This window comes from Mobula birostris, chromosome 8 (genome assembly GCF_030028105.1).
Source record: "Mobula birostris isolate sMobBir1 chromosome 8, sMobBir1.hap1, whole genome shotgun sequence".
Classification (NCBI taxonomy): Eukaryota; Metazoa; Chordata; class Chondrichthyes; order Myliobatiformes; family Myliobatidae; genus Mobula; species Mobula birostris.
Window position 1 is genome coordinate 144,108,669 of NC_092377.1, and position 144,179 is coordinate 144,252,847.

At 41.8% G+C, this 144,179-nt stretch overlaps 1 protein-coding gene across 1 annotated transcript; it reads left to right on the forward strand.

The window, feature by feature from the left end:
- Window positions 1–30,683: 30,683 nt before the first annotated feature.
- Window positions 30,684–103,536, forward strand: LOC140202087 (scavenger receptor cysteine-rich domain-containing protein DMBT1-like). The gene is made up of 8 exons (XM_072266949.1): window positions 30,684–30,714; window positions 37,794–38,018; window positions 50,855–51,169; window positions 52,480–52,794; window positions 67,704–68,021; window positions 70,022–70,087; window positions 70,184–70,495; window positions 103,181–103,536. The coding sequence occupies exons 1-8, from the start codon at window positions 30,684–30,686 to the stop codon at window positions 103,534–103,536; spliced, it is 1,938 nt and encodes a 645-aa protein (XP_072123050.1).
- The last annotated feature ends 40,643 nt before the right edge of the window (window positions 103,537–144,179 follow it).

Below are 144,179 nucleotides of genomic sequence, written 5' to 3' on the forward strand. Positions count from 1 at the left end.
AGAAACACCCATTCACTGCTACCCTTTGCTTTCTATTTGCCAACCAGTTTTCTATCCATGTCAATATCCTCCCCCCAATGCCATGATCTCTGATTTTACCCACCAATCTCCTATGTGGTACCTTATCAAGTGCCTTCTGAAAGTCAAGGTACACCACATCCACTGGATCTCCTGGGTCTACCTTCTTGGTTACATCCTCGAAAAACTCCAATAGATTAGTCAAGCATGATTTGCCCTTGGTAAATCTATGCTGGCTCGGCCCAATCCTATCACTGCTATCAAGATATGTCGCTATTTCATCTTTAATAATGGACTCTAGCATCTTCCCCACTACTAATGTTAGGCTAACAGGGCGATAGTTCTCTATTTTCTCCCTCCCTCCTGTCTTAAAAAGTGGGATAACATTAGCCGTTCGCCAATCCTCAGGAACTAATCCTGAATCGAAGGAACATTGGAAAATGATCACCAATGCATCTGCAATTTCCAGAGCCACCTCCTTTCATACGCTAGGATGCAGACCATCTGGACCTGGGGATTTGTTAGCCTTCAGTCCCATCAGTCTACTCATCACCCTTTCCCTCCTAATGTCAATCTGTTTCAGTTCCTCTGTTACCCTATGTCCTTGGCCCATCCACACATCTGGGAGATTGCTTGTGTCTTCCCTAGTGAAGACAGATCCAAAGAACTTATTAAATTCGTCTGCCATTTCTCTGTTTCCCATAACAATTTCTCCCAATTCATTCTTCAGGGGCCCAACATTGTTCTTAACTATCTTCCTTCTCTTCACATACCTAAAAAGTTTTGCTATCCTCCTTTATATTCCTAGCTAACTTGCATTCATACCTCATTTTTTCTCCCCAGATTGCCTTTTTAGTTAAGTCTCTGTTGTTCCTTAAAAATTTCCCAATCATCCTGCTTCCCACTTACCTTAGCTCTGTTATACTCCTTCTTTTTTAATGCCATGCTATCTCTGACTTCCTTTGTCAACCACTGTGGCCACTTTCCCCCCTTTGAGTCCTTCCTTCGCCGGGGGATGAACTGATTTTGCACCTTGTGCATTATTCCCAAGAATACCTGCCATTGCTGTTCCACTGTCTTGTCTGCTAGGATATCCAACCAGTCAACTTTGGCCAGCTCCTCCCTCATGGCTCCATAGTCTCCTTTGTTCAACTGCAATACTGACACTTCTGATCTGCCCTTATCCCTCTCAATTTGCAGATAAAAACTTATCATATTATGGCCACTACCTCCTAATGGCTCCTTTACTTCAAGATCACTTATCAAATCCTGTTCCTTGAACAACACTAAATCCGGAATAGCCTTATCCCTGGCTGGCTCTCGTACAAGCTTCTCCAAAAATACATCCCATAGGCACTCTACAAACTCCCTACCCTGGGATCCAGTACCAACCTGATTTTCCCAGTTCACCTGCATTTTGAAATCCCCCATAACTACTGTGACATTTCCTTTGCCACATGCCATTGTTAACCCCCTATTCAACTTGCACCCAATATCCATGCTACTGTTTGGGGGCCTGTAGATAACATCTATTAGGGTCTTTTTGCCCTTACTGTTCCTCAGTTCTATCCACACTGACTCTACTTCTCCTGATTCTACATTCCCCCTTGCAAGGGACTGAATCGCATTCCTCACCAACAGGGCCACCCCAACCCCTCTGCCCACCTTTCTGTCCCTTCGATAGCACGTATACCCTTATACATTTTTTTCTCTTGTTTATGTCATTCTGCTGAATCTTCTCTGCAGTATTTTCCATGTCTTCATATTGGAGCAGAAGGGCTTCAAGGACACTCTATCTCATGTTCTGAGTATTTTGCCATTGTTACTTTCCTATTATTCCAATTTATTTCTCTTCTCAGCTCAAGCTTGTAAACCTGAAGTATGCACATCGCCAAGCACATTCACTTCCCAGCTTCTGGAAATCTTCAGACTATTCTCGTGGTGATTATTGTTGCAATTTTCTAAAGTAAGTTCATAGACATTGTTGTGTAGCTCTACTGTTTAATGCTATGACTTGAAATGTGACCATTTGTGGATATTACCTTCGGGAAAATGTATAGCCTGTTCATGTTCCAAAGCCTTTCATTTTTTTTTAATTCAGCATATTGGTGGTGTTTTTTTTTACTTATTGATTGTGTAAGTTATGTGTGTTTGGAATGGCTAAATCCAATAAGTAAGTTTTTCTTGTTTGCTTATCCCATGTTATTATCTCCAGATGTATGTTTTATTTTGTAATATCTGTTATATTGGATTTGAGGAAATATAATCTGTGGTGTTCTGACTCTAAAAATGGATCAGACTTGTATTTATAGGACCAGATGATTTATTTTCTGAGTTTGTATTTTGAAGCAAGATTTTGGTGAATAATGTTTGCCAGTTGATTGTGCCCATGTAAACAACCAGATTGTATTAAACTGCAATCACATTATGCTGTAACTGCAATATGTTGGATCGTTTACCATTTCCCTTGACATTTTCTACATTTATCATCTTGAATTTGTTGGACTTTTATTATGATTGTTGTTATTTTTGTGTTAACCTCCTGGTCCTGCATTGCCACAAGGAACCCTTCTGTCTTTGGGAAGAAGTCTCCAACTCCGACCCCGGTGAACGACACTTCCATGTTAATATCTAGTCTGCTCAGATTGTGGGGATATCTTTCATGGAGGGCATACTCTCTTGGTTAACTTTATTTTTTTTCTCTCTCTGTTTAAGCTGATAAAACCTGAGATACATGTATAACCAAGCAGACACATTTGTCAATTGCTAGGAATTTTCGGACCATTCCAGTCGTGTTTAGTATTGTGGCTTTCTGAGGATTTACAAAGACATTAGTTTATAGCCCAAATTGTATAATGCTATTACATAGTGCCTTTTGGATGACAACAGTTGTAGGTATTACTGTCTAGACAATATATACATTGTTCATGTTACAAAGTGAATCATTTTCCTCTTTTAATTCAGCATATTACTGCTGTGTTCTCATTTATTGATTTCTGTAAGTTGTGTTTGTTGGAATGGTGATATCTATTAAATAAATTGTCCATGCTTGGTTATCTTGTGTATTTCGAGTAAGGTGTGGTTCCATTAATTAATTTGTATTGTAAAGGAAGATTTTGTTGAATGATGCTTGCAACTTGATGGTGTCTGTATAAGTACAGGTAATCACATTGTGTTAAACTGCTACAGGTTCCTTCAATGCGTTGGATTGCTTCTGGTTTCTCTCTTGTTATCTTTTCTCAGCTCAAGCTGGTAAAACCTGAGTAACGGGTATAGCCAAGCATGCTCATTTGTCAATTGCTAGGAACTCTTGACTATTCGATTGGTGTTTAGTATTGTAGCTTTGAGAACACTGACACAGATATTACTGTGTTGCCCTAATTATTTAATGCTGTTGTGGAGAGCCTTTGGTGTGACACCAGTCGCAGATATTACTATCAGGCCAACGTATATCTTGTTCATCAAGTTCCGAAGTATTTCAATTTCCTCTTTTAATTCAGCACACTTATTGTGCTTTTCATTGATTTATATCTCGGATATGTACGCTTGGAATGCTTATATCTATTAACTAAGATGCTCTCCATTGTTCATCCTGTATTATTATATCCGGTCGGTCATTAAGGATTGTCCTATGCGTAATCGTCGTCGTCGCGGCTATCCCTCGAGGTCGAGGATGATGGTCTTCGTTCTGTTGATCAATTTATGGGCTCTCAAGTGGCTTATGAGTCCAATCTTGGCTTTGACAGTTCTTCCGCATTCAGGACAGGTAGCTCCAGATGGCAGATCGGGCTTTAGTTGTTGCTGCATCTCTTTCCATTCTCTTCCCTTTTCATCTAATTCTGCCCATCTGTTGGCTTCGAAAGTTGCTGTTCCTTCTCGGATGATGGCTTGCCAGAGTTTCCCATCCTTGACATTGGTTTCCCATCGTTGATGTCGATGTTGCATTTCTTCATGCTGCTTTTAAGATATCTTTGAATCAATTCTGTTGTCCGCCTCTTTTACATTTGCCTTCTCTAAGCTGGGAGTAGAAGATATGTTTCGGCAGACGTTCGTCTTTCATCCGAACAACATGACCGCTCCATCTTAATTAGTTCTTGATGACTTGGGCTTCAATGCTTGTTGTTTTTGTTTCATTTAGCACACTTTTGTTGGTTCTTCTGTCTTCCCAGCTGATATTTAAGGTGTTTCGAAGACAGCGTTGATGGATCTTTTCAAGAGCCTTCAGATGTCGTTGGTATGTTGTCCAGGTTTCTGATGCGTTGGGATTACCACTGCTTTGTACACTAACATTTTGGTATCTGTTCGGATGTCACGATCATGAAAGACTCTTATTCGGAGACGTCCAAAAGCTGTTCCAGTGCATTTAAGACGATGTTAATAACGTTCATAATGTTAATAATGTTAAGATGATGCGTAATAACTGAACAGTCAAAATATAATATGTGATATGCTGACTCTAAAACTGTTCAGGCTTGTATTTGTAGTAAGCTGTGATTTCATTCATAAATTATTGTATTAAAGCAAGATTTGATGAATAATATTTGACACATGATTGCGCCAGTGTCAATATCTTGTAATGAGTTGGTTTGATTTTTATTAATGACCTGGATGTGGGGGTAGAGGGGTGGGTTGGCAATTTGCAGATGACACAAAGGTTGGTGGTGTTGTAGATAGTGTGTCGAAGATTGCAGAGAGACAGTGATAGGATGCAGAAGTGGGCTGAGAAGTGGCAGATGGAGTTCATCCTGGAGAAGTGTGAGGTGGTACACTTTGGAAGGACAAACTCCAAGGCCGAGTACAAAGTAATGGCAGGATACTTGGTAGTATGGAGGAGCAGAGGGATCTGGGGGTACATGTCCACAGATCCCTGAAAGTTGCCACACAGGTAGATAGGGTAGTTAAGAACGCTTATGGGTTGTTAGCTTTCATAAGTCAAGGGATAGCGTTTAAGAGTCGCGATGTAATGATGCAGCTCCATAAAACTCTCGTTAGGCCACAACTGGAGTACTGTGTCTAGTTCTGGTTGCGCTCACTATAGGAAGGATGTGGAAGCATTGGAAAGGGTACAGAGGAGATTTACCAGGATGCTGCCTGGTTTAGAGAGTATGCATTATGATCAGAGATTAAGGGAGCCAGGGCTTTACTCTTTGGAGAGAAGGAGGATGAGAGGAGACATGATCGAGGTGGACAAGATAATAAGAGGAATAGATAGAGTGGATAGCCAGTGCCTCTTCCCTGGGGCACCACTGCTCAATACAAGAGAACGTAGCTTTAAGGTAAGGGGTGGGAAGTTCAAGGGAGATAATAGAGGAAGGTTTTTTTACTCAGAGAGTGGTTGGTGCGTGGTATGCACTGCCTGAGTCAGTGGTGGATCCAGATACACCCGTGAAGTTTAAGAGACTACTAGACAGGGATATGGAGGTGGGGGGTTATATGGGTGGCAGGGTTTGAGGGTCGGCACAACATTGTGGGCCGAAGGGCTTGTAATGTGTTGTACTATTCCATGTATGTTTTATGTTTGTTTCTGTGTTTTTTCGGCATTTTTTTCTTCTTCCTTCTGACATGATGCTCGTTGCTGCAGCTTCTACGGGGTCAAAAGAAGTGCTGCTGTGGTACTTAAAAAAATACGTGTAACGATCACAAGACCCTGCTGAACATGAAGAACACAAAGGACTGCAGGCTTCCACCATCAGCGAGTTGTTCGTTGCTGGAGATAATGAAGGGGCTGCGCAACATGCTGCCGCCTCAGTCGATGGAGGCTCACTGTCAAACAGCGAGTGGCCGACTCGTTCACCTTTCTTGTGATTGCAAGACCCATTTGAATATTGTTCATCTGGTCCGCCGCAAGTTGGATTTGCTGATTTATTGGATGCGAGCCAGGGCCGATGGAGGGGCCTAGACCTCGGTCGAGGTAAGGATTAGGCCTGAAACCACGGTGTCGCTTGTTTACAGCCACCGGGAGTGAGGGGTGAAGCCGTTGCGGTCCTCGGGTTTCGTTTGGCAGAAGACAATCCCTGTTGTGGCCAACTGCAGATATTTTAGAGGCATTCAATCGACACGGGCCTCAAGCTGCGATGTCGCTTGCTTTCAGCTACCGAAGGTGAGGTGTCAGGGAGGGGTGGGACGCGGTTGAAGCGACTGAAGGTTTAAAAAGGACTGAAGGAACCGGATTATTGTCTGGTTGTGTTTTTGCTAATATTCTATATGTGCTTGTGTGTGCGAGGACAGGGCCTCGAAGCCACAGATTCACCTGGCGGGAGACGGGCGTCGGGGCGTGCACTGGGCCTCAAAGCTGCAGTGTCACCTCGAGGGCGTCGGGGCTAGTTGACAGGTGATATCGGTGGGCTGGGCTCTGGACTTTATATGTACATGCATGTTTGTGTCGTTTTTATTGATATTTTATATGGGCTTGTTGACTTGAATGCATAGAGCCGAGGTGTGGATGGCGGGGGGGGGGGGGGGGGGGTGAGGGTTGCTTTGGGACTCTCTTAACGGGATTGTGATCTTGACCCCGGAGTAACGTTGCCTCTTTTGGCTGTATTCATATAATGTTAAATGACAATTAAACGAATTAAATTGTATTTTGCATTTTGAATTTGTTAGTGTTTTACGATATTTGGATTTTTTTGTGTGTTTTAAATACCTGGCCCTGGATCACCACAGGGAACCCGTCTGATTCCAGCAAGAGGTTTGACAACTCTGAGCCAGGCGTTTGATGCTTTCTTGTCGACATCCAGTTTGTATAGATAATAGGGATGTCTTCCATGAAGGGTCGTGCTTTTCTATTGGTTACGTTTTCTTCAATAATAATAATGTCTTCATTTTTCTGGATTGTGCTCTCATTTAATGCTGTGTACTGTAGTTCATATTAGAATTGTATATGCTTGTGTGGAGTGCTGATTCCTGTTTTTATTGATGAAAGTATGTCAGATGTTTTATCTGACTGCTGTGTGTACTTTTCCTATCTGTGTTTCCTCTTTCCTCCCTTCTGTCCCAGGAGGTGTTTCTCTAAGTGCATTTGAATGTACATAATGTTTTCTGAATTTCTCATTTTATTTCTTACTTTTCTTTGTAAATTTTCCTGATTGGTTTCAGATGAGGATATTATGCCAAATGAATACATTAATATAGTTACAGTGAAAGTGTTTATTGCCTTTGCTATAATTTTATTGTTGAACTCTGCTTGGCAGATTTTCTTACCTTGAAGTGAATTCTGTCAAAAGATTTTCCTTTATCACGCTATGCTATGATCTATTTTCTTCTTGGTATCCCAGATACTTATGTTTCATATTCATCCATCAGTTCCATTGTATTGTGCTGTTCTGTTTTACTTTAATTCTTCTAGCTTTATTGCATCTTTCTTTATGTTGAGTGTTCCGCATTTATCCTGTCCAAAGTTCATCTCTCTCTTTCGAAAGTAGTTCTAGTATTTGAATTAATTGCTTTAGCTTAACTGATGGAGCATAAAATTTCAAATCATCCAAATTGGATCAGCAAATTTGCTGATGACACAAAGATTGCAGGTGTAGTGGACAGTGAGGAAGGTTTTCAAAGCTTGCAGAGGGATTTGGCCCATCTGGGAAACTGCGCTGAAAAATGGCAGATGGAGTTTAATACAGACAAGTGTAAGGTATTGCACATTGGTAGGACAAACCAAAGTAGCACGTGCAAGGTAAATGGTAGGGCAGTATAACAGAGGGATTTGGGAATACAGATAAAAAATTCCCTAAAAGTGATAGGGTCGTAAAGAGAGCTTTTGGTACATTGGCCTTTATAAATCGAAGCATTGAGTATAAGAGTTAGAATGTTATAATGAGGTTGTATAAGGCATTGGTGGGGCCAAATTTGGGGTATTGTGTGTGGTTTTGGTCACCAAATTACAGGAAGGATATTAATAAAGTTGAAAGAGTGCAGAGAAGGTTTACAAGGATGTTACCGGGACTTGAGAAACTGTGTTACAGAGAAAGATTAAATACTTTAGGACTTTATTTGCTGGAGCTTAGAAGAATGAGGGGAGATTTGATAGAGGTATATAAAATTATGATGGGTATAGATAGAGTGAATGCAAGCAGGCTTTTTCCACTGAGGCTGGGGGAGAAACAACACAGAGGACATGGGTTAAGGGTGAAGGGGGGTAAGTTTAAAGGGAACATTGGGGGGGGGGTGCTTCTTCACACAGAGAGTGGTGGGAGTGTGGAATGAGCTGCCAGAAGAAGTGGTAAATGTGGGCTCACTTTTAACATTTAAGAAAAACTTAGACAGGTATATGGATGAGAGGTGTAAGGAGGGATATGGTCCAGGTGCAGGTCAGTGGGACTAGGCAGAAAAATGGTTCAGCACAGCCAAGAAGGGTCAAAAGGCCTGCTTCTGTGCTGTAATGTTCTAAGGTTCTATATATAAAAGGTGTGTTAAGGTACAGCTCATTTCATTGTTTCTGGTTTGTTACCCAATTTTTGTCTGATTCAGTTAATACAGAGCAGGTTTAAAGCCAGACAAATCCATCGTGGAGAGTCACCTTGGAAAATACCTTGGTTTATTTTGATTATGCTGGTTGTACTTTTGTGGTTAATAGAGAGGGTGATTACAGTCTGCCAATGCTTCATCAGATGTTGCAGGAATTTCACAAGTGTGGGATAGATTAAAAAGTCCTTTGGTAGTCAATATAAATAACAATATGAAAGATTTCTGCTTTTCTGACAGGCTTGATTTAGAATTATGGAAGCTATTATCTGTTATTTACATCTATTTATATCCTTACGGCATCCCTTCTGCTCTTCTGTAAGTACATTGTGTTTATCTAAATGAGTGGTGATAAGTTACGAGATAAATGATGTTACAATTCTATGTATAGTTTGTAAACAAGGAATTGGATATTTTGGATCTTTTGTCATTTTCGCTTTAGTTAAAATATAAGGCCATAAGACAGAGGAGCAGAAATACACCATTCTGCTCTGCCATTCCATCATGGCTGATCCCATATCGCACTCAACCGCAGCCTTCTCACCATATCCTTTGATGCTCTGACCAATCAGGAAAATATCGACTTCCACCTTAAACATACCCATGGACTTGGACTGCACCGGAGTGTGTGGCAGAGCATTTTACAGATTTAGTACTCTCCGGCTAAAATAAATTCCTCCTTACCACTGTTCTGAAAGGTCACCCCTCAATTTGGAGGGTGTACTCTCGAGTTGTGGACACACCGACCATTGGAAACCTCCTCTCCACTTCTGCCCTATGTTGTCTTTTCAACATTCGGTTGGTTTCATGTTCCAAAGTCTTCCCATTCAGCATATTATTTGTTCCTTAGTATACTCTGTGAATGCCCGCAAGAAAATGAGTCCTAGCATTGTATGTGGCAATATTTTGGTAGTTCGAGAACAAATTTACTTTGAAATAAAGTGCCAGGTCCTCTATTCAGCAAAATCATTGTGATTTTATTTCAACGACCAACCTGCAGCCTGACCTGGTTCTTTGGTCCAACTCCTGTCGGCCTGTCTTTATCATTGAGCTGACTGTCCCCTGGGAGGATGCTGTGGATGAGGGTTACGAACGCAGAAGGCTGCGATATGCCAACCTTACAGTTGAAGCAGAGGAGCGAGGCTGGAACGTAAAAGTGCGCCCAGTTGAAATGGGGTGCAGGGTCTTTGTAGCCTGTTTCACCGTAAGGCTGCTGAGGGAAGTAGGAGTCAGAGGCCAGGCCCATAGGAAGGCAATCAAAGCACTTGCTAATGCCGCTGAAATGAGCAGTCACTGGCTATGGCTGAAAAGAAGGGGTGCTGTCTGGGCTGCCGAGTGACCATCTAGAGACTAACAATGTGACACGCACCCAGGTCTGATCAGCCTGTGGTGGGCCTGCCTCGGCCGAGGGTGTCTTGTGATAAAAGGCCGAAACAGCCAGTGATGTCAAGGTACACAACTGAAGATGTGCCGTAATGGTAGTAACATCATTTAGTGGTCATCTTTAAGAACTACTTCCACTCAAGTGAAATGCAGTGCAGAAACTTTACAGATTGTAACATCCAGTTCTATTAATCAAACTGAATATCTGGAATAAACCAGTAACCGCTGCGAAAGGGCAGCTGATAACCAGGGAAAGATCTGGAGAGACTGCTGACAGGAGGGAACAGACCCCATCGGGACTGCAATGGGCAAGCTACACGTCCCAGCAGGATCCATCGCTAGACAGCATATTAGATCCACCCATTTACTGCTACGCAAACTTCAAGATGAAGAATACCCTTTGAGTCTGCGAGAGCGGGGGCGCAAGATGACTCACTGACAGACTACACGGTAACAGACCTCGGAATGGAAACGATGATGAAACAGACAACTGTCATGGCATTTGACAGAGCAGCAGCGCCGGCATGACACAAACTACAATGCTGCATCTGTGGCTGGACAAAGAGAACATCAGAGAAGCAGCTTAAGATCCACCAGGGCAGGAAAAAGTGCCCGAGGGAGCTCGGCGAGGGGCCATTACCTTTTAAGAGGTAGATCAAATCAGTCGAGTGAAGCCCAGTGGCAGGACAAACACCACAGTCCACAGGGTATCAGCACCTCAGGCGATGCTCAACCAAGCAGAGATCCACCAATGTACATGAGTCCAGAGCCCAACCAGCCACGGCCAGCAGCAGAAAGGAAGATGAAAGGATGGAAGCCCCAAATCTTATGGCCTAAATCCTGCCAGAAGAATGAGTGGGAGATCATTAACACAGACCTAGTCCATCTTCCAGAAGGACTGAAGGGAAGTGTGGAAAGAAAACTGGAGAAGTGGGGAGACACCATATACAGCTATTGGGTAGAGAGGTTTGGAGTGAAAGAACAGAGGACCCAGAAGGAAATCTCAGTCCAGCCTCAGTCTAGGAGACAGCAGGAAATCGAAAGACTGGTGAAGGGAAGGAGACAGCTGAGGAAACAGTGGAGGAAGTCCACAGAAGGGGAAAGGAAAGGTCTCGAAGTATTACAAGCGGAAATAAGGCAGTGCTTGACAAAGCTGTGAAGAGCAGAATACTTGAGAAAACAACATAAGAGGAAAGAATGGGTGAGGGCAAGCTTTTACAGAGACCCTTAGAAGTTTGTCAAAAACCTGTTTGGCAAGGAGTAGAGCAGGGTCCTTAGAGTACCTGAGGGGGAACTGGAGGAGGACCTGAGGAAGACCCACTCTGATATCCAGAGGCATTCACCATTCCGAATGACACGCCACCAATCTACCCACATAAGCACCAGATGAACATAAGGCCTCCTACTTGGAGGGAGATGGAAAGTAAGGTTTAACGAGCAAGATCGGCATCAGCGCCAGGGCCCAATGGTGTCCCATACAGGCTCAATAAGAACACCCCCGGCATCCTGAAATAGCTATGGAATCTAATGAAGGTGGCATGGGCAAAAGGAATGACACCTATGGCATGGTGAAGGGCGGGAGGGATACTAATTCCCAAAGAGAAGAATTCCTCAACAATCAGTCAGTTCCACCAGATCAGTCTCCTGAATGAGGAAGGAAAGGTCTTCTTTGTTGTCGTGGCTCAAATACCCTCAGCCTTTTTGCAGAGCAACAACTTTGTCGACACATCAGTGCATAAAGCAGGAATATGTGGTTTGCCAGGATGTCTGGAACACACAAATGTCATCTGGCACCAGACACAAGCTTCCAAGAAAGAAAAGAAAGACCCTCATGTGGTCTTCCTAGCTTTTGCCAATGTTTTTGGGTCGGTGCCTCACAAGACTCCGTGGGCAGCTTTCAACATTTCCAGGTTCCAGAGGGCATTACAAAGCTGGTCAAAGTGTACTACCAGGATCTGCACTTCCGTGTCACAACACAAGGTAACACCACCACATGGCAGCACCTTGAGATTGATAATGGCGGGCCGTACCATCTCTCCTCTGGCATTTATCATGGCAATGGAGCTCATTATCCGAACATACACAGTGGGTGGTCGGAGGGAAACGCTTGAAGAATGGGTTGCGTCTTCCTCCAATCGGGGCGTACATGGATGACATGACCACAATAATAACAACAGAAGCATGCACCAAAGGCCTGCTGGATAAACGCCAGGGAAACATCGAATGGAGATCAAAACCAGTAAGTCTCACAGTGTCTCAATTGTCAAAGGCTAGCTCATCAACATAAGATTTTGTATCAATGCTGAGCCAACGCTGTCCTGGAGAAGCTCATCGAAAGCCTCGGACGTTTGTACAAATTAGACCTCATAGACACACAGCAGGTGGAGCACTAAGGCTGGATACAATCAGTGGCCTCAAGCTACTCAACAACACGGCTCTCCCAGGGAGGTTGAAGCTTTGGTGCTTTCAGTTTGGACTCTGCCCTGACTTGAGTGGCCAATTTACCATCTATGAGGTCACTGTGTCTCATGCGAATCGACTGGAGAGGCTGGTGAACTCACATGTGAGGAAGTGGCTTGGGCTACCAAGGTGCCTTAGCAGCATAGGACTTTACGGGAACGGAGGCTTTTCTCTGCCAATTTCTAGCCTGGTGGAGGAATACAAATGTGCCAAAGCAAGGCTGGAAATGACACTCAAAAAATCTCGGGAACTAATCGTAAGAGGCATTGCTCCTGCTCTAGCAACAGGGAAGAAATGGACCCCAGCCGCAGCAGTACCGGACGCAGAAGCTGCCCCCCGAAACCGGGACATAGTGGGCTATGTCCAACAGGACAGAGGAGGATTTGGCCTTGGAGTGACGAAACCTAGTTGGCAAAAGGCTACAACAACCGAACATCAGCACCTGGTGGTGGAGGAGGTGAGCCACCATGAAGAAGCATGCAGATGTGCTAAAGCAAAATCCCAAGCCAAGCAAGGATGTTGGATAAGTTGGGAGGGTGTTGAGAGGAGGAAAATTACATGGAGTGAGCTGTGGAGCATGGAGTCAAACAGATTGGGCTTCATCATCAGAGCAATGTATGATGTCCTGCCCTCTCCTACAAACCTAAATCTTTGGCTGGGAGAGGATCCGACATGTCCTCTGTGCACAGTTCCGGCAACCCTCAAGCACATCGTGGTTAGTTGCAAGACCAGTCTAATACAACGCAGATACACCTGGCAACACAACCAAGTGCTGAGGTGTTTGGCAGCTGAACTTGAGTGTAAGAGAGTAACCACCAATGCCAGGCAGTCCTTCAACTACCATCCTTCATCCGGGAAGGAGGGAAACTGGGGGCTAACCCCTTGCCTCACGACTTATGCCCATTGAGTGCACCCAGGGACTGGGAAATGCCTGTTGATTTAGACCAGAAACTTACCTTCCCATCTGAAATTGCAACAACCAACCTGTGGCCTGACCTGGTCCTTTGGTCCAACTCCAGTTGGCACAACGGTTATTGAGCTGACGGTCCCCTGGGAGGATGCTGTGCATGAGGCTTACAAATGGAAATGTTTGTGATATGCCAACCTTGCAGTTGAAGCAGAGGAGCGAGGCTGCAACGTAAAAGTGCGCCCAGTTGAGGTGGGGTGCAGAGGCTTTGTAGCCTGTTTCACCGTAAGGCTGCTGAGGGAAGTAGGAGTCAGAGGGCAGGCCCATGCGACGGCAATCAAAGCACTTGCTAATGCTACGGAAATGAAAGCAGGGATGCTGTCTGGGCTGCCAAGTGATCATCCAGAGACTAACCATGTGACACACAGCCAGGTCTGATCAGCCTGTGCTGGGCCTGCCTCGGCCGAGGGTATCTTGTGATAAAAGGCCGGAACAGCCAGTGATGTCGAGGTACGCAACTGAAGATGTGTCGTAATGGTAGTAACATAATCTAGTGGTCATCTTTGAGAACTACTTCCACTCAAGTCAAGTGCAGTGCAGAAACTTTAGGGATTGTAGCATCCAGTCCTATTAATCAAATTGTACTGCCTCATTATCCCTCAATTCAATTAATATCCACAAATCTATCCAACTACTTCTAACACATTATGTACAATCCAGCAGAGTAATTTGCATAATGCTTCATAATGGACATTTAATTATATTTTAATTCTTTGCTTGTATTACATTTCATGTAACAATGAATAGTAACTTGCATCTGCTGCAAGCGGTCTTTGTGGTCTTTTGCACCTTGCCTCCCAATTCTCCAAGTTTCCAATTTTCTTTATTTTATTGCGGTAGAAATGATTGTTGCATAATATTTTCACCTAAACTACGACGTTGGGGTATATCTGTAAGAGCATCTATACTGATGGCCACAGTGGTGATCTACTCTGTGTTTTACTGGTACTAGTAGAAGAGTTGAATAAACAGTTGACCTGGATAAGGAAGTGGAGGGATGGGTTAGTAAATTTGTTGCTGACACAAAGGTTGGGGGTGTTGTGAATAGGGTGGAGGGCTGTCAGAGGTTACAGCGGGACATCAATATGATGTAAACTGGGCTGAGTTCAACCCAGGTAAGTGTGAGGTGGTTTATTTTGGTTGGTCAAATTTGATGGCGGTATATAGTATAAATGGTAAGACTCTTGGCAGTGTGGAAGATCAGAGGGTCCTTGGGGTCCGAGTCCACAGGACACTTAAAGCTGCTACATGGGTTGACTCTGGTTAAGAAGGCAAACATGGCATTGCTCTTCATCAATCATGGGATTGAGTTTAGGAGCCGAGAGGCAACGTTGCAGCTGTGCAGGACGCTGGTTAAACCCCACTTGGAGTACTGTGCTCAGTTCTGGTCGCCTCACTATAAGAAGGATGTAGAAACCATAGAAAGGGTGCAGAGGAGATTTACAAGAATGTTGCCTGCACTGGGGAACATACCTCAATAGAATAGGTTAAGTAAACTTGGCCTTTACTCCTCGTTGCGACGGAGGATGTGAGGTGACCTGATAGAGGAGTATAAGATGATGAGAGGCTTTGATCTTGTGGATAGTCAGAGGTTTTTTCCCAAGACTGGCCAACACGAGAGGGCATAGTTTTTAGGTGCTTGGAAGTAGGTATAGAGGAGATGTAAGGGGTAAGTTTTTTCCCCAGAGTGGGGAGTGCGTGGATAGGACTGCCAGCGACATTGGTGGAGACGGATACAATAGGATCTTAGTAACACCCACAACACGCTGGAGGAACTCAGCAGGTTGGGCAGTATCCGTGGAAAAGATCAGTTGATGTTTCGGGCCGGAACCCTTCGCATCTGCAGATTATTTTTTGTTTACAATAGGGTCTTTAAAGGGACTCCTGGATAGGTACATGAATGTTCAAAAAATAGAGGGCTGTGGGTAACCCTGGGTAAATTCATAAATGAGGACATGTTCGGCACAGCTTTGTGGGTCGAAAGGCCTGTATTGTGCTGTAGGCTTTCTATGTTTCTAAGATGCAGGATTTGTTTTTCATTAACTGTTCTGCACAACTCCTTTGGATTACAGGAAGACTCTAATGCAGTGAGTCGGAGCTGAAATACAGATGCTGAACTTAACCGTGTCAAAAAGCAATCTCCACTTGAAAATTATGTGCATCTTTTCCTCTTCTCCAGCTTCATATTCTGACATTCTCGCTTTTGTGTCCATTACACAGTTTGAAATGCTATCTGTTTATTCCATTGCAGAGATGCTGCCTGACGTGTTCAGTGCCACCAGTGTTGTGTGTGTTTCTTTTGCTTTGGATTTCTAGCATGAGCAGAATTTCATGTGTTTATCATCTGCAGAATCCATTATGTTTCTAATCGAAACTTACTTGGCTCAGGTGGTCCACAGCAACGGTCGAGATTTTAATTTTCTGCATTGCTTCAAGTGGTCTTCAGGTCACAAACAAAAAATGTACTTTTTAAGAAAAAAGGTTATTAACTTTACTTTACTTTATACTTTATTGTTGCCAAACAATTGAAACTAAAACATACAATCATCACAGCGATATTTGATTCTGCGCTCCCCACTCCCTGGATTACAAATCGATAGTAAATAATAAAAAATTAAATTATAAATTATAAATAGAAAATAGAAAAATGGAAAGTAAGATAGTGCAAAAAAACAAAGAGGCAGGTCCGGATATTTGGATGGTACGGCCCAGATCCGGGTCAGGATCCGTTCAGCAGTCTTATTACAGTTGGAAAGAAACTGTTCCCAAATCTGGCCGTATGAGTCTTCAGGCTCCTGAGCCTTCTCCCAGAGGGAAGAGGGACGAAAAATGTGTTGGCTGGGTGTGTCATGTCCTTGATTTTCCTGGCAGCACTGCTCCAACAGCGTGCGGTGTAAAGTGAGTCCAAGGACGGAAGATTGGTTTGTGTGATGTGCTGCGCTCTGTTCACGATTTTCTGCAGATTCTTCTGTTTTACATTTCCCTAAATGTAAAAAGAGGTTTGGGAAAGTGCAATGAATGGGAGTCTCTCCAAGTTGTGAAATATTATCCGGGGTAATAATTCTGAACTGTGAACCTCCCTTTTTAATGACTTTCTTTTCATTATCTTCAGCAGTATGAGTAACCCACCAATGAGGAGGAGTATAAGGATTATATAGACTGGAATCATGATGGAGCTGGTCTTTTAACTCTTAAACAGGAATTCATTTCTAAATCTAAAACAGATTATAGGTCTGAAGTTAAAATATTTGCAGCAGCACTGATGGATGTGCATCTTGGTGTGTGACAGTTTCTCACAATTACAGTATGATGCGCTGCACCAGATGGATTGTGGATTGTGCATTCACACTAAGCCTCATGACGTCTCTTGATATCAGGACTAACTTGGCTGAAGTAAGATCTGTTGAATGCAATGACTCCCAGACAATCTTGGATTTGGAATTAGTTCCTTGCTCATGACAATTTGGAAATATCCTCTAAACCAGCAGACCCTCGTGCTGATTGGGTGACTGCATTAATCATTACAAGGAGCATTGTCAGAGCACCACACCAACAGGAGTGGTCCTGGTTTGATTTTAAGGCAACGACACAAGAAATAACTCACATACTTTAGCATCTATCCATTATCGTTCCTTTTATACTTATATTCCCTCCCACTGCTTATGGAGGAAAAGGAATGCAGTGAAAGCTCCTGACCTCTCTATCATCCCATGCAGAATTGGATGAATATGGAAGATAACTGACTGCTCCAGATTCTCCAACGATGATGCCTTTTATGTAACTAGTCGCTGTAAATCTGTATTGGAGCAGAACACAAACCACACAGTCCCAAGGCTGAAATGGCAAGCACAAGGAGGCATAGTTTTAAAATGCTTGGAAGTGGGTGCAAAGGGGATGTCACAACTAAGTTTTTCACACAGGGAGTGGTGGATGCGTGGAATGCACTGGCAGCAATAGTGGTAGAGGCAAAGACAATGGGGGTTTTCAGAGACTCTTAAATAGGTACATGGAGCCTAGTAAAATAGAGGGGTATGCCACAGGGAAATTCCAGGCAGTTTCAAGAGTAGATTACATGGTGTGCACAACATTGTGGGCTGAACGGCCTGTAATGTGCTGTAGATTTCTATGTTCCTTGTCAGACGGCCTGTGGAAAAATGCGGTGAACACCACTTAGTGAAAAATGCGATGACACGCCACTCAGTAAAATATTATATAGTATAATGTAAGCTAAATTTGAAAACCCGTTCCATCCTGTTGGGTCTGTCCTGCTTCGATAATAAATTTACATTGAATTTTGAATTCACCTCATTATGCTGCCATTTTCCATATTATCATTAGTACAAATGACTACCCGATGATGAGGTTCCAAGAATTATGCGGGCGAATATCATGTTTGAAAGGGTCTTATTTTCTAGCACTTAAACACAATTACACAAAAACAATACAAAAAAAAACACAAACGGATTTTGCTTTCCAATCATTTGGAGCAAGTGTTAATGATTTTACATCTTGGTCCGAGATGAATCTCTCAATTATTAGGCCATTTGGTCTATCGAGTCTGCTCCCCCATTTAATCATATAACATATAATCGTATAACAATTACAGCACGGAAACAGGCCATCTGGGCCCTTCTAGTCAGTGCCGAACTCTTACTCTCACCTAGTCCCACCGACCTGCACTCAGCCCATAACCCTCCATTCCTCTCCTGTCAATAAATCTACCCAATTTAACTTTAAATGACAACATCGAAACTGCCTCAACCACTTCTGCTGGGAGCTTGTTCCACACAGCTACGACTCTCTGAGTAAAAAAGTTTCCCTTCATGTTACAGAACACAGAATAGTACAGCACAGTACAGGCCCTTCGGCCCACAATGTTGTGCCAACCATCAAGCCCTGCCTCCCATATAACCCCCCACTTTAAATTCCTTCATACACCTCTCTGGTAGTCTCTTAAATTTCACTAGGGTATCTGCCTCCACCACTGACTCAGGCAGTGCATTCCACGCACCAACCACTCTCTAAGTGAAAAACCTTCCTCTAATATCCCCCTTGAACTTCCTACCTCTTACTTTAAAGCCATGTCCTCTTGTACTGAGCAGTGGTGCCCTGGGGAAGAGGCGCTGGCTATCCGCTCTATCTATTCCTCTTATTATCTTGTACACCTCTATAATGTCTCCTCTCATTCCTCCTTCTCTCCAAAGAGTAAAGCCCTAGCTCCCTTAATCTCTGATCATAATGCATACTCTCTAAACCAGGCAGCATCCTGGTAAATCTCCTCTGTACCCTTTCCAGTGCTTCCACATCCTTCCTATAGTGAGACGACCAGAAATGGACACAGTACTCCAAGTATGGCCTAACCAGAGTTTTATAGAGCTGCATCATTACATCGCAATTCTTAAACTCTATCCCTCTTACTCCTGAACTTTTTCCCTTTAACTCTCAACTCATGTCCTCTTGTTTGAATCTCCCCTACTCTCAATGGAAAAAGCCTATCCACGTTAACTCTGTCTACTCCCTCATAATTTTAAATACCTCTATCAAGTCCCCCCTCAACCTTCCACACTCCAAAGAATAAACACCCAACTTGTTCAACCTTTCTCTGTAACTTAGGAGATGAAACCTAGGCAAAATTCTAGTAAATTTCCTCTGTACACTCTCAATTTTATTGGCATTTTTCGTATAATCCGGTGACCAGAACTGTACACAATACTCCAAATTTGGCCTTACCAATGCCTTATACAATTTCAACATTACATCCCAACTCCTATACTCAATTCTCTGATTAATAAAGGCCAGCATACCAAAAGTTTTCTTCACCACCCTATCCACATGTGATTCCACCTTCAGAGAACTATGCACCATTATTCTGAGATACCTCTGTTCTACTGCATTCTTCAGTGCCCTACCATTTACCATGTATGTCCTACTTTGATTAGTCCTACCAAAATGAAGCACCTCACATTTCTCAGCATAAACTCCAACTGCCATCTGTCAGCCCACTCCTTCTAAGTGGTTTAAATCTCTCTGCAAGCTCTGAAAACCTACTTCATTATCCACCACGCCACCTATCTTAGTATCATCTGCATACTTACTAATCCAATTTACCACCCCATCATCCAGGTCATTAATATATATGACAAACAATATTGGACCTGGTACAGATCCCTGAGGCACACCACTAGACACCGTCCTCCAATCTGACACACAGTTATCCACCACTACTCTCTGGCATCTCCCATCCAGCCACTGCTGAATCCATTTCAGTACTTTGATATTAATACCTAACAATTCAACCTTCCTAACTAACCTTCCCTGTGGAATCTTGTCAAAGGCCTTACTGAAGTCCATACTGACAAGATCCACCACTTTAGCCTTGTCAACGTTGCTAGTAACCTCATCAAAAAGTTCAATAGGATTTGTCAAACATGACCTTCCACGCACAGATCCATATTGACTGTTCCTAATCAGATCTTGTCTATCCAGATAATTATATATGCCATCTCTAAGAATATTTTCCATCAATTTTCCCATCACTGACGTCAAACTCACAGGCTGATAATTGCTAGGTTTACTCTTAGAACCCTTTTTAAACAATGGAACAACATAAGCAATACGCCAACCCTCCAGCACCATCCCGTTTCTAATGACATTTAAAATATCTCTGTCAGAGCCACTGCTATTTCCAGACTAACTTCCCTCAAGGCCCTAGCGAATATCCTGGTCGGACCCGGAGACTTATCCACTTTTATATTCCTTAAAAGCGCCAGTACTTCCTCTTCTTTAATCATCATACTTTCTGTAACTACCCTTCTTGTTTTCTTTACCTTACACAATTCAATATGCTTCTCCTTAGTGAATACCAAACAAAAGAAATTGTTCAAAGTTTCCCCCATCTCTTTTGGCTCCGCACATTCCCGTCTGCTCTGATTCTCTCAGGGACCAATTTTATCCCTCACTATCATTTTGCTGTTAATATAACTGTAGAATCCCTTTGGATTTATTTTCACCTTACTTACCAAAGCAGCCTCATACCTTCTTTTAGCTTTTGTAATTTCTTTCTTAAGATTCTTTTTACATTCTTTATATTCCTCGAGCACCTTATTTACACCAAGCTGCCTGTATTTATTGTAGATCCCTCTGTTTTTCCAAACCATGTTTCTAATATCCCTTGAAAACCATGGCTCTCTCAAACTTTTAACTTTTCCTTTCAACCTAACAGGAACATGAAGATCCTGTACCCTCAAAATTTCACCTTTAAATGACCTGCATTTCTCTATTACATCCTTCCCATGAAACAAATTGTCCCAATCCACTCCCTCTAAATCCTTTCGCATCTCCTCAAAGTTAGCCTTTCTCCAATCAAAAATTTCAGCCCTGGGTCCAGTCCTATCCTTTTCCATAATTATATTGAAACTAATAGTATTGTGATCACTAGACCTAACGTGCTGCCCAATACATACCTCCGTCACTTGCCCTATCTCATTCCCTAACAGGAGTTCCTACACTGCCCCCTCTCTAGTTGATACCTCTATGTATTGCTGCAAAAAACTATCTTGCACACATTTTACCAACTCCAAGCCATCCAGCACTTTTACAGAATGGGCTTCCCAGTCAATGTGTGTAAAATCAAAATCTCCCACAATCACCATCTTGTGCTTACTACAAATACTTGCTCTCTCCTTACAAATTTCCTCCTCCAATTCTCACTCCCCATTAGGTGGTCTATAATACACCCCTACACCTTTCCCATTCCTCAATTCCACCCAAATAGCCTCCCTAGACGAGTCCTCTAATCTATCCTGCCAAAGCACCGCTGTTATATTTTCTCTGATAAGCAATGGAACACCTGCCACTTTTGCCGCTCCGATTCTATCACACCTGAAGCAAGGAAATCCAGGAATATTTAGTTTCCAATCACACCCCTCCTGCAACCATGTTTCACTAATAGCTACAGCATCATATTTCCAGGTATCAATCCATGCTCTAAGCTCATCCACCTTTCTTACAATGCTCCTAGCATTAAAATAGATGCATTTAAGAAACTCTCCACCTCTTACTCTCTGTTTATTCCTAATGGAGCAAGCAACTTTGTTATCCCTTTCTTCCTTCTCCCCTATATCTTCAGTCTGACTGCTTCCGTTCTCTGCCCCCTCCCTATTCTCCCCTTACACACTGTCTACTAGTTTTCTCTATTTGTGTACTAACCTCCTCTCTCCTAGTCTCTTCAATTTGATTCCCACCCTCGAAAGGTCATGGCTGATCTTTTTTCCCCACTCCTCAGCCTTCACCACATAACCTTTGATCCTGTGGCCAATCAAGAAACTATCAATTTCTGCCTTCAAAACACCCAAAGACTTGGCCTCCACAGTTGCCTGTGGTAACAAGTTCCACTAATTCACCACCCTCTGGCCAAAGAATCTTCCCTGCATTTCTATTTTAACTGGACATCTGCGCATCCTAAGGCTGTGCCTTCTTGTCCTAGACTCCCCACACCTGGAAAATGTCCTTTCCACATCTAGCTGTCTAAGCCCTTAAATATTTGAAAGGCTTCAATGAGATCCCCTCCTTATCCTAAATTCCAGGGAGTACAGGCCCAGAGCCATCAAACACTCCTCATATGATAAAACTGTCATTCCCGGAATAATCCTCGTGAATCTCGCCTGAATCGTATTCAATGCCAACACATCTTTTCTTAGAGGAGGAGAAAATGGCAGCGTGACGCAGCTAGCGCGGCCACTCCAGTGAATGATATCTGTAATCTGTCAAGTTCGGTGCTGTGCACAATCCTGATTTGATGGAGACAGACGTGAGACAACGGAGGAACATCTGGTGAAACTTCTGAAATGCCCATTTCGCTGCTGCTATTACTGTGTGATCCAGAATCTCCGGAGGAGAAGGCCCCGAGTCCTTGGCTTTGCTTGTTGCTTGGTGGCTGGGTCGGAGTCGAAGCACTTGGCAGAGATGGTGCTTGGTGCTTGGTGTCAAAGGGCTGGTCCAAGACTCGAAGTTTTCGGATGGACTCAGATTCGGCTGTGGTTGGGTGCTTCCAATGCATTGACAGTTGGCGGTGCCTGGAGATTTATGGCAGAGAGAGTTTCTTCCTTCTACCACCTGCTGTCGGGGACTATCAGGAGTTGTTCGGAACTTTGAAACTTTTTTTTACAGTTCCCATGGTCTGCTCTTTATCAAATAATGGTCTTGCTTTGCTAGGCTGTAACAATATGCTATAATTATGTGTTTTTGTCAGTGTTAGTCCTTGGTTTGTCTTGTTTTTTTTTGTGCTATCACTCTGGAGGAACATTGTATCATTTCTTAATGCATCCATGCAATTCTAAATGACAATAAAAGAGGACTGATGTCCTCATAATCTAACCTAATCTTAGGTAAGGAGCCTAAAACTAATCACAATATTCAAACTGAGGACTCATCAGTGCTTTATAAAGCCTCAGCATCATATCCCTGCTCTTATATTCTAGACCACTTGAAATGAATGCCAACATTGCATTTGCCTTGCACACCACCAAGTCAACCTGCAAGCTAACCTTCAAGGTGTCCTGCACAAGGTCTCCAAAGTAACTTTGTATCTTAGACTTTTAGATTTCTCCCCATTCAGAAAATAGCCTGCACATTTATTTCTTCGACTAAAATGCATGACCATGCTTTTTCCTACATTTTATTTCATTTGCCACTTACTTGCCCATTCTCCTAATCTGCCTTGGTCCTTCTGCAGCTTTCCTGTTTCCTCAACACTACTGCTCCTCCACCAATCTTTGTATCATCTACAAACGTGGCAATAAAGTCATATCTTCTGTTGTCCTCCCACTCTGGCGGGATGAGAAGATGGCAGCGCGCTGTGCGTGCGCAGCTCTCCGGTGGAAAATGATGTTGTATCTGTTAAATAGGGGCCGTGGACAATTCTGATTTGATGGAGAATGGATGTGAAATCACAGAGGAACATCTGGAGAAATTTATGAAACGCCCATCCGTTGCTGTGTGGTCGGGAATCTTTCGGAGGGTAGGCCTCAAAATCCCCGGTCTTGTCGATCGATTCTTGAAAGATCATCGTTAATGCCTCAAAGTCTCTCAAGCTACTTCCTTCAGAACCCAAGGGTGCATTCCATCAGGTCCAGGAGCTATATCCACGCTCAGACCATTAAGCTTCCTGAACTCTTTCTCGGTCGTAATTTTCACAACACAAACTCACTTCCTTGATACTCTTGAATGCCTGGTATACTGCAGACGTCTTCTACTGTGAAGTCTGATGCAAAATACGCATTCGGTTCCTCTGCCATCTCTGCATCTCTGAGTACAATATATCCAGCGTCATTTTGTATTGTATTATACTTATATTTATCCCGACTCTCTTTTGTAGTGTGTATAGTTAAACAAGTTTTTAGTATCTCCTTTGATATTAGTCGCCAGCTTCCCCTCATCACCCACCTTTTCCTTCCGAATGACCGTCTTAATTTCCTTCTGCAACTTTTTAAAAGCTCCCCCATCCTCTGTCTTCCCACTAGCCCTGGCTTCCTTGTATGCCCTCTCTTTTGCTTTTACTTTGGCTATAACAATACGGTTAACTTTCAATGAATTTGCAAATATCATCAAGATTGGTTGTGTAGTGTACAACGAGAAAAGTTATCATGACGTGCAGAAAGATCTGCATCAGCTGATAGTATGACCTGAAGTCGGTAAATGGCACAATGCAGACAAGTGCAAGATTTTCCCTTCGTTAAAACCAGCCAGGATAGACCTTTGTCATTGTCAGGTCCGTGAAGTTCACGCTCCGGTTCACAGACCGGTCCGCAGACTCCAGGTCTTCCGCTGTCCGTTGTTTCAGTTGGGCTTAACCATAGGCACCTGATGCTGATCTTGGGGCTGGGAATATAAGTGGCCCAGGGTTCGAGTGTGGGTGCTGGTTGGTCTCGTCTGTATCCTGTCCTTGCCTCCGTGGGTAATTCAGGCTGTCTTTGCCGTTACCCTGTGGTTCAACTGTTTCCTTCACCTCTCCTTCGTCCTGTAGCCTTGCCTGAAGCCTTACCTGTTTGGCCGTCCAGTTCTACCGCCGGAGCAAGACCGGAGCCTTGCTGTGTCTAAATAAGGAACTGTCTACCGTTTTTTTGGAATTGCTTCTTTCGTGTGCACACCTTCGCTAGGTAGTTCCGGCCGTTTGCCGCTACCTTGTGTTTAAAACCATCTCTTTGTGTGGTCGCCTCCGCTGGGTAGGTCTGGCCATTAACTGCTACCTTTGGTGGAGATCGGTCTCTATGTGTTCTGCTTAGGAGTCCCGGTCCTACGTCCTGCTTCCTAGGAGGGGTCCTGACTCTTTTTTAGAGACCCGGTCCCAAGTCCTGTTTTCCGGCTCTGTGTTCCATGTCCCTGTGTTCCTGTCTCTCCCAAGACCACGGCTCTGTGTTCCTGTTCTGCCAAGACCAAGGCTCTGTGTTTCTATTTTCCCAAAACCAAATGTCTGTGATCCTGCAACACACATGAAAGCTGCTGGTGAACACAGAAGGCCAGGCAGCATCTCTAGGAAGAGGTACAGTCGATGTTTCGGGCTAGACCCTTCGTCAGGACTAACTGAAAAACAGATGGTAAGAGATTTGAAAGTGGGAGGGGGAGGAGATATATATATAGTATATATAGTTTTTCTCTCTCTCTCCTTTTTCACGTTCTGTCGCTTTCACTATACTCCTTGCCCACCGTCTGGGCTTCCCCCTCCCCTTTCTTTCTCTCTAGGCCTCCCGTCGCATGATCTTCGCATATCCCTTTCGCCAATCAACTTTCCAGTTTTTGGCTCCATCCTACCCTCTCCTGTCTTCGCCTATCATGTCGGCTCTCCCCCTCCCCTACCCTCTCTCACATTCAAATCTCTTGCTATCTCTTCTTTCAGTTAGTCCTGAAGAAGGGTCTTGGCCCGAAACACCGACTGTACCTCTTCCTAGAGATGCTGCCTGGCCTGCTGCGTTCACCAGTAACTCTTATGTGTGCTGTTTGAAATTCCACAATCTGCAGATTTCCACGTCTCTGTGTTCTTATTCTGCCAAGACCAAGGCTCTGTGTTCCTGTTCCCACAAGACTAAAACTCCGTGTTTCCTGTTCTCCCAAGACCAAGTCAAAGCTTCGGGTTCTGGCCCTGCCCATGTGCCTTGTCCTGTCCTTGTGCCTCGCCCAGCGCAGGAGTACCTCGTCCTGCCCAGGAAAACTTCGAAAAACCCAAGCCTCGTCATGTCCTCGACTAGTTCCGGGTACCGAGCCCGAGACAAGACCCAAGGTATTGGTCGTTGTCCAGTCTCTGGCTCGGAGACCAAGCCCATACTCCTAGTTTCCAGTTCCTTGTCCTGGACCCGCTTTTCTAGCCAAAGTCCTTGGGCATGTATGTATTCCTGTACCAGCTCCTAGTCTGTGTCCTGTCCCGTCCCTAATCCGACTCCATTCCAGTTCCTAGTACTTCAGTGTCTGTGCCTTGCATTTGGGTCCACTCCCATCGCCCACCTTATGACAACCTCACACTGTAAACAGTAAGGCACTGAGGAGTATGGCAGAAAAGAGTGATCTGGCAATTCAGTTCAATAGTTTGCTGAATGTAACATCACTAGGAGATGGTTTCAGTGCAGTTAGTTTTGAGTAGACAGTTGGCATCAGTTCCACAGCCCTGCCAAACCATCCTATTCTTACCCTCACTCGTGCGACCCACAGGCAATAATCCAGAGGTCACTGCCCTGAAGGTGCTGATTTTGGCTTTTTAACTAGGTCCACAAAGATTCTCATCTGGACGTACACTCCTTTCCTTCCTACTGTAAGTCATTGGTGCCAATATGTAGCAAGACCCCTGTCTGCTCACTCTCCCTCTTTAGAATGCTATGTGAGCGATCCGAAACGTCCCTGATCCATGACGTAGAAGCAAAATACCATCCGGGTGTCCCTGTCGCGCACACAGATACTCGACTCTCTTCCTCGGGCTATGGAATATCCTATCACAACTGCATTTCTCTACATCTCTCTTCTCTTCTGAGCCACAGACATCGGACACAGCTCCAGAGGACCAGTCACTGCGGTATCCCTCTGGCAGGTCATCCACCTCCACAGTATCTGAATTCATATATTCATTATAGAGAAGAACGGCTACAGGCGGACTCTGCACCAACTGTGGATTTCCCGACCTTCTCCTGATAGTCACCAAGGTACCCCCGTCCTGAAGCCTAGGGGTGATTACGTACCTGCAACTGGTTTATATCACCTTCTTACATTCCCCTATGAGCCAAAGGGAATCGAGCTGAAGCTCCAGTTCCTTAATAAGTGTTCTGAGGAGCTGCAGCTCGGTACAGCCTTTGCAGTTTTGTTTGTTCATGAGAATGGAAGTCTCCCAGAATTCCCACATCTCACACGCAGTACAAAACATTGTCCCTGAGGCCATTCTCAGTGCACTACTATGCACAAACTTAGGTGTAATAAAGAGTTAAAAACAGAAAGCGAAATGTACCAGATACCCTATATCACCCAAGCTTGATGAGCCAAAGCCACTCCTGACATTGAGAACAATGGTCAATGACAGCAGCCCTCGTGTCCAAATTCATCCAGGCCGACCCTGATGAAAACGTCCATTAATTCCATTTGTTTACATTTGGTCCCAGATGCCTATGAACATATTCTTTTCATAAACACCGTCTAAAGAACTTTCAAATGCTATTCATTGACCTGCCTGAAACACTTCCTGCGGCAGATTACCCATTCACGTCCCGTCAAAGAGTCCAATGGTATCGATAGAAAAAAATGTTCACTTCTTATTTTGAACCCCTGTCCTTAGTTTTTGTTGTAGTTTTTTTTTTTTTCTTTTGAGAAATAGCTGTGCTTATTCTCGTGATTCATACACCGCTATAAATATATGTGTCCCCCTATCTCCAAATTGTAGTACAGCCGGCTAGACCGCATATGGAAATCAAGACGTACAGTTTCCCAAAGTCAGATGCTGAAAATATGAAATAATGTCAATAATCATTCAAATTTAGTGTTGGGCACGTGGCCAAGTGGTCCAGGCGTTCGTCTAGTTATCTCAAGGCCGCTAGTTCGAGCCTCAGCTGTGGCAGCGTGTTTGTGCCCTTGAGTAAGAAACTTATTCACACATTGCTCTACTCTGTGTGAGGAGTGGCGCCCCAACATAGACTTCTAATCTGCACATTGTAGGGCATGAAAGTGCCCGTTGCTGGCCTCTCATGGTCTGAGTCGATATTCCCTCCTCAATGCGTAACTTGAACAATAACTGTATTGCAATAAGCAGAATTAACACCCTTTTTGGTCAACTTCTTTACAAGTTACTTTTTGTCTGTTTTTCCACACACTTTCTGCTGCAAAATGGGGTCTCATATAAAAGTAAATAAACAAATGGAACCCATTATGCACCTGGCCTGAGATGTATTTCCAAAGATTCAGGATTAGATCAGATTTCCATTTTTATTGAATACAATGACATAATATTGGGTGGATGTCTGGTACGAGAGGGCATGACTTAAGGATTGAAGGGCGCCCTTTCAGAACAGAAATGCGAAAAAAAAATTTTAGTCAGAGAGTGGTGAATGTATGGAATTTGTTGCCACGGGCAGCAGTGGAGGCCAAGTCATTAGGTGTATTTAAGGCAGAGATTGATAGGTATCTGAGTAGCCAGGGCATCAAAGGTTATGGTGAGAAAGCGGGGCAGTGTGACTAAATAGGATAAAATGGATCACTCATGATAAAATGGTGGAGCAGACTCGATGGCCCGAATGGCCTACTTCTGCTCCTTTGTCTTATGGTCTTATGGTCTTATGGATGTCATGAATATTGACTTGGCACTCTGTGAATTCCAGGGTAGCATCGGTCTTAAAGGCGAATCTTTGAGTCAGTGAATCAATTCCCTGGTGGCAATTTTCTTTCTGTGAGGTCAGTAGCTGTGTCTTCAATAACCGTGAGGTAATGTTGCAGCTATGTAGGACCCTGGCCAGATCCCACTTGGTTGCCTCACGATAAGATGGGCGTGTAAACCAGACAAAGACTGCAGATAATATGTAAGAGGTTGTTGCCTGGATTGGGGAGCATGCCTTACGAGAATAGGTTGAGTCAACTCGACCTGTTCTCCTTGGAGCGACGGAGGATAAGAGGTGACCTAACAGAGGTGTACAAGGTAATGATAGATATTGATCGTGTGGATAGTCAGTGGCTTTGCTCCAGGGCTGAAATGGCTAGTACGAGAGGGCATATTTTTAAAGTCCTTGGATGTACGTACAGAGGAGATGTCAGGGGGAAGTTTTTTTTTATGCCTAGAGTGTTGAGTGCTGTGAAATGAGGTGGTGAAGGCGGAAACGATAGGGTCTTTTAAGATACTCCTGGATGGCTACATGGAGCTAGGAAAAATAGATAGCTATTAGTAAAGCCTAGGTAGTTCTAAGATAGGGACATGTTCGGCACAGCTCTGTTGGCTGATAGACTTGTATTGTGCTGTATGTTTTCTATGTTTCTAATATGTAGAGTATGTGCAATGCAATTGGTCCAAGGTAGCATACTGTAATGTTTCAGTGATGGAGAAAATGTGTACCTAGCGTGGTAGAAGGAACGTGGGATATTGAGTCAGATAAGCTTGTTTATCCTGAATGATGTCAGGCTTCTTGATCATTATGGGAGCTCGTAAACGTAAACATTCTCAGATCTTCCTCAGTTTTCAGTTATCGAGGATAACATGATATTTGGGAGAATCAAATGAGACTGCTGATGAATGGTAATTGAAGACTGTAGAAGAGTTGTAGTGGTATCATTTATGTGTCTCATCTAGTCCTTGTTCACGTCATGTGTGACTTCTATGTTATGGATGTCGTGGTATAAAGGCTCAGAATGTCGAGGCGAGATAACGTGAGTTTTACTGGTACATGTAGACTGAAAGCAGCACACCAGTTATGAGCTCATGCCTGATTAATATTTCCGCCTTGCAATTCCTGCTCAGAAAATGAGGACGAATGTTTCATTGTGGAGTGTTTCATGAGTGAAGCTGATTTCCTTGCGTGAGAGTGAGAGAGAGAGAAACAAAAAATAACGTCATTCCCACCGTATTCTAATGCTGGACAAGCTCTATTGTAATGTTTCGGTCAGGACCGAAAGCTAATTTGCATATATCCATGGTTTGCAGAGTTACGGTCATGCCCGTCTTCCTAACGACATTAGATTCCACATACAAACCAACAGAAGATGCACATCTGATCTCAGACCAACTTTATTCCTTCTTATCTCAGCAACATGTTGTTGTTTCTTTTTCTTCTCGGTTTCACTGAAGAACATTGGACCTGAGAAGTTACGTTTTGTCTCTGTCTCCACGAAGCATCCTAACCTTCTTGTTGTTGGTCTTCTAGCGTATTTTTGCTTGGTTCAAATGACTGTAATTTGCATGGCTTTATTTGGCTTTCACATCCGATCAAATGTGCTTGTTATATGTTTCCGAAAATCTTAAACATGAAAAAGGCAGGGGAAATCAAAAAAGGCGAATACGGGATTAAAGGTGGTATGTTTGAAATTGCGCCGTACACCGAATAATGCAGTCTTGTATCACTGTTACTGGTTAGCATGTATTTCGTCGTAGGCATCGCTGAATCGGAGCTGAAAGATTATAGGTGGTAACTTAAAGTCCAAAGATTGTACATTGTATCGAAAGGATGGACAGGTAGGCTGAGGGAGTGAGGTGACACTGGTGTGGCTCTGTGCGGAAAAAAAAAGTGCAAGCAAGCTATTAGGGAGCGGTACCAAAGAATAAGAAGGCTATTGTTGAATTGTTATAGGATGAGCTAAAGAACTGCAAGGGTAAAATGGGATTAGATACAGTTCCCTAAACAGTAGTAAGGATGCTGTCTACAAATTACAACAGGAGATAGAAAATGCATGTCAAAAGGGCAACGTTACAATAGTGGGTGATTTCAATATGCATGTAGATTGGCGAAAAATCATGTGGGCGCTTGATCAAATGAGGGGTGTGTGACAATGATCAGCTAAACATGGATGTCTCAGTATTGCAGTGGAGTAAGTGGAAATATAGACGTATGAGAGAGGAGCTGGACAAAATTAATTAGAAATGAGCGGTAGCAGGGATGTCGACGTTCAGGGAGTAATGCCGAAGGTGCAGGAAGTATTCGATAGACAACATTACACAACAGTGGCTGACAAGGGAACAAACATGAGTGGCAGGTTAGATGACTAGGAAGCTTTTAGAAATCATCAAAAGGCAAGTAAAAAGTCATTCAGCAGATGAAAAGATGGAATACGAGTTGAGATAGCTAATAATATTAAAGAAGACAGCAAATTTTTCTTCAGGTACATAAAGTGTATAGTAGAAGCGAGGGTACATATGGAACTACTAGTAATTGATGCTGGAGAGGTAATAATGGTGGACAAGAAAATAGCGGATGAGCTAAGTAAGTATCTGGCATTAATCTTCACCCTGGAAGACACTAACAGTATGATGGATGTTCGAGAGTCGACGTATGTGAAATTGCCATTGTTATGGAAATACTTTTGGGAAACTGAAATATCCGAAAATAAATTATTCTCCTGGAACACATAATATACACCGCAGAGTTTTGAGACAGGTTTTGAATAGATTGAGAATGAATTAGTAATGATCTTTCAAGAATCACTTAATACTGACATGGCTTTCGAGGAATGGAACATTGTAAATGTCACCCCCATCTTTAAGAAGGGAAAATGGTGGAAGAAAGGAATTTATTGGCCAGTTAGTTTGACCTAACTAGCTGGGAAGAATTTATAATGCATTGTTAAGGATGAGGTTACGGGTTCCTGGGAGGCACATGATTAAATAGAAGGTAGTCAGCACGGTTTTCTTCAGAGAATTCTTGAAGAAATAGGAAGCAGCATAGGCAAATGAGGATCGGTGGATGTATGCAGTTGGATATACAGAAGGTCATTGCCAGGGTGCCTAACAAGTTATGATCCATACGGTTACATTAAAGAAGCCAGCTGGGTAGCATATTGGTTTATAGGCAGGAGGCAAAGTGTAGGAAGAAAGTGACTGTTTTTTAGTTGTCTGCTGATGAACTAGTCATGTTCCTAGGGGTGTATGTTGGAATCAATTTGGTTTTCCTTATATTTAAATGATTTGGAGGACAGAAGTCGTGGCTTTGTGACCACGTTTATAGAGAATATGAACATAGTTGAGGGGCAGGTAATTTTTAGGAAGTAGAGAAGCTACAGGTTGATTTAGACATATTAGGAGAGTGCGATGTCAGCATTCATTTTGAGAAAACTGGAGTATGAAAGCCACGATGCCATGTTGAGGACTCGTAAACCACTAGAGAGTTGGCTCTTAGATATTATGGATAGTTTGGGTCCTAATCTAAGAAAGGATGTTCTGACATTGGAGCTGGTTCGTAGGAGGTTCACAAAAATATTTGGGGTTTGAAAAACTTGTCATGTGAGGAGCGTTTGAACTACTTTTTTGAATTCAGAAGAATGATGGGTGACCTCACTGGAAACTGTAATGTTGAAAGATCTCGAGAGGGTGGACGTGAAGAGGGTGTTTCCTCTGGTGGCGGACTCAAGAAAAGAGAGGGCTCAACCTCAGAATGGAGGGGTGTCCCTTTAATACGGAGAGGAGGAGGGATTTCTTTAGCCAGAGAGTGGAGAATTTGTGACATTCGTTGCCACGGGCGGCAGTGCAGTCTGAGTCATGGTGTGCGTTTAATGCAGTAGCTCAGGGATTTTTGATAAGTCAGAGCACGATGAGATACACGGAAAAGGCGGTAGATTTGGGCTGAGAAGGAAACTGGATCACAGATGACGACAAGGTGAAGCAGACTCGATGGTCAAATAATTCTGCTCCAATATGTTATGTCGTTATGGTCAAAAACCAGTAATCCAATGTGCGATCAATATTTGAACAGAATTCATGATTCATAGATTTGGAAAGTCTGTTTCGTGGAAACTGCATTGTCAGCAATACAACAGTCACCATAAAATATTTTGCCATGAGCATCGTTAAGTTTTCTCTCGGGAAGAGTTGCGTCATGTTGCGAAAAGTTGTCAGGTTGAACTTTCTGGCTGTCCCCAAATGGTTTTCCCTCCAGCATTTAACATTGTAGCGCTCGTGGTGTTAAATCTTTGCTGCATTTTGAGTTGAAAACTGTGTGCTGCAGGGGTTTGTTAGTATTTGATGGACTAATATTTACTCATATTTTATATCCGGCAGAAAGAGCATATAGAGTCATGGAAAATACAACTTATAAACAGGACTGTCGTCCCATCTAGTCTCTAACCAGACCATATAAATTTCCTACTCGCAACGACGTGCATCAGTACCCCATCACTACCATCCATGTACCCAGCTAATCTCCTCTGAAACAATTATTCCAGTTCCAATGGACAGCTTGCACTGGCAACCCAGTCCATACTCTCACGACTGTCCTACTTAAGAAGTTACCCCTCATGCTCCTCTTGAACCTTTCAAATTTAAACTTTCACCCACAACCCATAACCTCCAGTGTCACCCAAACTCACTGGAAAAAGATTTTTTGCACTTATCTATACACCTCATAATTTTGTATACCTCTATCAAACCTCCACTCTATCATCTACGTTTCATAGATTTGAATCGGAATCTATTCATACTTTCTTTATGACTCACGTCCACCAGTCACGTCAACAAACTTCTATTTTTTCCACACATTTTCAAACAAATTACATCTGCCCTGTAGATCGGTGATCAAAACAGCACACAATACCGTAAATTAGACCTCTCCCACGTTTTATACAACATCAACATACCATCCGATCTCATTTATTCAAGTCTGTGTATTATGAAGGCCAATGTACCGAAAGATTTATTTACGTCTCCTCTACCCGTGAGGCAGGATTGAATGATTATGCAACTGTTTTCCCAGATTCTTTTTGTTCTACAGATTTCCACAGTGTGCTACCATTCACTGTGTAAGAATTACCTGGTAGCATCTCGCACTTGTCTTTATTAAATGATGTCTGCCATTTTCAGACATTTTTTTCTAGCTTTTCCAGATCCCTCTCTAAATTCTGATCAGCGTTATCATTGTCCACTACACACCCAAACTTTGTGTCATCTGCAAGTGTGCTGATCAGGTTAGCCACAGTGTCATCCAGATAACTAACATGGATGACAAACAACAACCGACCTATCACTGATTCCTGAAGCATTCCACTCGTCAAAGATCTCCAATCAGAGGCAACCTACTTCCTTTCTCTGGCTTCACCCACATTGCTGATATCTGGTCGAATTTACTACCTCGTTTTGAACGGTGAGCGAATGAATGTCAATGACCAAACTCTCATGCGTGACCTTGACATAGGTCTTGCTAAAGGCAACATATACAACTTCCATAGCCTTGACTTCATGTACATTCCTGCTGATTACTGCGTATACAAACTCCATAACTTTGATTAGACAGAATTTACCACACTGGAAGACTTGCTGACTCTCCCTAATCAGTTCAATTCTATCCAAGCACTCATTTAACCAGTCCCATAGAGTACGTTGAATAACTTTCCCACTACTGACATCCGGCTCATTGTCCTATAATTTCCAGGATTATTTTTAGTGCCTATTATAAATGCCAGAACAACATTAGTTGTCCTCAAATCCTCCGATACATCACCTACGTAAGCATATCTGAAATATCTGTAATAGAACCTTGCAACGTATTCACTTGCTGCACAAAGGGTCCAAGGAAACACCTTGTCAGGCCCTAGATATTTGCGCAAATCAGCAAGCACTTTATCTTCTATAATCTCAATCAGATTCATTAAGTCGAAGTGGATTTGCATCTCACCTGCAGACTTTGTTTCTATCTTCTGAGTAAATGCGGATGCAAGCATCCGTTTAAGATCTCCCCCATCTCTTTTGGTTCCATGCATCGGTTACCACTCCGAACTTCTACAGGTCCAATTTTGTCCTTTGCAATCCTCTTGCTCTGAACTTATCTGTAGATGTCTTAGTATTCCCTTAACCTTGTCTTCTGGGGCAAAATAATGACTTCGTTCAGTCCTCCTAATTTCTTTCTTAAGTGTTGTCTTCACTCTCTTTAACACTATATCTACTTAATTTGTTCCTACCAGCCGGTCCCTGCTGTGCACCACTTTTTCTTTTCTTATATAGAGACTCAGTATTACTTTAACATGACGGTTTTCTAAGTAATCTTGCCAAAGAGTCTCGGCCCAAAACATCGACTATAATTTTTCCATAAATGCTACCTGGCCGGATAAGTTTCTCCAGCATTTTGTGTTTGTTGCTTGTATTTCTAGCATCTTCAGAGTTGATCTTTTCCCTAAACCTTTTATATTTACCTTTTAATTTGAACGGCACGTACAAGTTTTGTACCCTCAAGATTTCACCTTTGAAGGCCTACCACTTATATAGTACACCTTTTCTAGGTACCTGCATGTCCCAATCTACACATGGCAGGTCCTTCCTGATGACATCAAATGTGGCATTTCTGTCAGTCAACCGAAGTGCTATTTTACGTGTTCAACGTTAATTAGCCCATATTGATTGCCTTTCATGGCTCCGAAATATAAAACACGTTTTACTAATGCGTTAACGTAAATGGGTTTGGTGGGCAACCATGCACTGGCTCCATCCCTGCAGATTGTCACAGTTTGCAAAAGGAGAAATTGGGGCGGACAACATTTGAATTCACCTAGAAAAAGAATATTTAGATAGATAGCTGCTGATTAGGGATTTCCAGCATTGCATTGTGTGGGGTAAGCGAAGTCACTATTTTTGGTATTTGAGGAGGTAGTGGTATATTGCTAAAGACAGACTAGTAGGCCTCCATAATGTTTTTCACACGACTGTGCATTGGTACGTTGGTTCCAAGGCGAGCTGGCTAATTACATCTATAATATGTTGCGCTAGAGCAGACAGAGATTCATAGAAGATGGAATGTTTTTAAATAGAAAGATCTTGAGCTCCGCAGCATCATAATTCGATGAAATGGAACCGGAGGTTGAAGTGGGCTGGGAGAGGTCATATGGGACAATTGTCATCAGAGATCAAAATAAAGCATAAAATAATTGGCGAATTATGATAAAACTGTAAGCAATGGTTAGGCCACAGTTGGAGCACAGACTGCAGTTCTACAGACATTTTGCTCTAGGAGGAGCAGAAGGGGTGAGTAAGATTTTGTTTTCCTGAAATGTTGGTTGTTATTTATGGGGAAGGAATACCCAAAGCATGCAAGGGATAACTGGAAGCTGATAGAAGTATGCAATATGTGTGACGGAATGAGAGTTAGAAATCCTAAGTCTCTCAAGACCACGAAGACAGATATTAAAATTAAAATGGATTTGAGGATAAAATTGCCCTGACGGGAGTGGAGTACATCTGCAACATGCTAGTAGTGACAAACCTTAGAATCCAACAGGTTTTCTGCTTTACAGCATTAATTCTTCGCGCCATTGCCAAGGAAAATAGTTGCCCTCCACCCCTAATATGATGATAATTAAAACGTGTTTTGTAAATCTTCGAATTCTATCCCTGCCCGTTGTGGGTAACGCAAAGAATCTGCACACTCCTGAGTGGCTGAAGGCATGGTGCAGGAGGGAGGAATTCAGATTTATAGATAATTGGACAGTTTTCCAGGGTAGGTGGGACCTGTTCCGGCTGGAAGGTTTACATCTCAACTGGAGGGGGACAAATATTATTGCAGGTATGTTTGCTAGAGAGGATCCAGTGGATTTAAACTGGATACTTTAAACTAGGGAGGGGAACTAGACGCAGGAAGAGATGTAGGAGAGAAGGAAGAAAAAGAAAATAATAAAGTTGTTTGCACAATTAGTGATAAACAGAGTAACAGAGGAAAATTACTGAAATGCATTTATTTTAATGCTAGGAGAATTATTATGAAGGTGGATGAGCTTAAAACATGAATTGATATCTGGAAGTATGATGTGGTAGCTATTAGTGAAACATGGTTACAGGAGGGGTGTGATTGGCAACTAAATATTCCTGGATTTTTTTTTTTTTTTGCCTCAGGTGTGATAGAATCGGAGGGACAAGAAGGGGAGGTGTTGCATTGCTTATCAGAGAAAATATTACAGCTGGCATGATAGATTAAAGGGCTCGTCTAGGGAGGCTATTTGGGTGGAATTGAGGAATGGGAAAGGTGTAGTAACACTTATAAGGGTGTATAATAGACCAGTTATTGTTGAGCAAGAATTGAAGGAGCAAATTTGTAAGGAGATATCCAACATTTGCAGTAAGCACAAGGTTGTAATTGTGGGAGATTTTAGTTTTCTACGTATAGACTGGGAAGCCCATACTGTAAAAGGGCTGGATGGTTTGGAGTTTGTAAAATGTGTGCAGGATAGTTTTTTGCAGCAATACATAGCGGTACCAACTAGAGAAGGGGCAGTATTGGATCTCCCGTTAGGGAATGGGGTAGGTCAGGTGACGGGGGTATGTGTTGGGGAGCACTTCGGGTCCAGTGATCACAATGACATTAGTTTCAATATAATTATGGAGAAGGATTGGTCTGGACCCAGGGTTGAGATTTTTGATTGGAGAAAGGCTAACTTTGAGGGGATGAGAAATGATTTAGAAGGAGTGGATTGGGACAATTTGTTTTATGGGACAGATGTAATAGTGAAATGGAGGTCATTTAAAGGTGAAATTTTGAGGGTACAGAATTGTTATGTTCGTTTTAGGTTGAAAGGAAAGCTTAAAAGTTTGAGAGAGCCATGGTTTTCAAGAGATATGAGACACTTGGTTAGGATAAAGGGAGATACCTACAATAAGCATAGGCAGCATGGAGTAAATGAGGTACTCGAGGAATATGAAGAAGGTATAATTAATGCACAAGAGGTTAGCTTATAGCTGTTTATGAAATTATTAGATGCAGAGGTAGGATATGTCGTCACGATCTGAGCTAAATTAGTGCAGCAATACACGGAGTATTTTCCTTATGTAATAAAGAGCGGTGTTCATCGTGGGAAAGGACTTCATTAACCGGTAATCAGGAACACGTATATTCATTCTTACACGGATTCCAGTCGTTGGATAGCAAAGGATCTAACGTAACGCAAGAGACCTAGTTCACTTTAAGGTTCTTTATCTAACCGCAATTAATTTGGAAAAAGAGAAATGAGCCTGCCGACAGATTATTGATATCTTGATGGAAAGTCGTTAAAATCGTCAAGTGGGCAAACTGATTGAATGCACTTATGATAGAAAGATTGTTCAAGTCGGAATCTAGAATAATTCCGATCACGACGGACACAGCATCAACTTATAACATAAATGTAAAATCTGTTCAGTATGGTGCCAAAATGAATCCACCAGCATGAAATTATTGTGGTGCAGAAGGGAGGAGAAAAAAGCATGTCCTCTCTGTGCTATCAAATTCGAATCCAGATGAAGTGGGAATCTGAAATAATCTCAACTCAGTTCGATTTGACTGCACGTTATTATATAGTCATCATTATGACTTACTTTCAATCTTCTTTTTTTCAGGTCACAGAATTCCAAGACTGGTGGCCGGGCATGACAATTGCTCGGGAAGACTGGAGAAGCAGTTTGGTAAAACCTGGGGAACAGTGTGTGACCTACACTGGGACGTGGAAGATGCTAATATGGTGTGCCATCAGCTTCAATGCGGAGCCGTTGTCTCTGTGCTCGGTGGAGCCCATTTTGGAGAGGGGAGTGGAAAGATACAGAAAGGTGTACTGAACTGTCGGGGTAATGAGTCAAGCGTTCTAGACTGTCCATTTTCTCCAAGGGATCATCGCTGTAACCACAAGAATGATGTCAGTCTAATCTGTTCTAGTGAGTACCAAATCAATACTAAACATTGAAGGCACTTGTATATAAAAGGCCTCTTATAACTGATTCTTCTTATTAAGGACATCTAGATTGTTGTTCTGTTCGATGTGATACCGATTGACAATTTTGAGGTTGAAGGGTGAACCTGAATAGTTTTGCAGTGTTTAACATCAATGATTGAGTTCAATGTGGGGTTCTGAATGCAACATTGAAGAAGTGGGAGGGTGATCAGACAGATGTCATCGGACATGTCGGTATCAATGACGTAGGAAAAAAGAGTGAGGATGTCATGAAGATTGAGTATAGAGAGCTTGGTAGGAAGTTAAAAAGCAGGACCTGGAGGGTGGTAATCTCAGGCTTGCTACCTGTGCCACGTGCCAGTGATGGTAAGAATAGGATGCTCTGGCGGATAAACACGTGGCTGAGGAACTGGTGTAGAAGGCAGGGTTTCAGATTTCAGGATCATTGGGACCTCTTCTGGGGCAGGTGGGACCTGTACAATTGAGACAGATTACACCTGAACTACAAGGGGACCAATATCCTTGCAGGGAGGTTTGTTAGTGCTATTGGGAAGGGGTCAAACCTGATTTGCAGGGGGATGGGAGCCAGAGTGCCAGAGCAAATAGTGGAGCGGGGGTGAAAATAACTGATGTTAACAGTTCATGCAAAGTCACAAATAGAAGTGTTGTGTATGGTGGTAATAATCTTCTTAGATGTGTCTATTTCAATCCATGGAGTATTGTGGGGAAGGATGGCGAGCTGAGGGCGTGGATTGACACATGGGAATACGACATTATCCATTAGTGAAACTTGGCTACAGGAGGGGCACGACAGGCAGACATGTACCAGGGTTCCGATGTTTCATACGTGATACAGGCAGATGAATGAAATGTGCTGGTGCGGGGTGGGGAGTGGAGAGGTGTGCCATTGCTAGTCAGTGAAAATGTTACAGCAGTGCTCAGGCAGGACAGATTAGAGGGCTTGTCGACCAAGGTCATATGGGTGGAGCTGAGAAACAAGAAAGGTATGACCACATTAACAGGGTTGTATTATAGACCACCCAATATTCAGCGAGAATTGGAGGAGGAAATTTGCAGAGAGATGGCAGACAACTGCAGGAAACAAAGTTGTGATAGCAGGGGATCTTAATTTTCCACATATTCTTTGAACTCCCATACTGTTAAAGGTCAATACGGGTTAGAGTTTGTAAAATGTTCTCAGGAAACTTTTCTAAATGAATATATAGAGGAACCAACTACAGAAGTTGTAATATTAGATCTCCCATTAGGAAATGAGTTGGGACAGGTGACGAAAGTGTGTGTAGGAGAATACTTTGGTTCTAGTGATCATAACACCATTAGTTTCAACTTGACCATGGATAAAGATAGATCTAGTCCTCTGGTTGAGGTTCTAAACTGTAAAAATGCCAAATTTGAAGTAACGAAAAGGATCTAAAAAGCGTGGATTGGGACAGGTTCTTCTCTGGCAAGGATGTGATTGGTAAGTGGGAGGCCTTTAAAGGAAAATTTTGAGAGTGCAGAATTTGTATGTTGCTGTCAGAATAAAAGGAAAAGTGAATAAGAATAAGGAACCTTGGTACTCAAGTGATTTTTGAACTATTATAAAGAAGAAGAGAATTGCATGACATGTTTAGGAAACAGGGAGCAAAGAAGGTGCTTGAGGAGTATAAAATGTGCAAATCAAAACATAAGAAAGAAATCAGGAAGGCTAAAATAAGACATTGGGGTATTTGGCAGTCAAGTTGAAGGATAATCCAAAGAGCTTCTACCGGTATATTAAGAGCAAAAGGTTAGTAAGGGATAAATTTGGTTCCCTTGAAGATCAGAGTTGTGGGCTATGTATGGAACCAAAGGAAATGGGGGGGTGGGGGGGCTTAAATGTTTTTGCATGTGTATTTACTCAGGAAACTGGTATGGAGTCAATGGAAATAAGGCAAACAAGTAGTGAGGTTATGGAACCTATATAGATTGAAGAGGAGGAGGTGCTGATTATCTTAAGGCAAATCAGAGTAGTTAAATCCCCAGGACCTGACAGGGTATTCCCTCGGACCTTGAAGGATACTAATGTAATTGCAGGGCCCCTAGCAGATATGTTTAACATGTCGGTATCTACAGGTGAGAAGTTGGAGGATTGGACGGTAGCTAATGTTGTCCCGTTGTTTAAAAAAGGCATTATAAGTAATCGGAGAAATTACAGGCCTGTAAGTTTGACGTTGGTAGTAGGTAAATTATTGGAAGGAGATCTAAGAGATATGATCTACAATTATTTGGATAGACAGGGAATTATTACGGAGAATCAATATGGCTTTGTGCGTTGTAGGTCATGTTTAACCAATCCATTAGAGTTTTTCGAGGAGGTTACCAGGAAAGTGGATGAAAGGAAACAATGGATGCTGTCTACATAGACTTCAGTAAGGCCTTTGACAACGTCCCGTATGGGAGGTTAGTTAGGGAGATTCAGTCGCTAGGTATACATGGAGAGGTAGGAAATTGGATTAGACATTGGCTCAATGGAAGAAGCCAGAAAGTGGTAGTGGAGGATTGCTTCTCTGAGTGGAGGTCTGTGACTAGTGGTGTGGCAAAGGGATCAGTGCTGGGTCCATTGTTATTTGTCATCTATATCAATGGTCCGGATTATAATGTGGTAAATTGGATCAGCAAATCTGCTGATGATACAAAGATTAGAGGTGTAGTAGACAGTGAGGAAGGTTTTCAAAGCTTGCAGAGGGATTTGTACCAGCTGGAAAAATGAGCTGAGAAATGGCAGATGGAGTTTATTACAGACAAGTGTGAGGTATTGCTCTTGGGAAGGAAAAACAAGGTAGAACATTCAAGGTAAATGGTAGAGCAATGAGGAGTGCAGTAGAACGGAGGGATCTCCGAATACAGATACAAAATTCCCTAAAAGTGGAGTCACAGATGGATAGGGTCGTAAAGAGAGCTTTTGGTACATTGGCCTTTATAAATGAAAGTATTGAGTGTTAGTGTTGGAATGTCATGATGAGGTTTTATAGGACATCGGTGAGGCCGAATTTGGAGTATTGTGTACAGTTTTGGTCACCAAATTACAGGAAGGATATTAATAAGGTTGATAGAGTGCAGAGAAGGTTTACATGGATGTTGCCAGGACTTGAGAAACTGAGTTACAGAAAAGTTGAATAGGTAGGACGTTGTCCCTGGAGCGTAGAAGAATGAGGGGAGATTTGATGGAAATATATAATATTACAATGGGTATAGATAAAGTGAATGCAAGCAGGCTTTTTCCACTGAGGCTAAGGGAGAAAAAACAGAGGGCATGGGTTAATGATGAAGGGGGAAGAGTTTAAAGGGAAATTTGGGGGGGGGGGGTGCTTCTTCACACAGAGTACAATGAGCTGCCACATGAAGTGGTAAATTCCGGCTCACTTTTAACATTTAAGACAAAGTTTGGGCAGGTACTTGGATGAGAAATCTATGGAGGGATATGGTCCAGGTGCAGGTCAGTGAGATTAGGCAGAAAAATGGTTCGGCACAGCCAAGAATGAGAAAAAGGCCTCTTTCTGTGCTGTAATGTTCTTGGTTCTATGTTTCTCATACCTATATTTCGAATCTTTGAAGGGATGAAGCAGGGGTCACCCATCAAAGTCTAACTCACAAATTGCAATAGTGTACAATAATGGAAGTTGGTATGTTATCAAATTATTTCAGTATTAGGGTATCCTACTTTCCATGATCATTGGGGATTTGTCTGAAAAACAAAAGATATAAAACAACCACGAATGGATGACTGAAGATATACAGGCGACATACATAAATGGCAGAAATGGTAGATAATATTATTGTCAGTTAAATTGAAAGAAAGGGCTGCAGGTAAGTACGTGAAATTCAAAGCACCAAAGTATGGTATGGGTTTATAGGCTTCCGAGATACCATGTCAACCCTGCAACACTATTATAAAGAACAAAACAAACTAATGCCAATGAAAAAAAAGATAAAAGAATTGCAAGTTTTTAACCAATGCTTTTACTTCAGAAATTGTATTGTACCCTACGGGAAATAGAAGGTGAATATCTTCAGAGAACATTATTCAAATTAAATAAGAGAATATATTTTGACATAATGAGGAAAATGAAATAACATTTGGCAGATTACTACTGACGAGAAGTGTTATAAATTGCAGAAAACAGATGTAAAATAGGCCAAATACTGAAGTATTTAGCACACTTAGTAATTCTTCTCAGAAAAAGTGATTTAACAAATAACCCCATTTCCTTTCACCTGTGCTACCGAAAAGGAATACAATGATTTATTTTCATATGATAATAACTGTTTTGATCTTTGGATAACGTTGAATAAATTTGACCTTACTTGGAAAGGAACTAAACCAGAGATCTTATGCAAAAATGGGCACAGAAGTAGAAAACCTTGGTTTGGGAAAACAATCAACCATCTGTCCACTTTAGTGTGGAGGAATTATCACGTTGAGACACAGTGTGACATTGCAATCGGCGTTTCGCGCTGCAGACTAAAACATAATGCCGTCAACAATGATGAAACCAAACAACCATGTAACAAAATTGCCAAGAAAACAAAATAAATGACATAGTCATTCCGCGAGTAAGAGATGGCTTGTGATTCCCTGTAGATTAGGATCAGAACAGGGCACTTCGATGATTTCATTGAGAAACATTCGAAACACCTGAAACGGACATGTGAGTCGAAGTGGGGAATAAACGTGGAAATGTGTCACAGAATGATTCAAAAAAAATTTAAAAAGTCCTGCAAACACAAATCAACAGCAAATTAATTTGCATAAAGTGGCAAAAGTATAACGTTAAATCTGAATGCGCGCTGTGTCTACTAAAATAGGTCGAAAGTAAAACCACGTACAATTTGTATCATCTCATTTTAGTACAGAATGCGATCGCATAATAACCAAATGCTGTAACTAAGCATTGAAAGTTGTTCGACTTAAGGGAAGTTGTGGGAAAATAAAAGTGTGTGGATAGTCTTATGATTGCCAATTTGAATTAAAGAGTCTGTGAGAAAGCTTTCTGTTGGAAATTCTCATGAACATCCATGGTTGGTAATTCAAAACTGTTACCAGAAAACACAAAACTCATATTCTCCAGTAAAGATAACAAGGTGAATTTTTTTTTATACGTTGAAGAAGTGTCAGCAATATTTCAGTTCATATTTTAATTAATTTACCTTACTTTTGGAATTGGATCATTTGAAAATGCTGTGATACATTCAAACTATTAATTAATATATTCAGTCAGGATATTAATCATATCAACAATTAATATATACGAGTCTTGAAGTAAATTCTATTGAAACTTCCCCTTCAATGCAATATATATATATTTTTTTTTTGATATCCCAGATACCGAAATGTTTCATATTCAGCCATAGGTTGCGTTGTCTCTTGCTACTTGGTTTTGCATTGTACTGGCGCTATTTTATCTTTCTAGGAGTTTGCAAAATTGAATTTTGCTCATTGATCAAAGATGTTTTACTTTTTCAGACTATAACACATATGAGCAGGAATAGACCATTCAGCCAATCGAGTCTGCTCTAACATTCTATCATAGCGAATCCCGGATGCCACTTGAACCCATACATCTTGCTTTTCGGACCTTAAGGTCATGATCAATCAAGAAACTATCAATTTTGCACTTTATAAATAAATATAGCTGTGGGTTCCACAGTTTTCTCTGGCAGAGCATTACTCAGATTCATTATCTCTAGCTAAAACACAAATAAATCCTCCTTTCCTTGGTTCTAAATAGTCTCCTCTCAATTCCAACGTTGTGCCCGCTCGGGCAGGACACCACTACCATAGGAAACATTCTCTCCACTCCAATTTACCGAAAGCTTTCAATATTCTGTTGGTTTCAATGAGATCCTCCTCGCATTCTTCGAAATTCATGAGAATACAGGCCCAACGCTGTCAAACTCTACCTATATGCTAACCACTTCGTTCCCGGTATCATCATAGTGAAGCTCTGCTGGCATTGTCCAATGACAAGACATACCTTCTGATGGATGTGTCCGAAACCTGTTCCCAATATCCCATGTGTGGCCTGGCCCGAGTTCCATAAAGGTTCAGCATTATCTCGTTGTTTTATTTATTTATTTATTTATTTTTGCATTCTATTCCCCTTGAAATCAGTGCTAACATTGCCTTTGCCTTCTTTACCACAGAGTCAACATGTAAATTCACCTCCTGAGAGTCTTGATAGTGGACCCTGCAGCCGCTTTGCACTGCTGATGTTTGAATGTTCTCCCATTTAGATAATATTTTGCACCTCTGTTCCTTTTATCAAAATGCAATATCATACATTCCCCAACACTGCTTCCATCTGCCACTTTTTTGTCTGTTCTTCCAATTTATCTGCATCATTCTGCAATCGCATTGTTTCCTCAGCACTGCCTACCACTCCGTGCATCTTCGTATCAACAGCAGCCTTTGCCACAAAGCCATCAGGTGATTATCCAAATCCCTGACAATCAACGTGAAAAGTAGCAGTCCCAATAGTGACCCTTGATAGTGACTAGTCACGGGCAGCCAACCAGAAAAAGGCTTATTTTTTCTCACTCGCTGCTTTCTGCCTGTGAGCCATTTCAGGTATTTAAATCAAAATAGATACGAGGTTAAAGTTGCCCTGACAGGGAGTGGAGGACATCTGCAGTATTCCAGCTGAGACAAATGTTCCAAAGTTCATATATTTTGTTCAGATGAAGTCTTGTTTCAGAAGTTACAATCCAACGGGATTTCTGCTTTTAAACATTAATAATTCGCGCCACTGTCAAGGAAGATACCCCTTCACGTTGTGGGTGCCATGAAAAAATTGCAGACTCCTGGTAAAGCTATCTGTACCTTCGTTTGCCTCTTGTGAGGGAGCAGAAGATTGAAGGCTCTCCAATAATGTCCCAAAGGACTGAAGTATAAGACAAGAAATTGAGGACTGGGTATCCTAATATCAGCGAGAGCTACGTTACCAGGAGGGGATTCGGAGACAATAACTATGTTTATTCAGGAGAATCGGATTGTTTTGTCCGTTGAAAGTCGTGTGCCATGCGTCTGATTGAGCTTTTTTTCTAAAAGCTAATGAAATCCATTGACAAGTTCAAAGCGGTAAACGCATTCTCGATGGACTTTACTTAAGTCTTCGGCAAAGATCCGAATGACAGGATAGTTCAGGAGGTTAAAGAGAGAAGTAGCTATGTGGTCCAGTACTTATCTTCATCGACCAAGGTTTTGTGCAGAGTTAGACCATAAGACAAAGGAGCAGAAGTCGGCCATTCGGCTCATCGAGTCTGCTCCGCCATTTTATCATGAGTTGATCCATTGTTCCATTTAGCCCCACTCCCCGCCTTCTTACCATAACCTTTCATGCCCTGGCTACTCCGATACCTATCAGTCTCTGCCTTAAATACACCCAATGACTTGGCCTCCACTGTAGCCCGTAGCAACAAATTCCATAGATTATCCACCCTTCGGCTAAACACAAAAATCTTCGCATCTCTGTTCTGAATGGGCGCCCTTCAATCCTTAAGTCATGCCCTCTCATACTAGACTCCCACATCATGGGAAACAACTTTAACACATCCACTCTGTGTCCAAGCTGGCGGAAATTCCAGAGAACTAAGTGTCGATTCCGAGGTTGTTGGGCTCGTAGATGAAGACAAGAGGAACCCTATCCCTGAACAGGTGTCCAAAGGATGGAGTATGAGCATAGTTGAGTGAAATATAAGAGATGCAGTTGAGGGCAGTTTTGATGGCAGAGAAAGGGTAGCAGCTTTCTTTGCAAAAAGAAAGACATCTCCTTCATTCCAGAAGGGAAAGCCTAACCCTGAAAGTAGATGCGGCGGAGTTGGAGGAATTAAGAGAAGGGGGTGTTTTGTTTGACAAGTAATAGGTTTGGAAGAGGTATTGCCCAGGTAGCTATGAATGACCACGTGTTTATAATAGACATCAGTACATTCGCTGTTTCCAGAGATACACTGAGATCGAAACAGGGCAGGAATTTTTTGGAAATGGTCCAGGTAATTTTGAGGTCAGGGTGGAAGTGCAAGGCATAGCTTATGAAGTTGACAAGCTCCGCATTTGTGAAGGGAGCAACACCAATGCTGTCATCGATGTTGCGTAGAAAAAGTGGGGAAGGACCCACGTGGAGGCTTAGATTTTTTCAATGTATCCGACAATAATGCAGGCACAGCTGGAACCCATGCAATGGCCCATAGCTATACTTTTTCTTTGAAGGAAGTATGAGGAGGCAAAGAAGCAATTATTAACTGTGAACACATGTTCCACTAGATGAAGACGAGTTTTGTGGGAGTGGAACTGTTTGGGTTTGGTGTCCAGAAAGAAATGAAGAACTTTTATGCCTTCCTGAAAGAAGATGGAGCTACTGGACATCCCTAGTGCGGGACAGGGAACTTGAAAGGATCCGGAACGTTTGAAGTGTCATAGATGTTCGGAGGAAGGGAATGAACTGTGGATATAAAACAGAGCCGCGGTACACACTTATGCGTTCAGTGGCTCCGGAAAAAGCCCTTTCAAAACTTTGGGATGTAGTACATCTGGTGCAACTGATGTATCTACCTTAAGACGTTTGCCTAGCTTACTTTCCCTTTTAAGAAAACTGTACTCATTCCTGCTCCCTGTCATTCACGGATCTCTGGAGCGCTGTTAGGGTCTTCCACAGTGAAAGCTGATGCAAAGAAATTATTAACAACATACTTTGTTGTTTTTGCCCCCATTACTACCTCGTCAGCATAACTTTCCAGTGTTCAGTGTTCCACTATCAACTCTCATCTCCCTTTTGCTGTACTTATAACTGAAAAAAAAAGCTTCCTGTTTTATACTATTGTCCAGTTTGCCCTCATATTTCAGGTTTTCCCTTCTTATGGCTTTTTTGTTGCCTTTCTTGGATTTTTAAAACTTCCCAAGCATCCAACTTCCCACTCACTTTTGCTACATTAAGTTGCCCTTTCCTTGTTTTTTGTGCCATCCTTAACTCCTCTAGTCAGCCAGGGTTTCATACAACTGCCATTTGAGAACTTCTTCCTCTGCAGGCCATATCCGCCCTGCGCCTTGTGGACTATTCTCAGAAATTTGAGCCATTTCTATTCTGCCATCATTCCCGACAGTAACCTTCTCCAATCCATCTGGGTAAGCTCCTTTCTCATGTTTCTCTAATTTCCTTTATTCCATTGCGATACTAAAACGTGGGAGTTCTGCTTCTGCTACTCAAATTGCTGTATGAATTCAATCATGTTATGACCATTGCATCCTAATGATTTCTTTACCTGAAGTTCCCCAACAAAATCTGGATTATTGCATGACACCCTTTCTAAGATCGTTTTTCAATGAGGAGGCTCAAACACAGTCTACTCTAAAAAAGCCACCTCTTAGGCATTTAACAAATTCCCTTTCTTGTGATCTGACACCAAGATTATTTTTCCAATACCATTTCATATTGGATTTCACCATTACAATTGCAACATTGCACATATTGCATGCCCTTTCCTGCTCCCTTTGCAATCTCAACCCCGTATCTTGGCAACTAATATATGATTCCCATAATGTTTTTCTTTTACCTTTTCCATTTCCTAACGCCACTCACAAAGATTTAACGTTCCCTGACCCTATGGCACTCATTTTGATGTTGTAATTGCATCTCTTTCCGACACTGTTTATGCATTCCTACCTGTATTTTCGATATTAAGTATATCGTTTGATATTTTGCTTCCAACTATCACCTTCTTTCAGCTACGGCTCAGTAATGCCAGCAACGCAACACTAATAAATCACTAATTGTGCCACAAATTCACCCAACCAATTTCGAATACTTATTGTATTTAAACACAGTGCATTCAGTCTTGCCTTCATCGCTCTTTTTGATTTTCGCCTTTCTGGTACAATTTATCTCTTTGACAGATAAAGAGATTAAAATCTTTGTGCATATAGCTACAACTGGAGAAGAGGGCTGTGGAGAATACTGTGAATAAAATACTAGGGCTATTTGTAACGGCCCACAGAAGGACTTGATAACATTTCAGAACCAACGAAACTCACAATCATATTAAAACAATGTGCATCATGCAGATTTCCCACAAAGAAACAGAAAGAGGAATACTCGATTCACTCTGAGATTGGTACAGTCATTCCTGAGAAGGAACTTCACAAACACCGTCAACAATCTTTGTTTCAAAGAGGGAACCAAAGCACGGGGTTGATAGAATATACATAAACATTAAATTTCAAATTTAAAGTGGATTTGTTACCGAACTACATATATATCACAATTAATATATATGAATTTTGTACTTATGCCGCCGTTAATAGTAAAAAAAAAAAAAAAAAATCTACCTCTGCCACTACTACGTCAACAAAATAAACCGTGGCATTTTCCAAGGCAACTCTTGAAGTCGACAAAGGTTCTGTCTCGCTGCAAACTGTCTCTAATTTATTGAATCAAAACAGAAACAATGAAACAAGCTTTACCATAAAACCCTTTTTATACACGGATGAAATTAGAAATTCTTTCATCAGTTAAGCTAAAATAATTAATTGAATCGTAGATGTATTTTGTAAAGATGTCAACAATGAACTTTGGACTGGATAAATACTTAACATAAAGAAATGTGCACTGGAGCTTAGGGAATACAAAACAGAACAACACAACATGATAAAACTGATGGATGATTATGAAACATTTAAGTATCTGGGATATCAACAAGGAAAGAAAATAGATCATAATATGGTAAAGGCAAAATAATAATACAGAATTTACTTCAAGGCTTCAGAAAATCTGCAAAATTGAGATTAAGAGAAAAATTATAGGAAAAACAATAAACACTTTCGCTATACCAATATTAATGTATTTATTTTTGCATGATTTTTTCCAACACCGATCTGGAATATTTACAAAGAAAGTAATAACTGAGATTACAAATTCATGTTCATCCAAATGCTCTTAGATTACATCTACGTGTGGCAGAAGGGGAAAGCGGAAAAACAGACACTACAAAGCTACAAAATAGTCAGATGAAACTTCAGGGATATAATTTCATCAACGAAAACGGTAATCAGTACTCCAGGCAAGCATATTCCATTCTGATAAGAAGTATACACTACTACACGTTATTATGACCATGGGTAAGGAAAGGTACGTCGCACCCAGAATATCTCCCGTTAGCGGATGACTTCCTCCCACGCTCTTCTGACGTAGTGGGAAATCGCTTACGAGACATTTTACAGCAATGGTTTGCCATTGCCTTCTGCCGGGTGAGTTGCTGTTTTTTTTTCTTCAAAGAGATCTTAACGCAGCACTGAGGAAAAGCGTGCAAGGGAGCCGGCTGGATTCGAGCTCGTGACCTCCAGCCCCGCAGTCGAGCACTGATAAATAAGACCATATGCCAGAAAAATAGAGACATTACAACTATTTAAGAAAACGTTAGCCAATGGGACAGCATTAGGAAGACATCGATGGAAGACATCCGCACGAACTGACCAAATTAGATGTCGAACGCCTGGCTCAGAGTTTGAGACCTCTTCCCAGAAACAGAACGGTTTCTTGTGGCAAGACAGGATCCGGAGCTTAAAAAAAAAAAATCAAAAAAAATCAAAGATACATAATAATAGCCCAACAAATACAAAATGGCAAGTGTAGAAAATACAGAGAAAACACAGACATAATGCAACATATAACAGGATCATGTAGCTGTATAACACAAACTGATTACTTATACTGGCACAATCAACTGGTAGATATCAATTATCAAAATCTTAATTTAATATGCCAATTTATAAATAAAATGACACCTTAGTACATATCCCAGCCTGGTGTAGTTTTAAGTCAACATCCACGAAGTACATTCAATAGAAAAGTATATACGAGGGTTGATTGATAAATTCGTAGGCTAAGGTAGAAGGAGTCAATTTTAGTAAACCTAGCACCTTTATTTTTCAACATAGTCCCCTCATACATTTACATGCTTAGTTCAACGGTCGTGGAGCATACTGATCCCCTCTTTGTAGAAGTCGGCGTCTAGGACCTCCAGAGGTGGTCTACAGCAGGGGCGATTGATAAGGTCTTGCCCTAAGATAGAAGGAGATGAGTTCTTAACTTCAAACTTTCTGCCTAATCACTCAAAGAGTTGCCTTGCACGAATATGTAACGAGAACTCATCTCCTGATGTCAATCACTCCTGATGGTCAAAGACGCCGACTTCAAAAAAGAAGGGATCCGTATGTCCACGACCGCTGGACTAAGTGTCGAAGTGTAGGAGGGGAATATGTTGAAAAATAAATGTGCTAGGTTTTCTAACATTGACTCCTTCTACCTGAGACCACAGACTTATCAATCACCCTTAGGGACCATCAATTAAAGGAAGTGTGCGACATAAAGTACATGTAAGAACCCGTTCTTGTCAGGGACATAACCTAATGTTCGCAGCAATGGTCGTTATTTGTTAGGGCGTTCGAAAGGAACACGTTCCAGCCAGAACACCAGCAGATTTTCAGAACAATTAATATTCAATTATTAGAAATAGATAATCCAGTGCTAACGAGGTGAAAAGCAAGGTTGCATGCACGTCCGTTCACTTATACTGCACAGCCACATTTAGAATGGTGTTCATTCATGAATAAGGTGAACAGGAAGTACCTTCTCCGTTGTATTAGTGTACTCTGCTGTGCTATTGGGTGAAATTAACTGTCTTCAAATATTACTAAAATAGGGAAGGATGGACCACGACTGGTTGGCGGGGAGAACAGATGCTCTGGCCGTGTGGAAATCCAGCATGGAGACCAATGGGGGACACCTTGTGATGAGTACTTCAGCCTGGAAGATGCAAGCGTGGTCTGCGAACAGTTACAGTGCGGTACAGTAAAAACAACTCCCAAAGATGCTTATTTTGGTGAAGGCAAAGGTCCGTTGTGGAACGATAACTACCGCTGTCTGGGAAAAGAGTCACGATTAGCTGATTGTCCAGTCTCAACTTGGAGTCAGATTAGTTGTTCACATGCGAATGACGCCAGTCTGATCTGCACCGGTGAGTCACAGAAAATATATGACTGAAGTAAAATGCCCTTTGATCGAAGATATATTCAAAACAGTAACCTTTTAATCAATTGAATGTCTCTGCCGTTTAGTGGCATTCATGTATGATTGTGATTTGAAGTAGAAGGTTGGTGTGTCTTTGTTTTCCATTGATAGTCCAGCAGGCCATTTCCGTTATCTCACAAATGTACGATACTTGAGTACAGAGAAAACGTGTTCTGATATTTAGAGTATAATTACACAAAAGGAAGAAGGATGATGACAATTGATATAGCAGGATAGTAGCTTTGGCACGATGTAGATACCCTCACATACAGAAACGTAATATTTGCGTAGATACTACTGAAGTCATAGATTTCATTGAAGATGTCATAGGAGGCAAGATGAAAGGAAGGGCCGCATTTAAGCTGCCTGAGTAAGAAGAAAATCTGATATTGTTACCTAAAACATAGAACACCGCGGCCCGGCACTCTCCCTTCCCACAATATTTCCCCGACCTTTTTAACCTACTCTAAAATCAGTCTAATCTTTCCTTGCTGCACAAACGTCCGTTTTGTTTCTGTCGTCCGTGTGCCTATTTAAGGGTTTCTTAAATGTCCCTAATGTATCGGCCTCTATCAACACCAGTAACAGGACGATCCAAGCACACGCCAACCTCTGCGTGAAGGATTTAACTCTGAAATCCCAGCGATGCGTTAATCAAACCACTTTAAAATTAAGCTTGCTTGTACTTGCCATTTTTTCCCTTGTGGTAAGTCCCTATGTATCGACTTTATAAAATACCATTACCATCCTGTACACCTCTATCGATTAACACCTTATTCCACTTCACTTCAAAGAGAAACTCCATGGCATATTTATTTCTCGGTGTGATTTTTTTTTTTTTCCGTAACACCCCAAACCACCCAAACCGAAAGTAGTGAGAGGCAGCAAATCCCTCAAATCCCGTCTGCGGTGCTTGACTTTGCTGTCAGGTAACAAAGTAAAGAAACTTGCGAAAAACCCCGCTCACGTCAACGGAGAATTGTCAGTCAGGTATTAGAATACGTAATGCATTCAGCATTTATCAGTACATTCAAAGTTTAACCAGCCTGTCACACGTTTTCAGTCCAATTTCCTGCGATAAACTACAGAAGTTATTCTTATAGTTTTATTATTGACTGATGAACTTTATTGATGCTGCTCGTATTCAAAGTAACATGTAGAAAATTCATGTGTAAAACATACTTTACAGGCAATAGTTGGAAATGTGCAGAATGGCTTGAAATAATATCTTTTTACCCCATTTTTTCGATATCGCAGATGAAATTTGGTCCTTGAGACTGAGCGATGGGGGCAGCCGCTGCGATGGCCGAGTGGAGATGTATGATAAAGGTACTTGGCGTAGAGTGCAAGATAAATTTTGGACCATCACTGAAGCAAGAGTTGTCTGCAGACAACTGCGTTGCGGCTCGGCGATAGCTGCCTACAACTGCTCAAAGTACAGAGAGAATAAACGGCCCGTGTTGTTGACCGAACTTCAATGTGAAGGAAACGAGTCGCACCTCCGAAACTGCAAGAGCTCCGTGTCGAAGCGATCTTCCTCTGACATCACGGGTGTTGGTGTCCTGTGTTCAGGTGAATATTGTTAAAAGGTGTGCATTGGAAATTTCTAAACAGGTGTCGCCATCAATAATAAGTTGAGATATGCAGAGCCATTGAGTCATATAGATATGTATTGGGCTAGCTGGTCATGAGGGCACTGACAATCAACTCACCTTTTGTAGGATTTCGATCTTATACCACACACTTCAACCTACTACAAAAATTCATCACCCCACTGCTTCGCAGACTCTAAAATTTATTTGGATATCAGAGAGAATTTACAATGTACAACTTTGGGAGGTGAACCAAAACCTAAGTACAGATGAAAGTCACATCTTTAGGGACAACATATGTAAAACTCGCACTATCTGGCATTGAATCTGCTTCACTGGATCTGTGATGCAACCGCTTCAGATGCTGCGTACACGATATTGCTCTTTCATTCATCATTGGGTTGTGCGGCAGCAGTGCGACAGAATGAGCGATTTAATTTACCTGCTACCTTAGATGTAATCAATTATCGCTACGAGATTTATATTAACTCTCTCAGAGCTCTCAAGCAAAGTCTTATTACGCAATGTCGAAATGACAGGATATGCACGTTGACATTGAAAGCGGAAATCAAGCATTTTAGCCAACACAGGAGGACTTCAGATATGCGAGTTTGCAAAGTGGTGATTGGAAAGGGAAGATATTGTGAATCTTAGAGAACTGTTAATTATTCACTGTGATGACTGCTGAAATATCAGAGTCAGGAGAATACATGTTGGAGTTCACTGTAATATGTCAAAATGTGACATTTTTTTAAAGTACTGAAGCACGGTAAATCTCTGCTGAGTTGTCGAAACTAGGGAGTCAGACAGATTTCAGACTGATGCAAGGGGAATTTATTTTTCTTTTTTTTATTGATTTATATTAATAATAAGGATAAATACAAACCAGAGGAGAGATGATCTCAAATACACATTTCAATAATAGTACAAACAAAGAAAGGGATATACACTGTCAAAATCATATATATTATTACGCTAATATAAAGAATGAAAAGAATCACTTCTCCACTTAACAGTTCATAGCAAAAAACATACTCAAGGTTTCTACTTATTGATAAAAAAACACTAAACCATCCTGAAACAAAAAAAAAATGTGTCTGTGTGTGGGGGGGGGCGGTGGGACTGGTCAGTCCATATTGAGGATACAATTAAAAAAAAGGGGAAAAAATCTTCTGGTCAAATCTAAAACTTCGCGGAGAAGAAAAAGAAAATAACTGAAAAAGTAAGAAGAATTAGATCGTATGAAAATATTGAATAAAAGGTCGCCACTTTTGTTCAAATTTAAACGTTGTATCAAGCGTCCGACTCCATATTTTCTCCAAACTTAAACAAGGCATTATGGAGGAGAGCCAAATGGGAAAAATTAGTCGGTGGATTGGGATCCTTCCAGTACAATAGAACAGCTCTGCTAGGCAATAAAGTTGAGAAAGCTATCATGCGTTGAGCGGAAGCAGCAACTTTTCCAGCTTATGTTGGAATAATCCCAAAGTTTGCTGTAAATGAATTAGGTTGTACGTCCAAACCTATGACTTTTCATAACGTTCTAAAAACATCTCTCCAAAAATTATTTAACTTTATGCAGGACCAAAGCATATGAGTTAAGGTAGCCACCTCATTGTTAGATCTGTCACAGGTAGGATTTACATTAGAAACAATATGCGCTAGTTTATCTTTAGATGTATACTCAATCAAGGAGAGACGAGCATAGATAGATGAATCATTAACTAAATGACAAATTTTATTCCACTGATTATTTAAAAGTGACGCTTGAAGTTCCAATACCCAAGCACGTTTAACTTTATCATTAGACATCATTCGTAAATTCAATAGTCGTTTATAGAAAATGGCTATCAATCCTTTTTGAAATGGCTTAAACTGAAAGATAACATCTATCATAGTTGGCAAATGAGCAAATGGGTAATTCAGTAACAAATCGCGTAAAAGAAAAAATCCTGACTTGTAAATGTCTAAGAAATGGTGCATTAGCTAAATCATATTTGTCCACTAGCTGGGACAAAGACATTAAACAATCTTTTAAAAACAAATCGAGATAAGTTTTCTTTCCCCTTAGATTGCCATGGTAAAAAGGCCTTATCTAAAATTGATGGTTTAAAAAAAAATAGCTAACATGGATATTACTGGAAAGAACAAAGCTTTTTAAGACAAAAAATCTGTGAAACTGAAACAAAATTTTTAATGTATGTCTAACAATGGGACTAAGATCTTGTCTACCAATCTTAGAAAACAAACAGGGAAGAGGAGCTCCCAGTAAATTAGCTAAAGAAATCCCCTTTACGGAGTTCTCCTCCAAATCTAACCATGAAGGACGGGCCTGGCTGAGTAGTGGACAGGTCTTTCTGCGGGGCAGGTTTTGTCTACACAAACTTAGAGTTTTTTTTTTCCCTAGAGGTGACCAGAACGTTGATTAATGGTAGATAGTGAATGTGTGCCAGATGGACTTTAGCAAGGCAATTGATAAAGTTCGCATGGGAGCTCATCAAGATAGTTGAATCTCTTGACATTTAGGGTGAGGTAGTAATTTGGATGTGACATTGGATTCGCGAGAAACGCCAGAAAGTAACAGTTGCCACTCCGACTGGAGGCCCGTGGTTAGTGTTGTGCCGCAGGAATCATAACTTAATCCGTTGTTATTTGTCGTATATGTCTGTTCTATGTATATAAATCAATGGCCTGGAGGATAATGTAGTAACTGGATCTACAAATTTCCGGATTGAGGATCAGTGAACAGTGTGGGAGGCTACCAAATCTTGCAGAGAAATGTAGAGCAGCTGGGAAAAAAAAAATGGGCTGACAACGACATGAAATTTGTTGCAGGATAGTTTGAAGTGTTGCGCTTTTGAAAGAAAACCAGGGAAGGACTAACATAGTGAGCGGCAGGTAATGGGGTGTGCTGCAGAACGAGTGATCTGGGAATACAGATCTGTAATTCCTTGAAAGTGGTGTCACAGTAATATAGAGTCATAAAGTGAGATTTGGGCACTCTGGCTGCATAAATCAAAGAACTAAGCACAGCAGTTGTGATGTTACATTGAAGTCGGATAAAAGTTATTTTATATGGCAAAGTTATTTCCCACGGTAGGGGATTCTAGGACATGAGGGTGCAAATTCAGGATTGAAGGACGTCCTTTTAAAATTGAGATGCGGAAAATTACTTCAGAGGGTGGTAAATCTGTGGAATTTATTCCCTGAGTAGCTGTGGAAATCATTGGGTGTATATAAGGAAGAGATAGATAGTTACGGATTAGCCAGGGCATCAAAGTGTAAGGGGTGAAGGTATGGAAATGCGGATGTCTGGAAGAATTGGATCAGCACATGATGGAATGGCGTAGCAGAGTCGGTGGACCGAATGACCTACTTCTGCTCCTATATCTTATGGTCTTATGGTCTTATACAGTTTGAAAATAGATTTATTATTGAAATCTGTATCGAGAATACCGTTCCCCGATTCGTCCAACCACAGGCAGTTACGAAATTTTAATACAGAATAATATCCTTGGAGGCTTCCTGTAAGGTGGATTACTGATTATTGCTTTTGGATAAACCACCCTGAGTTTCATACATCCTCATCGTCTTCATCTGAGTTACTTGCTTCCGCACAACCTGAAACTCAGGCAGGGGAGTGTAAAGGTTCTGTTCAGTACATTTAGGGAATGAGGAAGGAGGATGACGAGCAGGACCTCGAATGTCGTAATCCCTGGATTAATCCCAATTCCACGAGCTATTGAAGGTCAGCCAGCACAGGAAGATAGCGCAGATGAATGAGTGGCTGAGGAGATGGTGCAGGGTTCAGGGTTTCAATTTCTTGGATTATTGGAATCTATTCCGGGCGAGGGACAATGTGTACAAGTGGACCGGATTGCACCTGAACTTGAGGGGAACGAAAACTCTGGGAGGCAGATTTGCTAATACTACTGGAGAGGGTAAAACTAGATTTGCAGGGGGTTGGGGACCACAGTGCAGAGGTTGAGGTGGATGGTGCACAAGTAATGAGGAAGGATAGGTAGATGATGGACAAAGAAGAACTCATCCAGGTAGTATGAGTTGAGTCGATCCTAATGCGAGGTGTATAATACGCAAGGAATACGAAAATGGATCAATACGTGAATACGTGGAACTATTACAGCGATATGGGTGGCTCAGTGGCAGGAATGGCTACTGAGTGTGCTGAGCTTTAGATGTTTGGAAAAAAAAAGACAGGGAGGGAGGCAAAAGAGGTAGCGGTGTGTCAGGACTAATCAAGGATAGTATCATGGCTACAGAAAAGGAGGAAGTCATGGAGGAATTGCCTACTGAGTCATTATTGGTGGAAGACAGTAACAGGTAGGGGTAAAGACACCACTGAGTGTTTCTTTATAGACCACCCCAATAGTAACAAAGACATAGAAGAGCAGATATGATGGTCATTTCTGGAATGGTGTAATAATAATAGGGTTGTTGTGATAGGTGACTTGAACTTTGCTAATATTGACTGGCATGTCTTTAAAGCAGGGAGTTTAGATCGGGTGAAGTTTGTTAAGTGTATTCAGGAAGTGTTCCCGACAAAACATGTAGATACTCCAACTAGAGGAGATGCTGTATCTGATCTAGTTTTGGGAAGTGAACCTGATCAGGTGTCAGATCTACCGGTCGGAGAGCTTTCTGGACGTAGTGATCACAACTCTATCTCTTTTACAATGGCACTGAAGAAGGATAGGAATCGAGAATTTGGAAAAAAAAGACATTTAATTGGTGTAGGGGGAAATACGATTCTATTAGGCGGAAACTTGGTACCAAAAATTGGGAGCAGGTGTTCTCAGGGCAACCCACAGCAGAAATGTCGCAAATTTTCAGGGGAAATTTGCATACGTTCTGCATTGACATGTTCAAATGAGACACAGAAAGGATGATAGGGTAAAACAACCATGGAGTATAAATGAAGTAGCAAATCTAGTTAAGAAGAAAAGAAAAGCTTACGAGAGTTTCAAGAAACTGGGTACTATTTGAGCTGTAGAAGATTACAGAGGTGTCAGTAAGGGGCTCAAGAATGCAATTAGGAGCTAGAGGGGGCCGTGAGAAGGCCTTGGCGAGCAGGATTAAGGAAAAACCCAAGGAATTCTACAAGTATGTGAAGAATAAGAGGATGAGCTGTGAGAAAATAGGACCAATCAGGAATGGGATGGAAACGTGTGCACAGTGCTGAGGAGGTAACAGCGGAACTTAATAAATACCTTGCTTCAGTTTTCACAAGTGAAAAGGAAGTTGGCAATTGTGGAAATGACAGAGTTAAACTTTTGACTGTATAAATACTTCTCAGCATGGCTTTGTCAAGTGCAGGTCATGTCTTACGAGCCTGATGATTTTTTTGAGGCACATGCAGAAAGTACTGAGGCATGGGGTCAAAGGAGACATTGTTTTCTGGATCCAGAAATGGCTTGCCCACAGAAGGCAAAGTGCGATTGTAGATGGTTAGCTTTCTGCATGGAGGGCATGTTCCACATGGATCTGTTCTAAGATCCCACCACTTTCTGAGTTTTATAATTGATCTGGATGAGGAGCTAGAACGGTATGTTAGTAATTTTGCTGATGACACAAAAATTGAGGGAGTTGTGGGTATTCTGAAGGGTTGCCAGAGGTTACAGGGCGACACCGATAGGATGCAGAACTGAGCTGAAAACATGGCAGATGGGGTTAAACCCAGGTAAGTGTGAAGTGGTTCATCTTGGGAGGTCAAATTTGAAGACAGAGTATAATGTTAAAGGTAATTCTCTTGGCAGTGTGGAGAGTCAGAGAAATCTTGGCTCGATGTCTATAGGGCACTCAAGGCTGCTGCGCAGATGGGCAGTACTATTCAGAGAGTATGATGTGCTGCCTTCATCAATGGTGGGATGGAGTTCAAAAGACGTGAGGTAATGTTGCAGATATATAAAAGCGTTCTTAGATCCCACTCGGAGTACTGTGTTTTGTTTTCGGCATCTCACTACAAGAAGGATGTGAATACTATACAGAGAGTGCAACGGAGATTTACAAGAATGTTATCTGGAATGGAGAACTTTCCTTTGAGAATAAGTTGAGTGAAGGAGACGTTTCCCCTTGTAGGGACGGAAAATGGGAGGTGAACTGATAGAGGTGTATAAGATGATGATGAGACGCATTCATCGTGCTGATAGCCAGAGGCTTTATCCCAGCGCTGGAATGGCTAACATTAGGGGCCATAGTTTTATGGAGCTTGAAAGTAAGTACAAGGGGGATGGCACAAGTAAGTTTTTCAAACTGAGAGTGATGGGTACGTGGAATACACTGCCAGCGATGGTGGCAGAAGCTGATACAATAGCATTTTTTTAAGAAACTCTTCGATAGGTACGTGAATCTTAGAAAAATAGAGGGGATGCAGTAGGGAAATTCCCGGCAGTTTCTAGAGTGGATCACATAGTTGGCACAACATCGTAGGCCGAAGAGCTTGTGATGTGCTGTACATTTCTTTGCTTCCATGTTTCTATTAAACTCCTTCTTTGATGTCTTAACAACTAGCTCTTCAAAGTCTGGCCTTGACCAGGTTTCTGTGTCGCCGTTATTGTCGTTGGACTCGGTCTGCATGGCCCGCCGCTGTTCCTCTGCCTTCTCCTCCTTCTCCGACAGTCAGATGGCGAACTGGGCCAGATCAGCAGGTCAGTGCCTGAGCACCTCCACGCCGAAGGCTGTAAGAGGTCGATGAGGACGGGCAGGATCTCATAAATCAACCTAGCTCATTACCAGTAACTGATTAACTGGCGTGTTCTGGCAGACAGGTGGTTAGAACGTTGATGAGATAAGACATTGATGAGAATTGATTTCCTGTATGAAGTCCATTTCTGGCCACCCGCTTACAGGAAATATGTTAACAAGACTGGAAAAGTGCAGAGAAAATCTACAATAATGTTGCCAGGACTTGAGGCGTTTTAGGGAAACGTTAAGTATGTCAGATCTTCAGGACCTGGACTGCTGGAGAAAGGCAAGAGGCTGTATAAAGCCAAACAAAATTATGAGGATTATAGATAGCCTAAATGCAAACAGTAGGTTGTCACTGACATTTGGTGAGACTAAAACAATACGCCAGAGATTAACGGCAAATGATGAAATAGTTAAGCGGACTCGGAGGTGTATCTTCTACACTCAGAAGGTGCTGACACTGTGGGAAAACTGTCTATGGTGGACACGGGTTCGTTTTTAGCATTTAAAAGAAATTTGAATACATATCCGGAAAAAAATGTTATGGAGGGCAAATGTCCGAATGCAATTCGATGTGAATTAGCATAATAATAGGCTACTAGTCGATGGGCCGAAGAGACTCTTTCCATGCTATGGATCTCCAGGAATATTTGACTCTATAATAGATCGGGCAGAGTAGGCAAACCACGTTTGAACTGAGGACATAGACATGATTGTTCATTGGGGAACAACCAGAAGCCCTGTAAAAAATGTTTCCCATTTGTATGATGTTCAGTCTGTAAAATTCTCTTATCTGAACTATTGACTATAAAGGCGACAGTATAAAATTTATACTTCAACACCTTCTTCACAAAAATTGAATAAATCTCTACAACATCTCTTCCCAGGAGAAGTCCAGTAACAATCTGTACTAACTGTCTGCACAGATTGAGATTTTCTTGGAGATGTAAAATGCCGTGATTATTCAAACATAGAATATCCAGTGAGAACCAACCACAGTCACTGCAGTTTACTTTTCACTAATAAGAATCATGCATCAATGGACATGGCTAAAAGATATGGAACAGTGAGCTATTGCTGCCATCAGTTAAGTTCTTCGATATTAAGGCATGGGTTTCACTGATACATAGGGTGAAGGAGTCTATGTGATTAGATATATTTAACGTGGAAGTACATAAGTGTTTTATCTGGAGGTAATTATATATTTGATTTGAGGGTTAAAGGGAACAGGAGCAGGTGAAATAAAGTCCAACATATAATTCTCCGTAACATCCGCCACCTCTAACGGGATCCCACCACTAAGCACATCTTTCCCTCCACCCCCTCTCTGTTTTCCACATGGATCTCTCCCTACGGGACTCCCTTGTCCATTCGTTCCCACCCCCCCCCCCCCCGTACCCATCCTTCCCCACCGATCTCCGTCCTGGCAATTATCCTTGTAAGCGGAACAGGTGCTACACATGCACTTACACTTCTTCCCTCACCACCATTCAGGGCCCCAGACAATACTTCCAGCTGAGGTGACACTTCACCTGTGAGTTGGCTGGGGTGATATACTGCGTCCTGTGCTCCCGAGGTGGCCTTTTATACATTAGCAAGACCTGACGCGGACTGGGAGATCATTTCGCTGAACACCTACGCTCTGTCCGCCAGAGAAAGGAGGATCCCCCAGTGGCCACGCATTTCAATTTTACGTCCCATTCCCATTCTGATACATCTATCCACAGCCTTCTCTACTGTAAAGATGAAGCCACACTCAAGTTGGAGGAACAGCACCTTATATTCCGTTTGGGTAGCCTCCAACCTGATGGCATGAATATTGACTTCTCAAACTCCCGTTAAAGCCCCACCTCCCCCTCGTATCCCAGACGTTATATATTTATATACACACATTTTTTTTCTCTCTCTCTCTCCTTTTTTTCCTCTGTCCCTCTCACTGCACCCCTTGCCAACCCTCTGGCTTCCCTCGCTCCCCCTTTTCTTTCTCCTTAGGCCTCCCGTTCCATGATCCTCTCATATCCCTTTTGCCAATCAACTGTCCAGCTCTTGGCTCCACCCCTGCCCCTCCTGTCTTCTCCTATCATTTCAGATCTCCACCTCCCCCTCCCACTTTCAAATCACTTGCTCCCTCTTCTTTCAGTTAGTCCTGACGAAGGGTCTCGGCCCGAAACGTCGACTGTACCTCTTCCTAGAGATGCTGCCTGGCCTGCAGCGTTCACCAGCAGCTTTTATGTGTGTTGCAACAGATGAAATGTCGCGTCTTGTATAGATTAGCCATCTTCGTGTTTTGTAGAGGAACAGTGTTGAGCTGCAAGGTGACATAATTCCACGCCTTTTTAATTGTGCGTTATGTTCTTAACCGTCGTAATGTTAGAAAAGAAAAAAAGTGGGCATCCTTAATCACCGCATTCTATGTTTATTTTAAATAAATATGAAGGACGATAGCAAGTAAAGTAAAAGCCAGAGTATTTGTTTGGTTGAAGTTGCTGCATCCTGATCCACGATATCTACCACTAGTGCATAAGGGGAAGAGGCAAATAGAGCCATAGTCAATTTAATGGAAATATGAGACGGAAAATGGAGTGAGAGTAGAGCGAGAACAGGTGGGTTCATTTCGGAGAGTGCACACATGTCAGGTTTAATTCGAATTTAGCCTGCTGTATCATCACAGTGTGCATCACCCCAGGATGAGATAAAAAGAAAAAAAAATACGTCCTTATACCTGTATGTTTCACATTGAGCTCGCAATTTCTGGTCCTCTGTGATAGTAATGTACCATGCTTTCTGTGCTGCCGAACATCCCCATATTCTGAAACTGTAGCTCTGTTTCAGCGGATTCTTGCTGCAGCATTTAAACCAGAATCTTTGAAAATTTGTTGTGTATAGTAGTGCAGTATTAGTTTGGCTTTGAAACTGCAAGTTTTCAACTCTGTGCTCATCACCGCAGTAAATAGATGAGTGCTTATCACCCCAGAAAATAGATGTCTGCTTGACTATAGCTGAAAAGTATGTGAAGAAAGGACATCCATTTGTCTATTCATTAAAGAAACACATTCAATGCCAGAGTACCCCTCTAGCAGGGTAGAAAACTCCTGGTTTGTGTTGCCAGTTGGAACTTACAACATTCGCGCTCCAACTCTCATTTATACAGTGTCGTAATTTTACCTCTTTGACAGTATCACATTACTTTTTTCCTCATATTTCCCTGTTTATTTGACACACAGCTTCTGGGGACAGTACTGATGTGTAAGTGTGTATGTGTTGGATAATGACGCTAGGGCATAGAAATGCAAGCTGAAATACGTAAAGGGTTGAAGGTGAATAAAACTGATATGACTCAGAAATCTGACCAGACACCATCGAAAAAGTGGAAACAGGAGTTCCCCAGATAACGATGGTTATTGGCAGAGGATGAGAGAGGGGATCCTGAAGGAGAAGTGGAGAAAGAGAGAATAGGAAGGGTATGATGTAGATATTACCAGAAGGGAGATGTGCTTGTTCCAGATACTGCCATACGAAATTTTGATCGTGGTAAAGTTCGTGATGAGTGCAGTTCATGAAGCAATCAGGAATACTTTCAGATATTTACGTCTGGTGTGCTAAATGCAGGATTGCCCATGTGATGAGAAATGAAAGAATAAATAGAAGCGGAGATATTGAGTTCTTGAGTTACGTTTATCAAAAATTATTTATGGCTGGTTACTCAAGACATGGGTGAAACAAGTGGTTTAACTGCTTATCCAACAATTACCATTGGACGTTCTAACGATATGCTCTGGGAGTGTATGTGTTTTTTTATGGTTTGTCGTGTGCACTAATGTTTGAACATGAAATAATTGCAAATAAAATATGCTCATCAGAATGTCTGTTAATTAATAATGGTGGAACGAGTTCAAATGTCTTAATTTATGCAGCATAAATATTATTTTTACAATTGATTTTTTGTGCAGTCATACAATGGTGATAGGGAAGAGTGAGCAACTTTGCCTGCTGGTAAATAAAGGTTTATTGTTTTAAATCAAGTGAAGTATGTTGTGTTCGTATATATCTTGTGCAGATATAAATCCTGTTAAAAGAATGTTAATTTGGAACTAATTATACTTCGCAGGAACAAAATAAGTCAAGGAAAATGGAATTCCAAGTGAAACTTCCGTTTTCCCACGTTTCTACAAGCGCAATTAAATTTTTGCCCTGCAATAGATTGGGAGTGGGACATGGAGAAATATTAACCGGAAACCATCATAAGCAATATGTTCAAAATTCAGCGTCTAGCCCGGTTTGTTGTTGAAGACTGCGAGCTAACTGTCAGCATCTGATTTCTATATGCACTACTTGGTCCTCTTAAGCTCCATCAACCCTTTTGGAGCATAGGCCGCTGGTAGCAACACGCCAGTTTTCGCTATCTTAGAACAATTGGTGTGGGCCTCATGATCGTAATTGGACCGTCGCTGTGGACTTCACCACATGACGTGCTATGTCTGAACGTTCAAGGATACATGGTGCATCGGAAGAATAGGAAGGTAGGCAGAAGGAGAGGCGTGGCTTTATTGGTAAGAAATGATATTAAATCATTAGAAAAAAAGATGATATAGGATCGGAAGGTGCAGAATCTTTATGGGTTGAGCTAAGAAATTGCAGGGGTAAAAGGGCTCTGAAGGCAGTTACATATACGCCTCAAGGGTGCAGTGATGTGGCCTACAAATTACAACAGGAAATATAAAAGGTTTTGTCAGAAGGGCAGTGTTATGATAATTGTGTGGGATTTTAACAAGCGAGTGGATTGGGAAAATCAGGTCGGCACTGGATCTCAAGAGAGAGAATTTGTAGAATGTCTGCGAGATGGCTTTTTAGAGCAGCTTGTTGTTGTGCCAACTAGGGGATCAGTCATACTGGATTGGGTATTGTGTAATGAACCAGAGGTGATTAGAGAGATTGAGGTGAAGGAATCCTTAGAGGCAGTGATCATAACATGATTGAATTCACTGTGAAATTTGAAAAAGAGAAGTCGAAATCTGATGTGTCGGTATTTAGGTGGAGTGAAGGAAATTACAGTGGCAGGAGAGACGAAGTGGCCAACGTTGACTGGAAAGGGACACTAGCGGAAAAGACGGCAGAGCAGCAGTGGCTGGAGTTTATGTGAGAAGTGAGGAAGGTGCAAGTCGGGTATATTCCGAAATAGAAGAATCTTTCGAATGGAAAAAAGGGGCACCCGTGGTTGACAAGAGAAGTCAAAGCCAAAGTTAAAGCAAAAGAGAGGGTATACAAGGAAGCAAAAAATAGTGCGAAGACAAATGATTGGGAAGTTTTTAAAAGCTTACAAAAGGAAACTAAGAAAGTCAATAAGAGGGAAACGATTAACTATGAAAGGAAGCTAGCAAACAATATCAAAGAGAATACTAAAAGCTTTATCAAGTATATAAAGAGTAAAAGACAGCTAACAGTAGATATAGGATCGATAGAAAATGATGCAGGAGAAATTGTAATGGGAGGTAAGGAGATGGCAGAAGTACTGAACGAGTATCTTGCATCAGTCTTCACTGAGGAAGACATCAGCAGTATACCGGACTCTCAAGGGTGGCACGGAAGAGAGTGTGCGCAGTCACAATTACGACAGAGAAAGTACTCAGGAAGCTGAATAGTCTAAAAGTAGATTAATCCCCCGGACCAGATGGAATGCAACCTCGTGTTCTGAAGGAAGTAGCTGTGGAGATTGTGGAGGCATTAGCGATGATCTTTCAAAAGTTGATAGATCCTGGCATGGTTCCGCAGGAATGGATGATTTCAAATGTCACTCCGCTATTTAAGAAGGGGGCAAGGAAGCAAAAAGGAAATTATAGACCTGTTAGCTTGACATCGGTGGTTGGGAAGTTGTTGGAGTCGATTTTCAAGGATGATATTACAGAGTACCTGGAGGCATATGACAAGATAGACAGAACTCAGCATGGATTCCTTAAAAGAAAATCCTGCCTGACAAACCTATCACAATTTTTTGAGGAAACAACAAGTAGGCTAGACAAGGGAGATGGAGGGGATGTTGTATATTTGCATTTTCAGAAGGCCTTTGACAAGGTGCCACACATGAGGCTACTTAACAAGATAAGAGCCCATGGAATTACGGGAAAGTTACATACGTGGATAGAGCGTTGGCTGATTGGCAGGAAACAGAGAGTGGGAATAAAGGGATCCTATTCTGATTGGCTGCCGGTTACCAGTGGTGGTCCACCGGGTTCCGTATTGGGGCCGCTTCTTTTTACATTGTACACAAACGATTTGGATTATGGAATAGATGGCTTTGTGGCTAAGTTTGCTGACGATACGAAGATAGGTGGAGGTGCCGGTAGTGCTGAGGAAACCGAGAGTCTGCAGAGAGACTTGGATAGATTGGAAGAATGGGCAGAGAAGTGGCAAATGAAGTACAATGTTGGAACGTGTATGGTTATGCACTTTGGCAGAAGAAATAAACACCAGATGATTATGTAAATAGGGAAAAATTCAAAGTTCTGAGATGCAGCGGGGCTTGGGAGTCCTCATACAGGATACCCTTAAGATTAACCTTCAAGTTGAGTCGGTGCTGAAGAAGGCGAATGCAATGTTGGCATTCATTTCTGGAGGAATAGAGTATAGGAGCAGGGATGTGATGTTGAGGATCTATAAGGCACAGGTGAGACCTCACTTGGAGTACTGTGGGCACTTTTGGTCTCCTTATTTAAGAAAGGATGTGCTGACTTTAGAGAGGTTACAGAGAAGATACACGAGAATAATTCCGGGAATGAGAGGATTAACATATGAGGAACGTTTATCTGCTCTTGGATTGTATTCCTGGGAGTTTAGAAGAATGAGGGGAGACCTCATAGAAGCAGTTCGAATGTTGAAAGGTATGGACAGAGTGGATGTGGCAAAGTTGTTTCCCATGACGGGGGATGCTAGTACGAGAGGCCATGTCTTAAGGATTGAATGGCGCCCATTCAGAACAGCAATGCGAATATTTTTGTTTTTTAGTCCGAAGGTGGTGAAACTATAGAATTTGGTGCCACAGGCAGCAGTGGAGGCCAAGTCATTGAGTATATTTATGGCAGATATTGATAGGTATCTGAGTAGCCAGGGCATCAAAGGTTATGGTGAGAGCGCGGGGGAGGGGACTAAATGGGAGAATGACTCAGCTCATGATTTAAAAGTAGGGTGACTGAATGGGCCGAATGGCCCGTTCTGCTCCTTTGTCTTATTTTTTTATGATCTTATGGTCTTCTGTGCGAAGGTGATTCCTCTCCTAGTGATGAGGTCTTCTCTTGGCTTTTCTGTAACAATGTGTTTTTTACTGCCCTGCGGGATGTTGTGGCTAACCCTCCCACCTCCGATCAACGATACACGCACTTATCTTCACTGTTAGAGGATTGCAGACAGCAAAGATACATCGCCATCTACAAAATAATATGGTCCTATTTTAAATCAGGTGTGGACGAAACTCGTGTGACTGTGAGAATGATGTATTTAGTAAGGACACACCTGCATGTACATCAGTTCCTTGTCAGTTGCTGGCAAAATGGATAATTGGATCATCCCACAATCACACGATGTCCCGAAAGCCATAATAATTGGATAGCCGGAGGTTTTCGACCGGAGCGACAGTGTCAGCTAATCACTTCCCTGCAATCTGATCCACTGATTTTCTTGCTGCCCTGGATGGGGACCACATTCTGCAAGCTGTACGGAAGCACTTGAGTAGGTGACTGTGCTGCAGACCGTGAAAATATCCGTCTGGAAGATATGAAACCCCAGAACAGCAAGGCAAATACTTGGCACCGTGATTAATGTATATTCCTGAAAACAGTGCCGTTGCTAAAAAAAAGTTGCACCTGGCAAATTCAATGCCTGCCTTTTCCTGCTGGGTTCGAAGGTAGCGTGCGATAATATGGTTTAAATATAAAGAAATTTCAGCTCGCACAGCTTAGTAGAAAATTCACAACCCCGCTCTGTTACATACTGGATTCTTCCAGCTTTTTTGTTGTTGCTTTGCCATATATTAAAGCAAACCGATACTTGAGCAGCGTCAGCATTAAATATTCGGTGATATTATTGTATAATTATTTTCAAAATATAGATTCTGAAAACTATGCAGAAATGCGAACGAGATGATTAGTTCAATTTGTTATCGAAATAATAATCTCATACATTTCTGTTCAACAGGCCACTTGCAATTAAGGTTGTCTGGAAGTGATGATGTATGTGCGGGAAGACTGGAGATTTATTACGACGGATCCTGGGGAACAGTTTGTGATGACTCCTGGGATCTGCTTGATGCTAATGTAGTCTGTAAGCAACTGGGTTGTGGATATGCTTCGAAGGAAAAAACAATTCATGGTCACTGTGGACGAGGCACTGGTGTAGTTTGGCTGGATGAAGTAAATTGTTCTGGTAATGAGTCGCATCTCTGGGAATGTCCTTCAGCTCCGTGGAGCCAACATGACTGCAGCCATAAAGAAGACGTGACAGTTCAGTGTTCAGGTAAGGATACTTCCATTGTGCTGATTTTCTGCCGTGTGTTTTGGTACTTATCATTTTGAAGATGTGGGAAATATTTTATGGCATCCAGATGGAGTATTGGCAAATGATTGTCTGTGTAATATTTCCCTCTACATTTAGGAAACTAAACAATTCACACTTTGCCTCGGAGTACCTTCTTCAGGGCCTCAAAAAAGAAGAAACATACAGTTTTGAGCAGCAAAGAAGATAAAGGGGTTGATGTGTAAAACAATGGCAGCCCGCTGATAGCGTGAAGAAGTATACATTCATATATCAGTTCGAGTAACCAGATTGGATTATGGCATGTTGTTTGCCTGATCTGTTGCTTACGGTGAGGTCGTGAGCTATACACTCTCGGCCAGTATATTTTATTTGTATTTATTTTTATTCAGAGGAAGAGCGCTGGATCATACCTTTCTAGCCCAACGAATTAAGTGACCATGTCAGCTACAAAGTATGCCCTGGAGTGTGGAGGGAGACTGGGGCAGCCGGAGTAAATCACGTGCTCATGGGGAAAACGTACAAAATCCTCACAGACATCGGCGGTATCACGGTTTGCTGGTTCTGAACCAGCGTTACGCAAATAGCTGTGGTACGGAAAGAAAAACAATGAAGAAAATTGATAAACATAAGGGATCAATACTTTTACAGCTAGACGCGAACATGTACAAACCTAACTCTGGATAATACGATACTGATTTTTGAAGAATAAGTGAAATTTCGAAGAAGATTAAGGCTGTTTTTCCGCTTCTGTTCCATTTGATCGTTAAAGTGAAGGACGATACGGGTCGAAAAATAATTTTAGGGCCAGATCGGCGATGTTAATAAGGAACAAAAAGCGCACCTGACAGACAATTTTGCGAACTGAACGCAGATGCTAATCAGAGCCATTAAGCTGCTGAGTAGAGACCAAATCGTGAACATAGACGATAATATCTGCAAGATATATATAGAATCAAAGAAGTGCAGGAGAACCTTGGCTTAAAATTTGAAGACTGTTTGAGTCCTGGAAGGAAAGAAGATAATAGTCACATCGAATACCCTTGCATCAAAAAGTGATCTGGGACTTAATAGGCTGGGTCTGAAGAATGGGCAGACGGTACACCGAGAGAACGATTCGTACGAAAATCGTACGATTCGTCATGATTTATAAACTTTTAAATGGACCTTTATTGCTTTTTTTTTTTCCCGTCAACTTATTTCCAGCTCTTTCTTCACTCTCCACATCATGTTCGGACCAAAATAATATAATGCTTGTTCCTCATATTTCATCAAAACAAGACCCACATGCAATGCATAATTTTTCGTAAATCCCGGGAAATCTAACACAATTTCACCAAAAGAACACTTCCCCTTCTCCACATTCCGCAATTCGTTGAAATACTTCTCTATCTTATTTCTTATTTGATTATCCTTCCATACCTTACACTACCTTATTAGTGTTTCGCAGGATTTATGTTTGTTCATGTATTTCTAATATATATATCACATGTCATTTTCATTTTACAAATAGAATTTCAGTGTTTTACTGTATGGAAACATTGTGACGAGCTTTGCATTAACTGCTTTGTTCTCAGAACACAAAAAATGCCCCTGATGAACGGAGGTCGGCGATGTGAAGGGAGAGTGGAAGTGTTGTACAATGGGACATAGGGAACAGTTTGTTCCGAGAAGCTGGATGAAAAAGCTGCAAACCTGATCTGTAAACAAAAGAAATGCGGACCCCTAATATCTATTGAATATTACTTCTATAGATATGGAAAGGGATCTGGTCCAATATGGCTGGATGAGATAAAATGTTATTCGTACGAGTCGACCCTTTGGCAGTGTCATGCTGACCCGTGGGGCAAACACAGCTGTGACTACAAGGAGGATGCAGGAGTTGAATGTGCAGGTGACAGAATAAATATATTACTTGATGATTTGCAGTTTAAACAAACATGTTAAAATTAAATAGTCAACGTTTTTTCTCTTGTGTTCAGAACCCATAATATGGGAGAATTACAGCATAAAGACCTGCGATTCACGAAATTTATTTGGTTCTGAAGGTTAGCAGCTGTTCCATGCTACAAGTTGAATATCAGTTTCAAGTTAATTTCGAAGATGTGATTGATAGAATATAATGGTTTTGTTGTTTCACTAAGAATTGCAGTTGCGTCTTTCTGGCGGCAACACCAATTGTTCAGGACGGTTGGAGATCCTGTACAATAATACCTGGGGCACGGTATGTGATGATTCCTGGGATATGGCCGATGCTAATGTTGTCTGCAGGCAATTGGGCTGTGGCTCTGCCCTTCGGACACCAGTACCGGATGAAAATATTCAGAGCGCTGACGACATGTGGCTGGATGAAGTGAAGTGCAAAGGAAGTGAATCCCTTCTGTCCGATTGCCCTTCTTCTCCAATCGGTCAGCATGACTGTGATCACAAGGAAGATGTCTTTGTCGTTTGTTCCAGTATGTATCTTTGCACAAATTTGATGTTATCTTCAACTGTTTTTTTTTTGAATTTGGAATTAAGAACCTCTGAAAAGTAAAATCCTAAAAAGATGAAGTTGCTGAAATTTGTCTAATAATTGTCTTCACAGCAATGGCCAGACGTCCCGACAGTTCCACCTATTCAGGTATTTGATATGAACGTTTTTTATTATTATCCGTGTTTCAGTCTAGAATGATAGCCGTGATATCCCTTTGTTACTTTTTGTCAAATACAGTGGTCGCCCCCAAACGCTTAACATACTGTCGGCAATTATTATTGTTTCATCAAGTATTTGAACCAGGATGTTGCAAAATTCTTTAAAATAATATATCCAACTCCAGTCAAAATTTCGACGAGATTAACGGATATGGTCACTGGGGTCATTGTCTCATTATTAACCATCCAGAGAGGGCCGTGAAAAGACGTTATTGCTGAAACTTTGAAGAATTTTGATGAAGGGTTGCTGAACTTTGACCAAGTAATGGTAATTAATTCGGGTCATGTGCTGGAACCAATATAATCACTGATTTGAAGTAAAAGTGCAAGATTTAGTTCATTGATGTGTTAATACTGAAACATTTGCTGGTTTGGAAGTTAGTATCAAAGTCATATAAATGAGTCCCATGTAGTTTATTTTGCGTATCAGTATTGTACTTCCAAGCAAACCCTTCATGATATGCTGGACCCCATGGGATAATGCTCTGCGGCTACACCTGTGCCTTGTTGATAACGTATCGCAATTTAACCACCGATACCCCACAAGACTGGGTCCTCTGCCCCTATCTGGTTACATGAGCATTCAAGGTCTGTGTGACCATATTCCGTTCGCTCTCCATCCACAAGTCTGTAGATGATATCACTTTAGTTAGACATATCACGAGAACTCAGGGAGATTTAAAAAAAAAGATCCCCAGTACTACATGATGTGCACTTGACCCGACATTTTACTTCGTTATGATCTTGCCCTCTATAGTTTATTACTCTGTTTTTTTTTTACTGCAGCTGTTGTAGTTTATTCTGCATTCTATTATTGCATTAGGTGGTTCATCCTCACAATTTAATGACATGAGCTGTATGCACAATACACAAAACACGTATTTCAACATACTGTATGGTTCCAAAATGTTCACTGTTGTGCCAGTGTGCACCAGTGCAGGAAAAATCGAATATTTGGTTTATGTCTTTCCACATCCCAACAATTATTCTGATTTAATATTCATAGCAACTATGGTGTGTGTCTGACGCTGTTGCAAGCATATTATCCATAGGTGCATTTTTCTGTGTCTTGGGTCGGGTGTCATTGGTGGTGAATCTGCAGACAGCTTCTGCTTTCACCCCATTCCACATAACACGGTGAAGAGCGTTATGCTTTTCACAATGTACCATTCCCACATAACAGAAGCGCTGTACTTATGGGGCAATAGAGAACATCGGAACGTAAGAAATAGGGGCAGAAGAAGGTTATCTGGCCCGTCGAGCCTGCTCCACCATTCAATAAGATCCTGTTTGATCTAGCCATGTACTCATCTCCATCTACCTGCATTTTACCTATATCCTTTAATTCCTGTACTACGGAAAATTCTAGCCAACCTTGTCATAACGCCTGCGCTGTTTCATTCGGCAGAGAATTCCACAGAATCACCACTCTCTGGGAAAAGAAGTTCCTCTTCATCTCCATCTTAAATCTGCTCTCCCGAATCTTGAGGCTATGACCCTAGCTCTAATACCACCTACCAATGGAAACAACGTTCCGTCCACTACCTTATATAGCCCTTTCATAGTTTTATATATTTATCCAAGATCTTCTGAATTCTGTCGAGTACAGTCCCAGGCGACTAACGGTCTCCTCATATTCTAACACCCTCCCCCAGCTCTGGAATTAACCTGCTGAACCTCCTCTGCACCTCCTACAAAGCGCGCATACCCTTCCTCGAGTAAGGAGACCAGAGCTGCACGCAGTACTGCAGGTGCGGCTCGCCAGTTCCGTATACAGTTGCAGCATAACTTCTCTGTTAATAAATGCAATCCCTCTAGCAATGAAGGCTAACATTACTTTTGCCTTCTTGATAGCCTGCTGCACTTGCACACCAATGTTTTGTGATTCATGCACAAGCATTTCCAATTCACTCTGCATGCTGATTTTTTTTTTTTCCATTTAAATAATAATCTGCTCTTTCACTTTGCCTTCTAAATTGGATCACCTTGCATTTACCAACATTGTATTCCATCTGCAAGAACCTTGCACACTCGCGTAACCTATCTATATCTTTCTGTGGTCTCTTCATATCCTCTGCACAATTTGATTTTCCACTCAATTTACTATTAACGGCAAACGTAGATACACTGCAGTCGGTCTCCTCTTCCAGATTGTTAATGTATATCGCGAGCATTTGCGGGCCCAGCATTAACCCCCGCGGCACACTGCTCACCACTGATTACCAATCAGATTAACACCCAACTCTCTGCATGCTATTGGTTAACTAATCGTTTAGCTATTCTAATACATTACCCCCAAATCAATATACCTTTATCTTATGAATGTCTTTTATGTGTTACCTTATCGAACAACTTTTGGAAATCCAAGTAGATAACGCCCATCTGTTTCCCACCATCCACTGCTCGTTATATCCTCAAAAACTCCAGTAAGTTTGTCAAACAGGACCTGCATTTATTGAATCCATGCTGTATCTGCCCGATGGACCAATTTCTTTCCTGATGCTTCGCTACTTCTTCGTCAATGATTACTTCAAGCATTTTCTCAACTACAGATGTTAAACTAATTTGCATAAAGTTGCCTGTTTTTTGCCTAATTGCTTTATTGAACACTGGTATGACATTCGACATCTTCCAATCCACTCGGACCTACCTAAAGTCCAGAGAATGTTGGTAAATTATCACCAAAGTATCTAATATAACTTCTGCCATTTCTTTCAGTACCCTAGAATGCATTCGTTCAGGACCAGGAGACTTATCTATCTTCGAGCTCAGAAGTTTGTTCAGCACTACCTCTTTAGTGATAGCTATTGTATCGAGGACCTCACCTCCACTCGCATCCATAAGATCTCTCTTTTGCATGTTAGATGTGTCCTTCACCGTGAAGACCTACACAAGTTAGTCATTCAAAGCCTCTGGCATTTCCTCATTACCAAATACCAGTTTCCCCTCCTCATCCTCCAAGCCATACGTTCCCTTTCGCCACACTTTTCCGCATTATATGATTCTGAAAACTTTTACTATCGGTTTATAAATTCTGTGCTAGTTTATTTTCATAATCTAGCCTCCCTTTCTTTATTGGTCGCTTACTGGTTCTTTGTTGCTTTTAAAGTTTTCCCAATATTCCGGTTTCACACTACTAACTTTATATTCACAAGCTTTTAGTTTGACGCCTTCTTTTATTTTCTTAGTTATCGAAGGCAGGTTCTCTCCACTGTAATTGTCCTTGTTTTTAATTGGAATATAGCGATGCCTTCTTTTATTTTCTTAGTTATCCATGGCGGGCTCTCCCCACGTTTATTGTCCTTGTTTTTAATTGGAATATATTTTTGTTGAGTGCCGTGAAAAATCTCTTTGAATGTCTTTCACTGTTCCTCAACTGTCCCGCCCTATAGCTTACGTTGCCATTTTATTCACCACTGGTGCTTTCAACGAAACATTTCTCATCTTTCTACATTTCCTGTTCTACGGGTAATTCGGTATTATGCAGACTTTCCTTCGGACTAAAATTTTACTATTTGTCTTTCTAAATGTCAGGACCTAAAAATTGTCGCGCCAGTTTTAAATGTGTCTAATAATTTGCATTTCAGTGGTTGTTGTTGTCTGTATTACCCTTGGCATCGTCCTCGTGGCTGAGTTATTTGCACTAAGGGCGATAATAAGGACACATCCAGCAAGAGGAGGTAAGTTTCAACACTTATGATTTATTATTTTTCATAATAACATGTTATATCTTGGAAGAGCAATGACTGCTCTTTTCCCCAGAAATTCACATTATTATTGGTTATAATACGGATGATATTCACACCTATCTAATAATGCTAACCCATCATCATTTCTAATGTAATCTATCGAACGCAGTAGAACAACAATCAGAAATTATTTCTATGTATGCAGATGTACCTTGTATACAAACTGTCTGACTTTGCAGTAATTTGCCCGTGCCTGCAGATATGAACTCTGCTGGGGGGATCTTCCAAGATCTTGTTCACCAACAGTAGCAGATAATTTATTTCCCGTTGTTAATTTCAATGGCAAAAGGGTTATTCTTCAATTAGAAAATCGTGAATGAACTTTATATTCCCAACTCGCACTTCAACAGGCGCAGTGTTAAGAGGTGGAGACTCACCTGGTATCTTTTCCCAAGCAATTTATGAAGAGATTGAGAATATTCCTAAGATCACAAAGTTGGATAATACAGAAGATTCAGATGTGTTTTAAAAACATTGAATTCTCAAACGATATACAGTACACTTTTTCCATCCATAAGATATTAGAGATCAGCAAATACCACGAAAAGGAAACAAAACAAACTTCTAGGTTGAAATTAAAATTTAGAGATAGTTATTTATATAATGTCCAATGATAACATCTGTAAGTGTGAACAGAGTGAGAACTCAATCTTTAGCTCATAAAGTTTTCTGCGAAGAGCTTTGGAGGATGTACGTAGATTTTTCTGCTGTTTAAACTTTCTGCTTTTCTTTATCATTGCACAGTTAAAGCAGTGATTAGGCCAGGCAGGATAGCTCAAGGCTCCTGTTGCGGGATGGAAGATTTCAGAGAGTCTGTTGACTACACCTGTAAGAGGTACAGCTTACTTCAGACTGTGTTAAGGAATTAGAGCTTGAACTGGATGATTATTCGGAAGGCTGAGGGGTTTATCGACAGCACTATCATGGAGGTAGTTGCACACCAGGTACAGGACGCAATCAACTAACTTCGGGATGGGGATTTGTTGGGGCGGCGAGTAGTGCAGAATACCGCTGTAGCTGTTCCCATTAACATCAGGTGTACGGCGTTGGATACTGTTGGGGAATGTCCTTGCAGCAAAAAGCCAGAATAGTTAGGTCTGTTTCACTGAGACCGTCTTGTGACTCAGAAAAGATAAGCAAAAGAAGAGGCGAGCTGTAGCGATAGGCGACCAATTGGTTAGGGGAACAGACAGGACGGTGTGTCTACGAGAATGAAATTCCGTGATAGTATGTTGCCTCACAGTTGCCAGGGTGAAGAACATGATGTCCAAAACACTCTTAATTAGGAGCAGCTAGTTATTATGTTGCACATCAGCAGCAATGATATAGGTCGGAAGGGCAATGAGCTCCAAAAAAGAGAGCTTAGAGAATTATATGCTAGTTTGAAGGATACGGTCTCCATGATTGTAATCGCAGGATTGCTGTCGGAGGCACGTTCATAGATCGTTTTCTTTTGTTGCTTGGTGGGGCGGGTTTAAACTATAGTTGCAGGGGGATGGGAACAAGCGCACAAATGTGGATCTTGGAGTGGCTGTGTGGGAGCAGTTGTGAGCCCAACAAGCAAAGTCAACAAATCGAAAGCTTGAGCATGGTGCAACAAATATTCAGAGTTGCAAATACTGAAATGGAAGAATATTTTTAGGAAAGCTGTATGAGCTTTGGTCATGGATGAGCACGCAGGATGGTGGCATTGGAACCATCAGTGAGACGTGGTTACAGCAGTCATCGTCATAGAAATGTACAGCACAGAATCGGCCAATCGGCCCATTGAGTTAATGCCCAACCCTTTAAACTGTCTTTTACAAGCAACCTGCACCAAACCATAACTCACTATACCCCTACCATCCACGTACATATCCAATCTTCTGTTGAACATTGAAATCGAGCATGAGTGCATCACTTGCCCTGACAGATCATTTCACGCATTCAGAATCCTCTGAATGAAGATGGTTCCCTTCATATTCCCTTTATATATTTTCCCTTTCAAACTGAACGTATGCCCTCCATTTCAAGTCCCACATATCCTACGTGGAAGCGTTTGCTTACATTTACCCTGTCTATATCCTCATAATACTGTATGTCTATTAAATATCCACTCGGTATTCTATATTCCAAGGAATGACGTCCGAATCTATCCAATCTTTCCTTACAGCGCAGGGCCTCCTGTCCCGCCAATATTGTTGTCAATATTCTCTGTATTCATTCAATCTAACTTACATATGTTCTGTAGGTAAGTGACCACAATTGCACACAATACTTCAATTTAGGCCTCATCGATGCCTTATGCACCTTCTGTATATCATCCCATGTACTATACGCAATACTTGTATATATGCCGCCCAATGTGCCAAAAGCTGTCTTTAAGACCGCATCCACCTGTGACGCCATTTTCAATTAATTTTCTACCTGTATTCTCCGATATCTTTATTCTACAGCACTCCTTAATGTTCTGCCGTTCACTGTGTAAGATATGCGCTGGGTGTTCCTACCACAGTTCAAAACCTCGAACATCCACATAGAATTCCATGTGACATTTTGCAGCCCATTTTCCGAACTGGGCCGGATCCCGCTGCAATTTATGATAGCCTTCCTTGCTGCTGCTACACTACAAACTTGCTGTCTTCCGCTAATTTGCTGATGCAGTTAACCACATTTTCATCCAGGTCATTGATAAAGATGACAAACAAGAACAGGCCCAACACTGATCCCTGAGGCACTCTACTCGTCACAGGAGTCGAGTCAGACAGCCAACCACCTTTGACCACTCTCTGGCTTCTTTCACAAAGAAGTCTAATCCAGTTTACTACTTCATCTTGAATGCCGTGAGGCTGAAACATTTTGACCAGTCTTCCGTGCGGGATCTTGCCAAATGTATTTCTAATTCATTCATTGATTTCATTGCTTTTCCTAGTAATGTCTACGAAATTCTATTTAAGGTAGGTTGGAGTTGCCTTACCATGCGCGAAACCATGAAGACAATCCCTATTCTGTTAATGTCTATGCAAATACTCATATACCGGGTCGCTTATAATACTTTCCAATAACTATCCCACGACTGATGGCAAGTTCACTGGCCTATAATTTTGTAGTTTATATTTGGAGCCTTCTTAAGCAGGCATAAGAGTAGTTATCTTCCAGGCCGGTATCTCATTAGCCTATCTGAGTTTCTCTTTTCGGGCTCCTGCCATTTCTGTACTTGCCACGCATATAATCCAAGGGAACACTTTGTCAGGCTCTCGGGTGAATCCACTTTAATTTGCCTCAAGAGAGTAGACGACCCCTCCTCTGTGATCTGTATATGTTCCACGAAATCAACGCTGCTTTTCCTCGTTTCTATAGACTGTTTTCGTCTCCTTTGTAAATGCGGGTGATAAAACTCAGTTTACATCTGCACGATCTCTTTTTGCACTACGCACGGATTACTAATCTTATCTTCAATAGGGCCGATTTTATCCCTTGCAATTTTTGTTGTTCTTTACATATCCGTTAAATCCCTTCGGATGCTCCTTCACCTTGTCTGCTTGGGCAATTGCATGCCTTCTTTTATCACTTCATTTTCATTGTTCAGTGTTCTCTTCGATTCCTCACACGCCATAACTACTTAATTTATTCGTATCTCCCTTTACATGCGAAACACCTCTTTTTTTCTTAACAAGTGCTGAATATCCCTTGAAAGGTTAGGTTCCCTAGTTCTTTTATTCTGCATGCACACACAAGCTTTGTATTCTCAAAATTTGACTCTTGAAGGCTTTCTAGCGACCAAGTACATCTATGCCAGAACACAGCCTTTCCGAATCCATACTGGTTAGGTCCTTCCTGATATACGAACTTCTGGCAGTTGCCCTGTCTGTTCCTCTAATAAAAGATCATTTATAGCATGCTCTATCACTGGCACTTCTAGATACGGATGTAGGAAACTTTCCTGAACACAATTGACAATCTCTATATTTTCTCGTTCTTTTAAGGTATCAGAATCCTGGTCAATTTGTGCGGAGTTAAAATCACCCACTGCAACGACCTACTGTTTCTGCTGGCAGTCTCTAATGTCTGTACAATTTTGCTCTTCCAAGTCCAGCGGACTGCCAGGTGGTCTGTAACATAGTCCCAATAACGAGGTCATACTTTTCCTGTTTCTCAGTTCCTTTAGTAACGTCTCACGAGATTCTCCAATCTGTCATAACAGCACGAAGTGACATTTTGGCTGACTTGTAAAGCGAGCTTTCCTCTTTAATGCTCCCGCTCTGACCCATTTGTAGCTATGGAAACACAGTCCTGCCCCCTTCAACTAAGTCTTACGAATGCCTACAATGGTATAATACCATGTGCTAATCCATGTCGTGAGCTAATTTGCCTTCCCTATGATACTTCTTGTATTGAAATATGCGCAATTCAGAGCATTAGTTATACTATGCTCAAAGTTTTGTTTCCTGCCTTTGTTGGAGGTTTTACCACATCTAACATAGATTAATTTTGTCTGCCAATTAATCCCAACTGCTGATTGTCCACTGCTCTACACGCTAAGCAGCACGAGCCGCTGCCTGAGGCCAACTTGAGTGAACTTTGTCTTCTCAAGATTCTGATCTGCAATTTGACATTGTTCTAAGGAATAAAGTAGGGCAGGACTGGCAGCTTAATTCCAGGGTTCCGTTGTCTTGGAAGTGAATGAGCATGAAGAATTATTCTCAAGGACAAAGCTTGGACGGCAGTGGATACCTACTGAGGCGTTATAGGTGGAAATGTTGAATAAGAAAGGAACAAAGACTTTAAGGATAATTTTCAGACTACCCCACAGTCCGCAAGATTTAGAGGGGCACACTTTTGAAAAAAAAACTCACAGACTGTTACATGAAACATAAGTTGTGATTCTTACTTTCCATCTATTGACTGAGATTCCCATACTTTAGAGTTTGGCACAGAGTTTATCAGAAGTGTTTATGAGAGTTTTCCTAATCAGTACATAGAAGTCCCAGCGAGAAAGAGCATGATACTAAATCTCCTACTAGGGAATGAAACAGGGCGAGCGGCAGACGTGTTTGTAAGGGAATACTTTATAGTTTTTCATCTAGTGCACGTTATGCCACTAGTTTCAAGATCATTGTGGAGAAGGATACATCTGGTCCTCCGATTAAGATTCTTAATTGGAGAAAGGACATATTTGACGGTATCAGAAAGGATCGGGTAAGTGTGGACTGGGACAAGCTGTTTTCTGGCAAAGGTGCGCTTGCTAAGTAAAAAGCGTTCAAAAGTGAAATGCTGAGCAGTATAACAATTGCATGTTGCCATCAGAATAAAAAGCGGAAATAGCATTTTTTAGGAAACTTAGTAATTGAGCCCCTGTTTAAAAAGAAAAAGATGCATGAAATGAATGATCAGGATGGAGCAAGTGAGGTGAGGTGTACTCGAGGTGTATAAGACATACGAGAAAGCACACTAGAATGAAATCAGGAGGGCTAAAAGAAGGCACGAGGTTGCTCAGGTAGAAAAGTTGAAGGCGATCTAAACACTGTTTCAGGTATGCTAAGAGCAAAGCTATAGGAATGCACAAACTTTATTCTCTGGAAAATCAGAGTGTTCGCATGGAGCTGAGAGGAATGATGGAAGTCATTAATGCTTTTTTGCATCAATATTTACTCTGGACATGGAAGGATTTTGTAGATGTTCAGCAAAGCAGACTTGAAGTCTACATTATATAGGAGCACGCGATGCTGCCCTGAGTCAATAAATTTCCAAGGCTTGACAAGGTTTTCCTTGAGATATACCAGCATTCAAAATGAGCTGGTAATTTTGAATAGACATTGGCTTCACGGGGTAAGCCATAAACTGGTCCTAGATTATTACTTTTCTGATTGTAGGCCTATCATCATGGTGCCACAGATGTCACTGCTGGATGTCTTGCTGTTTGTCATCATTATTGACCATGTCGATGGTAGTTTGGCCAAATGGATTAGGAAATCTGAGGATTAGAAGAAGATTGGGGTGTCATGAACAGCGAGGAACACTGTCAAAACTTGCAGGATTTCCTGGACCAGTTGGAAAAGCTGGCTGTAAAAGATACATGGAATTTAATAAAGACAAATGTTAGGTGTTACAGTTTGGTAGAACTTAAACCTTGAGTCGTGGATCATCGAGCAGTGCAGTACGGCAGAGGGATCCCGGAAAACAGATGCATTATACTTTGGAAGAGGTGTCACAGGTAGATTAGGTCGTAAAGGATGCTTGCGGCACATTGGATTTCATAAATGAAAGTACTAATTACAGGAGATGGGATGATGCGTTGAAGTTCTGTAAGACATTATTGAAGCCTAACTTAAAGTATTATCAGCAGCCATCTTCGCCTATCTTCACGAAAGATGTCAACGAGAATGAAAGAGTGCAGAAGCAAAATACAAGGATGCTGCAGGACTTGAGATATGGGAAAAGGTTAAATAAATTACCTCTTCATTTCATAACGTATTTGAGAATGAGGGAGATTTGTCAGCGATATGAAATGGTAGAAATATTTATCTAGCAAAGAAAGGCAGACAATCCCTGAAGAGTATTGATAATGGCTCGGGTGAACCTTCTTATAAAGACACAGTGCAGAAAAAGGCAAAGACAAACAACATGTGAACAAAAAAAAAAAATGCCGAAAACAATCGTGGTGATGGATAAGACCATGATCCCACATGTCATACGACACAGTACAAAATGGCAATAATGAGGAGGAGGAGGGTGATGATTTTAAATTAAGACCAGTGTGTAGCGTAATACAGTCAGATTGTTTCCATTGATGTTGGTTGAGACGACAACTAAAGTTAATATGCTAAGTGTGAATGGTCAAATGTTTAAGGAGAACACAAAGAGATTTTTCTTTCACTCAGAAGTCGTTGAGGTTATGGACTGAAAGCTAAAGTGGTGGAATATGAACTGAGCAAGGAAATGAGTGTAATGGAGAAAAAAACAAATGCTGGTTTTGCTACAATAGAGAATGGTAGCTGTGCCCGCATCCAGTTTTAAATATGCACCATGTTCTATGGCATGGTCACTCAGATGACGAACAGTTTATGACTTCTGTGCCAAAGGTAAAACAAGCCTTTTCATCACCTACCTTTTTCACTGTCTCCAAGACCCTGGTTCCATTGATTCCTTCAATCAAATCGACTATTACACCAGTAACCCATTGAATGTCACCTTTCAAGGACTAGAATGTAGTGAAGAAACCCACTGCGTTCCCGGTTGGTGCATGTTTTGTTTCTGCTTTTATTTTCTACCTCTACCTCATGCTGTCTGCGGATATAAACTGACAAAGGATGTTGTACAGGCATGCATAATATAAACTGATCTGAGATCTAACACTTTTGTGATAGATTTGGGTTATTTAATGTGCATGACGAAGAAATAAATCCTCTGAGGCTAAGCAAGTAACTGACTGAAAGGTTATTTCATTGTCCATTGCGTTTTACTCATTTCCATGTGGAGGCTCTGAGGACTACTTAGTTTGAAAGCACGAATGCTTTCACTGAGAATAAACAATACCTTACAATTCTGTCAGTGCAATAAAAAGACTGAGCAATATTTCAAGTGTTATTCATTCCAATCTACCCTTAGCCGGCATAATATGTCAACTTTGTTTTCGTTCTCAGGTAGATTAGCTCCCACTCCACGATCCCATATGCCGATGCCAGTCTTGAAGAAAATGAAAAAGCTCTGACTTAAATCGAGAAGATATCCTTTCATCTGTTAAGAAAAATGAGCATGGAGATCTTCATCTTTTTGACTTTTATCGCAAAATTGCCAGTGGGAGAAACATTGACTTAGGTGGAGCATACTTGGTTCGATTCTTGTCCTGTTAGTTGCAAGAAAAAAAAATGTTTATTTGTATGCAGGTGTCTGGAGAAATGGAAAAAAAAGACAATATTTCAAAAAAAACGTTCATACCATTTCTATCGATTAATTATTAAATGTAATTTGCCTCTATTAGCCATTCCAATATCCCATAAAGTTGTTTAAAGATAAATGGAATTACGGCTTTATCGCGCTTTATTTTGTTATTGTTGTTGGCAGTCGGTGATTCATTTTTGCATTGTTCTGCAAAGTTTTAGGCAAAATAAATAAATATATCATCGTATTAATGTGTTCACATTTTTCCCAAAACGCAAGCCAAATTAGGGGCACTGAAAGACCACCGCGCCGTTTCATCATGTATTCTAGTATGAACCAGAGATACATACCATTAGCATGGGCGATCACGTGATTCACCAAATGTTGCAACGAGTTGACATCTGGCATAGAAGTTTGAAAACGAAAAATAAAGTTGCCATCAACTGATTAGGGGAAAAAGAAGTGAAGTTAAAAAGTCTGGGAATGCTCGTCATGGTCATTAGAAAGAGAGAGAAAGAGGGAGAGAAAGAAAGATAAATTGAAAGAGAGAGAGAGGGAGAGAGAATAAGGGGGAGAGAAAGATTGGGGGAGAGAATAAACTGTCAGTTCAACCTGATGAGCTGAAAGTTATCCAGGAAATCTCTTCTATTTCGTCAGTTCATCTACGGACATTCGATTAAAGATTACTTCCACAGCCATTCACTTAATTCCACTCTGATGTACTCCAAAATTGAAAATTTGTTTGGATGAAATTTAAGTGGAGTTGTTATAAGCGTAAATTTGAAATGCATTATTTACTCCATTTTCAGAATACAGTCCAGCTTCAGCAGGACATGGAGATAGTTTTTGCTTTGTGACGAGTTTAGCAGCAAAATCACAGAATGAGAATCGAAGGACAGAAAATATAATTCACTATTGCTGCTGCAGTGTTGCATTTATTTAATAAACCTGCAAGCGAAACTCCAGTCTATAACACCATTCGTCTCCTGTCCTATAAATTCACGTCGTTGTGTCTTAAACTTTAGTGGAGAAGTCTTATCAACTGAGCACTGATGTCGCTTCAGGTCTATCATTTTGATGGATTTCTTGTGGGCTAATGCCTTATACCTTAATTGTTCATACAGCTCTTAACGGTTTACACAATTCAAGGGCATTCGTAGATAACTAATATACGTGTGTCCGGACAATGACATCGAGATTTTTTGAAATTATAAAAGAAATAAAAATTGAATAAAATAAATGTCAGTGTCACTCATGTTATGAGTAGAAATTATATGATGATGTTGAAAAGGGTTTTCTGTGATTTTTTTTGTGCAGAAAGTTTTTTTAGCTCTTTGAATATCAGAATAGTTTCATCTTTTAGATGTTGAAGAGGTAATTTATCCAAAATTTGGTGCTCTATATTCCAAAGCCTTTTTATTCCTTTAGACAGCACATTTTTTTAATCCAATGCAGCTTCAGGCAATGAAGTGCAGATCAGAACATTAGCTACTACTACAGAAAGAAATCGCTCCTCTTTCTGGTTCCTTCAATATAAGGTCAGAAGTCCATAATATATGGCAGAATTAGGCAATTTGCTCCACACAGTCTCTGCCATTGAATCATCTCTTTCCATCTCAGCCCCAATCTGCTGCCTTCACTACATTTCCCTTTATTCTCTGACTAATAAAGGCTCTATAACGTACACCTTAAATATACCGAAGAACTTCGCCTCCACAGCCACCTGTAGAAAGTAATTACAGTGACTCACCACTCTCCCACTAAGGAAATTCCTCCTCACCGACATTCTAAGTGAATATCCATTTTTGGAGGTTGTGTTTTCTAGTCTTCGACTCCTGCAGCATATGAAACGTCATACAGAACCATCTAATCCTTCTTGCAAATGACGTATAATGTAAAAAGGTAACGGTCAGAAACAGAGCACTGTGGAACGCCTGCAGTCACTGATAGCAAATCAGAAAATGTTCTCTTTATTCTAACACTTTATCGATCAGCCAATGCTCTGTCCATGTTCGTATCTTTCCTGAAATACCATGTTTACTTAACTTTGAAAAGTGCCTTGTGTGTGGCACCTTGTGAATGGCCTTCTGAAAATCCAAGTACGCAAAACCCAATAATTATTAACTGATTATCCTGCTTGTTATTTCTTCAAAGAATGCCAACAGGTCTATGAGGCATTGTTTTCTTTTAAGGAAGACACGCTGACTTTGGCCTACTTTACCCTGTGCTTCTAATTACCCGGAGCCATATTATTATCAATGTATAGGTCAGACTAACTGGCCTATAATTTCCTCTCTTTTGCATCTACTCCTTCCTGAAGAGTGGAGTGGATTTTTCAATTTGCCAGTCCTCAGGATCCATGGCAGAATCCACTGATTCTTGGAAGATCATTACTAATGCTTCCGCAATCACCTGAACTGACACCTTCCGAATCCTGGCGTTACAGCATCTTGTACAGGTGACTTATCTACCTTCAGACCTTTCAGCCGATCAAAATACTCCTCCCTAGTAATGGCAAAGTCACTCACTTCTGCCCTCTCAAACTCTTGAAATGCTGGCTTACTGCTAATGACTTCCACATTAAGGACTGATGGAAAGTACTTACTCAGTTCGTCAACCATTTTATTGTTTCCCCATTATTATCTCTCCGGCATTATTTCATAACGTTCTGTATCTATTCGCGCTTCTAATTTGCACTTTACATTTTTGAAGAAACGTTTGGTATCAACTTTAATATAATGGGCAAGCTAACATTCGTATTGTATATGTACCTTCTTTGTGACTTTTTAGGTGCCTTTTGTTGGTATTTCAGAACTTCCTAATTATCCAACTGTAAATTATTTTTTTGCTCAATAATGCCCCCCTCTCTTTAGCTTTTATGTTGACTTTGACTCTCTTTTCATTTTTGGTTGTATCATCCTGCATTTAGGATGTATATATCCTGCACCTTTCCTATTGCTGCCAGAAATTCCAACAATTGCTGCTCAGCCATGCGTGCTAGTGTTCCCTGACAATCAATTTTGGCTGGCTCCTAACTCATACCTCGGTAATCCCATTAATTCCACTGTAACACCGATTCATCTGAACTTAACATGTACTTTTCAAACGATAGTCATATATATTCTATCATATATGACTACTGCCTCATTGCTATTGTTGTACCTATCGCTCTCTAATCATCTCCGGTTGCTTGCACAGCATTCAATCCAAAATAGCTGACTCCCAGTGGGCACATTCACGGGCTGTTATAAAACCATCCAGGAGACATTCTACATTTTTATTTTTCTCGGAATTTTGCCAAACTAGCTGCGTTCTGAAATGCCCTATTACAGTGATAACATTGCCTTTTTTGATATACTTTCCTTCCCCCGTTGTAATTCTATACCACACCTTTGCTACCTTTCGAAGGTTTTTTTTTTACATTTTGCATCAGCGTCTTTTATCACTTGCATTTTATTTTGTTAGCTCAATCCACAAGGACTCTCTACCTTCGGGTTCTCTGCCAACTCTTTCCAATGAATTGATTACACTTTTTTTTTTTCACCAGTGCAGCTACCCGACCCAATCGGTTTACTTGTCTGTCCTTTCACACTGTCCTTCAAAGTTAAGCTCTCCCCACCAGTATTCTTCTTCCAGTCACGATTGTGATGCCCATAGAGTCATACATTCCAAATTGTAGATTTATTATAATTGATTTATCTTATTTATTTGCATTATGTCCAGTCAAATAGTATACATTCAGTCCTGTATTCTTTGGCCTTTTTACTTTGGCCCCTATCCACATTACAACTCTACTAGTTGACTGCTGTTTGGTCCTGTCCTCAGCCTCGCGTTGCTAGTTGTCTCACTACACTCTGCTTCGGTTTGAAAAACAATGACTCAGTCCTTAGCCCTATCATTCAGGTCCTCATTCACCCAACAAGTCATTTTTTATCCTCCGGATCATCTCTAGGAAACCTGTCTACAATGTTATGTTTAAACACGCAAACACAAGGAAATTAGACCCATAAATTTCTCAGTCAGCACACAGCCAGCTGCGAAGTATAGAGTTGGCATATCAATACAGCAGAGGAAATGATAAAATGGATGATATTTTTCATCATACGCCATGATAGCAGGTGTTTCCTGCCAGCTCAACAGATAAACAATTTTTGCAGAGACCTTCTTGTATCAAAGCAGGATGTGGCAAGAGATTTTCATAAACAAGGAATGAAATAGGAAAAGCATTTAATGGCCACTGTCTCAAAATCCCCTTTCTGATTGCTTGTAAGAAAAACAAGATGCAGCTCACTTACATTGAGTGTGAGATTATATTATCTAAAATCTGCGCAAGTCGCCATGGATACTCAAGAAGAACATAATTGGTTTGTTGCTTTGTAACGGTTGGAAGTGTTGACAACTGGGCAAAACCAATTGCAATAGCGTATTGTGTAATTCATACAATATTGGCAAAAATTCAGAGCACACTGCACTCAAAGTTTCAAAGGTCTTGAGGTCAATTTAATGTCAGAGAACTGTAAACAATATACATCCAGAAATGTTTTTTTTTGCAAACACCTACGAAAATAGCCCCAAAGAATGAACGACAGTTAAACATGAGAACCCAAAGTACCCCCACCTCTCCCTCCCGTGAGTTCTCGAGTACAAAATCCGACAATAAACAGAGAGCTCTCTCTAAATGAATAACTGCAGCTCAACTGTCTCAATTGTTACATTTCATCAACAGAAAAAAAACTATTTCATCTTCAAGTGTCATTAATACCATGAAAGCTGGTAGCATTATTTGAATTTTGAGCAACACACACAAAATGCCCGAGGTACTCAGCAGATCTGGCAACGTGGATGGAAATAAACAGACAGTTGATGTTTTGTGCTGATACCCTTGTCATCTGTTGCTGTGTGAAATATATCCAGACGTTTTATTTATGTGCAAATTAACGAATATATGGTGTAGAAAAGAAAAGCTATGGTCTCCAGAAATTGTAAATATAATTATAACAGGTGTTTCAGAAATGGAGTTGTGTGATAATTTTCATTATGAAAAGCGGTGATGTGGAAAGTGTGTATAAGAGGCATGCTGAAATCTGGGATATGAGGTGGGGAAGTCTCCAAAAAAAAAAAAAAAAGAAACGTTAGGATCAGCGCCTGATCTATTTGTTCGGCTGATTGCAGTTTAATATGTAAATCAAAATCAAATTTACAAATGTCAGTTTGCAAATGCAGCTCCACTTCTCAGATAAAAGTTGTTGTTATTAATTCTATACGATCTTATCTGTGCTTGTTTGCACATTCCTGAACTTATATTTACTCTTCCCTTTTCATTTTCCATTTTCATTATATTAGCACTTATTTAGAACCTTTTCACATTGATCACTTTTTTATGGTGTAAACAGAAAGTCATCGGACAAATGCAACATCAGATCTGAGCCAACAACTGCTATATGGCCTATTGAGTGCTTCTAGTACTTGTCACGTGATGCGGTTTCCATTTACATTGGAATGACTTTCAGTTAGGCTCCACAAATATCTATTTTCAATATTTGGATTTGACTCTGCTGCTAGCAATGTGACTCTATATTACCCAATTCTAATTTCTAGAGAAATGGTAAGGTCTCTAATATTGTTTTATACCCCATCCCTATAGCAGGAATTAACAAATTGAAGAGTCCTTCAAGTGAGATGTTTGGTTATGAGAACGCCAGAAACAGAATGTTTTGTTCAAGAACCCGGTGGAGCGAGACCTGAGGCACTTATATCTTCCACCTGATGGCAGCATTGAGAAAAGAGCCTAGCCTGGTTGGTAAGGATCTTTGATGATGCCAGTGCCTGAGAAGAATAATGTGGAAAAACCTTAATAAGTATTGCCTGGTGGCACTCACATGGACAATGATGAAATGCTTTGAGATGTCGGTCATGAGCAGACTGAACTCCTGCCTAAGCAAGGACCTGGAATCATTGCAGCTTGCCTATCGCCACAATAGGTTAACGGCAGATGCAATCCCAATGACTCTCCACACGGCTTTACACCACCTGGACAACACAAACACTTACGTCAGGATGCTGTTCATCGATTATAGCTCAGCATTTAATACCATCATTCCCACAATCCTGATTGAGAATTGCAGAACCTGGCCCTCTGTCCCTCCCTCTGCAATTGGATCCTCAATTTCCTAACAGGAAGGCCACAACCTGCGGATTGGTGATAACATGTCCTCCTCGCTGATAATCAACACTGTCGCACCTCAGGGGTGTACACTTAGCCCACTGCTCTACTTTCTTTATACACATGACTGTGTGGCTAGGCATATCTCAAATACCATCTGTAAATTTGCTAACGATACAACTATTGTTGGTAGAATCTCTGGTGATGACTCGAAGGCTTACAGGAGTGAGATATGCCAACTAGTGAAGGGAAAGACGAAAGAACACATATCAATCCTCACAGCGAGATCAGAAGTGGAGAGAATGAGCAGTATCAAGTTCCTTGGTGTATAGATCTCTGAGGATCTATCCTGCCCCCAACAGTTATAAAGAAGGCAAGATACGGCTCTACTTTATTATGTGTTTGAAGGGATTTGTCATGTCAATAAATACACTGAAAAACTTCTATAGTTGTACAGTGGAGAGCATTCGCATCGGCTGCATCACTGTTTGGTATGGAGGGGCTACTTCACAGGACCGAAAGAAGCTGCAGAAGGTTGTAAATCCAGTCAGCTCCCTTTTGGCTACTTGCGTAAAACGTACCCAGGACATCTTCAGGGAGCGGTCTCTCAGAAAGGCAGTGTCTAGCATCCCGGTTCTCCAGCATCCAGGGCATGCCATTTTCCCAATTTTCTCATTTTCTCAGCAGATAGGAGGTAGAGAAGTTTGAAGGCACACACTCAGCTATTCAAAACAGCTTCATCCCCTCTGCCATCTGATTCCTAAATGGATATTGAATCTTTGGACGCTGCCTCACTTTTTTTAAAAATCTACAATATTTCTGTTTTTGCACTTTTTTTAAAAATCTATTCAATATATGAATACTGTAATTTATTAACTTATTTATTAATACTTATTTTATTTTATTTTCTCTGCTAGATTATGTATTGCATTGAATTGCTGCTGCTAAGTTAACAAATTCTACATCACATGCTGGTGATAATGAACTTGATTATGATTCTGATTTTAATGTCAATATGCTCAATGGTTGGAAGCTATTTGCCCGTAATGTACGATTACCTTTTGTAGAATTGTCCACGTAAACACACTGGTATTCTCATACAGGCCATATTGAAGCCTTTCCACCACAAATCTACACACGTTTACCAGAGATTTGATGCCATATCGGATCTCCGCAGGCTCCTGAGAAGGAACTTACTGCCATGCTTTCTTTGCAATTACATTTACATGATTTGTCCAGGAGAGGTCCTCTGAAGTAGTGATCTTATTGACATTGAGCTAGATGTTGTTGCTCTTAAACCACTCAGACAAATTTTCACGCTCCGCCCTGTATGCTGGTTCATCACAATTTTGAGATATTGCGATCTAACACAGACAACAAACTGGTAAAACTATACTGCACCCTGTTTAAAATACCCTCATCTTCATAATGGAACCTAGGGCTCCAGATACTAAGCAAATGTTTTGTACAACTGCATCATTAATTTCTGAATCGTGAAAGTCATGGGTGCCAAGCGCTATCCTTTGATGTCGTTCTCTACACTTCATGCTTCCTCAGTATCTGTGACATGAAGAAACTTACAAGAGAACTCATATGTTACATCACATACAACTGAACTCTCAACACCAATCACTGTGGAACACCACAGAATACTCTCTTCTTGCAAGACTATTACCTTTCAATCACAACCCTCTGTCATTTAAGGACAAGTCAATTCTGAATCCAATCCCGCCCAGCCCACCAGAGGGACACTATTAAACAGGTTACTAAAGTCCGTGTGTACAACATTCACTGTTCTACTGTTATCAACAACTTTGGTCACATTCTGCAAAGCTATGTGCCATTGGTGAAAGATAACTTGTCCTGCAGAAAATCATGTAGTTTGTTTCTCTTACGATATTATTTTGATTTTTAATTCCATTATATTAATCCTATCCCTTCGAAAGTGGAAAAAAAAATCTCAACCACAGATGTAAGGCTCACCAGTCTCGAGTTTCCTGGATTAACCTATTTGCTTGCTTGTGGGTAGACGAGATCTTCATCAAAGTCCCAACAATCTTCACCTTTGCCTCTCTCCCGAAACTGGGATAAATCACATCAATCCCTGGAGATTTATTGATAAGAATGCCCTTCAAAAATACGCAACATTATCCACTTCTTGAACTAAAAATGTCCTTGTGTATTGGAATAGCTCATACTGATCCGATGTTCCTCTATGAATTCCTCATTTGTGAATAGAGATGCAAAATAACAGTTCTGTCCTCAGACATCCTCATGGTCTGATTTGATGACTCTGACCAGACAAGGATCCTCCCTTACTGATTGCCTGTCGATATTGGTACATTAAAGAAATCCACAGTAGCAATATTGGATTAAATAGATTTTTACATCTTCTGCCTTAATATCTGTTCAGAAATCCCAGTGATTATTGGGAGGCCAATTATACACTCCTCCAGAGTGACTGCAGTTTTTGTTGTTCTTCAATCTACCCATATTACCTCAGTGGATAAGCCCTCAAGTATGACCCCCTGTGATATCACTATGGCATTCTCCCTTATTAGTAATGCAAGTCCTCCACCTTTTTTACTCCTTTTTCTATCACTTCTGCAATATAGAAATCCCAGAAAATTGAGCTATCATAATGGTAAGTGACCACGCAGAGACTTTGTTACCCTTAGCACCATGGAACCAACTTATCATCCCGGAATTAATTTTGAGCCACAGATTTACCTCCCTGTATCTCTGATTTTAGAATCCCATATCATTTTCACTCAACTGAAATATATATACTCTGCCAGCAGTTGTTACAGTGTTCTGGCAAGCTCTGCCATTTACCCTCTGGAGAGGAACCCACATCTCAAACACGCAAAGTTGTCTATTTGAGAGGTGCATAGGCACTAGAGTTTGATGCGACCACCTCCCTGAAACTGCTATTTAAAGCCATCCCTGATTTCAGTCTGCACGTCCGCGTGTGCAACTGCTGCTTCAAGTGAATCATGATGTCTGAGATGAGGTGAAACAGGAAAAACCTCTTGAAACATAGTCTGCAGGGACTCCTGACCCCTGATCTCCTACATCTGATGGCAGGTGCAAATCACTCCATTACTGCCATTACTACCCGTCCAATGAAACAAATGGAGTAGAGTTAAGGAAAAGCAAACTTAGCTTGTGCTTACATTGTTGTTGGTTGCTTTTGCTCAAACCTTGCAGTCAAAAATGAACCAGCAGAAAATGGGAACTTTCACCATAATATCAATACCTTCTGTTCTCTCCAAACAAGTACTTACCTGCAAACATTCAAATGTCTCTGGCTGCTCGTCTCAGCTGCAGATTGTTCTGTCACTCATCGTTCTACATCGCTTTGGAGTATCTGACACTGTGCAGCTGGATTTCTATCCATGAACATTAATATATTTTGAAAATAAACTTGACTGTAGTAGAATTTTGTCATTCACGTAAAAAAAAAACAAAAACAATAAGATGGAAGGTCTTCGTGAGGTGGGGCATATCAGAATCTTTAACGCAGGGTATGCGACAGTGTGAGGGAGAAATCGTATCGGTGAAAGAAATACATTACGCGGTCTAGGAGATGATGATCCCAGCGAAATATATGGAGAGATGCTGAAAGCTCAAAATAATAGACTTAAAGTACATTTTAAGGCACATTAAAATGATCATAGGTGCTGGAGAATATTATTTCCTTCTAGGGGATTGAGAAATTTCTGCAAAGTGACTTTTATTGCCCGGGAAAAGGACAGCATTTTTTTTTGTCATTTCATGTGGAAATAATATAGAATATTTGTGTGACATCGAGAGACGGAGATGAATAAAGATGTATGATAAGATATAATATTTTTGTTCTTTGGTTCCATGAATATTGGTCACACAGGAAAAATAATTAAAGGGCATTCAGCACGGAGAAGCGTTTTCAAGCGTTTGCTGATAGTGTGCGTCGGGACGGGATCACGAATCATTTGTTAAAGTGGTAAACTGTGCCGTGGGTAGGTGACAAATGAGAAACATGATCACAGACAACGACCACTTACACTAAAATACGGACTTTGCAATGGGCTCAATAATCCTCTCAGCGCCGGTAAATGTATATGCCAAAATGCTTTTAGAGTGCAAGTATCGGGTCAATGACTTTACTCAGTTCTTTGGTTTCTTAGGAGGGGGTAAAAATGAATCCGAGACGTCCATGAAAGGACATGTCCTTTCTCATTGGCCCATTTCAGTAACCTGCCGTTCACGCCTACATATTGTGAAAATCTATTACTAGATTTTTTTATCCATAAAAAGTGGCTGTCAAAGAATTAGCTTTCAGATCAATCGGAATGTTAGAACATTTTAGAAGGTTTAAACTCAAGAGCCACCGCTATCACTGACTACTACGAGAATTCTGTGGTCGTTGTCGGCACTGCTTATGTTGCAGATCTGGAAATGTGAGTTGATTGGGATTATTCCGTTACTGGTGTGTTGTTTATTATTAATGTCTACAGTACTTCCGTGTAATATTATCGCTCTGTTAGCAATAGATGCGGAGTATGGAATACTTAAACAATTGTGATTCTCTTTCAAAGATGAAACAGATGTGGATATGTTTAAACAGTGGAAAACGTCTTTCTCCTGTGAATTGCTCACCTATCCAAATCAAATCTGAATGTGATTTCATTATCAGAGACAAATGACAAAATAAATCAGAAAACGGTCTGATTTATTTCTGATTCGTCATGATAGAAATGGAGCACTGAAATTTTGTATTAACGTTGTAGTTAAATTGAATAATTATTTTATTTTTTCCACTCTCTTTCTGATTTGTTAGTATGGTTTCATATATTTTTGTCCCATTATAAGTGTTTCTATTAAATCATGGATTTCAGGATTTGAACTTATCATTGAGATTTCGATCAAACAGTAAACAGTGAAATTGCACCTAAACAACGTCGTTGTGTATCTTAATGTTCGAAAAATAATAAAGGCATCCGGTAGGCGTGCGAAACCATGGATCTGTGCCTGGAAAGTCCTCACTCTCCAGGGCGCAGGCGTGGGCAAAGTTATATGGAAGATCAGCAGTTGCTCATTTTGCGAGTCTCCACTCTCCACGACACCAATGTTGTCCAAGGGAAGGGCATAAGGATCCATACAGCTTGGCACCAGTGTCGTCGCAGAGCAATGTGTGATTAAGTGCTTTGCACTTAGTCAAGTCCATCAGACCTACTGAGGCATAGGTCGCCGACAGTAGCTTGCTAGACCCCTGAGCCAGAACTGAGGTTTTTAGAGCGTCTGTTGTTGTTGTTTCTGTCGCACTGAATTTCTTTGGGATTGAGTTGCTAGCCGCGTGCCCAACCCTCCTCTTTTCACTGCCTTGCTTGGGGCCGTCCATGGGGATGTTTCTCATAAACACCACATCCGCAGCATCTGTGAATTGAGATGCTAAATTGATTATTAATTTGAGATTATCAGTACTGGTGAGCAAGAACTGTTGGGATACAGTGCACCAGAATTTGGTGTATATAACTCACTGAGCTTGAACAGCCGCCAAAACTGTAGCTATTAGAGCCTCAACGCTCGCACATATTCTTATCACTGGAAATCATGAATTACACCACTCTCTCCGAACATGTAAACGCGTGAAGTGAACAGGTTTTTAAAATTGAAGTTATTTCAGATTTTGAAAAGGCTTTTCACATTTATTATGTTATACATTGAACACGGTTAAACTTAACACTGTTGGTATTATTCTTAAATACAACTTTTGAAAATTGTTAACAGTGGAAATTCCAGAGTGTGCTGCAGATTAATTGTTCTTCAAATTTCGTATCTTCAAATATGCGATATTATTTAATTCTGCATTTTAATTCATCACTTTGGTACGCCCCGGAGAAAACTAACGCAAGTTTTTCTTCGTGTATTTTCGCGAGTTCTAATCTATAGATGTGAAGAATCGCAGATGGTATGATTTTGAACTTCCTTCCACTTTCGTGGTCTCTCTGTCCGGGTTAAAGTTACCGGGCAGAATTTTGTGAAAATGGCGACTGTATTCTTTATCTCCTTTCAGTACAGTATATCTTCGTCTCTTAAAATCCCCATGTACAAACTGACGAGTAATCTGAACCGATATTACAAACGGAATACTCATCGGAGTTTTTCAGAACCGAAGAGTAGTCACTGTTGCGAAACAACACACTGGAGTGTAGTGTGTATAACTCAGTGAACGTGAGCCGCAGCCAACGCTGGAGCTGTTCCTCGTTGAACGCTGGCACCCGCACCTATCACTGGTAATTATCAGTTACCGCTCTTTCTACCAGCACGCGTCTCAGTGAATTGAACGAGATTGAACAATTTATTTTCGGTCAGGTTTTAGACACGCTTTTCATTACTAAAATCATTCTGTTATGCTGAGAACACTTAACATTGAGAACAAGAGAAAATCCGCAATTGCTGGAAATTAAAGCAATATACACAAAAATGTCCTGAAGAAGGGACTCGGCCCGAAACGTCGACTCTTTACGTTTTTTTCCACAGATGCCGCCAGTTCTGCATGTTCTTCCAGCATTTTGTGAGTACGCAGAATATTAATTTTGTTATTATTCTTAAATTATTCGAAAGATGCTAACACTGAAATTTCCATACAGATGATAATGTGTTGGAATTCAATTAGTTATCAAATACCTTCATTTATGTGTGATTATATGTCAACTGATTAAAAAAAAATGCTGTACGTTTATGCGTCCTGAGAAGAGCAACCAATCTTTTTGACAATGCACTTTCCCATGTTCCATTATATGCACGCGTGGAATCGCATTTTCTGAGCTGTTGAAATTTATTCCATATTCCGTTTTCCTCTGTCCAAGTTAAACAATGGGCAGATTTTATTAAAATAAACACGCGACTATATTCTTTATTTTCTTCCGAATATTTTATTCAAAACGTTTATTGCATGACTGTCAAATAGCGGGAACCTTTTGGAGGACAGCACCATCAAATAAATAAGAAATTGAGTTAATATTAAGTTGCCTGCTTAACATTTATGGGGAAAAAAAGGAATGAAATATTTCCCTCTTATTCGGCTGATACAAACGAATTTATCGAGTGTTACTATGTATATTGTTTACTTTTAGCTTCTTTGTTGCATTGTTCTGTGGTTGGCTGCTGCTTCTAAAATAGAATATGGCATCTGTAAACTTTTCATCGCAAGATCTTTCAGAAACGTTTCACTCCAAGGAATAGGGATATACAAATTATAAAGATTTGACCAAGAATGCTTCTTCCTGGGGATTGTGATATCCGAGGGGATACCCGTTCCCTGTATTTAAGGATAACTTAAGCGAGTCAGAATACAAAAAACATGGCTATTTTATCCATAAGACATTGGTAGAAATTGGACCCTGATAGGCCCTATTTCACGCTGCAATTATTGTTCAGAACTTCTCATTAAGTGAACATCTAAGAAACTTCAAAGTTAATTTGCAACATACGCTAGCATACTTACACGTGTGGAACTTAAATAGCAGAATTTTGTTTCGTTATATTTGCCGTTGCAAATAAAGATAACTTAAATTCACCGTCCGAAAACAGAGTTCTATCGTCGTGCAAACCAGCAGCATGCAAAGATCCGCGTCCACTCACCGAGTCTGCGCTTGTCAGCAACCACACCTATATAAGTTATCCTTTTTCAATTTCCTTCTCTCTCAATCTACTGGCGTGATTGTACCATTCACCCACCCACATAAAAGAGATAATTTACAGTAGTGATTCAACTTATCATAAAGCCCGTCCATGCGTATAATTAAGGCGGAAGGTGATCGTTTACTTATTGGTCAGGGTATTAACAGATATGGCGAGAAGGCAGGTGTGTGGAGTTGACTGTGAAACAGGAGAAAATCTGCAGCTGGTGTAAATCCAAACAAAACGCAGAGAACGCTAGAGGAAAACAGTAGTAGGCAAGGCAGCATCTATGGACAAGTGTACGGCAGACGTCCTGCCGAAAGGTCGCTGCCCGAAATCTCGAGTGTTTCTTTTCCATAGATGGTGACCGGCCTGCTGAGTTCCTCCAGCATTTCGTGTGTGTTTATGGGGTTGAGTAGGATCCGAGAACAGTAACGATGCAAAGGCAGAGCAGATTCGTTGGTCTGAATGGCCTTATTTTGCTCCTATGTCTTATGGTCCAAAACTGCACACAATTTTCCAATTTGATCCTCACCAATGTTTTATAGAATTTCAATATAACAGCCCAGCTCCTGTACTCAATGTATTATTTTGTGAAGGTTTTCTTTACGAACCTATCTACCTGTGACGGCACTTACACGGAATGATGGTTCTTTATTACTAGAGCCCTCTCATCTGCAGCACTCCTCTGTGTGCTATCGCTCACCTAACCAATCGCTATCGCATGCCACAAGTCACAGGTCTTCAGTGTGACAGGGAATCATATGTATCCTCACTGTGGATCCTTCTGTAAAACCAATGTCTAATCTAATTTACTACTCCTCCTTGAATGCCAAGCGACTGAATTAGCTTGACCATTCTTTCATGCGGGACCTTGTCAAAGATCTTGCAACCTGAATGTGGACAACATCCACTGCTTTGCCTTCATCGCCTTTCCACGGAACATAATCGAAAAGTTCTGGAAGATTGGTAAGATACGATGTTCCACGGGCAAACTCATGTTGACTATCCCTAATCGATCGCTGTCTAGCGAAATACCCATGTACTCGGTCTCCTAGTATATTTTGCAATAGTTTCCTCTTCTGATGTCAGCCTGACCGGCCTACGCTTTTCTGGCGTGTCCCTACAGTTTTTCTTTAACAACAGAACAACAACACCGAACCTCATATCCTGCCGTATCTCATGCGTGGATAAAAATCTTTTGAACATCTCTACCAAGGCCCCTGCAGTCTGTGCATTAGCCTCGTTCAGGTTTCGAGAAAATACCTTGTCAGGACCCGGGGATTTATTCAATCTATTTTGCCGCAATACAGCAAGCACAGCCTTCTCTGTACATTGTATCGGGTCCAAGACCTCGCTGCTGCATAGGTTCAAATCTAAAAAATCTTTAACAGCCCTGAGTAAATACAGATGCAAAAAAAAAAAAAATCTGTTTAAGATCACTGCCGATCTCTAATTGCTCCTTGCATAGATTAGTACAATGAATTACCGAGGACAAATTTTGTCCATTGCTATCCATTTGCTCTTAACGTATCTTCAGAAGCTCTTGAGATTCTCGCTCACCTTCTCTGCAAAAAATAAAACTCAAGCCTTGTTTTGCCTTTCCTGATTTCCCCTTGTCCTGCATTCCTTGTACTGCTCAAGTACCTCATTTGTTCCAGTCTGCCTATACCTGCTGTATAGGCAGACTGGAACAAATGCTCCTTGTTTTCCTTAACCAGGGGCTCAACACCTCTAAAAAAAACTAAAGTACATTGAACCTGTTAATCTTGCCTTTTACTCAGGCAGATGCAAACAGCCTGTATTTTCAAATTTTCACTTTTGTGGTCGTCATGGACACAGGAGGTCTCTCCGCATTTCCACATCCGGCAAGGGGAACATGCCAGTATCAAATCCGGTACTGTACTGCTCCAAATATGCAATAAGAGAAACAATACGTTAAAAAAAAAAAAAAAAACTTTTCCTCGTGGAAGCCTCAATGAGCCAAGCCTCAACTCTTCACTCCAATACTGGGCCGGTCACAAAAGGGCGACTTAAACTTAACTTATTTTCATTGGTCCTTGCTAAGTGCAATCCATTGTCTTCTCTGGAACTGTCCAGAGCAAAATGTCCCGACTTTTACTACTACTTCTTTTAAACCCTTCCACCGCCCATCACCTTAACCCAATCCGATAGCTCCTCGGGACTGTGGTGCACAAAATGTGAAATTTCTACGTTCACTTTGTCATATCACACTGAGTCTCTTCGGTGATCTGGTTTTCACACAGAGACAGATGACTTTTCGATTGCTAAATTAATTTTCTTAGTGCAGTGATAAATGCAGCCAAAGGACAGTTGATTAGTGAGATATAAGGTGTGGTGGGCCTGAGGAAAATAGAGTAATGAGAACAATGATCTTGTTTTTCTGAACTGAAGAATGAACCGAAGGATTCAATTAATTCAATTTTATCATTAGATAAGACAAGAATTAAAAGTTTGATTTTGCGTTATACAGATGGTAGAGTTAAACAAGGTGTGAGAGTGGGAATGATATTGCTGCAACTTTCATCAAACCACTAAAGGCTCTTTTTGAAACATTAACAAATAAAAATAGTCCCCATAATTTCCATCCCGTTGAGGGACTTGACCGAAATGTATTCCAGTGAGTGAGATTTGACGTTAAAATATTTATCATGTTATTTACTGCTTCCTTGTCCACATTCACTCAATAGAAAACAAAAGCGTGAACATGGTTCACTCAGTTTATCAGTGCCCTTGAAGTTTATGAACGTAACCAAACATTTCCCTGTTCGTAGAAAGAAAATAGTGGCAAGTGGCAATGTGTGGGATTGTTCCTGTCACTGGAGCAAGTTGTTCCGAGCACTCAGACGTGGAGGCCTTTCATAATCTGTTGTTGCCAAATTACCCAAAATAAGGATGAAGCAACCTGTAAACATTGCAATATCATCTTGCATTATACACATAAAATATGAACATGTAAGTAATCTTTGCAGTGCCTAAGAGGAGATAATGGAAAGCATGTTATTTTGAAGAAGAGTCTTAGAACAGATCAATTGCCTTTTATGCAGTAGCTACAGCTGGGAAAGAGAAGTGTTACGCTGATATAGCGTGAGCAATATCATCTCGTCATTTCAATAAAAAGATACAAATGATTCGCAGCGATCAGGGTAGTAAGATGAACAAATATGGCAAACAGATCATTTAACGGTGTTTCTGCCTTTGAAGACAAACATCATGAAAATCGGTGCTTACGTCAGACGAAGCACCAAAATACAAGCAATGCATGGGAACTACTGGCGGAGGATTGGGCTGATGCATTCGGATGGCCTGGACAAAGCACCTTTGGTCCGGAATAAATAATTAGCGTGTCATCACAACCAATATCCAGGGATAGAAAGCTCTGACCAGAACCTTGTAACTAATGTACCGCAAGGAGCAGCGCTGGGTCCATTGTTAGTAATAACGTAAGATGGATTAGAAAATTTGTTGCTAACATCAGTATTGGCGGCATAGTGTACAGCGAGGAAGGCTGTCAAATCTTGCAGAGTTGTCTGGACTAGCTATGAGAATAGGCCGAGAAATGGCAAATGTAACTTAATGGAAACGAATATTAGATGTGCAGTTCAGAAGAATAAACTTGGGTAACGAATGGTTGGGCTGAGATGTGCGTAAAACAAATAAATCTAGGAATACAGATTCATACTTGCATGAATGTGATATCACAGGTAGATAGCATCGTAAAGAAAGCTTTTTGGCACATTGACTGTTATAAATGAGTGCTTTGAGTACAAGTGTTACATCTTAGCTGTATTACGACCTTGGTGAGGCTGAGTTTGAGGTGTTGGTTGCAGTACTGCTCATCTACCTACAGGAACGATATTAATAAACTTGAAAGAATGCAGAGGAAAAATACGGTGGTGCCAGAATGTTTGTGAACCCTGTAGAATATTTTCTATTTCTGCATATATATGACCTAAAATGTGATATCAGACCTTTACATATGTCCTTAGACTAGATAAAGGGAACACAATCACTTGTTCATTTACTTACTGAGAAAAATGGTCAGATATAGCATGCATGTGTTGGAAAAAAGTATGTAAACCTCTGGGGTAATGCCTTCCACAAAAGCTATTCGGAGTCAGGTGATCCAATCAATGAGATTATATTGGAGTGTGTGTTGTACAGGTGCCCTGCCCTGTAAAAATACAGACAAGGTCAGCTCTTCTGAAGAAAGATCTCTTTGTGTAAACCCTGCTTCGATCAAAATGTCCAAATGTCCTTAGAGGAATCGTAGAAAGCAATGGAGCTGGAGAAGGCCACAAAAACATTTCTAAACACCTGAGTGTTCATCACTCACCTGAGTGTTGTATTGCTATATTTATGCTCTATTCTTGGTTGGTGCGGCTGCAACGAAATCCAATTTCCCTCGGGATCAATAAAGTATATCTATCTATCTATCTATCTATCTATCTATCTAATCCACAGTAAGAGGAACTTTTACAAATGGATGAAACGCAATACTGTTGATAGTCTTCCTAGAAGTGTTACCCTGCAAATGTCACACCGAGAACACAACGTGTAATGCTGAAGGAGGTGAAGAAGAACATAAGGGTAACAGCAAAAGACCTGCAATAATCTCTTCACATATCCACCTGGGAGGAAACCGCTGCTCTCCAAAACAAAAAAAAAAGCATTCCTGCCATTCTCAAGTTTGCAAAAGACCACCTGGTTGTTTTCCAGCACTCCTGGGACTGTATTCTGTTGACAGATGAGACAAAAATTAAACTTTTTGGCAGAAATCCACATTGCTATGTTTGCCGGAAACGACGCACTGCACAGCAACACCAAAACCTGATCCAAACTGTGAAACAGGATAGAAAAAACGTCATGGTTTGGGGCTACTCTGCTACCGCAGGGCATGGGCAGTTTGCAATCATGCAGTGAATATGAATTAGAAATTGTATCAAGACATTTTACAGGAGAACGTCAGGGTAACACTCCGTCACCTGAAACTTGCGAGAAATTGAATAATGCAACAAGGCAACAAGCCAAAAGACAAGAGTAAATCAACACCAGAATGGTTAAAACAGATGTTAATTCGTGTTTGGAATGGTCGAGTCAAAGTCCTGAACTTAATCCTATAGAAATATTGTGGAAGCACCTGAAGCCATCAGTTCATTCGGGGAAGCTCACCAACATCCCACAGTTATTGCTATACAAGTGTGCCATACCAGTTGCTGAAAACAAAGGTTCACATACATTTGTCTAACAAATACATGTAATATTGGATCATTTTTCCGAATAAAGAAATGAACAAGTATTGTGTTTTTGTGTTATTTATTTAATTGGGTTCTCTATATCTCGTTTTAGCACATGCAAAGGTCTGATCACATTTTCAACAGGATTCACAAACTTCCTCGCACCACTGCTAAGGATGTTGCCAGGACTGGTGGATTTGAGTTACAGAGAAAGGTTGAATAGATTTGCAGTTTATTCCCCAGATCTTATTTGAGGAAGAGCTTTTAGACATACAAAATTATGTCGAGTACAGATAGAGTAAATATATGCAGGACTTTTCCCTCAGATTTGGTGATGGGTTCGGGTAAAAGATGAAATATTTACTGGGAATCAGAGGGAGACTTCTACACTCAGAAGTTGGCGCGAGCGTAAAGAACCGTAAATTCTATTGGTGGATCCGGTGTCAATTGCAACGCTGAAAGACGTTTCGATAGGTACATAGGTCGGACGGATACGAAGGGCTATGCTTCGGGTGCTGGTAGATGGGACTAGACAAAGTACCAGGTAGGCACGGAGTAATGGGCTGAATGGCCTGTTTCTTTGCTGTAGTGCTCTATGATGTATTTATTTTTTTGCTAAACCTGTTAATTTGAGCTAATTTGAGATGTTGCGAATGGGATAGGGTAATTACCGGGGTCCTAAAAAAATACTCTTCTGTGTCTCATTTGCCTTACACTCGTAGAGGCGGACCACTCGCCCACAGGTGTTGTGGAGGAGAGCTAAACAGATGTGACCTCTAACCTCACAATGTGAGAATATGTCCAGATGTCAGCAGACCGAAAGTAATTTTCCATGCAAAAACACGATGTGAACTAACAGCTGTCGACTCGTGATTATGCTATCGTGAAAGACAAATATATGAGAATGTGAAATCAGTCTTCTAAAACAGTACGGTTTCCACCACCTCACATCATTAGTACATTTATCGCTGATGGCTTTATAAGTTTGATAACCCTAAACCCGCCTCCCATGAACACCTCCGCTTCTGCGTCTCAACGCGACAGCTCCACAAATAAATCTAATTATGTATTTATTTATGTTTTAGGGCGTCTAGGGGATTGTCAGCTGACCGGTCAGGTAATCTTTCTTAGTTAACATTACGCGTAGGGCTGGGTCTGATTGTCACTGAAAATCAAGCTGAGAGGTGACAGCTGAAATCCCGTGCAGTGATTCGGCAGAGGAATGACTCCGCTGATGAATTCCAAAAGCTTAAAGGAGTTCACACAGTTTATTTTATTTTTGAATGTTGAGGCTGAAATCACGTTAAGGCTCAATTTAGCTCTTTCTCCTTTGGGGCCCAGCTAGAGGAATGTCTCCTCCCGTCCAAACAAGTTTGGGTTATATCACTGAATTGATGAGGGCTGAGTGCAGCGGGACACTGACCCGAGCAGTCTAACAGCTGTTCTCCGAAAAGAGAAAACTAATCCTCAGCTCATCCTTTTTTTCCTCTGGGAAACGCTTTGTACTCCGGAACAACCAGATGGCTCCCGGTTCACCGGATGATCACGAGCTTACTGTCTGTTTTTGTCACGTTTAGCAGTTCGTGCGTTGTCTGCAACAGACTGATTGTTTGTTTGATCATAACATAGCACCTGCGGAGTGTTAAAGCTTGGGGTGGGTGGGCAGAGGGAGTGGTTTACTGAGCATCGAGTAGCCGCAATCTTAAACTAACGTTAAAGATTGATTTCTCATTAACTGATATTTGTCAGAAAGCGTGAAGTTGAGGTTGATGAACGGAGGCAGTCGGTGCGCCGGGAGATTGGAGGTTCACTACGCGGGAATCTGGGTGACTGTGTATGGTCGTAAATGGGACGTGGATGACGCGACTGTGGTGTGCCGGGAGCTGGGTTGCGGCAAAGCGGTGGATGCCCCGTGCAGGGCTCACTTTGGAGCAGGTTCCGGACTCCTTGTGACCCAAGATAGTCAGTGCAACGGAAACGAGGCAACCCTGCGGGAGTGTAAATCTTACACTTGGAATCATTATGGGTTGTCTCACTCCAATGATGCTGGTGTCATCTGCTCAGATAAAAAGCAGAATTTTGTCCCTTCCATCCCGCCTGATTGATGACTCCATGATGTCTCAACTGTAAAATAGCGCGGGCTGATAGCCCGCCGCCAGTGAAGTGAAACTCAATTGGAATATGTCGAGATTATTCCCGTCATGTTGTGATCGCAATTTGTGTTACCGAACGTTTTCACCGATATTAATTAGACACGTACATTTAGTACACAGTACTGGACAGGAAACAGCATTTGAAAGAGCTCAGCAGTCAAGTAGCATCTATGGAGCAAGAAAAAATGCTGTCAGGGCTGACACTGATCCGGATCTGAATCAGCGAGAAAATTTATACCAAAAATAATGCATATTTCGCTGCGTTCCTCCACAGTATGTTTTTAGTTGTTCCATTTTCCAGCACTTGCATCGATAGAGTCATGGAGTTGTCTGCTTTTGGGGGGAAGCTTTGTGTATTCCCCTCATGATTTACGCACCTCTATAAAGATTTAAGTCCTCGTTTCTCCACAATTATAGTGCACCCTGACAGATAGCAACTGTCAATATAGAATAATAATTTCTAAAAAAGTCAGATGCTGGAAAGGTGAAATAACGTCAATAGATGTTGCAATCAATGCAATCTCGTATAGCAACTGTGGTGCGGAAATTAGAGTTAACACACTTTGTATCACCGTCTTTGCAAAATATTTTCCTTCCGTATGTCCATGTAGTTCCTGATGCAAAATAAGGTCTCAATTAAAAATAAACAACATAGTAACTCCTACTCCCTCCCGACAAATGCTGCCTGACCTATATATATTTCCAGAGTTTTTGGTTTAAGATCAGATTTATTGCATTTGCGTTTATTTTATGTTGATACAGGACTGGTCATGACATTGAATACTGACATGACACTGCGTAAGTGTTAGGGTAGTATGAGACTCAATGGCGGATCTGCGCGTCCCGTGAACCAGTTCCCTCGTGGTACTTTCACTTGTGATGTTACCTTCAAGAACTGTAAATTAAGTGCAATGCACTTGGTCGAGACTGAATACTGTTGTGTGCCGGTAATGGAGAAAATGAGTGCCCATCGTGGTAGAAAGGATGGTTAAGATGCTGGAAATGGACTCAGATGAGTTACTTTGTTCTGAACGATCTCAAACATCTTGAGCATTATGGGAGCTGATCCATGTTAGCATTGCCAGACATTCCTAAACGTTGACTCATCAATAATAACATGATATTGGGGAGAATCAGAAGATTAATATGCATCTGAGAACTGAATGCATAATCTATTGATTTTACTAAGAACCATTTGCTGCCTGATAATGAAAGATTGCGTAAGTGTTGTCGCCGTAGCCTTAGTGCGTCCCAACTCGTTCACGTTCTGTTAATGTTTGGCTGCTAAGTTACAGATGATGTGATGTTCAATCTTAGAATGTCGAGGAGAGATGATGTGAGCTTCATTTGTATTCCTGACACTTGGTGAGTATGAACGCATTACATCACGTACGAGCTCATACTTGATTAATATTTAAGCTCTGCACTACCTGATCTGGAAATGAGGGCAAATGTTAAAAAGCATCAGAGAAATTCATCTGCTTGCAAGATATAGAGAAAATGCTATGTAGGCTGGTGCCCAAGAAGAAGCTGACTCGGTCCAAAACTTACTGCAGCTTCTTTAAATCCTGCGCGGTAGCCCTCCCACCCCCATCCCCACACACCCCGTACCAGAATGCGATGCTGCCAGTTATAATGTTCTCCACGGTATAAGTGTAAAAAAAATTGCGAGTGTCTTTGGTGTCCTACCAGATCTCTGCAAGCTCGAATAAAATACATTCGCCACCTTGCTTTATTTGTAACTTCATCGATATATTGGACCCAAGATATAGTCTAGGAAGTGTTGCCACCCAGGAATTTGTAAGTGTTAAATCATTCTCCTTCTGATCGCCCTATGTGGACAGGTATCTGTACCTTCTTCTTAATCTTTCTGAAGTTCACAATCAATTATTTGGTTCAGTGAAGTTTGTTACTGCAATACCACACAATTGCTTTTTATATTCCGTTCTGTACGATTCTCATTACTATCTATAATTCTGCCAACAATTATTGTGTCGCCAGCGAATTTACAGATGGGATTTGAACTGTGCCTGAACACATAGTCATAGGTGTAGAGAGCGTAAAACAGTGGGCAAAGCACACATCCTTGAAGTGCGCCGGTGTTGCTAATCAGCGACGTGGAGATGCTATTTCCGATCATAGCAGACGGCGCTTTTCTGCTAAGGAAATCAAGGATCCAGTTGCACAGGACGGTACAAAAGACCCAAGTCTGGAATGTTCGGTCAGAATGGTTGGAATGTTTGTTTTATGCACTGAATCGTGGTCAATAAACAGCATTCTGATATAAGTTATGATATTTTCCAAGTGCTCCAAGGTAGCATGAAGAGCCAATAAGTGGGATAGCCCTCGTAAATCGACCTGTTTTTTTTTTTTTTTTCTCTTTTAAATGCTACTAATCGAGCTATTAGTTGTCTACGAACCTTCTAGCTTTTGATTTCGGTATGTACAGTATGTTCTCGTTGGCACATAGTCATCCACAAGAGGTAGAAGATATGAGAAATCGGGATAGGCAGAACAATATTATCTTAATCTGCAGACGTATAAAGATCAAATTGAACAATGCTTGGAATATTGACAGATTTATCTCGATAAGTGTGAGGGAATGCGGCTTAGTTAGCAAATGATGACAGGACATACAATAAGGAGGAGGGGAAGAAGGAATGTTGAATTTTGATAAATAGAAAGATCTTGCGATTCATAGCTTTATAGATCGAAAAAAAAGTAGCAACAGAGGACAGAGTGGATCAGAGATCATATAACATCTTTTCTCTCAGAAGTCAAAATAAAGCATAAAAGGGTTGGGTCATCGTAATAAAACTTTGTAAAAACCCTAATTAAGCTTCACTTGGAAAACTAACTACAGCTCTGCAGCCATTTTATCGGAAACTTTGGGAATGATTTTACTTGATGAGTCGTAGAAGAGATGAACAAGGATTTTTTCTTGAAACAGAGGATTTTATTTATGGAGAAAAGACTGGAAAGACTGAATTCGTTTTCGAAAAATGAACAAGGCCGACATGCGACCTGATAGATTTGTGCAGAAATGTGAGGGAAAGATGGTTGCATTTTCAGAAATCAATTAAGAATATAAAAATAAGTTACTAAGTTATAATGGATATAGGTATAAAGTTGTAATTGGGACCTGGAAGTCGTGACTGTGTTGTGCCTGGAGCTGGGTTGCGGCAAAGCGGTGGGCTCACATTGGAGCAGGTTGCGGACCTGTTGTGGTCCAAAATATTCAGTACAACGGAAACGAAGCAAAACTGCGGCAATGTAAGTAACCATGGGGTCATTATGCGTGGTCTCACTCCAATGATGCTGGTTTCATCTGCTCAGGTAAAAATCAGAATTTTGTCCCTTCCATCCCGCCAGATTGATGATTCCATGATGTCCGGACTGTAAAATACTGCGGGCTAACTGCCTGCCACCAGTGATGTGAAACCAAACCTGGGCTGTGTCGAAATTATTCCTGTCATGTTCTGATCGCAATTTGTGATACCGAAAATTTACACCAATATTAATTAAACACGTAGATTTAGTACAGAGTAGTGGACACTACACAGCATTTGAAAGGACTCAGCGGTCAAGTAGCATCTATGGTGCAAGATAAGATGTTGTCAGGACTGACACTACGAAGGATCTGAATCAGCGAGAAATTTTATACGAACAATAATGCACATTTCGCTGAGTTCCAACATAGTATGTTTTTAGTTGTTCCATTTTCCAGCATTCACATCAATAAAGTCATTGAGTTTTCTGTCTTTGGGAGAAAGCTCTGTATGAGGGAATGATATACGCACCTCAATAAAGATTTAAGACCCCGTGTCTCTACAATTATAGTGCAGCCAGACAGACAGCATCTGGGAATATAGAATTACAATTTGATGTGGCAATCAATGCAATCTCGTGCAGCAACTGTGTAGCGGAAAGTAAAGTTAACGCCTTCTTTGCAACGCAGTCTTTACAAAGTATTTTTCCTTCCCTATGCTCATCTGTTTCATGCTGCAACATAAGGTCTCGGTTGAAATGGATCAACGCAGTAACTCCTGCAAATGCTGCCTCAGCTGAGATATATTTCCAGAGATTTTGGTTTAAGATCAGATTTATTGCATTTCCGTTTTTTTTTTTTATTTTAACATGACACTGGTTGGGTTCGTTGAATTCTGACATTACACTGTGTGACTGTCAGTGTAGCATGAGACTTAATGGCAGATCCGCGCATCCCATGAAGCAATTTCCTCGTGATCCATTTATTTGTGAGGCCAATGACTATTTCTTCAATAGCATGTAAATTAAGTGCAATGCACTTGGTCGAGACTGAATACTGTTGTGTGCCGGTAATGGAGAAAATGAGCGCCCATTGTGGTAGAAAGGATGGTTAAGATGTTGGAAATAGACTTAGGTCAGTTACTTTGTTCTGAATGATCTCAAACATCTTGAGTATTTTGGGTTCCATGTTAGCATTGCCTGAAATTCCTGAGTTTTGACTTGTCAATGATAATATGATATTGGGGAGAATCAGATGAGACATTTGCTGCCTGATAACTAAAGATTGCGTAAGTGCTGTCGCCGTAGCATCTGTGGGTCCCGTCGAGTTCAGGTTCTGTTCATGCGTGACTCCTACGTTACACATGATTTGATGTCCAATTTCATAACGTCGAGGAGAGATGACGTAAGCTTCACTTGTATTCCTGACATTTGTCCAAAATGAACGCATTGCACCACGTATGAGCTGATACTTGATAAATATCTAGGCTTTGCATTACCTGCTCAGGAAATGATAACAGATGTAAAAAAAAAAAAAAAAAAAAAAACACAAACATAATTTAGTGAAATTCATCTGCCCGCGAGACATAGAAAAAATGCTACCTTGGCTGGTGCTAATGATGAAGCTGGCTCAGTACACAACTTTTTGTAGCTTCTTTAAATCCTGCGGTGTGCTTCTCCCCCACACCACTGCAGGCAGTTATAATGCGCTCCACGATACAGAAGTAGAAATTTGCGATAGTCTTTATGTCAAACCAAATCTCTTCAAACTCAAATAAAATACATCTGCCGTCGTGGCTGATTTGTAACTTCATCGATATCATTGGACCCAAGATATAGTCGAGGAAATGTTGTCATCCAAGAACTTGAAATTGATAACTCTTTCCACTTCTGATCCCTGTATTTAGACTGGTGTATTCTTAAACTGGTGTACTCTTCTTGAACTTTCTGAAGTTCACAATCAGTTCTTTGTTTCAGTAAAAGATGTTGCTCTGACACCACTCAACTGGCTTATTTCTCTCGTTCCTGTACACTTTCTCGTTACCATCTAAAATTCTGCCAATAGTTGTTGTGTCGTCAGGGAATTTACAGATGGGATCTGATCTGTGCCTAAACACACAGTCATGGGTGCAGAGAGCGTAAAATAGTGGGCGAAGCACACATCTTTGAGGTGCGCCAGTGTTGATAATCAGCGAGGTGGAGGTGGTATTTCCAATCAACACACACTGTGATATTCCGACAATGATACAGTTGCAGGAGTTGGTACAAGAGTCCCAGGTTTGGAACTTTCCATATCATAGTATCATCTGCATACTTACTCATCCAATTTACCACCCCATCATCCAGATCATTAATGTATATGACAAACAACATTGGACCCAGTACAGATCCCTAAGGCACACCACTAGTCTCCGGCCTCCAATATGACAAACAGTTATCCACCACTATTCTCTGGAGTCTCCCATCCAGCCACTGCTGAATCCATTTTATTACTTCAATATTAATGCCCAACGATTAAACCTTCCTAACTAACCTTCCGCGTGGAACCCTGTCAAAGGCCTTACTGAAGTCTATATAGACAACATCCACCTCTTTGCCCTCGTCAACTTTCCTAGTATCCTCTTCAAAAAATTCAATAAGGTCTGTCAAACATGACCTTCCAAGCACAACTGCATTAGACTGTTCCTAATAAGACCCAGACTATCCAGATAATTATATATACCATCTCTAAGAATACTTTCCATCGAATTACCCACCATTGACGTCAAAATCACAGACCAATAAATGCTAGGTTTACTCTTAGAACCCTTTTTAAACAATGGAACAACATGAGTAATACACCAATCATCCGGCACCATCCCTGTTTCTAATGTCATTTGAAATATTTCTATCAGAGCCCCACCTATTTCCACACTAACTTCCCTCAATGTCCTGGGGAATATCCTGTCGTGACCCGGTGACTTATCAACTTCTATATTCCTTAAATCACTTTTTGATCAGAACAGTTAGAATGTCTGTGTTAAGCACTGAACTCTGGTCAATTAACAGCATCCTGATATAAATATTAGTATTATCCAAGTGATTCACGGCAGCCTGAACAGCCAATAAGTGGGATAGCCCTCCGTAAGTCGATCATGGGCTTCTTGTATAGTCCTGGGTCAGCAGAATTAAATGCCACTATCCTGCCTATCCGTAGTCTACGAACATCCTTTTGATTCGTGTATGTGCACTATGTTCTCGTTGGCACATAGTCGTCCACACAGATTTTAATGAAGTAGGATGTACGAAACATGTAGATAGCCAGAAGGATATTACCTTAATCTGCAGTGGCACATCGATCAAATTGAACACTGGGTGGAATATTGGCATATTAATCTCGTAAAGCGCGCACATGGGATAAAGTCAGGAGGGTCGGAAGGAACGTTGAAGAATTTTGATACAGAGAAAAATCTTGCGTTTCATAGCTTCATAAATTGATAAAAGTTGCAACAGAGGAGGGCAGAGCGGATCAGAGATTTATAGCACTTTTGCCATCAAAGGCCAACATAAAGCGTAAAAGAGTTGGGTCATTGTGATAAAATGTTGTAAAGCTCTATTTCAGCGTCACTTGCAACACTAACTGCAGCTCTGCAGCCATGTTATACGAAACCTTGGGTACGATTTTGCTTGAGGAGTCGCAGAAGAGATGAACAGGAATTTTGCTGGAAAAAGAGGTTTTTATTTATGGGGAGAAGACTGGATAGACTGAATTTGTTTACCACAAAATGCAGAAGGGGGAAATAGACCTAATAGAAGTGCACAGGAATGTGAGGGAAAGATGGCTAGATTTTCAAAATTCAATCAAGAACCTAAGAGAATACAAGTAATTAAGTTAAAATAGATACGAGGATAAAGCTGCCCTGACCTGACCTGAACGTTCCACTGTTCATATCTCCCTCCTGTGAACTCTGTTATTAAAAGTTGTAATCCGACAGCAATCCAACGACATTTCTGTTTACCGCATTAAGAACCCGCTTCGCTGCTAAGGAAGCTGATTTTCCACCACCCGATCTGGTTCGCTGTTAAAAACACTTTTTCTAACTTTTTGAACGCTATCCTTGCCCGTTGTGAGCAACGTGAAGAAACTGCAAATATTTGTGCATATTTGTCAGCCACGTGTGAAGCAGCAGAAGATTGCAGGCTGGCCAATAATGTTTGGTTATTGCAAAGGTCGCAGGAATAAGCCACGGACGAAGTACTCATAAACCTTACACCAGCATAATGTACGTTTCCAGGAAAGGATTCTGAGACGATAGCTCTATGCATTTGGGATAACCAGATTGTCTTTGTCTGGGGGAAACCCATGTGCCATGAATTTGCTTGAGAGTTTTTTCTTGAAAAGCTATTGAAGTTGATTGACAAGTGCAGGGCGGTAAGTATTTTCTTCAAGGCCTTTGCATAAATGTTTGAGGAGGAAAGGCATGGCATGTCAGTCCAAGAGGTTAAAATGAGATAGCTATTTGGATATGAACTATTATTGGTGAGTGGACAGACCGGGTGATGATGACAGGTTTTTCATTCAGTTTTGAGACTAAGAACAGTAATTTCCTTGTGTCTGTTATACACAGTATATTAAAGGCTTGGACAACAATCTGGGTAGAATGACCCAGAACTTTGTAGATGACATCAAAGTTGCTGTACGGTGACTTATTAAGGAAATTGTCCGTCGATATATCAGGATCTACGTTAAACACAAAGGTATGCACGGGACTGGTAGTTGAAATTTAATTCAGATCAGCGTGAGGTGATATAAATATATTTAGAATTTAAAGCAGCGTTAAACATATACAGTGCATCGGTAGATTTTGAGGGCTGTTATTGCAGATAGAGAGCCAAAGCGCAAGTAATTGATTCACTGAAAGTGACAACACAAATAGGGTTGTGAAGAACCTATCTGGTATACTTTCCTTCATCGGTCAGGAATTTGAGCACAGTTGTGGGTTGTAAGGTTACTGATGTCCGCAATATCGGCCGGAATGCACTTTTAGTGTCAGAACCACGGATTCGGCAGTGCAGCAGCTTCTGAAATGGCGCTCGTGAATATGCACGTGTCAGCTAATTGTTATTTCATTGTGATAGTATTTCGCTCCATTCATTCCGTCGTAGTATTGATGGAAACTTGGACACAGCACAGCAAGGCTTCGCTGCCTGTTTGCATTCGGCTGAGCCTGAGAATTTGAACTGTCGAGCCCTCTGAAGACTAGCGGTATTGTTCAGTATTTAGATGTTCTTTTCAGCGCAGTGTTGGCTTCGTTTTCCATTTGAGAGTTTTAGTTAACGCTCCTGTTTAGACAAAGGTTTATTGTTTGTTTTTTTTTCTTTGACACTGTTCGCTTTAAACGTTCGTGAACTATCGACCCGCTTCAATGTTTCTCCGGTATGTCACCCGGTGGCATTTGGCGTTGTGTGCAGTTCTGATCTGCACGCTACTGGAAAGACGGTCTTACACTGGATAGGATGCTGAGCAGAATCAGAAGGATTTTGACAGGGCCTTACAGCATGAGTTATAAGAAACATTGTCTGAGGTGTGAATATTTTACTGAAGATTGCTGAGAGGTTAGCATTATAACAATTGTGAAACCATTAGCAGTATAGTTAGGACATATCATCAGAGTATTTTTCCTAAGGATACGGGAGTCTACAAATATAGTGTACATTTATCAGGAGGAAGTGGGAATAGTTAAGGTGCTAGGAGCCAAGCTTTTTACACGTGGCTCGCTGTACAACTGATGCCAGCTGCCTGTGGAAATGATAAAGACAGGTGCAATTCAAACGTTTGAAAGTCAATCAAGAATGTGCCTGTTAAAGAAGTGTTTAGTGGAATCTGGAGAAAAACACATACGAATGGGTTAGCTCAGATAGGCTTCTCGGTGGATACAGAGAAGACCACTTGAAAAGCTTGTGTCCATGCTCTAGACTCTCAAACTTCAACAATCAAGGAAGATGAAACAAACAGATAAAAGCGTTGCGGGTAAAGTCAAACAGGCGTCCTGACATCAATAATTCTCCACACCATTATTTCAACCCGAATGCAGTTAAAAAGTGTATTCCATCGTGCAGATAGGCGATGGAAGATAGGTTGAATCATGGCAAATAGCTTGAATCATAGGCGTTGAGGGGAAATTAAATAATTTTGAAACAAATAAAACAATAGTGAATTTGAGCAACCTTAGTGCAGCAAGACTGGGAGTATCATAGTCATGTTATTACAGAGCGGTTCGAATATCGGGCAGGGCTTCACTCATATTGTTTTTCGCAGAGACTCCAGTAGCTGGGCAGCAGCGTGCATGAGGGAACGTAAAAGAACATTATCCCCATCTAGTCTTAATTAATTTGGAAATAGAGAAAGGAAGCTATCTGTGGTGTACTAATAGCCTGATGTGAAAATCGGTAAAGTCGCTGACAGAGCAAACCGACAGCATGCACCTGTGTTACAGAGATTGTTTAATTCCGATAGTAAAGTATTCTCGATCCGGACTGCAGCGAGTGGTTTGTGCGTATGCAGCATTACCTTGCAACATGTACGCGAAAACTGTTTAGTCTGATACCAAATGATTGCACCAGCACCCAATAAGTAGGATGCAGAAGGGAGGAGGAAAAGCATGCCACCCGTGAGACCAAATTTGAATCCCGCTGATTTCGGAACCGACAATTATTTTCTTCTTCTTCTTTGACTGCAAACGCTATCAAGGTCATTTTGATAACTGCGTTTATATCTTATTTTTCCAGCTCACAGAGCTCCAAGGTTGGTGTCTGGACCTGACGAATGTTCGGGAAGACTAGAGGTGGAATTTGGTAAAACCTGGGAAACGGTGTGTGACCTGCACTGGGATATGGAAGATGCCAATGTTGTGTGCAGTCAGCTTCAATGCGGAGTTGCTGTTTCTGTGCTGGGTGGAGCTCATTTTGAAGAGGGAGATGGACTTTCACGGAGCGTTGAATGTCAGGGTAATGAATTGACCCTCTCGGACTGTTCAATTTCTTCAATGAAGTATCATTGCAACCACACAAATGATGTCATTCTGATCTGTTCTGGTGAGTACCAAGTTTCAGAGTAAATCTATATAAGCCTTGATGGCCCTTGGAAATCAAAGGTCATTTATCAATAGTTCTTCCCGTTAAGTGCTTAAAATTGTAGTAATATTGTCCAACATTTTGGGGGACAGGAACGTTAAGAATTTTGTGTCAGTTAACATTAATGATCGAGTTTAATGTGGGGTCTGAAGGAGGAATTGAGGAATGCTTGTATTTGGAAATTTGATGCGTTAAAACAAGAATCACTCATCTAAACTTGACTAATTTGCTATGACATTAGACAGAGTGAATAGATAGATACCTTACTGATCCCAAAAGAAATTACTGTATCACAGTAGCATAACAAGTGTACAGATTTGCAAATATTAAAAGAGAAGTAAGAAAGTATAAACCAGTAAGCTCCTCAAACAGTCAAGCAGGAAGCGTCATCCTTTTCCGGCTATAGACTAACTTAGAGCCAAATGGCCGAGTGTAAGAATGACCTCATATAGCGCTGTTAGGAGCAGGGAAGTTGTCTACCTCTATTAAGAAAAGTGCTCCTCTGCTCAGCCAAGTTGGCACGCAGAGGAATAATAAGCAGCCCAGAGTCGGTATATTAACCTTATTTCGGATTGAAGGGCAAAGTTTCCTGAATCACGGGACACTGAGCTGCCAAATAATGAAAGTTTAGTAGACGACTAAAGAAATAAGGCATGGAGGTGAGCACAATGCTTTGCAGTACAGGCGACTCGGGTTCAGTTCCTGCCGCGACCAGAAAAGATTTTGTAAGTGCTCACCCTGACTGCATGGGTTTCCTCCAGCTGCTCTGGTTTCCTCCCACAGCCAAAACACTCACCGGTCTGTCAGTTAATTGGTCAATGATAAGGCCACGAATAGATCGCGGACAAGAGAAAATATACAGATGCTAGAAATTCAAGGTGACACACAACATGGGCGGTGCACATCGAGGGGCCGGAAGGGAGCACTCCTCGTATTATCCCAGTAAATCTGAGCAGGCTAATCTCAACAAGGAAGTGTCGAACGGTAATCGGAGTTGTGACTAAGTCTCCGAGTTGGAGACCTTTTCCGAGAAACAGACAGTTTCATTGCCGCAATACAGGATCAGGTAGCTAACCGAAAAAGAAGTCAAGAATAGATATGAAAACACCAACAAATTCAGGACGGTAAATGCAGTAAATGACAAGGGAATACAGAAACAATCCAACGACAATAGGATTCTGCTGCCGTTTCACAATCCGATTTACACAGGCAAAATCAAGTGGCAAATATCATTCACCAAAGTCACCAAATCATACCTTAATATGCAAACCCATAAGTACACCATATCTTAATATAAATTCATGCCTGATCCTGTGTTAAAGTCAGGCTCCAACAAATTATATTTAATCAGATGCATTATATTTAAGTAGATCCAACAGGGAGGATTATCCATAATGCCCATCCGACTATAAAAATTACAGGATTAACAAGCAAAACAAAGCTTTGTTAGTCGGTGTAGTCATTCCAGTCACACACAGCATATGAAAGTCAGTGAAGCGAGGGCGACTTAAAAGGAACACAGCCTTGTACAGCAGGCAGCCTAGTCTGCGGGCTGCGGAGTGAGCCGTGAGCAGTTGAAGGATTAAGGGCTTAGATGGAAACGGGCGAGGTGAAGGGAGTTTGTTTTTTACATTTTTGACCTGTTATTTGAAGAGAGGGGGAAGTATAAGTGTGAGGGCAGCTTGTTGTTCTCAGTGCTGGATGTGGGAGGTCGTGGAGTCACCCAGCCTCCCGGACATCCACATCTGCGCCAGGTGAGTCGAGATGCAGCTCCTAAGAGACCTTGCTGGGAACTGGAATTGCAGCTCGATGACCTTTGTCTTGACAGGGAGAGTGAGGAGTTGATAGAGTGGAGTTACAGGCAGGTGGTCAGACCGGGACCACAGGAGGCAGACAAGTGGGTCAATGTTAGGAGGGGGAATAGGAAGAATCAGGTAATAGAGAGTACCCCTGTGGCTGTGACTGTGGCCCTTGATAGTAAGCACTCCTGTTTGAGTACTGTTGGGGGGGGGCAGCATACCTGGGGGAAGCAACACTGGCCATGCCTCTGGCACAGAGTCCGGCCCTAGAGCTAAGAAGGATAGGGAACGGAAGAACACGGCAGTAGTAATAGGGGTCTCAATAGTTAGGGGGTCAGATAGACGATTCTGTGGACGACGTCGTGAGAACCAGCTGGTAGTTTGCCTCCCTGGTGCCAGGGTCCAGGATGTTTCTGATCGCGACCAAGAGATCCAGTAGTGGGAGGGAGAGGAGCCAGAGGCCGTGGTACATATAGGTACCAATGACATAGGTTGGAAAATGGGAGATGCACTGGAAGAAGAATATAGGGAGTTAGGAAGGCAGTTGAGAAAAAGGACCGCAAAGGTAGTAATTTCGGGATTACTGCTTGTGCTACGCAACAGTGAGAGTAGGAATGCAATGATATGTAGGATAAATGCGCGGCTGAGGGTTTGCAGCAGGGGGTAGGCATTTGAGTTTTGGATCATTGGGACCACTATTGGCGCAGGCGTGACCTGTACGAAGGGGACGGTTTGCACTTGAATCCTAGGGGAACCAATATCCTGGCGGGCAGATTTGCGGGGGCAACTGAGGTGACTTTAAACTGGAATGGTTGGGGGCAGGGAATCAAGTGAAGGAGACTAGGAGAGGGGAGATTGATGTAGGGGAAAAGGAAGAAAAAAATAGCAAAGTCGTTTACTCCATTAAGGATAAACATAGAGTAGGAAGTGGGGAGATTCTTAAAGGCATCTATTTTAATGCTAGGAGCATTGTAAGAAAGGTGCATGAGCTTACAGCATGGATTGATACCCGGAGATATGTTGTTGTAGCTATTAGTGAAACGTGGTTTCAGGAGGGGTGTGATTGGCAACTATATATTCCAGGATTTCGTTGCTTCAGGTGTGATAGAATAAGAGGGGCAAGATGGGGAAGTGTTGCATTGCTTGTCAGAGAATATATAACAGTAGTACTCTGGAAGGATAGATTAATGGACTCGTCTAGGGAGGCTATTTGGGTGGAATTCAGGAATAGGAAAGGTGTTCTGACGCTTATAGGGGTGTATTATAGACCACCTAATGTGGACAGAGAACTGGAGGAGCAAATTTGTAAGGAGATAGCAGATATTTGTAGTAAGCACAAGGTTGTGATTGTGGGAGATTTTAATTTTCCACACATAGACTGGGAAGCCCATTCTGAAAAAGGGCGGGATGGTTTGGAGTTTCTCAAATGTGTGCAAGGTAGTTTTTTAGAGCAGTATATAGAGGTACCAACTGGAGGAGGGGTAGTGTTGGATCTCCTGTTAGGGAATGAGACAGGGCAGGTGACGGAAGTATGTGTTGGGGAGCACTTTGGGTCCAGTGTTCACAATACCATTAGTTTCAGTGTAATTATGGAGAAGGATAGCACTGGACCTAGGATTGAGATTTTTGATTGGAGAAAGGCTAACTTTGAATAGAGGCGAAAGGATTTAGAAGGAGTGGATTGGAACAATTTGTTTTATGGGGAGGATGTAACAGAGAAATGAAGGTCATTTAAGGGTGAAATTTTGAGGGTACAAGATCTTTACGTTCCTGTTAGGTTGAAAGGAAAGGTTAAAAGTTTGAGGGAGCCATGGTTTTCAAGGGATATTGGAAACTTAGTTCAGGAATAGAAAGGGATCCTCAATAAATCTTGGCAGCTTGGAGTTAATGAGGTACTCGAGGAACATGAAGAATGTAAAAACAATCTTAAGAAAGCAATTAGAAAAGCTAAAAGAAGATACGAAACTCTTTTGGCAAGTAAAGTGAAAATAAATCCAAATGGTTTCTACAGTATGTTAGTGACAAAAGGATAGTGAGCGATAAATTTGGTCCCTTGGAGAATCAGAGTGGACGGCTATGTGTGGAGCCAAAAGTGATGGGAAAGATTTTGAACAATTTCTTTTCTTCGGTATTCACTAAGGGAAGGATATTGAATTCTGTAAGGTAAAGGAAACAAGAAGGGTAGTTATGGAAAGTATGACAATTAAAGAAGGGGAAGTACTGGAGCTTTTTAGGAATATAAAAGTGGGTAAGTCTCCAGGTCCGGACAAGATATTCCCTAGGACCTTGAGGGAAGTTGGTGTATAAATAGCAGGGGCTCTGACAGAAATATTTCAAATGTTATTAGAAACGGGGATGGTGCCGGAGGATTGGCGTGTTGCTCATGTGGTTCCATTGATTAAAAAGGGTCCTAAGAGTAAACCTGGCAATTATCGGCCTGTGAGTTTGACGTCAGTGGTGGGTAAATTGATGGAAAGTATTCTTAGTGGTGGTATATACAATTATCTGGATAGACATGGTCTGATTAGGAACAGTCAACATGGAGTTGTGCGTGGAAGGTCATGTTTGACAAATTTTATTGAATTTTTTGATGAGGTTATTAAGAAAGTTGACGAGGGTAAAGCAGTAGATGTTGTCTATATGGACTTCAGTAAGGCCTTTGACAGGGTTCCACACGGAAGGTTAGTTAGGAAGGTTCAATCGTTAGGCATTAATATGGACGTAGTAAAATAGATTCAGCAGTGGCTAGATGGGAGACGCCGCAGAGTAGTGGTGGATAACTGTTTGTCAGATTGGAGCACGGTGTGTAATGGTGTGCCTCAGGGATTTGTACTGGGTCCAATGTTGTTTGTCATATATATTAATGATCTGGATGATGCGGTGGTAAATTGTATTAGTAAGTATGCAGATGATACTAAGATAGGTGGTGTTGTGGATGATGAGGTAGGTGTTCAAAGCTTGCAGAGAGATTTAGGACAGTTAGAAGAGTGGGCTGAAAGATGGCAGATGGAGTTTAATGCTGAAAAATGTGAGATGATACATTTTGATAGGACTAATCAAAATAGGACATAAATGGTAAATGGTAGGGCATTGAAGAATGCTGTAGAACAGAGGGATCTAGAAATAATGGTGCATAGTTCCCTGAAGGTGGAATCTCATGTGGATTGGGTGGTGAAGGTAACTTTTGGTATGCTGCCCTTTATTAATCAGAACATTAAGTATAGCAGTTGGGATGCCATGTTGAAATTGTATAGGCATTGGTAAGGCCAAATTTGGAGTATTGTGTACAGTTCTGGTCACCGAATTATGGGAAAAATGTCAATAAAATTGAGAGAATACAGAGCAAGTTTACTAAAATGTTGCCAGGGTTTCATCTCCTAAGTTACTGCGAAGGGTTGAACAAGTTAGGTCTTTATTCTTTGGAGCGTAGAAGGTTGAGGCGGGACTTGAGAGGGGTGTTTAAAATTATGAGGGGGTTTGATAGAGTTGACGAGGTTAGGCTTTTTCCATTGAGAGTGGGGAAGATTCAAACAAGAGGACATGAGTTGAGAGTTAAAGGACAAAAGTTTAGGGGTATCATGAGGGGGAACTTCTTTACTCAGAGTGTGGTAGCTGTGTGGAACGAGCTTCCAGCAGAAGTGATTGAGGCAGGTTCGATGTTGTCGTTTAAAGTTGAATTGGATAGGTATATGGACTGGAAAGGAATAGAAGGTTATGGGCTGAGTGCAGGTTGGTGGGACTAGGTGAGAGTAAGAGTTCGGCACTGACTAGAAGGGCCGAGATGGCCTGTTACCGTGCTGTCATTGTTATATGGTTATCTGAATGTAAAATCCCAGAAATATTCCGAATTAGAAAAGGAAATGGAAAGACTATGGAACATAACCGATGTATACCTTTTCCCAATAATAAAATCTACGAGTGATATCATTCCAAAGTCGCTACACAGAGGCATTAAACAATTCGTCCTACAGAACAGTATGTAAGTAAACCTTCAAAAGGCTAAACCAAGAAACAACACTAGAATAGTCCAAAAGATCCTAGCGGTAGAGAAATGAGTGCACTTGTTTAAGTCCGAATCTCAGGTCATACCATCTTGAGCAGCGAAAAAATGATAATATACATCCTTCTCTGCATGGATAATTTGAAATTATACAATATTTAATTAGTAAAGCTAAAACAGTTAATTGAAAAGTAGAGCGATTTTCTAAAGAGACTAACATGAACTTTGGGTGACATAACTGCAGAACATTCAATGTAAAGAAGGGTGCGATAGAGCGAATTAAATGGATCATAGTTTCATAAAGGGAAAAGGTTCAAAAGAATTTACTTCAAACTTAAGAAAATCTTCTAAACAAAGCTCAACAGTAACATATATGAAAGCCAGTAAAACTTCCGCTACACACGTGTTTATGTGTTCGTTTGGAATAATATGTACCTATTTATATACGAGGAGTATTATGAAAAATGTGGATGAACTTAGCGCGTAGATCAGCACTTGGGGCTAAGATGTTGCGGCCATTATGGAGACTTGGCTGGTGCAGGGGCAGGGATGGTTACTTCAAGTACCAGGCTTTAGATGTTTCAGAAAGGACAGGTAAGGAGGCAAAAGAGGTGGGGGAGTGGCATTGTTGATCAGAGATAGTGTCATGGCAGCAGAAAAAGATGAAATCATGGAGGGGTTGACTACGGAGTCTCTGTGGGTGGAAGTTAGGAAACGGATGTGTCATGGTCCGGTCCATGAACTCCGCAATTCAGTGTATGGTCCGGTCCGTGGACTATGGACTCCGGGTCTTCTAGATGTCCCTTGTTTCAGTTGGGCTTAATAATAGGCACCTGATGCTCGTCTTGGGCTGGGAATACAAGAGGCCCTGGATTCGAGTGTGGTTGCTGATTCGTCTCGTCAGTATCCCTCTGGAGCAACCCATCGATGGAAGGCTAGAGCAGCCATTCGTGATCTCTGGGGCTGGTTGGAGGATCACCGCTTCATGGAATCTTGTTGTCTCTAGTTGAGGGCAGTCATCGTGGTATGGATTCGGCCGTTTCCGGGGTCAGCCAAGGTTGTTGGCCGCCCCCGAGACTCGGAGCCTCTCCGGATTGAGCTCCATTTCTGTCCTTGACTCCGTGGGGTATGTCATGCCGTGCTTGCCGTTACCCTGCGGTTGGATCTGTCCGTACCCGTCCTCGTCTTCGTTAGGTAAGTCAGGCCGTCTTTGCCGTAACCCTGAGGCTGGACTGTTCCCTGCCCCTCTCCATCTGAATCCCTGACAATTTCCTCGGAGGTTTAACTCGGCAGTCATCCCGATCCCGCATCCTAGTTATAGTCCCGGCCCGGCGTCCAAGGAAGGGGCCGACTCTGCGAAAGCATCCCGGGCCTGCGTGCCAGCATGGGTCCCGGCACTGCGTCCTCAGAAGGAGCGCCTCGAAGAATCCAAGCCTTGTCTAGTCCTGTAGGCACGTCATGTCTTCGCCTACTTCCGGAATCCGAGCCCGAGTCCAGTCCCAGGTTCTGGCTCCTTGCCCAGTCTCTGGCTCGGAGTCCATATCCAAGCCTCAAAGAACCGAGGCCTCGCCGAGTCCCGTAGCCAGGCCTCGCCGAGTCCCGTAGCATCATGTCCTCACCTAGTTCCAGTTTCCCAGCCGGAATCAACACCCAGTTTCCGGGTCCTTGTGCCCTCTCTGGTTCGAAGTCCAACCCAGGCTCCCAGTTCCCAGTTCCTTGTCCTGGTCCAGCTTTCCCAGCCAGTGTCCTAGCCCAAGTTGGTGTTCCTATCCTAACTCCTAGTCCGTGTCCAGTCCCGTCCCTAACTCTAATCCAGTCCAGTTCCCAGTACGGCAGTGTCTGTGTCTTGCATTTGGATCCGCCATCAAAACCCCCGTATGACAGGATGGGGTCAATAACACGACTTTTTTTATTATTATTATAGACCATCGAATAGTAAGAGGGATTTCCAGGTGCATAGATGGAAAAAGATTCTCAAAAGGAGTAATAATAACAGGGTTGTTGTGGTGGGAGATTTCAATTTCCCAAATATTGATTTACATCTCCCTAGAGTGAAGGGTGTAGATGGTGTCGTGTTCATGAAATGTTTTTAGGAAGGTTTCTTGACACAATATGCAGATGCGCCTACAAGAGGAGAGGCTGTACTTGATCTGGTATTGGGAAATGAATCTGGGCAGGTGTCAGGTCTCCCAGTGGGAGAGCCCTATGGAGATAGTGATCACAATTCTATCTCCTTTACCATAGCATTGGAGAGGGATAAGAACAGACAAATAAGGGAAATGTTTAATTGGAGTAAGGGGAAATATGAGGCTATCAGGCAGGAATTTGGAAGCAAAAATTGGAAACGGGTGTTCTCAGGGAAACGTACGGAAGAAATGTGGCAAATATTCAGGGAATATTTGCGTGGAGCGCTGCGTAAGTACGTTCCAATGATACATGGAAAGGATGGTAGAGTACTGGAACCATTGTCTATAAAGGCGGTTGCAAGTGTAATCAAGAAGAAAAGAAGATCTTACGAAAGGTTCCAAAAACTAGGTAATGATAGGGATCTAGAAGATTATAAGGCTAGTGGGGGGAGCTTGAGAATGAAATTAGGAATGTCAGAAGGGGCCATGAGAAGGCCTTGGCGGGCAGGGTTAAGGAAAACCCCAAGGTATTCTACAAGTATGTGAAGAGCAAGAGGATAAGATCTGAGAGAATAGGACCTATCAAGTGTGACTGTAGAGAAGTGTGTATTGAGCCAGAGGAGATAGTAGAGGTACTTAATGAATTCTTTGCTTCAGTATTCACTACGGAAAAGGATCTTGGCAAGTGTAGGGATAACTTACAATGACTGAAAAGCTTGAGCATGTAGATATTAAGGAAGAGAGTGTGCTAGAGCTTTTGGAAAGCATCAAGTTGAATAAGTCACGGGGACCGGACGAGATGTACCCCAGGCTACAGTGGGAAGCAAAGGAGGAGATTGTTGAGCCTCTGGCAATGATATTTGCATCATCAATGGGAACGGGAGAGGTTCCAGAAGATTGGAGAGTTGCGGATGTTGTTCACTTATTCAAGGAAGGGAGTAGAGATTGACCAAGAAAGTATAGACCAGTGAATCTTCAGTGGTTGGTAAGTTGATGGACAAGACCCAGAGAGGCAAGATTTGTGAACAATTGGACAAGCATAATATGATTAGGAATATTCAACATGGCTTTTTCAAAGGCACGTCGGGCCTTTCGAACCTGATTGGATTTTTTGAGGATGTGATTAAACAACTTGATGAAGGTAGAACCGTAGATGTAGTGTACATGGATTTTAGCAAGGCATTTGATAAGGTACCCCATGCAATGATTATAGATAAAGTAAGGAGGCATCGGTTTTAAGGGGACATTGCTTTGTGAATCTAGAACTGGCTCTCCCATAGAAGGCAAAGAGAGGTTGCAGACGGGTCATATCCTGCATGGAGGCCGGTGACCAGAGGTGTGTCTCAGTGATCTGGTCTGAGGCCCCTACTCTGTGATTTTTAAATGACCTGGACAAGGAAGTGGAAGGATGGGTTAGTAAATTTGCTGATGACATAAAGTTTGGTGGTGTTGTGGATAGTGTGGACGGCTGTCAGCTGGATATGGGTAGGATGCAAAAACTGGGCTGAGAAGTGACAGATGGAGTTCAACCCTGATAAGTATGAGGTGGTTCATTTTGGCAGGTCAAATATGATGACAGAATATAGCATTAATGGTAAGTCTCTTGACAGTGTGGAGTATCAAAGGGATCTGGAGTCCGAGTCCATCGGACACTCAAAGCTGCTACGCAGGTTGACACTCTGGTTAAGAAGGCATATGGTGCATTGGCCTGCATTAATGGTGGGATTGTGTCTGAGAGCCGAGAGGTAATATTGCAGCTATATATGACGCTGGTCAAATCCCACTTGGAGTACTGTGCTCAGTTCTCGTCATCTCACTACAAGAAGGAAGAGGAGACCATAGAAAGGGTGCAAAGGAGATTTACAAGCATGACTTGGAACGACGGAGGATGAGAGGTGAACTGATAGAGTGGTAGAAGATAATGAGAGGCATTGATTGTGTAGGTAGTCAGAGGCTTTTTCCAGGGCTGAAACACCTAGCATAGCTTTAAGGTGCTGAGAAGTAGATATAGAGGAAATGTCAGGGGTAAGTTTTATTTTTTTTTTTTTTTTGCAGTGAGCGCTGAGTGCCTAGAATGGGCTGCCAGCGGTGGTGGTGGAGGCGGAAACAATCGGGTCTTTTAAGACACTCCTAGATTGGTACATGGAGCTTAAAAAATAGAGGGCTGTGGGTAAGCCTAGGTAGTAATCTAGACATTACAGGATGCAGCAGCAATTGAATTCTACCAGATTACTAACACAGGCACAATCAGGTGACCAAAATCGGTCATAGACAATATTTTTTTAAGATACAAATTTCAGCATAAATGCCGGATCCTGTTTTTCAGGCAGAGCCCACAAATTATACTACGAGCTATGCATTATTACAGATATTACATTCTGTAACCATCTGGATATAATTTTACAAGCTGAACATGCAAGTAAAAAAGTACTAAATAGATATAGCCATTCCAAACACATTACACCCAGTAGCCATTCAGCGGAAAACAACAGAAATATGCTGAATTAGAAGAGGAAATTGAAATACCATGTAACATGTACAGGGTCTAGATTGTCCCAATTGTAACATCGAAAATCGGTATCATACCAATTTCACTACTCAATAACAATAAGCAATCAGACCTACAGAACAATATGTATGTAAATCTCCAGAAAGACACAAAACTAAGCACGACTAGGATTGTCCTAAAGTACCTAGCAGTTGTAAAATGAGCGTGCTTGTCTCAGGTTTCACCAGCATGCGCGGAGGAAAAAATAATAAGTAAGCAATAAATATCGACAAGAGGAGAGGAAGAGTTATTGAAAGTGAATTCATATGTTGTGTGAACACTTCGGTGATTCTTGTACCTTCAGTAACCCCGCTGCATGTTCCTCCAAGGTGGAGCCAAACACTATGAAGTCATTCAATTACACCAACACCGCAAGTAAGTGCATATCCTCCACATTCTTCTCCCTGAGCCGCTGGAAGGTTGCAGGGGCTCCCGATGTGCCCTGGAGGCCTCACTCATATGAAGCTGTTAATATCCACTCGTCAAATCCAGGACACTGAACCATTTCGCAACATTCAGACAGGCCAACGCGTCTTCGACCCTCGGGACCGTAAGCTGGTCATGGACAGTGCGCTTCTTCAGAACCCTATAGGCCACACACACGCGTACTTTCCCGTTATTCTTCCGGGCCAACACGATTGGGACGCAAAGGGGCTTCGGGACTCAGTGATTATCCCAGCCTCCTTCAACTTACACAAATGCCGCCTCACGTCTTCCACTTCTGCAGGGGCCAATCGCCGCGACCTCTTTCTAACGGGGGGGGGGGGAATCCTCTGTCACCCGGATAGGTTGACGAATGTTCTTGAAACAACTCGCATCAAAATCGCTAATAGTTAACACACCTTCCAGCTTCACCATATTCTCCGTCATCCCCCTTTTCTAACCTAGCGGCACCGTGGAGGCCCTAAAGTTGAATGTCTCAACTGACAACTTCCCCCCTTCTTCCTATAGTTTCTCCCCGATTTGTCTCACAGGGACTCTAGACATTACCGTTACCGGGAACAAGTGCGCCAGGGGCATCCCCCGTTTGAAGGAGACCTCTTTCTTCGTAGTGTTCCTGATAATCACAGTTATACTGCTCCCCTGGACAACTGAGGATTTCTGCAGCTCGGCCCTCACCCGTAACCCAGCAGGAAATCCCGACTGCCGCTCATGGTTTTCCGGAGCGTCTACTAAGAGGGCCTCGCCCTTAGGCGCTCCGGGGAACTTGGGGATCCCCATAACCCTCGCTATTTCCTCGAGACGTAGCACCATTGGCTTCGACTGGGTGAACCACCCAGTCCCTCGTTGATATTCGGTATCCAGACCAATGCTGCCACGCGCTTCCTCAAAAGGAACGCGAAACACCGGGTGCACGGACAATGTCCCAGAAACCTTCTCCTTGCAGGCCTCCATGACCTCTTCACAAGACGGGTGTTGGTCCGCACCAGAATTGAAACGTAGCCCTTCTCATCGTTGTCTGCACAAACCAGCACTAATGTATCCAGCACCGCAGACGCTCCCATATCGGCCCCCGAGAACTCCAGTGTCTCTGACAAATAACCGATGTATGGAGAATCACCAGCACTGAGACCCCAAATCTCCAGTGCACTGAATGGTGTCAATGATAAATGCTTCAGATCCCGGTTGTAAAACGAACGGTACAGTAACGTGACCTACGGCCTGGTGTCTAGTATGGCTTAAGCATAAGTACCCTCTATCCGTAGCGACACACTGGAACATGGTCCCAGTAAGCCTTCAGGAATAGGGTCTTCTGCTTTCGGTAGTTCCTTGGTATATTGCTGGGAACGTGTTCCCCCAAAGACACCAGGGCGTTTACTCACTGGGTCTCCTCTAAGTTTCCCGACGGCTCTCCCTGCTTACGTACCCGGGGGATCACAATCCGAGGGGCTTTCTGCTGTTTACATTCCCGCCGGAAGTGTCCCATTTCCCCACAGTTATAGCAGACGCTGCCTAAGGAATCGGCCATCCGCAGCCCTCTGCGTTGTCCGTCCCCTTAGATGCCCCCCTCTCTACTGGTCCTATCATACGGGGGTGGGGGGGGGGGTTCATTTCTCAGCTCTGCCACAATATCTTTACCAATCCCGGGTTGGGCTAGCGGCGGTCACTTCACCACAAAGGGCTACTACCGAGGACTGTACCCTGCTGACGGAGATCTCTCGCGCCTCCGAATCGTCTCCTTCTCCCGCACCTCTCTGATCAACTCCAGAAAAGGTGGGTGGGGGGAAGTGCGATTTACGGGACTGTCGGAGACGGCCAGCAATAATGTCCTAGTACTGGGAACCCTTGGCTATCTGGTCCATCCTTAACATATCTACTGCAAAGGCCTGAATGACATACCCCTCCCCCCGGCGCCGCAAACAATTTATTTGCCTCTCTAGCCTAAAAAATGGAAGAGGAAAGCTTCTTCCCCTTCTGCTGGCGCACATTTTGTATCCCCATCATGAGCTCCTGTGGGCTCCCTATCGTATAAAAAGCGCTCTCTAATGCGTCTCGATGCTCAGCAAGGGTAGCGAAAGATTGGCGAGTTTTCACAGTCCCCAACACATCAGACGCCATCCGCTTCAAACTTTCAACCAATGTCTGTCGCTTTACATCAACAGAGCACTGTCACTCATTGAACAACTGAGAGGGATTCTCCGCCCTTGCCTCATACTCCTCTTCCCTCTCGGGTTTTGGCATTATTCCAGAGAATAGTTTTAGCTTCCGGTGGCGACCCTTTGCTTCTGCACTGGGTCATTTATTCGCCAGGGAAGTAAGGTCTGATGCCAACTCAGAACTCCCACTCTTCACGGGGGGATGGAAAGATATAAACTTTCCAAATCTGAACACCCTTTCCCCTTACTCCTCAGAAACAATAGAAAACTATCTCTGAAATCTCTGACCCCAACTACGAGCATTCAGTTTGTTACCAAACCCGCTCCGCTACCTGCTCCTCCTCTCTGAGAGTATGGACAGGCCATGGCCCCGCCTCAGCTGGGGCAGCGATAGACGCTGGTAGTCCCACCGCTGTTACGTCAGCACTAGACTGAACTAAAACAAGGTCTGAGCCCGCCAGTGCATCAAAAGTTCGTGCTATAATTTCAACTTTGGCAACAGCTTTAAGCGTACTCAGAAATCGAATTAACAATTCATGATTGGTATATCAAGTGATATTCTACTGAATACCTGTCAATATAACGAGAAAGGTGTTCAAGAGGAAGATGTGGTACAGCGATCTGCTAATAATCCTTTTACATGTATTCAAGAATGTTATTACTTTATTGACATTATTGCTTACAGATATAGAAAACTGAGAGTGGTCTGCTGAAGATCAACCACGAATAATGTTGATATATATATGTATATTTAGATTCATAGACCGATAGATAGATAGATGGATAGTTAGAGAGCTGGATGGATGGATAGATAGATAGATAGATAGATAGATAGATAGATAGATAGAATGAAAGTTAGACACACATACATAAATACACCCATAAATGCATAGCCAGATTGATAGAAAGAGATGGAGAGAAAGAAAGGAGAGATTGGTGACAGTTGGTGGAAAAGCAATGCTATTTTGTGTCGCTGCCGTTTTTCATGTGGGCACTGTTACTCATGAGTGTTGTTATTGAAAGGACATATAAAGCAGCGGCAAAGTAAATAAGTTGCTTGAAATTGGCATCTGGTCATGCAGCATCTAGTAAGAGGAAGAATATTTGAAGTTGCACGTCTAATTTATTTGTTCATGAAAGGCAATAGACATATCCCTTTGAATTATAGACCAGCGAGCTTAGTGGATGTGTGGCCAAAATATTGGTAAGCAATTGTAGACAGATTTTACTTGGCACACTTCAGATATTCCGTTCAGGTCTTGTCCCCCCATTGTAATACCTGTGCGGAAGCTTGTGATAGGTTGCTGAGGAGATTTAGGGGATCCTGCCTGGGCAATGTAACATTACGTATGGAGATCAGCAGAGACGTTTCCCAGGATGCAAATGATGCTTTGATGCGGCATAATTTTAACGGCATTCGACTATGTATCTCACAGGAAGGAGGCAGGACTGTTAGAGCAAATTTTGTTGTTTAGAGTGGTTGGTGCACCAAACGCCGTGCAATGCCCAGCGGAGGCATATATGTTTGGGGTACTTAAGGCACAGTATTTTATATAGGCACATGGATGATAAAAATAAAAAAAAAATACAGCTGTGTTGGGTAAAAGAATCAGTTTAATCTTAGAGTCGATTAAAACTTCATCACAACATCGTGAAAAGAAGGGGTTGTACTCTCATGCATGTTTCGTTTTCTTTTTGGCGTGTGCCTGCGTGCGTGCAAGTCTGTACGTGTGCGTCAGCGTATCCGTGCATGCGTCCGTGATGATGTCTTTTTCATGGCTTTTTACAAGGCGCTGAGCGAGAGAGAGACTGTGTGGCGCGCCACTCCTTACACAGACATTTTCACAGTATTTCCCTTTTATTTTACGAGGTCACTCAACCCGGCACGGATGGAAAGCGTGCTCGAGGGCGGACCCGACTAGTTTTGAACCCGTGAAACCCCGCTCCCGGATCCGGCGCCGATGTCGTTGCGCCACCAGCCGGCCCTCTAATATGTTGTTCAATGTTTCATGCTCTATGTTCGCATTTGTTTCATTGGTGACAGAACATCTGGCAGCGAAGGCTATTTGAAATAGTTGAGAAGCGTTGACGATGTTTTGTGGAAAGAGAATGTTTCTGAACTGTGAGGAAGTGGAAATTGCAACAGTGTCCCACTAACGTCCAGATATTTCTATGCTTCCAAATTCACCGTAATTTCAAACAGCTCTAAACCGTTAAATATCAAAGAACTGGTCGCTTTCCTGGTCATAGGTCATTCCCTCCCTGACTCACAATTTCATTCCCCATTACCTGGACTCACCTATCACCTGCCAGCTTGTCCTCCTTTCCCATGCCCTGACGTGCTCTATTCCTCCAGCATTGTGTGTATATTCCTCAACATTTCCAGCATTCACAGACTATGTGGTTTCCAAGTATCTACTTGCACATCTTTATTTATTTTATATATCAATATTCAACGGATGAAAATTGCATTAATCTGTTATAAAGGGGATTATAAGTGTAAGCACACATCTGAATCATGTGCCTCAGTGCACCGTGGAATATTCTCAATCTCCGCTAACTGGCTGATAAATTTTCGATAACGGAGTCGCTGCCAGCCATCAGTGCACCGGCCAAAGAGGGAGTTGGGGGTTAATATCTTGATCCATGAATTTTGACATGAAAGGTTAAATCATTGTATAAGCTGTAAACGGAATAGTGAAAAAAAACAAAGATAGTATTCAAAGTATTTAGACAGTGAGTGTGATAGTTGCATTTCGGCCCTGCGTGAGTCAATTGCTGTCTATTGGTTATTTCGAACACTGTTTTGCATCAAAAAAAGAAATCAAAGTTGGGCGCCCGAGTAGGAATGCATTGTTTTTTTGTCGTTTTGGCGTGCATAAACAACGCAGCTCAATCGGTGGGAAGTTGTATATAATTGCTAGATAGACGTGGCGTGGCGTGGATGTATTCAATTTTGACGGAAGAAAATTCTCGAAGCTGGTCACTTTAGCATACTGCAGGGAAAGGTTTTGTCACGTTGACCGCTTGTTACATGAACCAAAAGTAAGTAATTCCATGTTGGCATATAGTGAGGAAAATGCCTCATCTTAATGCGAATGGACATTTCTAATAGAACCACGTGCATTCATGAACAGGATAATACCTTATTCTAAATATCATATCGACTTGAAATCAACCGTCCCACAGAAGATGTGAAACTTTATTTAAATTTATTCGTAGTTAAGTAAACTTCATTCGGAAAAGTGCGGCAAACAAAACCTTTAAGAATAATAATTCAGTATAAAGAACAATCCTGACCACTTCTTGCTAACTGGATCCGTTGTATCGTCATCAGAACGAATAATTCAATGATGATAATGATCCCAAGGCTTAAGCAGACAGTACCCACAATGGAGGAGGTCCGTTTTTCCAAACCTTAAAGAACATCATGGATAAATTCAAAACAGACACTGCAGATCGATTGTTAACATATTTGCCGCTTAGTTTATTTGTTATTGCACCCAAATTGTGATTTTTATCAATAATCTTCCCATGCATTTATCAATATGAACATCCCAGTCAAGTGTCCGATGTCAAGTGTACTTCTGTGAAACCTCAGCATTGACTGTATCTCATGTGATATCATAGCAGCACAAACACGTCCGAAACAACTTTGTATTTAGAACCGATATTCAAATGCAATTTTGGAATTCTAACGTTTGAGGAGGGGTTATGTGGTTTGATATAGGAATATGTCTAAGAAGAACACTAAAAAAATGAAAAAATAACTAACACTTCTCTCTTTGTGCTCTTCACTGTATACACCTGCTCACAGTACAACAGTACTCGCTCCTATGAACGCCCCCCATACAAAAGACATAAAACAATAAAATGTTGCTTACATGATGATTAATATCAGTGGTTTCCTTTATGTAACCAGCAGGTGCAACATTATATTCATGCATAATTTACGTTTGTGTGCCATTTTGGTTGATATGAATTCAGAGGATTACAAAGGAATGGAACAACATACGTAAATATTTTCTTTTCTCTCTCTGGACTAACTCGCGCTGGATAAAAAACTAGCAATATTACAAAACTTCTCATTATTGCAAATATTATCGTGTTGTCAGAAGCGATACTACTTCCACAATAATTCCATTCATCTGGAAGGAGCACTGCGGCAGGAATGCAACGGCCATCATCAAATACTCCAACTATTCACGTCCTACTATCTTGTGTGTGTGTGTGTGTGTGTGTGTGTGTGTGTGTGTGTCTGTGTGTTTGTGTGTGTGTGTGTTTGTGTGTGTGTGTGTAGTTGCTTGTTACCAAGGTATGTATTCGCTTATTTATTTGAGTAGATTTTTCATTGAATCTTCTCATTTTCTTGTGCTTAACTGTGGATACCAGCAGAAATCAATATAGGGTGAAATATACTTACTTTGTTAAAATGAATGCATACTTCTGTTAATATATGTTCGATCACAGTGCATTCTACGGGGTTAATAAACTGTGCTAATGCCCTACTTTTGTATTTCTAATTATAGAAAGGTTCTGCTATACACTAAGAACTTAGAGTACTCTAGGTCTACACTATCAGCGAGCTGCTCACTGGTGGATAAAGTGGCAGTCTTGGTTGCTCCTCTTGCAATTGCAGTGCTATTTGGGACATTGCAAAGCGTTATGCCACAGAGGTACATATTTCATTTTCGGGGGGCAGGGGCAGGATGCCAGCAGAGAATGAATTCTGTAGCATTACATGCTGTGCAGCCTAACACTCTTGAAAAAAGTGTTGAGAAGTTGAAAGTAAGAACATTTCATTGAGAATGCACGTGAATTCAATCGTAGTTTAATTGTCATTCAGCCATATATGAATACTCATAGATAGAGCCAAACAAAACAACATTGCTCCGGGGTTAAGGTGCAAAACACAGTACCAACCGGCACACACAGAACAAACTCAAACAGGATAGGAAGGACAAATAGGTGCACAATCACTTAATAAATGTTTTCAAAACACGTGCTAACAATCTGCATTCGAGCACATAAGTGCTTCTCCCTCGCTGAGATAAGACGGGGATGGCATGACGTGGAGGGAACAGTAACAGACACACACCATATCACAATATCATTTAAATACAACCACGCAAAATATATACGTATATAGTCCAGATATTTCAGTACATTAGTATATGTAGTCGAACACAGTAGATTTGTATTCTGCTTAGCGATGGGACCCATCGGCTCCCATGCCTACTGATGTCCGAAGGCCACTGAGTGGTGAAGGAATCTGTACTTGGCCACAACAGAGGTTGTGATCTGCCAAACGATCACTGAAAGGGCAGCCCTGAGTCCGTCCTATATGAACAACTGGTAATGCTACAGATATGTTTGTATGAAGTTGGATATCATTCGTTAAAGTGCTGCTTAACATACTTGGCAAGGAAATTAGGATCCCAGCTAATCTGTAAACTTTCACTGTCTTCTTACTAATTAGGAAATTCCAATAACCAAATGTTGGTATCGACAGCCGAGTTTTCAGATCTAACTGTCAAAACAACATTAATAGTAAATACCTGAATATTTGCGGCCAGTGGAAAGCAATCCGGAACCTGTGGACATATTGTAAATAATTACCAGCGAACTATTTTTTATTTGATCTTAAGATCCCCTCGTTACGAATTTAATGAATGAGTTGAAGAGACGGTTGAATACAACCAAAAAAGCATACCTGAACATATAACAATTACATCTTCTTTGTGATTGCAGTCGTGTTGACCGAGTGGTGAGGAGGAACAAAGGGACAAAAGCGATTCACTTCCCTTGCATTTTACGTCATCCAGCCAGATGACACCGGCTCCTCGGGTAATATTGGATATATCTGAAGCCCAAAGTGGAGGTCCACAGCCCAGCTGTCTGCAGACCACCTGGGAGTCAGGCAGATTCCAGGAGTCATCGCAAACTGTGCCCCAGCTATTATTGACGAACATCTCCAGCCGTCCGTTGCAGTTGTCAATACCGGTAAAAAGACGCAATCGGAGGTCTACGTATAGTACAATAACATATTATGCAATAACTCCTGATTGAGAATTGATGTACTGCATGGAAAAAAATACAGAATACGAGAGCAAGAAGGGGACATGAGATGGCCTTGGCTAGTAGGGTAAAGGAAAAAACCAAGGCTTTCTTCAATTATGTGAAGAACAAAAAGATGACAGGAGTGAAGATAGGGCCGATTAGAGATAAAGGTGGGAAGGTGTGCCTGGAAGCCGTGGAAGTGAGCGAGATCCTCAATGAATACTTTTCTTCGGTATTCACCAGTGAAAGGGAACCTGATGACGGTGAAGGCAATATGAGTGAGGTTGATATTCTGGAGAATGCTGATTTTAAGGGAAAGGAGGTGTTGGAGTAGTTAAAATACATTAGAACCGATAAGTCCCCGGGGCCTGACGGAATATTTCTCAGGCTTCTCCACGAGGCGAGGGAAGAGATTGCTGAGCCTCTGGCTAAGATCTTTATGTCCTCGTTGTCCACGAGAATGGTAGCGGAGGTTTTGAGGGAGGCGAATGTCGTCCCCTTGTTTAAAAAATGGTAGTAGGGATGCCCGGGTAATTATAGACCAGTGAGCCTTACGTCTGTAGTGCGAAAGCTGTGCAAGAGATTCTAAGAGATAGGATCAATGGACATTTAGAGAATTATAGTCTGATCAGAAACATTCAGCATGGCTTTGCGAAGGGTAGAACGTGCCTAACAAGCCTAACAGATTTCTTTGAGGAGGTGACCAGGCATATAGATGTGGATAGTGCAGTCGATGTGATTTACATGGAATTTAGTAAGGCGTTTGACAAGGTTCCACACGGTCGGCTTCATCAGAAAGTCAGAACGCATGGGATGCAGGGAAGTTTGGCCAGGGGGATTCAGAATTGGCTCGCCTGCAGAAAGCAGAGTGTCGTGGTGGAGGAAGTACATTCGGATTGGAGAATTTTAACTAGTGGTGTTCCACAAGGATTGGTGTGGGACACCACTACCTTTCGTGATTTTTATTAATGACATGGATGAGGGGGTAGAAGGGTGGGTTGGCAAGTTTGCAGACGATACAAAGGTTGGTGATGTTGTAGGTAGTGTACAGGATTGTGAAAGATTGCAGAGAGACATTGATAGGTTGCAGAAGTGGGCTGAGAAGTGGCAGATGGAGTTCAACCCGGAGAAGTGTGACGTGGTGCACGTTGCAAGGACAAACTCCAAAGCAGACTATAAAGTAAATGGCAGGATACTTGGTAGTATGGAAGGAGTAAAGGGATCTGGGGGTACATGTCCTCAGATCCATGGAAGTTGTCTCACAGTTAGATAGGGTAGTTAAGAAAGCTTATGGGGTGTTAGCTTTCATAAGTCGAGGGATAGAGTTCAAGAGTCGCGAGGTAATGATGCAGCTCTATAAAACTCTAGTTAGGCCACACTTTGAGTACTGTGTCCAGTTCTGGTCGCCTCACTATAGGAAGGATGTGGAAGCACTGGAAAGGGTAGAGAGGAGATTTACCAGGATGCTGTCTCGTGTAGAGTGTAAACATTATGATCAGGGATTTAGGGAGCTAGGGCTTTACTCTTTGGAGAAAAGGAGGATGAGAGGAGATATGATAGAGGTATACAAGATATTAACAGGAATAGATAGAGTGGACAGGAAGCGCCTCTTCCCCAGGGCACGACTGCTCAATACAAGAGGACATGACTTTAAGGTAAGGGGCGGAAAGTTGAAGGGGGACATTAGAGGAAGGTGTTTTATTCTGAGAGTGGCTGGTGCGTGAGATGCACTGACTGAGTCAGTGGTGGAGGCAGATACACTAGTGAAATTTAAGAGGCTACTAGACAGTTATATGGAGGAATTTCAGGTGGGCGTTATATGGGAGGCAGGGTTTAAGGGTCGGTACAACATTGCGGGACCAAGGGCAAGTTCTGTGCTGTAATATTCCATGTCATTGTCTATAATTCTTTTATTCTTTGCGCTTTCAACCGTAAAGTTATTATTGTATATGATATTCCGTTCTTGACTATGAATCCGACTCTGCACCCTACGTATCCATCTCATAATGCCATACATTTCATTCAGAACTCACACAAAGTCACGGAGCATAACATATGTATTTCCAAAACCTCCATCAAGCTTGTACGTTCTCACCCAGGATAATTCTGAATACGATTTTTCTCGAGGCTCCATATACTTCTGAAAATGTTACGACCTGAATTGTAAATTATGTAAAACTGTTGTTTCATCGACCGAAACATACTGGTATTGTTGATGTTACTATTATTATTATTACTATTATCATCATTATCATCATCATCATCATCATCATCATCGTCATCATTATCATCCTCAGTGCCCTTGACTAACGAAGGCAAGCGTGCCATAGATTTTCACATCAATACATTATTAATGAAGAAAAATCGGATCACTTGAGAAAGACTAATGCTATTCTCACTGTCACCCATGTTCTTATCCTCAGTAAATACCAATGAAAAATACTCGTTTTGCCCATCATGCAGTTCTTTCGACACCAAGCTCAAATTCCATTCTTGAACCTTAAGATGCCTAATGCTCCTCTTAGTTTTCCACGTGTTTCTTTTTCTTCAATATAAGTTCAACATGCTTTGACCTTTTTTTTGTTTCTTCTATTAATAATTCCATGTCCGATTTATTTCCTCTCCTTAAGCACCTTCATGATATCTCTGTATTCCCAAAAAGTATTGTGGGACGTCGTTATTTTCCCCCCAAGCCAAGAATCTTTATCTATATTCAAGGTTTCCGTACTTTACATTCCTGTCTTACCTCCTGACGGGAACATGCTGTTTCAGACCTCTGATCACTAGATCTTTATCATAGTCATACTTTATTGATCCCGGGCTACTCCCACATATCGAGTGCAGTCTGTTACGATTACAGTTAGCTTAATTAATTCCTATTAATTTCGTGTATCTTCTGTTTAACAATGGAAGGTACACACCTACTATATCGCTTTGGCAGCATCCATAAGAATCACGGTAAAAACACGACTCATAGTCGTGCTGCCAGAATTCGTTAGTGGGCAAAATACAGCAAAGTATAACCTTACTGCAGCTCTAAAGGCAACATTAGAAACCATAGAAAAGCTACAGCACAGAAACAGGCCTTTTGGCCCTGCTTGGCTGTGCCGAACCATTTTCTGCCTAGTGCCACTGACCTGCACACGGACCATATCCCTCCACACACCTCCCTTCCGTGTATCTGTCCAATTTATTCTTAAATGTTAAAAAGACAACACGCATTTACCACCTCGTCTGTCAGCTCATCCCATACTCCTACCACTCTCTGTGTGAAGAAACCCCCCCGCCATGTCCCCTTTAAACTTTTCCCCTCTCCCCCTTAACTCATGTCCTCTGTTTTTTTGTCTCCCTTTGCCCCAGTGGAAAAAGTCTGCTTGCATTCATTTCATCTATACCCATCATAATTTTACATACCTCTATCAAATCTCCCCAGTTCTTCTACGCTCCAGGGAGTAAATTCCTAACCTATTCAACTTTTCTCTGTAACTAAGTTTCTCATGTCCCGGCAACATGCTTGTAAACCTTCTCTGCACTCTTTCAACCTTATTAATATCCCTCCTGTAATTTGGTGGCCCAATACTCCAGATTCGGCCTCACCAATGCCTTATACAACCTCATTGCAACATTCCAGCACTTATACTCAATACTTCGATTAATAAAGCCCAATGTACCAAAAGCTCTCTTTACGAACCTATCTACCTGTGACGCCACTTTTAGGGAATTTTGTATCTGTATTCCCAGATCACTCTGTTCTATTGCACTCCTCAGTGCCTCACCGTTTACCCTGTATGTTCTACATTGGGTTGTCCTTCCAAAGTGCAATACCTCACACTTGTCTGTATTAAGCTCCATCTGCCATTTTTCAGCCCATTTTTCCAGCTGGTCCAAGTCGCTCTGCAGGCTCTGAAGAGCTTCCTCACTCTCTACTACACCTCTAATCTTTGTATCATCAGCAAAGTTGCTGGACCAATTTACCACTTATTATCATCCAGATCATTGATATAGATGGCAAATAACAATGGACCCAGCACTGATCCCTGTGGCATACCACTAGTCGCAGGTCTCCACACTGAGAAGTAATTCTGTACTACCACTCTTTGGCTTCTTTCATTGAGCCAATGTCTAATCCAATTTACCACCTCTCCATGTATAACTAGCGACTGAATTTTCCTAACTAACCTCCCTTGCCGGACCTTGTCAAAGGCCTTACTGAAGTCCATATAGACAACATCCACTGCCATCCCTTCATCCACTTTCCTGGTAACCTCTTCGAAAAACTCCAATAGATTGGTCAAACATGACCTACCATGCACAGAGCCATGTTGACTCTCCCTGATAAGTCCCTGTCTCTCCAAATGCTTGTAGATTCTGTCTCTTAGTACTCCGTCCAATAACTTACCCACTACGGACGTCAAACCTACCGGTCTATAATTTCCCGGATTACTTTTCGATCTTTGTTTTTTAAACAACGGAACAACATGAGCCACTCTCCAATCCTCCAGCACCTCATCGGTGAAAACCGACATTTTAAATATTTCTGCCAGGACCTCTGCAATTTCAACACTAGTCTTACTTCACGGTCCGAGGGAATACCCTGTTAGGTCCTGGAGATTTATCCACTTTAATTTTCCTCAAAATAGCAAGCACCCCCTCCTTTTCAATTTGTACAGTTCCCATGATTTCAGTACCTGTGTCCCTTAATTCCATAGACTTCATGCCAGTGTCCTTAGTAAATACAGATGCAAAAAAAAAAAAAAAAAAACATTTAAGATCTCCCCCAATTTCTTTTGGTTCCGCACATAGTCAAGCACTCTGATCTTCAAGAGGACCAATTTTATCCCTTATAATCCTTTTACTTTTAATATACCTGTAAAAGCTCTTTGGATTACCCTTCACTTTGACTGCCAAGGCAACCTCATGTCTTCTTTTAGCCCTCCTGATTTCCTTCTTAAGTATTTTCTTGCACTTTTTATACCCCTCAAGCACCTTCTTTTCTCCCTGTTTCCTATACATGTCGTACAACTCTCTCTTCTTCATCAGAGTTGCAATATCCATTGAAAAACCAAGGTTATTTATACCTGTTCACTTTGGCTTTAATCCTGACAGGAACATACAAGCTCTGCACTCTCAAAATTTCTCCTTTGAAGGCTTCCCACTTACCGATCACATCCTTCCCAGAGAACAACCTGTCCCGATCCACGCTTTTTAGATCATTTCTCATTTCTTCAAATGTGGCCTTCTTCCAGTTCAGAACCTCGATCCTAGGACCAGATCTATCCTTGTCCAGTATCAAGTTGAAACTAAGGTGTTATGATCACTGGAACCAAAGTGCACCTCTACACAGACTTCCACCATTTGTCCTAACTCATTTCCTAACAGGAAATCCAATCTTGCATCCCCTCTAGTTGATCCCTCTATATATTGAGTTAGTATACTTTCCTGAACACATTTTACAAACTCTAAACCATGTAGACCCCTAACAGTATGCGAGTCCCAATCAATATATGGAAAATTAAAATCCCCTACCACCACAACTTTATGTTTCCTGCAGTTGCCTGCTATCTCTCTGCAGATTTGCTCTTCCAATCCTCGCTGACTCTTGGGTGGTCTGTAATACAACCCCACTAATGTGGCCATACCTTTCCTGTCTCTCAGCTCCACCCATAAGGACTCAGTAGACAAGCCCTCTAATCCGTCCTACCTGAGCACTGCTGTAACATTTTCCCTCACAAGCAATGCTACTCCCCCACCTTTCATTCCTCTGCCTCTATCATATCTGAAACATTGCGACCCTGGAATATGAAGCTGCCAGTCCAGCCCCTCCTGTAGCCAAGTTTCACTAATTGCTATAACGTCATAATTCCACGTGTCAATCCACGCTCTCAACTCGTCCGCCTTCCCCGCAATACTCCTAGCATTGAAATATATAAACCTCAGAAGATTTTTACCACCACTCACAACCTTTCTATTTGCGGCTTTGCTTGAACTTCTAACATAATTTATTTTCAGCCCAGCCACACTGTCAGCTCTGGCACTCTAGTTCCCATCCCCCTGCAAATCTAGTTTAAAGCCTCCCCAATAGCACTAACAAACCTCCCTGAAAGGATATTGGTACCCCTGTAGTTCAAACTTAACCCGTCCCTCTTGTACAGGTCCCACCTGCCCCAGAAGAGATCCCAATGATCCTGAAATCTGAAACCCTGCCCCTACACCAGTTCCTCAGCCACTTGTTCATCCTTCAGAGCATCCTACCCCTACCCTCACTGGCACGTAGCACAGGTAGAAATCCTGAGATTACCACCCTCGAAGTCCTGCTTTTCAACTTCCTACCAAGCTCTTTATACTCAATCTCCAGGACCTCCTCACTCATCCTTGCTATGTCATTGATACCGATGTGCACCACGACATCTGGCTGATCACCCTCCCACTTCAGAATGTCATGCAAGCGATCCGAGACATTCTTGACCCTGGCACAAGGGAGGCAACAAACCATCCTAGATTTTATGTCACGACCACAGAAACCCCTTTCTGCACCTCTAACTATCGATCCCCTATCACTACCGCTCTCCTCTTTTTCCCACCCTCCCTTCTGCACTGCAGAACCAGGCTCAGTGCCAGAGATCCGGCTACTACAGCTTGTCCCAGGTAAGTCATCCCCCCCAACAGTATCCAATGCAGTATACTTGCTGTTGAGGGGAATGGTCACAGGGGAACCCTGTTTTCCCTGCAGTGTTCTTAATACAAGTGTTCTTAATCTGTCAGAGAAGCTTCAATTTGTCATGTCAATTACCTGTTGTCGAGTCAAAGGGCCAATCATTCATTTTTTGCAGGGCTCTTCACTGATTCATTCCGGCATGTTGTCTACTATTGACAAATTAATTATGTCGGTATAGTCATGCATGACTTTTAAAATACAAATTGACAAAATAGAAAGAAAGTCCATCTTTACCTTGGCATACAACACCTAAATCATCGGTATGGTCACATTTGTGTTTTCCCCACCGCTGCTGTGCACACTGCCAAAGGGTCGACTGGTGCGATGAATCTTCGATGCCATCCAACCATATGGGTCTATATCCCTTTTCATATTGATATGAGCCAGGATAAACATATTTTAATGGTGCACATTACATTTGTTTACAGATGATTTCCGCTGATATGGCATCGGGGTTGCTGGAACACACTGTTCTCCAGGTCCCATTGTACCAGATTTCCAGTCTCCCTTCAAATGGATTATTACCGCTCACTAGGCGAATTTGTTTGTACTCTGATTAATACACGTTTTGTACAAAGGTCATCAACACATTTCCGTACACCAACTGGAAAGATGTTTCTTTTCGGGAAACGAAATGTCGGCTATGCTTAGTTTAACTAAATAAAAACAATTACCGCTCGGAGAAGTCGGTAGTGAACAGTAGATGAGTAGCAATGCACAGGCACGGCTAGGGAAATGGATATATTCCACTGAATTTCTAAAAGTAGGGGCGCTGGTGATGGGAAACGATCATGGAATAGAGAGGTGCATGTCTGAGACTAGAATTTTCTTCGGGATAAGAAAATGGAAGGATACATAATTGAATACGGGGATTGGTGGGGTGGATGTTGTGGACCAAGGAAACATTGTTTTGCCTCTGTTACGTTACGATATTTTACATTACATATTATTATGACAAACATTAAGACGTTCATCGTCAGAACAGTAGTAACGTGGAATATGGAAGAACTGCTTCTGTCCCATGTAAACCATTGGAAGTAATCAAGTGCCAATCAATATCCGGGAAGTTAAAGTCACCCATGATAACAACCCTGTTATTTTTGCACCTTTCCGAAATCTGCTCCTCTGTATCTCTGCTGCTACCGGGGGCATATAGAATACCCCCTATAAAGTAACTGCTCCCTTCTTGTTCCTGGCTACCACCCATACTGACTTAAACGAGGATCCTGCTACATTGCCCACCCTTTCTGCAGCTGTAATAGTATACCTGCCCAGTAATTCCACCCCTCCTCTCCTTTCCACCCCTCTCTATCCCTTTTAAAACACTGAAATCCAGGAATATTGAGAATCCATTCTTGCCCTGGTGCCAGCCAAGTCTCTGTAATGGCCACTACATCATAATTCCATGTATGTATCCAAGCTCTCAGTTCATCACCTTTGTTCCTGATGCTTCTTGCATTGAGTTATAAACATTTTAGCAGTTCTGCCTTACTACCTTTACACCGTTTATTCTGCTTCTCTTTCCTCAAATCCTCTCTATATGTGAGATCTGGCTTTACTCCATGCACTTCTTTCACTGATCTATTGCTCCGGGTCCTATCCTCCTTGCAAGTTAGTTTAAACTCTCCTGAGCCATGCCATAAAACCTACCTGCAAGGATATTGCTCCCCCTCGGGTTCAGGTGCAACCCATCCGATCTGTACAGGTCCCTCCTTCCCCAGTGATCCAAAAAATCTAAAACCCTGCTCCCTGCACCAACTCTCAGCCACGCATTCTACTGCCATCTCCTCGAATTCTCACCACCACTGTCACGTAGCACTGGCAGCAATCCTGAGAACGCCACCCTTGAGGTCCTGTTCTTCAGCCTTCTGCCTAGTTCCCGTAACTCACACTTCAAGACCTCATCCCTCTTCCTGCCTATGTCGTTGGTACCAACATGTATCACGACTTCTGGTTGCTTTCACTCTCGTACCAGGATGTCGTGCACCCGGTCAGAGACATCCTGGACCCTGGCACCCTGGAGGCAACAAACCATGTGGGTGTCGCTCTCACGTTCACAAAAGCTCCTATCTGCTCCCCTGACTATAGAGTCTCCAATGACCACAGCTCTCCCCTTCTCCGTCCCACCCTTCTGAACCACCGTGTCAGTCTCAGTGCCGGAGGCCCTGCCACCATGGCTCCCACCTGGTCGGTCGTCCCCGCCAACAGTATCCAGGGCGGTAAACTTATTACTCAGGGGCATGGCTACAGGGGTGCTCTGCACTTCCTGTCTGCTCACCTTCCCAGCCCCGCCTCTGACTGTCACTCAACGACCTGCTTCCGACAGCCTAGGTGTGACTACCTCCCTATAGCTCTCATCTATGACTGCCTCATTCTCCCTTATGAGTCGAAGGTCATCCATCTGCTGCTCCAGAATCCTTACACGGTTTCCAGATCGCCCAGCCATTTGCGCTTCTGGCCCATGTGACTCTGCGGGAAAGGGGCGTCCCCCCAAGACTGCCACATCTCACATGAGTCTATTTACCTTTGTGGATTTCTGGTGACTTAACTTAGATTGGTCTGTAGGCCTAATTATTAACTGCTATTCTGCGGCGAATTTGAGAAGGCATTTTAACTATTTGGCTCACCGTTTGTCGTCAACGGAGCATCAGATGGTGGAACCGGCAGGTGGAACTCATTGAAATTCAGTGTAAAATCAGCTTTGAAATATAAAATTGAGACTGTGGGTTTGGACTCTTTCTATCAATACCTGGTATCAATGTACAAACTTTGCCTCAAATATGCTTTGCATGTTCGCGACAACATATCTCTGTGAGCAGGCGTTCTCCATAATGAACATTAAGCAAATCCGAACTGCTCTCGCAGCTGACACACAGACATCTAAATGACATTATCAAAATCACGACTGCCCAGAAACTGGTCCCTGACGTTAACAGGCCGGCTAAAGCCAAGAGTTGTCAGGTGTCTGGAAGCAGCAAGTAAAAAAATGAGTGACATTGTTCGATGCACTGTGACATGTAAGAAAATGCATTATGAAATATTGAGTGTCATAATAGATAGATAAATAGATAGATACATAGATAGATAGATATACTTTATTGATCCTATTGTGATTCATGCATTTTCTGAATATTCTATTATTATAAATGTGATAACTTCAATAAAAGAAATAGAGGCTAACTGTTTATTGTCTGAGATTGATTGCTGCAAGCTGGCTAATAAAATTTGTTGCAGTTGTGTAGCCTACATTTGCAATTTGTTTCGTTAGGACTACATTTGAGTCTGCTAATATTCGATTTCAAATAGTTTATTATTGGAAAGGGTGTGGCTCCCAAAACAACGTTAGCCAAAATAGTATTGTTTTTTTTTTATTTTCTCTCTCTCATCACAACTTTCTTGTAACCTACGACTGTAAGTTAATACCAATCATAAAAAAAATAATGTTTGCTATGCAATGTTCTTCGTAAGAAACGAAATTCGTAAAGTGAACTACTTGTAGTTACAGCAGTGACTGAGACACATGAGAGCAGGTTGAAAAGACGAAGGCAACGAAAGCTATGGGAGCACACTCGCGTGCGCTCGCATAAAGTCGCATTTTGCCGAATCCGGCTCCTGACCTAAAATGAGTCTGACAGCCCTGCTCCAGGGAGATGCCAATCGATATATGGGAAATTAAACTTTCAACATCACGACATCTCTGTTACTATTACACCTTTCCAAGATCTGTTTCGTAACGCGATATGCAGATAAGCCAACTGGAGGACAGGCAGTACCTGACCTAATATTATGAAATGAACCTGTTCTCGGTGGGAGAGAGTTTTGGAGGTAATGATCACAATTCTACCTGCTTTATCGTAGTTCTGGAGAGGGATAGAAGCAGACAATTTGAGAAACCATTCAATTTAGTCGGGGGAATATTATGTTATTAGCAGAAGCTTGCGAACATAAATTGGGAGCAGACATTCTTCGAGAAATACATGGCAGAAATGTGATAAATGTACAGAGAATATTTGCATTGCGTTCTGCAATTGGTGTATTGATTGAGGCAGGAAGGGGTGGTCGTATATAATAAAAATAACAGTTTACAAATGATGAAGAACATCTAATTAAGAAAAAAAAACAAACCTTACGAAGGATTCAAGAAAATAACTTACTGATACAGCTCTAGAAAGTTACAAAGGTGCCAGAAAAGAGCTCAAAAATCAAATTAGGAGAGCCAGAAATATCTACGAGAAGGCCTTGGCGAGCAGGCTTAAGGAAACTCCAAGTCATTCTACAAGTATGTGAGGTGCAAGAGGATGAGTCGCGTGAGAATAAGACCAATCAGGAACGAGAATGGAAACGTGTGCTTGGGGCCGGAGGAGGCAGCG

What these genes read in the sequence shown, in the direction of transcription:
- LOC140202087 (XM_072266949.1), top strand. Translation starts at nt 30,684, where the DNA reads ATGGTGGACAAGAAAATAGCGGATGAGCTAA. An exon ending in AGGTGTACTGAACTGTCGGG is followed by an intron (nt 38,019 to 50,854) that starts GTAATGAGTCAA and finishes TTACTAAAATAG; the next exon opens with GGAAGGATGGACCACGACTG. An exon ending in CGCCAGTCTGATCTGCACCG is followed by an intron (nt 51,170 to 52,479) that starts GTGAGTCACAGA and finishes TCGATATCGCAG; the next exon opens with ATGAAATTTGGTCCTTGAGA.